Source organism: Arvicanthis niloticus, chromosome 13, assembly GCF_011762505.2.
Source record: "Arvicanthis niloticus isolate mArvNil1 chromosome 13, mArvNil1.pat.X, whole genome shotgun sequence".
In the NCBI taxonomy this organism is placed as follows: domain Eukaryota; kingdom Metazoa; phylum Chordata; class Mammalia; order Rodentia; family Muridae; genus Arvicanthis; species Arvicanthis niloticus.
In genome coordinates this window covers 42,946,396-43,090,574 of record NC_047670.1, presented here as the reverse complement: position 1 = coordinate 43,090,574, position 144,179 = coordinate 42,946,396, and the positions used below count along the sequence as shown (strand labels likewise).

The 144,179-nt window shown below is 45.6% G+C and overlaps 1 protein-coding gene across 5 annotated transcripts; it reads left to right on the top strand.

The window, feature by feature from the left end:
* The first annotated feature begins 71,878 nt into the window (after positions 1-71,878).
* On the top strand, positions 71,879-143,541 carry St3gal1 (ST3 beta-galactoside alpha-2,3-sialyltransferase 1). 5 transcript variants are annotated; one of them, XM_076911433.1, is made up of 10 exons: positions 71,919-72,276; positions 91,813-91,949; positions 119,298-119,351; positions 123,535-123,650; positions 132,901-133,751; positions 134,456-134,652; positions 135,716-135,895; positions 137,025-137,070; positions 138,398-138,517; positions 139,687-143,541. In XM_076911433.1, the coding sequence occupies exons 5-10, from the start codon at positions 133,446-133,448 to the stop codon at positions 139,858-139,860; spliced, it is 1,023 nt and encodes a 340-aa protein (XP_076767548.1). In that variant the 5' UTR covers positions 71,919-72,276; positions 91,813-91,949; positions 119,298-119,351; positions 123,535-123,650; positions 132,901-133,445; the 3' UTR covers positions 139,861-143,541. The 5 variants fall into 5 exon arrangements, with proteins under 5 accessions (XP_034372220.1, XP_076767548.1, XP_076767547.1 ...); XM_076911432.1 differs by lacking the exon at positions 123,535-123,650 and adding an exon at positions 117,846-117,943; XM_076911431.1 differs by lacking the exon at positions 123,535-123,650 and adding an exon at positions 90,515-90,563.
* Positions 143,542-144,179: the final 638 nt, after the last annotated feature.

The window sequence follows — 144,179 nt, the reverse complement described above, 5'->3', positions numbered from 1 at the left end:
GCTGCTTTTTCTGTGTCTAGTAATGGTCTTGAAATTTGTTCTTTGGTTAAAGTATGTGAGAAAACACTGATTTTTCTCAAGGTTTGCCTGTTAGCACTGTCAGGCAGGGCCAGATTCACTGTGTCTCTTCAATGAGATAATGCTCTTTTGAGCACCCATCCTGATGCTCTGTATATTGAGGGTCTCTATAATGGCTGTTAGGGATGTTATTTGTTTCTAGGCCCACGTGACCCCAAGAGTTTTAGCATCTACTCCTTCTAAAGTGTGTTTTCCTTGGCTTTGTGTGGTCTTCTCTAGTGCCAATCAACCTTCAGCTAAAGACTGCAGAGGCTTCCTCTGCAAGCTCAAGAACTCTTTCCACAATATTCCTTCTTTTCTATGTGTTTAGGGATCTTAAACTTCTCAGACATCCTGACACTCACACTGCCTCCTTTCTTGAATGCAGCTCCCAGAATCCCAGCCACCGTGGCTTCTCCTAAATTAGGTGTTCACTGGCCTCATTGTGAGTTTCCTGGGCAAAAAGAGGAGCAGCAGCTATCTTTCATGTTTGTTCTCCCTTGACCTTAAATTGCTGCTCTTCATTTCTTATTTTCCAACATGGAATGCTATTATTTCAAACAATGTGCCCACCAATGTAACAGACACATGTAACCCCCTTTTATTGCACTGCCTATGAACGTAGACTATTTTCCTTATTTTAAAAGTTTATAGCTTCCCTTCAGATAAAGAGGGGTAGTAAAAAGGAAAGAAGAAAGGGAGGGAGGAAGAAAGAGAGGAAGAGAGGGAGGAAGAAAAAGAGAGGGAGGGAGAGAGGGAAAAGGAGGAAGGGAGGGAGGGAGGGAGGGAGGGAGGGAGGGAGGGAGAAAGAGAGGAAGAAAAAGAGAGGGAGGGAGGGAAAGAGAGAGGGAAAAGGAGGGAGGGAGGAAGAAAGAGAGGAAGAGAGGGAGGAAGAAAAGAGAGGGAGGGAGGGAGGGAGGGAGGGAGGGAAAAGGAGGGAGGGAGGAGGGAGGGAGGGAAGGAAGAAGGGAGGGAGGGAGGGAGGGAGGGAGGAAGGAAAAGAGAGGGAGGGAGGGAGGGAGGAAGGGAGGGAAGGAGGGAGGAAGGGAGGGAGGGAAGGGGAGAGAAAGGTAGAAAATACCTTGCAGTGATATTAAGAATCTGAACAGTCTGGTCTTCCATGATTCTTCTATACTTATCCCCTGTCTGCTTTCACCCACATGGTAAACTCAAATGGCACAACAGGATTCAGAGCTTGAAGTTTACTGACTCTCATATCTGTGTGCTGTATCTGTGTATCACTTGCTCTTCACTCTCTGATGACAAGTCTAGCCTTCTGCCCACCTTTTAAGAATCATCAAGTCAGACACCTCCACTTTCAAGGTCAGAGAGACCGCACACATACTAGAGAGAAACTGGTCTCGGGGCCTCAGTGGGTATTTAAACAGAGACTCTGAGATAGGAATAGTCATGGATGGCTTTGGCTTCAGCCATCTGTGGAAAAAGAATTTGACTTTTAGGCTATGACATTTAAGGCATAGCTCTCCAAAGGTACTGGGCTCCTGGGCAGCTGTTTGGCTTCTTTCTTCTGTAGCTGTGATAAAATTTTCCAACAAAATCAGCAGAAGGGTGGAAGGTTTTTTGTTTGGACTCATCATTCAAGGATATAGCTAATCCTGGGAGGAAAGTCATTACAGCAGAACCTTGAAGCAGCTGGTCACATTGCATCCAAGCCAAGAATCAGAAAGTAGTAAATGACTGCACAGCTCACTTGTTTAAAAAAAAAAGTCCATAATCCCATTCCAGGGAAGGGTGCAACCACATCGGGCAGGTCTGCCCATCTCAAGCTAACCATGATAACTTTGTACAGAGGCCCATATCCCAGACAATTCCAGATCTCACCAAACTGGAAACTGATATTAACCATCAAAACAGCATAGAGGGCAACGTACACCCCCTGCTCCCATATTTCACCTCCTCCTGATGCTACAATGGAGGTGGTATGGCAAGGATAGACATGTCTCCCCCCACACCTTGTATTACTGTCCTGGAGTTCGTCCCCAAAGTAAGGCCCTTACATAATGCCCATCTGCTGCTCACTGAAACATGACCTTCCAGGTTACATCTTTTGGCTTGGCTTTGGAGCACAAAGGTAGAGCTACATGGCAAAGAGAAACATATTTGCTTTGTGACATTGTAAGATGGAAAATTTATTAACAATAACTGTGCATGGAGAGGGAAGGCTCACTATGAAAGTAGAATCCAAAAAAACTAAAACTAAGTCCATTTTATGACCTGGTTATACCACCCTTGGCATACACTCAAAGGACTTGACATCCTTCTCCAAAGGTATTTATTCAGCCATGTTCATTGCTACCCTATTTACAGTAGCCTGAAAATGGAAACAACCTCAATGTTCTTTAACGAAAATGTGGTACATGTACACAATGGAGTACTATTCAGCTATAAAATAAAGTAAATCATGAAATTTGCAGATATTAAATGATTCCAATGAGTGACGTGACCCAAACCCAGAAAAACAAACACTACATTTTCTCTCTCATCTGTGATTCCTAGGTCCAACTCTTTATATGAGAATATACATCATGGAATCACCACAGAAAACAGAAAAGCATAAAGGAATGATGAGATCAGGCTTGACTGGGAAATAGCAAGATATGGGTGAATTGAAGTGGGAAAAAGAAAAATGGTGTGTGTGGGGGCTCCAACCAGGGAGGAGGGAGGGAGGTCAATATAAGAGAAAGCATAAAGTTGCCCTATCTGTGAAGGTTGAAGGGGAAGTGACACTGCTGGGAAGAAGTAACCAGAGTCCCCAATGTTCCCTTACCTTTGTGTGTGTGTGTGTGTGTGTGTGTGTGTGTCTGTCTGTCTGTCTGTCTGTCTGTCTGTCTGTCTGTCTCTCTGTCTGTGAGTGCCTTCTCTTTCTTCTCTCTTCTGCCTGTCTCCTCTCTTCCACTTCTTCTCCCTTTCAATTCTCTTTGCTTATTCTTCTCTCTTCCCTTTCCTCCGTCGTCTTCTGCCTCTCCTTTCTTCTTCCCTCTCCTCGTACTAACTGAATAACTAAGTTTGGGTAACATGAACCTCAGCACACATGGCTTCTATTTGCTTTTGCCTACATTTCTAATGTAGGAACTCACTTGAAGTCTGTGGGCTCTGATTAATTGTATTCAACATGTGGATGGGAGACATTCATGTCTTATGTGACTGTCATGATTCCTGCTTGTACAATTGATCCTAATCTCTATAGCCCATAGGGGCAGAAGTGAGTTTAGGATCAGACCTCCATTCTAACTCTTAATGAAACAGAGGAGCTCATGATATCATCCAAAGACAAATGCTGAAAGAATCCAGTAAGGTTTCGTGTGAGCCTTCTATGAGTGCTTCTAGCATTAAATGAAGATAAACATCAAGAAGTCATCTCCCAAGAAGCCTGGGTAAAATCGAGTGCTTCTGGTCAATAAAGGTACCTGAAACTCCCTCCAGAAGCCATATAACACCACCACTACCACAAACAAACAAAAAACCAAGACATTAGAAGACCCCTTTGAGTTCTTAGATACGGCTGTCTAAGAGACCCCCAAAACATACAACCTGTTGCTGGTGAATTTGGTTAGTCTTCAAAGGTAGAAGGTAAATCTCTATTGCCAGGCACTTCAGAAACAAGGCACAAAGGCCCCTGTGTTGGAACTGACCTGAATTCTCCCTCCCTGATAACTAGCATTCATGGTACCAAAAGGTGATTATGTAGGCTTCCAATGGTGGGAGGTAACCAATGGCCCTACCTTACTATGACATTCTATGAGCCATAACAACAATCAGCATAATACAGTAATCCCATAGGTGCAGCAGTAGCACACATACCTTGGCAGTAACCCACTGCTCTCTAACTCAACTTAAGACTCTCTCAATAAGAGGGATACTATGCCTGGTATTGGAAACCTAGTTAACTACTAGTGCTAGTGTGGTGAAGACACAGTTATTGAAGGAGAATCTACCATGACAAATTTGTTAAACTAGCATCAATAACAATGTATATATTTGTCCTATACCCTCCACCATAAGTGCAATCTTCACCTCACATCAAGAAAACTTCTCTTTGCAACAGACAGAGACCATTGCAGAAAACCCAAACAACCAATATACAGAGTTGTGCAACCAAGTTTCAGTGGGCACAGTACAATATACTCTCACACCTAGGGCTTAGGGAACATTATGAAAGAGAGGGTAGAGAGACCATAAAAGCCAGAGGGTCATGGACTTGGCTGTAAGATTATGTTTTCTAGTAACATCAGAAGCTATACCATCAAGTCTTACCACCACGACTACCCATTAAGCTGGACAAGAAAGACAATAGCAGTCATGCCAAAGTGGGTAAGATAAAGCTCCCAGGGCCTCAAGCCTACACAAAGAACCACAGGCAACTAAGTAAAACTAGAAGTGGGAGAAGTGGACCCTCACCAGGGAAGAACACCCCAACTGCTTGTCCACTGCCAAATGGTCAGCTCTGAAAACATATATGCAAGTAGCATTACATGTACCAAACAAGTTATATAGGAATGTATGTGTATATCCATACACATTTATACATGCAGTAACAATTGATGAAAAAAGAGGCCGTGAATTTGAAGAGAGTAGGGAGGGGTGTATGGGAGAGCTTGGAAGGAGTAAAGGGAAGGAGGAAATGTTGTAATTAAAATACAATCTCAAAAATAAAGAAAAGTGCCTGACCCTTCTCCAACATGCATTGATTGTGGACTTCCTACCAGAGGGATTCTGGTACAGCCCAGTACTTTAGAAACGTTGTGACCATCCACTGGAACAAAGACACTAGCCATTATTCTGATAAAAGAAGCCAGCTAAAGGTTGTGTTCTGGGTCTAGGGAGTCCTGCAATGGCTATCAGAAAAGGCAGCACCAGGGAAAGCAGGGTGTTGGAAATGACCCTGAATGGGGGCGAGGTGAGGTGTCTGGGCCTTTGAATTAGATGGGTCAAGTCTTCCTTCACATGCTCACTGATATGCTTTTGTAAATCCAGGGCCTGGAGCCTCACACAAGGAGTCTGTTAAAATATAGATTAAAAGGCATAAAAATAGTATTAGATTTTATGTCACAGAGTCCTGTCAAGCTCAGGTTCGTGGAGTGAATTACTTAAAGGTAACAATCAAAAAGTGCTTCCTGGGTCTTCTCCAATTGTGTCAACTCCTCTTGGAAAAGCACAGAGGGAGGGCACTACTTTTTGTGCCAAAAATACTTTTTAAAAAGCTGCAGAAATCAAAAGGTGCTTATAGGACCAAGTTAGACGGGAATGTCAGAAGAGGCAGGAGCTGTACTTTCTCACGGCTGTCAGGGAGTATGAGGTTAGTGTTACAGAAAAGGGAAGGGTAGGGGTGAGGAATGATGAGCCTTAGAAACAGACCCAAGTTAGAGTCTCCAACAAGCCTTCATTCTTACCCTCTGAGTGCGTAATGTTCCACTAGACACCCAATAACACTGGGCTAGCATAAGAGCACTGCAGTAACAACTCATGCCTCTCTGAACTTCAGTATCTTCTTCTGGAGAGGGAGTCACCTACTCCTCCATCCCAAGGTATGCAAGTGTTCATGTGATAAAGATCAGGAAAGACTCCTACCCTCAAGAAGGGCACAGTATTCAAACAATGGATCTGAAGACATACCACTTGCTTGGTCAGAATCATAATGATGCTTCTTATGAACAGGAGAGTCTTTGGGCACTGAGATGGACAACTTACAGCCCTGTAGCAAGTGTGTGACACCATCTAGACTGAGCTGATTAGATAATATAGGATTTTTAGTCTCCAGGTTTGAAGGGCTGTGTTGCAAACAGACAGAAACAGTAACCTGTCCAATAGAAAAATGCCCGAAGACTCTCCTGTCTGGATTCAAAAGCCAGATCGCCTTGCCCTTCCAGTGTCCATTTTTCTAGAGTGACAAAGGGTTCATACTAGAGTCACTTTAAAAGTGACACAGTAACACATCCTCCCTCTTTCCAGCTGTCTTGTCATGCCCATGACTCTCTGAAACATCTGCCCAGTGGGCTAACCTGCTGCTACTGACACATACTTACCGTGCTGTCTTTCCTCCTCTCTGGGCTACTTTTCTCTGCTGAGGCAGCATGTATAATTTGCAAACAACTCTAAAGGCTATCAAGTATTTCTCATGCAGTCAAATGAACCCTAGAACTTGTGGGGCAGAAACATCTGGACCCCCAAAGATCACTGGCCTGGTGTCTAAGCCTATGTACTCTGGGATCAGTGAAAAACTTGTCTCAAAAACCAAAGTGGAAAACAATGGAGAAAGACAGTCATCATCCAACTCTGACCTCATACTCCCAAATACCTTCATGCGTGCCCACACATGTACATGCACAGATATATAAACATAGTGCATGTGCGCATGTGTGTACATGTGCACACGCACATGCGCATACACACACACACACATACACACACCACCACCACCACACATCACCACACCAAATGGAGTGGACTCATTTTGAATTGTTAATCGGTGGTATAGGGTCTTTCACAAATATCCACTGCTTTTAGAGGCAAAATCACGGTCATTTGTGTTCCTAAAAACTGCCAACAGAGTGAAAGGAATTAAGACTGAAACCAAAATTGCTTTTCTCTCTCCTCTCACTATCTCTGTTAGTACAGAATAGGCCAACTGTGGAGGATCTTCCATTGGACTAAATTTATATTCATTCAGGTGCCACTGGAATGTGTTTTTGCTGTCTCTGCTCTCATTAAAGGACTCTGGTATGGTGAAGGCCTCACCGCCATCCCTATCACCCTGGGTTTCAGTAACACGGGCTTCCCTCTCTAAGGAACTGCTAAGAATAGCACACCAAGAGCTCTTTCTCTCCTCTGTACACAGAGCCCTGCTTTTTCTCTCTACACATCCTGTAAAAGCAACTCTGTTAGCCAGATCAAATTTTTTCCAGGAGTCTTGAGGGCTGCATGAGGGAAGAGGGAGACCAGAAGGTATTCTGAAAGACCACTGATGTATTCATCCCCAAACAGATGGACATTTGACTGGCAGCTGTGTCTGTTTTACTTCACTTGGAAGGCATGTTTGGACACTTGAAATCAAAGGCGGCATTTAACTTTCACCTAAGTGCTTGCTTTTTCTCCAAACAGTATGTTTTTACTTTTTTCTCACTGCCTTCTCGAACCCACCCTTCTGTGCGTGGATTTTCGAAGTTCCCAGCAGACCATGGAAGTCTTCATTTACTTTCACAAAGTGATTGTATCTTATGTATTTGCCATTTGCCTGCCTCCTTGTAGGAAGCAGAGTGAGCCTGGTGGACTTTAAACATTAGAGGTGCTTGATCGTTTTCATTAGATGATCTCCCCTTTGGTTGTGATTATATATAAGATAACAGTAAATCTTTCCATGCCTGCAACTATTTCTCCTGTTAAGGTATTTCTCTAGAACGGGCTTCATGGACATGTTCACTGATACAAACAGTTCTCTTGTGTGCCATCCATCTACTTAAGTACTTAAGTTTGGTTACTTCCTCTTAGATTTACCTGTCAAACATACACACACACACACACACACACACACACACACACACACACATCTGTATAAAATTGCAAAGCAATTTGGGCTTTGCCAGTATCAGACAAGAATTGTGCAGCTGCAAGATTAGGATTTCTTTACTCATACACATTTGAGACATTTTGTAAAGAAAAAAAAAAGATGGTCAGCTTCAAAACTTGCTGTATCCACTTAGGACAGAGACTATATTATTTTAAATTAAATCCCTGTGAGGACCCCAGTTGTCTGCTCTCGAGATCTGGATATCACTATAGTATGCATGACATTCATGCCTTTTCCTGTCACCTGTCAACTTTTTGGTAATAAGTCAGAAAATGGATGTACATCATGAAGTGGGCTCTCAGAATTTTACCAAAGAAACAATCCTGCAGAACCTGTCAGCTATACTAACACTTGGAGCATGGGGCTGGACAACTGTTTCTCATACTATGTTAAGTAAGGTCTGAAAAATAATCTAAAATATTTGTTTGTAATGACATAGGCAAGAAAAACAATTCTGTTGATACTGTCAAGTATTGACTCTGACCTGAATATTACTGAATCACCATTTAGTCACAATAATAATGGAAGTGTACTCTGTATTTCTCTGCACTACATTCCTGATGTCTCTCAGGAATGCAATCTTTCCAAATTGCATAGACAAAGTAATCTAAGGTTGGTGGCAAGTGGCAGAGTTAGAACCTAAGCTCTTGTCTTTCTAATTGAAGAATCTGTTAGCCTAACGATAAGCCAAGCACTGGTCATTTGAGCTGAGCAATCGGGAAATGTATATATACATATATTTTTCCCTTCTTTTGTAGAAGAAAGCAGTGGAAGGCAAAGCATTTGAGTTACCAGATCTTAATCATATAGTGATTGATGGACTTCCCAGAAATTTTAAATGATGCAAACTTTATTACATGCAAACTTTCAGCAGCAGAAGGAGATCTTGTTTCCTCTTCTCTTCATTGAGGGACTGGACATATGGTTTATTTCCAAAGGATATGTATGAAAACAGAAAATAGTCATTCTATATAGGAGCTGGTTAGATCTAATTGTAAATTTGACATAACCTAGAATCAGCTGGTAAGGTGGTCTTTATAGGAGGTTGTGTAGATAGAGTTGTCTGTGAGTGTGTCTGTAGGAGATTGTCTTGATTGTGATAAATGATGTGGAAAGACCCAGTGCATTGTGGGTAGTACCATTCCTTGAGCTTGGGTCCTAGAGTACATAAATGCCAAGAGAGGGGCTGAGCCTACGTAGGCATGCATACATTTATTTCTCTCTGTTCTTGAGTGTGGCTGTGATACGACTAGCTGCTTTGAGTTCTTGCTGCCTTGACTCCCCATTATAAGAACCTGGGGTTGTGAGCTAAAATAAACCTTTTTTCCCTTTAACTTTTTTTGGCCAGGGGATTTTTATCTTTGCAATAGGAAAAAAAATTGAACAAGGAAAAATCACTCATTACCTACCTCAACCAAGTGTGTGAGTAAATCTGCTTCAAATCCCCCTAATATCATATAACCAAGGAGCACATTGCCTGGGGTATTCCTCTCAAAAATCTGTTGCCTCAATCTAACCAGAAAAGTCCGAACAACAGACCATTCTGAAGAATGCCTACTAGTCCTCAAAACTATCTAGAACATGAAAAGGAAATAAAGGCAAAGAAAGTCTAATCCAAATGTGGTGATGCAAGCCTGCAATCCCAGAACTAGAGACTGCAGAAGGAGAAGCAAAGCACAGTTCAAGGCCAGCCTTTACCACAGTGAGTTCAAAAATAGCTTGGTCAACCTAGTGAGATGCTGACTCAAAACTAAAAGCAGGGCTGGAAAGATGGCCTTCAGGGTAAGGGAGCTTACTGCCAAGCCTGATAACCTAAGTTTCATTCCAGGACCCACATGGTGAAAAAAGAGAACAGATGCCTGCAAGTTGTCCTTTGGCTTCTACACCATAGCACAAACACATGCACACTTCTAAATGAAGAGACACTAACAATGCAAACTGAAAGTAACAGGAGAGCTGGAGAATGACCAGAGAGGCAGGGAGACTGGCATTCATGAGAACTTCAGCTCAATCTCCAGTATGGAACAAAAAGGGGGCGGGGGGGGGGTTCAGCTAAGTAAGAACTAGAGTCATGACAACTAACGAAATACACTGTAGGCTTTCCTAAGAGGAAGGCAGCATTACCTTGGAAACAGGTAACATCCAGATGCTGTCCAGCCCTCTGCCAGTTATGGTCCTTGTGCCAGCATTCCTTTCATGGTGCTGGTACTGAACACATGGTTGTATGTAAACTGGGAACCTTAGGAGAGGTTGGACATACAATGGCTCAGTGTAGAACCTTTCCAAGTCTCTGAAAATGAAAAAAAAAAAAAAAAAAAAAAAACTCCCAAAAGCTCTCTGAACAATATAAAAGTAAAAACAAGCTTTCTCCTGAAACTAAAGCTGTCTGAGGGTCATTTCATTGGTTTGTAACTCCATTCAAAAAAAAAAAAAAAAAAAAAACAAGGGTTGCAAAAGGGTATTTGGGGGCCACGTTCCTTCTAAACAGCTTGTGGTGATTATCTGTAGAGCCTGGGCCTTTGTGAACACCATGCTCTGTGAGCACTGCAAGCTGCTCAAAACTGGTTCCAAACACACAGCATTGTGCACTTTCCAACGGACTGCCGGGGTTTTCGTGTGGCCACTTGTTTAAGGACAATGGTCCCAGGTTGCTTTCCGGTTTTTATTCATTTTTGTAAAGGGGCAGCAATGCTGCAGCTGAGCTTCTGTGAAAGAGAATGATATTCATTCCATTTGAAAAAGAAAGAAAAGGAACAGTTAAAAATACACATTGGTGCATACTGCAATTATCACGCAGAATAGATGCCGGCACAGTGACACTAACTAAGGGGAGCACAGCAGCTGCCTGCTAATTGAAAGGCATCCTCAGCACTACACGGAGGTGTCCAACACTAATTGCTAATTTTGTATGTCTGTGTGATGACAGGGAATGCACAGGGTAGGAGCAGAGCCTGCTTTCTTCCTCATGACCAGGGAGGGTTGGTCCTTAGCAAGGTGTTTGCTAGGGAGGAAATAATATAACATGATCAAGGTTTGATTCATGTGGCACATGTCTTTGATTCGCTGGGGTCATCCGACAGAAGACAGCTCAATGAAAACTGGCAGTCATTAAGGAGATGTTGACATTAATGGAAAATGAAGCACATGCCAGACGGCGCTCAGCACTTGACAGTGCCTTTCATTCTCAGACACACCTGCTGGAATAGAGTATCACACACCTCATCAAACCCTGATCCAAAGCTGTGAAGTGCCTGAAAGCTCGCACTGATCTACACTGAGACCTCCAGACCTGCTGCTCTACACTCAGCTGGAGCCCTATTGGTGGGTTGTGTGTCATGTTAGAGAGTGTGTCACACTCCAGATACTTGGGTCATTGTTTCTTTCATTTAGCAGAGGGTAAAGGTGCTTGCTGCTAAGCTTGGTGACCTGAATTCAATGCCCACAATCTACCTGGTGTAGGAGAGAACAACTCCTAAAAGTAGTCTTCTGACCTCCACATATGTGCCCTGACATGCTCCTGAGTGCAACACACACTGCACACACACACACCACAAACACACAAATATATTAGGATGGATAGACAGACAGACATACAGAGTTTTTAATCTTACTTGGGGGTTTCTCTTGTTACAATGAAACACCATAACCAAAAAACAAGACAGGGCAGAGAGAGTTTATTTGGCTTACACTTTTTCATTGTAGTCCATCACTGAAGGAAATTGGGACAGAAAATCAGAGCAGGAGACTGGAGGCAGGAGCTGATACAGAGGCCATGAAGGGGTTACTCTACTAAGCTTAATGGCTTGCTTCCAATAGTTTGCTTGGCCTGTTTTCTTACAGAACCCATGACAGTGGACTGGGCCCTTCTCAATCAATCATTAATTCATAAAATGTCCTACAAGTGGTTCTTGTGGAAACATTTTCTCTATTGAGGTTCCCTCCTTTCGGGTGATTCTAGCTTGTGTCAACCTGACATAAAGCTAGCCAGGATATACATACATACATACAAACATACATACATACATATGTATGTACGGGTAATTTTTAAAAATCTGTTTTGAGTTTCTTTGGTTAGTTGGTTTGTGTTTAGTTTTGACACAAGGTCTTACTCTGTTGCTTTGGCTAGGTTAGAACTTGCTACATAGACCAATCTGGCCATGAGCACACAATGATCTGCTGCTTCTGAATTCTGAGTACTGGCATTACAGACATCTGCCACCACACCCAGCTTTCAAAAAAACAAGTCTTGTTTATACCTCATTCCAAAAGAGAATTGAGATGCTTTCTGGAACCTCAGAAAACTAGATGCAGTACTGGACATATTCTCCAAGGTATCCAGTATGGAGGCATCTCAGTACTCCCTACCTGGAGGGGTTAGAACAGAAGAAAGGAGAAAAATATAAGAAAGTGGCAGGGGAAAAGGAAAGACAGGCCGAATAAAAAGAGAAGGGGAAGGGAAAAGAGAGAAATGGATAGGCAATAGGAAAATTAGGAGAAGAAAGGAAAGGGCATGTGAGAGAAATTGTAGATGACTAGAGGAGGGAGAGGAAGAGTAGAGAGAGAAGAAAAGGAGGAGGAGAATAGTGATGAAAGAAACAGGAGGTAGAATGAGGAAAAATAATACATCTGACATGAAGATGAGCTGACATACAAATGATTCCAGGGTGGGGAGAAGATAGAACATCTGCATCTTACCTGTTCTTTCCCAGGTCCAGCATCTGTATCCTTGTGTACCTTTCTATAATGTTGTCTTTCTGTCTCCTAAATCCCAGCCCAGTTTCTCTGTGTTCAAGATGTAAAAGTTGTCTCACTCCTACTGATCATGAAGGGCCAGTCTTCAGTTCTTCCTACTGTTTGTGCTCAAAAACTGCTATAGGCTTTTTGGTGGAAGACACATAGATAAATCTTGTATAGAGAAGGTGTCCATGGAGTGGGAAAAGAATTGGACAAGACTACCTTCATTACCTGGATCAGACATGGAGGTCCATGAAGATGTCCCCAGAAAATGCAGTGTGACATGAAGGACTGTAACTCTTACAGGGATAAATCACAGAGGCAGTCAAGAATAGAGTCAAAGGGAAACTTAAATCTATGAGACACAAAAATAAAACACGGCAGCTTTTGGAAACCATGAGACAATGAACAAAGCCAGAATATTCCAGACAAAATGGGTGGCATATAGAAGGGAGTCTGGAGTCTGGAGAGAGAGGGTCTCATGGAGGACACTGAGAGCATAATGTCCTCTGATATCTCTTGAGTAGAAACAACAGGGTCCTCTTGCTTTTCAGAAGGACCATGATGGCCATGAGGAGGCTATAAATAAGTTGTCACAGAAATGCACAGAAGACTATAGATGAATTGAGTCTGTGGGAATGGGTGTGGGGTACAGATTGATCTGAGAAGAAAAACATGGAAAGGGACAAGTTTCTGAGAATTACTGTCACTGTCTCTGAAGCAGAGATTCCTGAGAGAAGGGAGAGAAGTAATTACTCCTACACATAAGAAGGCAAGGTTGATTCGTTCTTTATTCACAGTGTAAAATGTTCCAATTCCTGATAATTTTACCCCCATTACTTTTGGACCTGAGGTGAAGACTGCCACATGGTGGGAATGTATGGCCAAGAAGCAAAATCCCTATCCAGAATCTACAAACACTTGTCTTTATACTTACAGATAAGTGTAGTCTTAGCCTCTCATCAAGGAAACTTCCTTTTGCAACAGTTGGAGACAACTACAAGAAAAATTCACCATCAATCAATATTCAGAGTTGTAGAGTAAAGGCACAATGAATATATCTATAAAACACTCTTATACTGAAGTCTCATGGATCATTGTAGAAGAAGGGTAAAAAAGATTGTAAGCCCGGGGGATCAGGAAGGTTACTGTGAGACTCTACTTCTATACCCATAGTCTCACTAACATGATTATATGTGAACTGAAAAGGAGGACACCAAGGACATGCTGAAGGGCATTAAGAAAAGCTCATGAGTCCTCAAGACTGTGCAAGAACTATAGGCAACTGAGTAAAGCTAAAAGATGAAGAGGTAATCCTCCCCAAGGAAGAAGAGCACATCAACTGTTTGCCCAGTGCCAAACAGTCAGCCTTAAAAATGTACATACAAGTAACATCATATGAACCCAGACAATTGTATTTAGGTGTGTGTGTGTGTGTGTGTGTGTGTGTGTGTGTGTGTGTGTGTTTGCATGCAAAAATAATTAGTGAAAAAAGAGGCCATTAATTTGAAAAAGAGGGGCATATGAGAGAGTTTAGAAAAGGAAAAGGGGAGAAATGTTATAAGTATATTATAATCTCAAAAATAAGATATTAAAAAGGTAAGAAAGAAGAGAAGGAAGAAGAAAGAAAAAAGAAAGAAAGTAAGTAACAAACAAAGGAAGACAGAAAGAAGGAGGTTAAGATTGTAACAGTCTTTTTCAGAAACTTCCAGTGACCTAAAGATGTCCCATGATGCCCATCTCCTAAAGGCTGTATCACTTTCTAATAAAAACACCCTGGGATGAAGCATTGCACATGGACTCAGAGAGGCACTCCATGTCCATGCCATGGTCATTAGCTATACCACCTTCATTTCCTCAGTTGTGGGAAACAGTCAGGACCTCTTGGCTTCCCATATGAAAGCAGACTGCTGCAGATTTTCTGCCTTCTTGAGAATATGTATTAGCATCCCTGCTGGATCTAAAACAAGGTTGGCAGTCAACTGGCCTTTCCTGGAGCAGTGGTAGATAGAAATACTAGACATTCACCTTTGTCCTGCCAAGCCGCATCATAGTATCATAGTAGACATGAGTCACTGTGCCTCACATTCACAACCTCCACTTTGATTTCAGCTGCCTGTGGACTAGACATTTCCAAGATGAACTGGCACACTTTACACTGCCAGAGTCCTACCTAGAAACTGCATATCATAGCAGTATCTTCCTCTGCCTGGAAGGGCAGCATCTCTGTAGGGATGCTCTCCAAACTGTCAACCACAAACATAAGGCAGATAGAGTAAGGAGAGCAACTCAGGATTCCCTCAGGGAAAAGGGAGAGAAAAGAAAGGGAGATTATGAACTTTTGGTCATTCCTGCTGAGAATACCAGGCAGCATCCAACGTGCATCTTACATGGCTCGAGCTGGGTCCTTGGCCTATTATAGTTGCAATGTTTTATTAATACATGTTTTAAATGTTTAGTACTATTTTTATGAAATAATTTTTAAAATTACTTAAAATTTTATTTTTATTTAATTGCCATTTTTTATCAAGGCATTCAACATTTTACTCAAAATATTCAACCACCTTCACTCATTCTTCCTACAAATTCTATATCCCTGGATCACGCATTTGTAACACAATGGCCCCTTTGTCATCAAGGGAGAGGCTCTGTATTGCCCATTGCAGAAATAAATTCCACTGTCTTGGCTTGCAGAAAACACATCTAAAGGGTGAAGAGACTGAGCAAAATATAAAGAAAATAACTGAGGTCAGAGTCAAAACAAAGAGAACGGAGTTGACAGAAGTTGTGGGGTTCACCTGCATCATCCCTGTGCATTGTGAGGTGGTTGGAAGAGCAAGGGCAATACACCATTAGAGACATTTCTTATCGGTGAGAAAACATCTAAAAGGAACGACTTAAAAGCAGATTTTATTCCTGTTCATGGTTTGAGGGGATGTTGCCCCTTAGAACCATAGCAAGTTCTATTGGCACTGCTGGGAAACAGAAGCTTTTCCCACTGCCCTAACAATCCTAGGCTGTTTGCACCTCAAGTAGGAGGTGGTATTTAGGATTCAAGGCAGACTTTGTACAAGTACAGTCACAGACATTGAGGGGCTATCAGGAGCTAAGAGGAATCAGAGGTCTTGCTTGTGAACCTGGAGGATGTATGTTTCAAGATGCCTCCTACCAAGCAGCTTCCGAGGTTCCCTGGTTACTCTTGCCTTCCAAATCCTCAGTAGAGCATCTGCTCACAGAGCCAGTCCTCTGATGCTTCCATCCCCAGCTAAAAGTTGAAGCAAGGAGGACCTTCATGCAAAGAAAGGAAGTCTGTTTGTCTTCCACTTGTTTGATATCTGTATTTATCTTGTTAATAACTATAGAACAAGGGATTTCAGGAAACTGGGCTTATGTCTAGCCTTTGAGTTTCCCCAAGATTCAGAATCAGGAAGAAGAAGAAAAAAAAAGAGGTCACCTATTTTCCAAATACTCTGTGATCCAGGAGGGGAGATACCCAGAGCCCAGTCCTGGCTTTGGCCTCCCACTGGCCATGTGTCTTTCCATGAGTTTGTTCTCATTCACAAAGTCCAAATTGAAATAAAAGGTGAATAGACTGCCAAGGAGTTCTCCACCTCTATGTAACTTATGTAACTGATGTCCTTTCATAGATATCAAGACATGGGCCTAGTTTGCATCACTACAGGAACCTTAAAGAATGTAATGCTTTATCCTCTGCATCGAGGATCCACTCAACCATTCTCCCAACAGAAGAGAAGCTTTTGAAGACAGGTGCCAGACAACTTTAGTCTGCATCTTGTGACTTCCAGGAGTTGACACATGTAGTCAATACTCCACTATTTGCTCTATGAATGCTTATATGGTCAACCTCTGTAGGCTTAAGTGTTCTCGACTCATGCTATCTATCAATATTTTTTCTCCACCTCACTCTTTTTTAACATTTACTATCTCCCAAACACTGTTTCAACACATTGAGTGAAAGGCTAATTGTCACTTAGGGGGACAGAGTCACTTTATAGAGTAGTCCACTGAAGTACACCAAGCTCAGTAGCTTTCCCTGTGGTCACCCCATTAGTGAGGGGTGGAACTGAAGTCCAGTATAAATGAGCACCTGGCCACAGGGCCAGGCTGCACTCACTCAGGGATGCAGGGCTTGGTGAGTACAGAAAGGAAGGAGAAAGAGAAGGAGGGGAAAAGAAAAAAGGGGTAGCAGAAGGGACACGTGAGAAGTAGGAACAGAGGACAGAACAGGAAGGAGAAAATTCTCCACTCACTCCCTAGAAACTTCCTTTTGACTATGCCTCTTCCTTTATCCTAAAGGTCAATCATGGTTTTTCTTCTAAGGATTGTAAGATATCTCTTTTATGAGGCAGCTATGATTTCAACACAACAATATTTCTTTATTATCCTTCCCAAACAGAAGCCTAAGGACAGAGGGCAGAAAACAGGCCACCTTCTTTTTTTTCCATATTTTTATTGGATATTATGTTTACATTTTAAATTTTATCCCCTAACCCCATTCCCCCCACCACCCAGGAACCCCCTATCCCATCCCCCCTCCTCCTGCCTCCACAAGGGTATGCCACTACCTACCCCCCACTCCCACCTCCCCACCCTCAAATTCCTCCCGCTCGGTGTTCAGCCTTCATAGCAGCAAGGATCTCCTCTCCCACCCATGCCCGACAAGCCCATCCTCCCCTAGGTATACAGCTGGAGTCATGGGTCCCTCTCTATGTGCTCCTAGGCTGGTGGTTTAGACCCTGGGAAGCTCTGGTTGGTTGGCACTGTTGCTCTCCTCTTGCCCCATCAACTCTTTCAGCTCCTTCAGTCCTCTAACTTCTCCATTGGGAACTCTTGATCAGATCAATGGGTAGCTGTGAGCATCTGCCTCTGGCTATGTCAGACTCTGGCAGACCTCAGAGGAGACAGCTACAACAGGCTCCTGTCAGCATGCACTTCTTGACATCCATATCAGCGTCTATCTTTGGTGACTGCACATGGGACAGATACCAAGGTAGAATGGTCTCCAGAAGGCCCCTCCTTGAGTTTCTGTCCCACACTTTGTCTCCATATTTGCTCCGTTGAACATTCTGTCACTCCTTCCAAGTAGGACCGAGGCATCCACACTTGGTCTTCCTTCTTCTTGAGCTTCATGTGGTCTGTTAGTTGAATCTTGGCTATTTCAAGCTTTTGGGCTAATATCCACTTATCAATGAGTAAATGCCATGTGTGTTCTTTTGTGATTGAGTTACCTCACTCAGGATCATATTTTCTAGTTCCATCCATTTACCTAAGAATTTCTTGAATTCACTGTTTTTAGCAGCTGAGTAGTACTCCATTGTGTAAATGTATCAGATTTTTTGTATCCATTCCTCTGTTGAAGGACATCTGGGTTCTTTCCAGCTGCTGGCTATTATAAATAAGGCTGCTATGAACATAGTGGAGCATATGTCCTTGTTATATGTTGGAGCATCTTCTGGGTATATGCCCAGGAGTGGTATAGTTGGGTCCTCAGGTAGTGCTATGTCCAATTTTCTGAGGAACCGCCAGACTGATTTCCAGAGTGGTTGTACCAGCTTGCAATCCCACCAACAATGGAGGAGTGTTTCTCTTTCTCCACATCCTTGCCAGCATCTACCATCACTTGAATTTTTTATCTTAGCCATTCTGACTGGTGTGAGGTGAAATCTCAGGGTTATTTTGATTTGCATTTCCCTGATGACTAAGGATGTTGAGCATTTCTTAAGGTTCTTCTTGGCCATTCAAATTTCCTTAGTTGAGAATTCTTTGTTTAGCTCTGTACCCCATTTTTAATAGGGTTATTTGGTTGTCTGGACTCTAATTTCTTGAGTTCTTTGTATATATTCGATATTAGCCTTCTATCGGATCTAGAATTGGTAATGATCTTTTCCCAATCTGTTGGTTGCTGTTTTGTCTTATTGGGAGTGTCTTTTGCCTTACAAAAGCTTTGCAATTTTATGAGGTTCCATTTGTCAATTCTTGATCTTAGAGCATAAGCCACTGATGTTCTATTCAGGAACTTTTCCCCTGTGCCTAGGTATTCAAGGGTCTTCCCCACCTTCTCTTCTATTAGTTTCAGTGTTTCTGGTTTTATGTGAAGGTCCTTTATCCACTTGGACTTGAGCTTTGTACAAGGGGAATGGATTGAGTTGCATTATTCTACATGCTGACCTCCAGTTGAGCCAGCACCATTTGTTGAAAATGCTGTCCTTTTTCCACTGGATGGTTTTAGCTCCTTTGTCAAAGATCAAGTGACCATAGGTCAGTGGCCTCACTAGGATGTCTCTGGATGCGGTTTCCACATGGGAGCAGACCAGCTGGGTGTCTGCTCCAGCCACCGGGATCCAGGCGAGGGGCAGAAGGGGCCAGGCCACCTTCTGAATACATATGTGTGGTGGTAGAAAAAAGAGGTCTGAGGCCCAGGGCAGTGTGATAATCCCAGGTGTGGCTGAAGCAAGTTGTTTACCATGGCCTCTGCTCAGATGAATCTACCAAGTTCCTCATCCCCATAGTTAAAGGCCTGCTTTACCACTGCAGAATGCCACTTCACAGCCCAGGAGCTGTTTTCTAACTCCTCCTTCTAGGGGAGCTTCATTTCAGCAGGAAATCTTCTCAAATGACTCTTGTTCCAGAAATATTTTCAAAGATGAAATGAAAACCATGATCACCAAGGTGAGAAAAACAAATGTATTGTATTCAGTTATAGAAATGAAGAACTCGGAATCTCTCCCACTAAGGAAATGTTCTCTGCATGTTGGATCCAAACTTCTGCACCTCCCAGCATCTTCACTGAGGGGAGCAGATCATCCAGCTTCTCTGTGACCCCTGGCTGCCCTTGGGCCACACCTCTCTTTGACAGATATCTTTCTAGAAGAGTCAGCCTTCTGGATAGAGTTTTCTTTCCAATGTGTCAGATGGGGACACTGCTTAGTGACTCAAGGGTGGCTATGACTGAGGCCCATATGGCAAACAAGTCAACTGAGAGCCTGGGGTCTGCAGGGCACATAGGACTGTTTGCTCTGTTAAAATCAAGATGGGTCTGGAGAATGTATATATGCTGCAGACACAGAGTGGGCAAATACTGGTACCATGTGATTATTTAGATGCTTTCAAGTAAAGAATTCCATCTCTTCACTCAGTAGTTATAGAAGAGAAATAAAACAAGCAGAACATTCAAACAAGTGGTCCAAAGCTTAGACAACGGAAAATTGTCTGGATGCTCTAAACATGACCACTTACTTTCTCCTGTGGCTGTCCAATATATTACATATGAAGACTTGGAGGTCAAAGGGAGAGCATTGGGGAAACCCACAAACATAAATCTGCTATCATGATTCATGATAGCCCTACCTTCAAGTGCCAGGCTTGGCATACACATTAGCACTGTATATCCTAAGGACTCTTATGCTTCTTCTGTGGTTCAAATATGAAATTCACCACATAGGTTCATCATGTGCTTGAACACTTGGTTCCCAAGAGGAAGCACTTCTTGGGGAGGTTGTGGAGCCTTTAGGAAGTGGAGCATCACTGGAGGGAGTGGGTTCACTGAAGCTTGGCTTTGAGGTTTTGTAGCCCTGCCCCTTTCCTGTTCAGTTCCTGTGTTTTGAATATAGAAGTTATATGACCAGTCAGCTGCCCACTTTTTCAGCTATGTTTTTTCTACCTGCTACTATCTCTCCCCCAACACCCTTGAAGAAACAATCCTCTTGAACTGTAAACTGTAAGTCAGAATAAATTCTTCCATCTCTAAACTGTTTCTGTCAGGGTCTTTTGTCACAACAATGAAAAAACTGTCTAAGTTACTGTTCTATTGTTGTGAAAAAGATACCATGAGCAAGGCAATTTATAGAATGAAATATTTAGTTGGGGGCTTTCTTACAGTTTCAGAGGATTGGTCCAAAATCATTATGGCAGGGAGCATAGAAGCAGGCAGGCATGGTTCTGCATCAGTAACTAAGAGATCACATCTAATCTATAAGTTGCAAGCAGAGAGTAAGAGACTAGGCTTTTGAAACCTTGATGCACACCCCCAATCACAATCTCCTCCAATAAAGCAGTATTTCCCAATCCTTCCCCAGATATTCCACTAACTGGGGACCAGGAATTCAAGCATACAAGCCTGTGGGGGTGGGGCATTCTCATTCAAACCACCACAGTAACTAGTACCATTTCCCAGGACCATTCCCAAAGCATGGCTGCAGGAGTGGGCAGAGGTGGCAAATACACTATATGTCTAACAACTAGAAAGTGATTGGGACCCATGCCCCCAGGGTTTGTTTGCAAGGAGGATCATTAGTCTCTTTTCCCAGATGAGAGACATGAAGGGACTTGCCTATCTATGGTTTCATATGATCTAGTCAGTGGTGAAAGATATCCTCTATTAGATCTTGGCTACCTCTATACCCAGTCATATCTGTGTCTTTCCACCACCATTTGCAACCTGATTTTAATGCCCTAACACCTAAGGTATATATTATACTTTCCAAACAAAAAGTGACTGAGAGAAATCTGCCACTAGAAGTCAGCAAGATGCTGACACCTGTAGGGAAAAACTGAGGGGGCCCGTGTGCGCAGGCAGGCGCTGGCATGAGTGCTCTGTTGCATTGTGGCATCTGTCACAGCTCAGAATGGCAGGAACTGCAGCTCAGCATTGCAGGAGCGCTGGGGATCTTTACTGAGTTTGTTCAGAGACCCCTGGTGGGCTCCCCCAGGCGGAGAGTAAACTTAGCCTAGGGTTCCATGAAGCAGGCAGGGCTTTCAAGTTGGAACTCCCAGGGTCCCATGAGCTTTATTTACATGTCAGATAATAGTTGAATCTGCATGTGCACACCCCACCCCCCCTTTAAGCCAGGGGGACCTGACTTAAACAGGGAGTGAGAGGGAGAAGAAGGTCATTTAATTAGTTACACCCTCTGGCCTTTAGGTAACTCATTAATATGGAAATCTCTTGAGGCTGAAGCCTGTAGTCACACCCTCTATTTGTGTAGGGTGACACCTCTTTTTGACTGAATGGCACAGGTTAATGGAGTTCCATGCCACGTGTTAGGAGCCTGAATTCTGGGAGTGACTCGGAATAGATGCCTGTCCCTTGAAGGGTCGCTGGGCTACTTCCAGCCAGTGCTTCTACCAAAAACCAAGACCCCTTTCATGGCTCCACATCTATACTGAAGCCCTGTTTCCACATGGCAGTGGATATCCTGGGCATTACTGAAGACAGACCCAGGAACAGAGGTACATGACATAGCCAAAGGGTATGAAGGAAACCTGAGGATCTGAGAAGACTATGAGTAAGGAGGAAGGGAAAGATGGAGGGAATGAAGGAGGGAACAAGAGAAGGGAGGGAGACAGGAAGGAAGGATGAGAGGGAGGAAGGGAGAAAGAGAAGGAGGAAGGGGGAGAGGGCTGGAGGAAGGTCACAAATTGTGGTGACCTTGTAAGGCTTGCTCAGGAATCATGCACAGAAAGAGCACTGTTAAGTGAGCACTTTGGGCAGACAGGAGAAAGCAATCAATACTATCCATTATAAATCAATTAAGGATTAGAAGAATGCTAAGGACTCAGTCCCAGAATTCCAAACTCAAAGGTTTGTCTTATGGGCAATGAGTGACTTCTGCCTAAATATGCTGAACAAGAAAAGCTTCATCTGTACCCAAAACTCATATCTGAAGCATGGTGGCTTGGGAGAGTGAGCAAGGCCACTGGAGTAGTTAACCCTTTTCTCTGTGAAACAGATACATGGGAGAAACAACTTAAGAGATGAATGATGGTTTGGACCTGATGGGTTGACAACAGAAGTAAAGTTCAGAGCTCAAATCATGAGCCAAGCAACCAGATATCATCTAGAAGCTGGAAGGAAGCTTCTAGAAGGAACACAGCCCTATAGATATCTTAATTCTATGCTCTTCTCCAGAGTTATGAAAGAGTGAATTTGTGCTCCTTAAACTACTACACTTGTGATAATGTGTCACAGAAGCAAGCAGAAGACCTTAACCTTGGCCAGCTGTTGGATGGCTTCAGGGATTATCACAGACTTTAGTCCCATTTTTCTTAGCATTACTGCAGATTCTGAGATGCCTTTAGCTAATAAATAAGAGAAGATGATGGAATAAATAGATAGCCTGATTTACAAGGAACAGAATTGTGGTTTCCTTCTGACCTATTTGCTCCCTTTCCATACATCATCTCCAAAGAGTAATGGTCTAGTCTGTTCTCACAACCTTTATTGACACAAAGGCCAATTGAGGAAAAATTAAAATGTTTACAAGTTATGTTTTTCCCACTGAAGATGAAAATAGCTTTACTGGGCCCCAAGCATATACTACATGTTTGCACAACACAGGTAACTATTAGAGCTGAGCAACACCTAGGGAAAATGGGTACTCTCAGCCTCTAAATTAACATTTGGAATGCTCAGGATGGAGCACTGAAGAGACAGCTTCCTAAGCTTTTTGTTCGCAAGTTTATATGCTCTGTACAGGTCTATAGAATGTGGACATATATTTACTATTTAGTCTTCAAAGCACTTGGATTAGGCAAAGAATGTCTTATGTTCCATAGCACAGCAGGATAATTATGGCTGGCAACAATTAACTCTATGCTTCAGAATAACTAGTGCAGGGAATTTCAAACACTCCCTACACAAAGAAATGATGATTCGCATGATGATCTGGTCATTAATGCTCTGCATACCTGTACTGGTACAGAGAATAAGAGACCAAGGAATAGTCAGCAGTAAATGGGACATGTGTATCCTCCAAAAAGACACAGAGATTTTTCCAGAAGAGTGGAAAATTCGAAAGAGCCAGAGGTGGTGAATGATTACATGGAAATGGGGTTTTCGGCTCAGCATGGAGATTACACATGTGAACTCACACTGGCTGAGGCAACATGCACAAGACGTGTGCAAGGTCAGTCCAGACAAGGTAGCATGGGAGGAGGAATACTCCTACCTAAGGAGCTGTTGGCAGTTGATAGTTGCTAAGAGAAAACCAGTTTTCTTTAAAGGTGCAGATCCTGGTGGGTTGACCATCCATAACTGAAAGCCACATATTAAAGAGTATGTAGGCAGCACCAACTGTAGTTTGTGAGTTAAAAGAAAAAAAAAAAAAGAACACAAAGTTGGATAGGTAGATAGGAAAGTAAGTGGATCTGGGTGAAGGATGAGTGGATATTGATCAAAATACAATATTCGGAATTCTCAAAGACAAATTTGAGAATTTGTCCGCCTTTTCCTCCTCCATCTTGCTAGCATCCTGTTCTCACTATCAAGACTGTGAGCACTTCACTTGTTGCTGCAAGGGTAATGTATCCTGTCTCCAAAATTTTCTGGTGATGACATCACCCCAATTGGGAATTTGCTCTCAGGACTATGAAGGACCATGCCATACAACCGGATGAAAGTGGTAGGTGTCACCTGTTAAACACCAGGGAAAGAGACAAGATTTCGGTAGGGAGCTGAAAGGGGGACAAAAAGAAATGTCAGACTCATTATATGTTTATTAAAGAGAGAGACTAAAAGGTTAGAGATAGAAATGAGGGAAGGGGAGAAAGGAAGAAAGGAGAGAAGAAAAGAAAAAGAAAAGAAAACAACATCAAAAGACTCTTAAGTTTGGTATTGGTAAGATAGCTCAATACAAAGATGAGAACAGTGAGGCTTTCTCAAGATTATGAACAAAGCTGGTGGCACACAATTGTCTTGATCAGCCTGTCTAATTTCATGCAATACTGTTGGATCACCTGGTATGTGCCAAGCATGGTTTTGGTCCCATAAATCTTGGTTCCATGGTTATGAAGCTCCCAGCCCCATATTGACTTGGCATTCACCAGCCCTGTGGTGAATTGGTATTGTTGTTCTGATCAATTGATCCCTTAGTTCCCCGTGGCTGCCAGGGAGCAGTTCTCTCAAAGGTTGAAGCACTCATAGAGACCCCTGTCCCATACTAACTGCTCTAAGGACTAGCATTCTTTCTGCAATTTGTTAAGAGGAAAAGGATCTCCTGGAAGAATCTAAATACATCCACCCAAATCTGCCTGCTGCACATAAAATCAAAACTGTTACTTCAAGTCAGGGAGCATTCATATCTGTGCACCATGGTCAGTGACCCCTAGATTGCTCTCCTTTTGCACACATAGGCATCTTACTATGGAAAAAAGTAAGCAAAACTTACAAAAAGCCAGTCCCCTCTCTTTGCTAGGCTCCTTTTTAAATTAGCGTTTCTATTACTGCAACAAAACACCATGACCATAAAGCAAGTTGAAGAGAAAAGATTCGTTTGGCTTACACACCCAAATAATAATAATCCATCACTGTAGTAAGTCACAACAGGAACTCAAACAGTCTGAAACCTGGAGGCAAAAGCTAGTGTAGAGGCCATAGAGGGATGCTACTTACTTGCTTGCTTCTGCTGGCTTGCTCGGCCTGCTTTCTTATAAAACCCAAGACTATCAACCTAGGGATGGCTCTCCCCACAGTGGACTAGGCACTTCACCATTGCTCACTAATTGAGATTACCTTGAAATTGCCTTACAGCTGGATCTCATGGAGGTATTTTTTCAACTGAGGCTTCTTTCTCTCTGATAACACTAACTTGGGTCAAATCGACACCCAAAACCAACCAGTATAGCTCCCTACTGAAATCTTGTCTCTTTCCCCAGTGTTTAACAGGTGACACCTGCCACTTTCATACAGTTGAAACATGTAGATGTAGATGGGAGACCTGAAGTTGGCTCATTTCCTTCTTTGGTTTACAGGCTACCCATCATGAGCTGTGAGGACATATTTATTCACACTACGAGCAAGCAGGTGTTCTGTGGCTGAAACCACTACTCAGATTATGGTCCAGCAAGCATATCTGCTTCTCAGGGTTTTAGTCCATAGTTGGTTGACCCCAGAGCAGACACTTGGCAATGACATTTCCAGAGGAAGCTCATGATTACATGTAAGGAGCAAAGGCACAGCTAAACATACTTCAGAGTGTCCAACAGCCCCTATCCTCCAACCAAGGGAGATCTGACCCAAAATGTCAGTAGTGCCAAAGTCAAGAACCCCTGCTCTTCACTGTGCATGTTTCTTGAGAACCAAAATCTCAACTTTCCAGTCAGTCCCCAAGACTCAATCCAAATCCTTAGCAGCACCATCTCCCACTGTGCCCCTGTGGCTGGTAAGCAATGTGTGAGAGAAAGAAATCTCTTCCTGAAATATCTGTGCGTGCTCCACCACTTGCATCATGTACATTGTCAGATGTGCACACAAACACACCTGCACACATGCACAGACTGCAGAGACATGCATACATGCAAAGTCAAGTATGAACATAAATGCAAGTTCAAGTACTTGCTTGCTCACTTGCATGCGCGCGCGCGCGCGCACACACACACACACACACACACACACACACACACTTTGGATGGATTCTAAAATCTAGACACACACCTAACCCTAGACACTGGCCCCTGGCTCATGGCCATGTCAGGTACCACTTTGCCCTACTCCAAGAAAAATGACCTCAATACAAACACCTAGGTGGAGGCATCAAGTGCTCTCCATAATTTTACTGACTGGATGCTTTTTCCTCTGAGGCCCCATTATTAAATAAGTGGCGGGCTGAAATGGAAAATGAACCTTTTGCAATTACACATGCAGAAGGCAACTGGATAACAGGACCAGCAAAATGCCAATTGTGACAATGGCATAATGGCCCAGACGTGTGGCAGGCCAGTCTGACTCATTAATCCAGTGGCGGCAGTGGGTGTTGTAATGAAGTGAATGGGACTGGAGAGAAGGCGGAGCAGGGTCAGACGCCAGCCAGCTGGCAGAACCAACTGAAACAAGCTTACTCAGAAGGGCAGTGGGTTGGAAGGGCTGGATGCAAAATCAATGTCTCCTCCTGTAGCATATCCTCCACCAGGGACCAGAGAACTCTCCCGAACTGGCAGCATTAAAAAAGACATTCCCAAAAGGAGAGATGGTACTGAAGTTTTCTGTGTCGATTCCCTGTTTTTGTTTTTGGTTGGTTGGTTTTTAAAGGAGCATAAAGAGACTGTTGCCTCAGTTCAGGAGCGAAATCAAGTTCTAACTGGCCTTGCTCAGTTCTGCCCTGAATTATCCTACAAGGCGTTGGAGGCTCAGCATGCCTAAGAGTACCTGGGCCATCCTTTTATTCTGTTGTTCACTGCCTGCTGGGTAATTTCTGATTTCTGGTTTGGCTCCCTATCGAGACTCACCCATGTGTCTTCTATGAACATACTCCAGTCAAAGAAATCTGTCGAAGGATCCAGACTTCAGTGGGCAGAAAATAAAGGCCAGTTGGCCTCAGGTCACCTCTTCTGGGTCATGGAGTTTGGATTTCCTTGAGACCAGCTAAATGAGCCAGTGGAGAAAGATCAAAGCTCCAGTGCATAAGAGCTGTTATTACTGAGTCATCATAGCTTCCAACAGCAGAACCCACCACTGCAACTAGGTTTCTAAAATGTCCGACGGGATAGAGTGATCATGATGAACAACATTCAATCATGTAATTCAAAATAGGTCTCAGGGAGAACTCTGAAGTGTTAACAACACCCATAAACACGATAAACAATTCGGGCAATAAATATATTAGAACCCTGATTGTATGCATATTGTACACATGTGGATGATACACTTTCAACCACATAGGACATGGCATTTAAAATATAATGGACCATACACCAGACAATTCTGACTGGCCTCTCTTGGAATAAAAGTATCATTGTGCTCTTCACTTTTTCCCTATTGCTTTTCCTCAGATCTAACCATCACGGGGGGGGGGGGGGCATATGTGTTCTGGGCCTCCAAGGAGATGGCTGCCCCACTCTTAGGGGTTCATTGAGACCTCTCTGCCTCATCAACCTGTATCATAAGAATCGTCTTGAGTACAGTATCACCACACCCAGGCAACACTTGAATCAAACACCACAAAATTATTATTTCCTGATTCAGACTGGCTTCCATACGGCACCAGATATCCTTGAGTTTGCTCTGTGGCTAAGGATAACCCTGAACTCCTGATCCTCATGAACGCTAGGAATATATGCATGTGTGGCCATGCCCTAATTTTGAGATGTTAACAGTCAAATTCAGGTTCTAGGACAGCCAGGGCTACACGGAGAAACCCTTTCTCGAAAAACAAAACAAAAAACAAAACAGTCAAATTCAGGGCTTCCTGTGTGCCAGTCCAATATTCTGTTAGCTGAACTGCAGTCCCAGCCCACTGAATCAGTCTTTTTCTCTGGTGTTTGAGAGTAAAAGTGAGCCATGAGGATCTATGGTGGCTGGAACATAAATCAGGAAACGTGAGAGGTGATGGCAGCTGCATAAGGTTGGAGTGGTGAAAACAGAAAGTGTTTCCATCAAGGAACACACCAAGAATAGGCCATAGGGAATTCGGGCTCTGGCTCCAGCCATCCTGAGCCCTGCCACATTCCTATCCCCAGTTCTAGACACTGTAGTAATATATTTTAAAAATCCCATCATGAAGTTTCTTCCTGCCCTTGACTGTTTATGTTCCTGGATGAAAGACACGCACATAGCTTTTTTATTTTTGAATATACCTTATGCAGTACTATACAGCTGGGCAACTGTCTACCCTGTGTGCTGTTACATAGGTGGGGTTCAGGTTTCCTGGACTTGGGACCATGAGAAAGAGGAAGGGGAAGCAACCTTAGGCTAAAAACAAGAACCTTTGGGAGAAGAGAATGGAGAGCTGCCACAGGCTAGGAGCCAAAAGAACATGACCTGCCTGATTGCAGTTGAGATCAACCCAGATGGAACATGGTAAATAGTGACTAATGGTTTAGGATTATCGATGGGAAGGTGGTTTCTAACAGCATGGAGGGGAGGCAGGTGCCCAGCTATTGTGCTGCATAAGGCATAGTAAAATATATACAGGCTGCATGTGTGTTACATCCAGGAACATAAATGGTCTAAGGGGAAAAAAACCTGTGGCGAGACTTTTTAAATATTTTTAACTACAAGACACTGCCTTAATTTCTTCTCCATCATTTTCTCTCTTGCTTTTAAAACAAACTCCAGTTGGATTCCTTCCACCTGTGCCCCAGCCAACTGTAATTAATTCAATTTGTGAACGGACGTGATTTCCATGCTCTTCTCTTTCACCTCTAATTTCAGAGCATTGTCTTTTCAACTGTGGCCTGCTGGCCAGCTTCACTGGAAGGAGTCTTTTCTAGAACAAACTGCTAAGAATCAGTGCTTCTGGGGAGCAATATGCTCAGGTGACTCTTAGCCACCGTCAGCCACCAGCAGAAGCTATCTTTTCATCAACAAGCTTACAGATAGCCCAGGCAGGAATCCACCCTGCCACTGAATGAGAGGATGTTGGCATCAAAGGGATCTGATGAACAGGAATTACCACTCTGCTTCAGGTGAACTGTATATGTGACTAATTGCTCTAAGCCTCTATATCCTGGTCTTTAAACTGTTGCTAATAATAGGTATCTGCCTTCTAGAACCCAAGGGAAGATCCAAGGCAATGATACCACTGATCTCACTTGGAAGGCCTTCTTCTGGCATACCAGAAAAAACAACCAACCAATCAAACAAACAAACAAACCATCACATAAGTGATACCTCACCTTTCCAGGACAGAGCCTAGTCCTCTAGGCTAGATCACATCTACAAGGTCAGGTTCTCAACATGTTCTCCTCCCAGCTACTGTGTCCCCTTGAACTGTGTATTACAAATATATTGTGTGGTGTTCCTGCCCCAGCCCTTTATCAATGTCATTCATTTTGCATAGCCATAGCCACAAAGGGTATATCATCACCATAGTTCTGCAGGAACAGAGAACCACAAAACCTATAAAGGACTAAAAAAGCCAAAGAAGTTTCTGGTTCAGTGCTCATCCATCACCTAAGACAGATAAAGTTCCAAGTCTCCTCCTCAATGCCTAAAACCACAGGAGATCCCAAAGCCTATACATACTGTTTTTCACATTCATACTAACCTAGGAGGAAGCCATGTCTATAAACCTTGAGTGTAACAATTATCATCAGTGATAAAATAATTGCCATGATATGTCATAACAAAATGTACTTGAACCTTAAGGATTTCTTATTTCTAACATTGTTCATTTAGTATTTTCAAAGTATGGTTGATCATGGGGAACTGAAATTATAGAAAGAGGAATCACAGGTAAGGACAGATGATAACATCCACTGCAAATTGCAAGTAAGATACATCTCTGATCCATGTCTCTTCGTTCCAGGAGCAATAAGCACCACTTATGCATGACAAATTTGACTTGTAGCAGAGAGAAAACACACTTAGAGAACACTTTCAGACATTCTCAGGGGATCATGCAAATCACATCCAATTCTGCTGGATTACGGGATGACTTTTTTTTTTCTCCCAATTTTAAACCTATGATAGATTGGCTTCGTGGGCACTGAACCCTAGATGGAAGAAGGCTGACTGAATTCCCTCCACATTACCAAATTACCTGCTTCAATACTTCTAAGAAAAGAGCTTTTCAACTGGTGGTCATTTCTTCCCTTTGACATCTGGCATTCTCCAGGTGACCGTTTTGATTGTGGGGAAAGAGTAGGGACAATGTTGAAAGCCTATAATGCCTCAAACAGACCCTCTCTGCCCACAAAGAATGAAATGACTCGAAATATCAAGAATGCTAAGGTCGGTATTTTGGTTTTCTTTCTATCCCTGTGGTAAAATACTGACCAAAACCAACTTGAGGAGAAAAGGGTTTATTTCATCTTAAAGCTTACGCACCATCATTGAGGGAAGCCAAGCCAAGCCAAGAGCGTGCGGTATAAATTGAAGCAGTAACCATATGGAAATGCTGCTTACTCCTGTGCTTCTCCAGCTCACACTCAGACATTGTTGTTTTACTTTGCAAGACTACCTAGGTCTAGAGATGCCATCACCCACAGTGGTGGGTTCCTCCCATATCAATCATTCATCAAAAACAATGCTCTGCAGAGTTATCTACAGATCAGTTTGATGGATGTATTTTCTCAAGTGAGGTTCCTCTTCCCAGATACCTCTAGCTTGTATCAAGTATCAAGTTAGCAAAACCTAACCGGCATAGTTGGGAATACTTGCTCTTGGCTGTGTGCATTTTTTTTTTTTTGAAAAATAGTAATCTCAGTTATTTTTTTAATTGTTAAGTTCCTAATGCTTAGCTCAAGACCTGAACAATTTAGTCATCCACTGTGCCCCTGCTACTTACTAGTACTGCTAGTAAGGCAATGTGAGAGAGAATGGATTCTTATTTTCCTAAAACATCTGTGTATCCCCTACATCTATCACCAGCACCAGGCACATTTTCAGGCCAATGATAAGGAGGGTCCAAGGGGAGATCCCTTACTATCTTTTTTTTTGTTGTTGTTGAATTTTTTGCATGCATGGACTCAGCAAACTACTTTTAAAACCTATTGATCTTCTCCTAGAAGGTCCTTCAACATGATCTTCCAGACCCTCTGTATACCCAGAGAAAAAAGCCTGACTATAAAGTACTGGGTTTTTTTTTTTTTTTTCATTTTGGATGATAGTGATAGGAAAGGATAAATTTATTTCTCTATTTCATTCCCTCCTCTGTAGCTATGACCCTTTGGGCTACCCCCTATTAGTAGCAACAGACTTTTAATGCCAGCAATCATGAAGACATTCACATTATAAAAGTTGGAAAGAAATGAGGCCAAATTTGGTTTTGCCTTTTCTCTAGGATGATTTACTGCCTGGTTATCTTCTACATTTCCCAGAACAAGTAAGTACTAAATATGAGACTTTTATTTTACTTATGTTAAGGAGTATGAGATTTTAAAACACTCAATTAAAAAATTTTAAAAGATGGGTAGCAAAGGAAATGATGAGTTCCTGAAGGGAGAGTCTAGAAGCAGATGAGCAAGAACGAACAGGAAGCTGAGAACAGTTAGAAGCCATGGGAGAAAGAGCAGCCTGGGCCAGATCACCTAAGACTCAGTAGTTGTTGCTAAAATTCTTTCCTTGAGACAGGCATAAATGTTTACCTCTCCTCTCTTTTTCCTCTTCACCCTCCTCTTCATCCTCATCCTCCTCTCCTCTTTTTCCTCCTCCCACCCTATCTTCCTACTTCCACTTCTTTTTTCTCCTCCTCCTATTATTCTACCAAAAAACTGAGGTGATCCTAGCAAAGTTCATTCTGAATAGTCAGTGCATTTGTTGGCTTTTTTAGTGATCACAGGTGAGGGGTTATACAGGAGTATGGGTGTTCCTTTGAAAGAGCCTCACTGAAAAGTCTTTATTCAGAACATGATTAATTTCTTATAGCCATAGATGTATCCCCATCCAAGTCTTCCCTGGCTTATATAAACTTGATCTCCCTGAGACCACATATAATTAGATAGAATTGTGTGCAATAGGTAGTATGAAGTGACCAGATACTCAAATGAGGGTCTTGTAACACTCTCCCATCTCCTTTTATGAGGGAGTGTCACACCAGTCAACGACCCCTGCTAGGATGGTCATTTGCAAGTAGCTCTCAAAAATGGCAGTTGTTTGGCTCAGAGAACAGTACTGCACCACAGCATGTCTGTGACTCCATGGCTCAAAGGAAGGGGCCTTCTTCTAGGCCAACTTTGGGCCAGCACTGAGGGATAGAGATGTGTTTTTGATATGCAGAAGAAAACATGACACCAAGACATGGCCGCAAGAGTCATTTCTGGGTGCAGAAGTTAGCAGAAATTGCTCCCTTAGACAAACACTTATATTACACCCAAGTTCTGCCCTTGTAACCAGATCAGAGTCTAGTCTTCCAAATGCAGTTTTACTATTTAGAAACTTTTTGATGGACCACGGATAATCATTCATCCATTCTCTGGCCATCATGGCAGGAAAGTCCACATTCCAAAGGACATAAATTCTCAGGGCAGGAGAGTTACATTCTGACAATGTGATCTTGGAAGAGTCAACTGGGGTCTCTTAGATGCAGGTCTTTTATACAGAGAAACTCTAATATCTACTCAGGACATTTCTCAGAATAAGACCATCATCTCTGAAAGCGTCTAGTATGGCTGTGCTTAACATAGTATTGATTACTGTAATGTCTAAATGTGCCTAGGGTATTCTTTTTGAGAACACTTAGTTACATTTATTTATTTATTTATTTATTTATTTATTTATTCTATGGCCAAGAGTAGGGGCATGTGTACCACACCGTGTGTGTGGAGGTCAGTTCTGTCTTCTACCATGTGCATCCTCGGATTCAAACTCAGCTCATCAGATGTGGCAGACTTACTTGTTGAGACAACTTACCAGCCCTGAATAGCACATTCTTAACTCCCATAATTAAGATAGGGTAGCATTGTGTCACACCATGATGCTGCAAACCTTCTTGTGGAGAACTGACTCTGGCAAATACCGAGAGACATGGCTAAACTCACAAATACAGACTACCTATAAGTTACCCACCCTCTCCACCACTGAATGGTCAGCAAATTTCTCTGCTAGTGCTGAACCCACAAACCAATATCCTGTCCTGACAGTGATTCATACAGTTTCACTGGGAGAACAATTCATGAGCCCTATTTACCTTGAGAACGCCAATCTCCTGAGCCTCCGTCCAAACCTGCTTAAAATATCGGTGATAAGTACTATGTTGCTTAGGAGCCTGTTTGGCAATTGGAACAGTAGCCCTGCCCATAGATTTGTGAATTCAATATTAGCTCTACTGGCTTTTACAATTTATGGGAAAACATGTTTTGTTTTGTTTTTTTAACTGAAGGGATTTTTCCCCCAGCCTCTTATTTTTATCCAGGACCATAATAGCAGTTAAAGGTTTAATATTTCTCTTTCTCCAGAGACAAATTATGAGGCTAATACAGTGTCAAGCCACTAAAAAGGAATGAGTAACAAGAGTGTGGAGAGGCCTTCACCTTATGACACCCAGCTTGCTGCTTCTGAAGCCTGTTCCAAAAGTCTAACTCTATGGGGGGGGGGGGGGGAGCGAAACAAAACAAAAAGTCATAGTCAAAGATTGCATAATTCAGAATCATTTGAAGACCTTTGGAAGAGGGACATTTACATAACAAGGTAAATACACTTACACTAAGCTGGTGTGTGGAAAATACTGCCCTGCTTTGTTAGACTAGAAATCTGGTGGCGTGAATATCATAATCAAATCTTATTGAAGAAGCTGGGTCAAGGTGAGATTCACCAAAGCTGAATCCTCTTCCACATGGACTGACTTCCTACTTCTATTTCCACATATAAACCATGTTCCTGTCGATAACATTCTATTTGGGTTTTTGTTTGTTTGTTTGTTTGTTTGTTTGTTTGTTTCATACCTTTCATTTTCAATCTCTACATCCACAGCAGTAAGATACATCACAATGAAGTGCCCAGTTCTCTCTGCAACCGCCTTCTGGAGGAACAGTGCTTGCTCTCCAGCCTCCACCTGGATGCTTCACACAGCCTCCCTCCTGGATGGCTGCAGCTGCAGCTTGCTTTGCCCAGTGACTAGGATTAATATAATTTCCTTGCCTCCCCAGTTAAAATGAATTTTTAGCCATGGGATCTGGCCACAGCCAGCACCTTTATATTTCATCTACAAAAGATGGGTGAAGGGAATTTTGAACAAGGTGTGTGGGTAGACACAGTGTCTCCCCATAGCTCGTTTTTCTCACCTGCCCACCCCTTACAGTTCGCATTCCAGCCATGCTATACTAATGATGCTCTCTCATTTCTATGGCTTTCTTACTTCCAAGTGGCTGTGTGTGCTATGTTCTCTTTCTGGAGAATTATTACTCCTTGACGATGCATCACCCTAGAAATTCACTCTTCTCGGAAGCCTTCCCTGGCTACATAAGTTGTAAGCAAGGACATATCATCTCTGATTCTAAGCACAAAATACTTAAGATGTCTGTTTCCTGACTGCCTGTGTAGCCTGCACTAGTTCCAGATTATATGGATAGATATACTCCTTACCATCCCTGTACCTTGTGAACATGATGTGATATACCCAACACAGTGTGGTCATAGAAGATCATGACTTGGGTGGGCATCAATATGCCTTGCCAAATGGAAGATGCAACAATAGAACAGAAGCCTGAATAGTCCTTAATCTAAAGCTAGGTGCATCCAAAGAGTGCATTGGTTCTGGACAGATGCCTTGATGACCCTCAGGCCTGCTGGTAATTACTGTCTTTATTTGACAGCTAAATTTGGTGGGGTATAATTACAAGCTAGGCAGTTAAGACACAGTTTGTCATCTCTCCCTTCCCCACCCCTGAATGACACCTCTAAAAGACATCATAACTTCAAGTTCAACTTCAAAAATAGTCAAGAGCCCAGAAGAAGATTCAACTTGTGTACATATATGCCCAGCCAACCATCTTAGCCTTGTACTATCCTCTGCTGCTCTGGATGCTCTAGGGTCAGCAGCAGAGAAGGGAGTGAGGAAGACAGAAGCAGATCTCTCTTTCCTTACTTGTGCTTGGGTCCTGCCTACCAGGCATCTGATTGGTGGTTCTTGAAACAGTTCCCTGGAGACCAGGTAGAGCCATATTTCTACGTAATGTTTGATGACCTATTGGCATTCTGTCCAGGATGACCCAGTTGGCCCACTTGCAGGCACCATCTTCTAGTCTCCATACCCAGTACATAGCTGCTTGAATGGCACTTAAGGAAACCTAGTGCTTGCTTAGAAAGCTCAACCACTTCCTATCACTTCCTATTTCCTACTGAAGCTTCACACAACTTCTATCTTCTAATCACTATTAGTGTCTCATGCCTGTGAGGCACTGGGATCATAGCTACTCTTCTGTCTCCATGGGATGACAAGTTTCTCTATGTTCCTCTTCCAAGTTCCCTTCCATATTTCATGAGCATATTTTTGGAACTCAATGCCTTGTCTCCATTCTTCATTCCTCTTATCCACACGTCCCTATAGAAACCCATTCCTCTTATCCATACGTCCCTATAGAAACCCCCAGTCTCCCCTCACATGGAATGGGTCCTTCTGCAGGCAGACCTGCTATTCTCACACTAGATAGCATTCCATTCTTACTACTTCATATTGTGGCTTCATCTACATTCTGAGACAATAGGAAGATGTTTCTGCTGTGTTGTGAATCACATTTTGATGGTACCTTGGAGGGCAAGGCAGATGGGAAATTTGCTTGACGAGTGTCTTTTCTGGTTATTGAAATAAAATTATATCACCTTTTTTCCCTACAACCCCTCCCAACTACCCTCCCTCGAACCACTGCTATATCATCCCCCACTCTTAAATTGGTAGCTCCCTTTTTTGATTATTATTGTTATATTCATATATGTGCATGTATGTATGTGTACGCTAAATTATATATAAATACAACCTATTAAGGTTGTATTTTTGGTGGTATGTTTATGATTTCAAGGCTGACCACTCTGCATTGTTCAATCAATGAGAAACAGAGAGAGAGAGAGAGAGAGAGAGAGAGAGAGAGAGAGAGAGAGAAGTCCTGCTTTGCTGACTTACAAACAGAGCTCCAAAGCCCTTGATTCGTATAGATGGTACAAGTCATATACTTTCTCGGCAATAGATAGTGTTTAATCTTTTAGGAAACCTGCTTTTATGTTATCATATTTAAAATGCTGGCTTTCATCTGTGTACATTTATATCTTGGTTTGTTTTCTACTGCTATGATAAAAAAACATGACTATAAACAACTTGGGAAGGAAATGATCTATTTCAGCTTATACCTTATAGTCCATCATGGAGGGAAGTCAAGACAGGAATACAAGGCAGAAACCTGGAGGCAGGAACTAAAGAGGCCATGGAGAAACACTGTTAACAGGCTTACTCCACATGGCTTTCTATCATCCAAGACCACCTGCCCAGTAGTGACACTGGCCACAGTGGGCAAGACCCATCCACATGAATCATTAATCCAGAAAATATATCATCAATATGCCTACAGGCAAAGTGATGGGGGAACATTTTTTTTTCTTTTGAATGAGGTTCCCTCTTTCCAGATGACTCTATCTTATATCAAATTGAGAAAAAAATAAGCAGCACATTTATTGGTGTAGGAATACCCATTCAATGTGCAGCAGGATCTCAGGACCACTTAGCTGTCACATCCATAAAAACATCTAAACCCTAGGAGTACTAGTAAATTCATCAGAAAGCTCCAGAGCCTGACATTCCAGGGCACTTCTCTTGTAAACCTACAGGAGTGTGTGAGGCACAAGGAAGAAAACTGAAGATTTCCTTTGATCTGGGATAAAAAGCTTCATGAAAGAGTTAAGGTCAAGGAACTAACTTAACTTCCCTAGATGGAAAGGAGAGCTGGCTAACCCTGGGTGGGTGAAGCAAAGATGAAGGAAGAGAGGAAGAGTGTGTCCTGACACACATCCTCAAGTCCTAGTTGTCCAGAAAAAGACAGCTGAGGCTGATGACTGAGCCTGGCCTCCTTCTACAGAGCCATACATCAGGCCCTTTCTCTCCCTCTCGTTCTCACCGTGGCTGACCTCAAGCCACTAACAGCTCAAGTAAGGAGTACAGTTAAGAGATACACCACTGAGGCTAGAAGTGTGCCTAAATGCCTGTACAGCCAGGCACCTAGGTCCTTGAGCTTAAGTGAACAATGTAGAGATAATATTGGTTTCAGCATGACTTGCCCTATCCCTGGTGTCTTTCTGTGCTTGATAAAGCACAAAATCTCTCTCTCTTATAGGTCAGAACAACAAGTGCCAAAAATCTACTTACTAAAGAGCCACTAAACCTGGGTTGCTTCTAGAAAGAAAAATGTAGGACCCCTGGGCATTACAAGACATAGAAGTGTGATTTTCTCTTCCCTAAGACCAAGAGTCAGTGCTGGCTCCAGGCTCCAGGTGTCCTCGACACTGAGTCAACAAGATGTTATTCAACCGGTAGAATACTTGAGTGATTTTGTAACACCCTTCTGAAGGCTCCAAACCTCCAACTCTATGAGTCATTGCTCCTCATCACTCAGAGGCTCCTCCTTGGGGGAAAAGGCCTGCTGACCATGATCAGAATCTGTGATTAGGGTCAAGGGAAGGGCAGAACCTGTGGGAAGCAAGCTCTTCGGTGCTGTTTGCATGTATTCTATGGCCAGTCCTGTCATTGGCATAAAAAGAATAAGAAGAATAAAATGTACTCCTGTGCTCCAGGAGGCACAGTCAAGTAAAATACAGACCCCAGGACATGTGAATCTCCATGTAAGCATATGTCAGCATTTGGCAATGAGGGATTATATGAGCACTCGCCAACTCTAAAATCAATGATGACCTAATTTTGGAGGAGTCAGGTACATCCTCATAATACATGGTGCCAGTAGATTGGACAGACTTGTGGGCAAAATTCTAGGGGAGCCTGAAACATTGAGAGACTATACCATATGGTGCCCTGGATCAAAGGTACTCTGTCTTGTGGAATTTTCAGAAATCATAGTCAGACACTTGCACTGTAGTTTCCAGAGTACAGGAAGATGATGGGTATTGGAGAGGAAAGGTTCATCAGCACACTCCCCAAACCAAGTGTCACAGGAGCTGCCGAGTCTGACTAGAACCTGAAGGACCATGAGCCCATGCAGGTCACTGGTTTTCTTCCAGAGACAGAACCAAACACCCAGTGGTTCTGGAGTGCAATTTTATCTATTTCTACTCCAGCTCTGTTGGATGGTAAAATTATGCTGGAAGTTTGGTAAGGTAGAGCAGGTTGACACCCAGAGAATCTGTGGGCACACACCTGAGACTTAAGCAACTCCCTGCTTCCTGCCAGATTCCTAACTTGGAACCCGTGCCATAATCCTCACATAAAAGAAACATGTCCTATGGTCACATAGGCCCAAAACAAAGTTCTTCATGCTAATGAGGTACGTAGAGGCCTGAAGAGCTTAGCCAATAAGTTTCCCTTTCCAGACATCTCTCCCCACAAAAGATATTTAATCTCAGGTCTACTCTGAGAAGTGGGTATGGTACGTTATACATCCATTTTCCACCATGAAGAACCAATAAACTATTTAGAACCATGGACTGTCTCTTTCATCAAGATCCACCATGGGGAACCATGGAGAAGGCATTCACATACAGAGCCACAGCTTAATTCTTTCATAGAAGGCCTCTCTGTGCTCTCAGCTACAACCACCACCACGCCTGCCTCCACCTATCATGGCTGGGATATGCTGGAGCTCCCCATTCCCCTAACCCCAGACTTCCAGCAGTGCCTGAATGTCCAAGAGTCTGAAAAACCCATGGCCCTGGCCTCACTACAGGCCCAGAGACCCCCAAAACCAGCTCTGGCTTTCCCACATCTCAGACTGTGCTTTCCCACCCCTGGAGCAGTGTTTCGGGGCTTTCCTACAGCCCAGCACCAGAGTGGGGTAAGCAGAATCAAACTCCCCAAGTTCTACCTCCCCAAGAGGCCATGCCCAGTGGAGGAGCCAAGACCCACAGAGCTCTCTCTCCATACAACCTTAGGAATGTAACTGAGTCTTTCCTGTTGCCTTCTCAGGTCAGTACAACCCATACAACCTTGTTGGTTCTTTAGGAAGAACTAAGAGACAGGTCTCACTCCATGGTTTTGGCTCTGAGTCTTTGTCCTTATTCTTCCCAGTGCCTTACAAGGCATCTGTACTTTTTCCCCAGCCTCTGGGATGCTTAACTGAGCTTGATCCTTCTCTGTTGCTCCCAATTTACCTCTTAATCTGTAACTTTGAATCTCCTGGTCACCGTACTCTGTCTTTTGAATGTATTTCAGTCACTCTTCTTCCAATAAGTTGGTTGAGAGATTTCAGCACAGAGTGATGAATATTCCAGTAACTGAAGGAAGAAGGTGGCAAAAGGAAGGGGAAGTGTTGCAAAGGCCATGAAGCAGAGGCAAGTTCACACTTTCTAGGAAAAGTATGAATCGCCTCTACTATATAAGCATGGACTCAATGGGAAAGTGAGAAACTGAGCTGGGCCAGCCTCATAGAAAGGTAGGGTCTGGAGTGACATTATTAGGTTCCTCTTCTACAAAGAGATAACACAATAGGCTATTGAAAAAAATTATTCCTGTGGTCTGGGTGTTTGATGCTCAGCCTGCCTGGTTCACAGATACAGGCTGCAGTAATTGCAGGAAGCTCGTGGTAAAGGAACATCAGGGGCAGAGGCAGAAGCATCATGGTACAGAGCACCAGCTCTGCTTTGCATATATGTGTCTTCTCTGTGCCAGGTTAGGCACCAACTTTGTTGTTACAAGTGCCAAGGCCCATATTAATTTCCACTACCTTTGTGTAGGACCAGAGTTTTGTCAGGATCAAGACACGTTTTATAGCTCAAGAAACAAGAGGCACAACATGAGAAATAATGACGGAACCTGGGTGGATGAAGCCCTTGAATGCACAATCCTATCCCCAGGCAATGAGATAGGGCTTAAGGTCAAAGGTCACTCCTGATTTGTGGTGATTTTTGCCAATGGAATTGGTTCCTTCATGTCATGGAGTGATGGAGTGAACCAGGAAGTGTCAGAGTGTTAAGGGCCTAGATTTGACTTGCCAAGTCATGTGGCGACAAAGACAACTCCACACCTTTCAGCCACTGCCTTGACACTGATAATGAAGGTGATGTGGCTTGTGCCCTTAGTTTCCAAAGCTGGGAAGAGGCAGAGCTCATGACACATTAAGCTCTCAGAGCCCGCAGGGATGCTTAGTGATAGGGCCTGGCATTAGAAGACATATTTATGTGCCAATGTTTGAGAGATACTCCCATGAAATGCATCCTGAGTGTTAATTGGAGCTTCTGTACCTCCACTGTGATTGAATGGGAAATAAATAGCATAGTATAACTCAGGGGACAAGAGAGGCTTCCCCTCCTTGAAGTCTCCTTTGCTTCCAGGCTTAGGCATCTGGACGAGTTCCTAGGGCAGTACTTGAGGCACACAGAGCATGCTGTCCAGATGGGTGACAGTCCCTGCAGTCTCTCTCTAATTAGAAGCATCAAGCCTTCTTCTGGCTCCTCTTAGCTTAGGTCAAATGAAGGGCAGGGTAGCAATGTAAAATCTGAAGAATCAAGACTGGGATGCTCTTTGAAACAGATTCTTTGACCTTGAGGAGGGCAAACGTCCTTATGGTCTCTACCAGGAAGCAGGAATCAAAACAGCAACCCTCCTCCTCTGGTTGGGTAACTAGAAGGTTGAATATCTATGGGCATGGCTGTGAGTGGGCCTCGGGAAAGTGTTCCTCTCTGGGGTATGGGTGTAGAACATTTGGTTCCTATCTTCTGGATGTACTGTTTGCAAAACCAGCTCTATTCCTGTCCAACATTTATCACCCTTGTGCTAGGGGCTGAACTTCACGCTAAGCACTTTGCAAGCAGCTTTTCATTTGAGCTTCATTCTTACCCCCACAGAGAAAACAAAATTGTTTCACATTTCAACTTCTGTTAACCAGAAATTTAAAAATATATACAGCAAAAGGCATAGATATTTGCCAGGGTCCTGGGGTGATGTCCTGGGCTGGAGGATCTGAACCTCAGGGAAACTAGATCTTCTCCCCAGTTGCTAAAGAGTCTCTAAGAAGACGAAGTATCTCAATGTTCACTGAGAGCTGAGCCTGGAGGAAGGTGAGACCCACTTGAACTTGAACTTGAACTTGAACTTGAACTTGAACTTGAACTTGAGTCTAGCAAATACCACAATGATGTGGAAGCCCTGTTTCATAGCCATTTTGCAGGCTATAGCAGGTTGCCACCAATTTGTCCTTAGCAGCCACTGTCAGGAATCTTCTTATGTCTTCCTTTCAAGGGAAGTCTAACGTTTCAAGGCATGCTGGTTCTTGGGTATTTGACACTCAACAACACCTGCACATCCAGTGCCTTCATTGGAAGGATACCAGGACACTGAGGTTTACTCTGCTTGTCTGTATTGAACAATGTACTTGGGAGCATCCTTAATCTCATAGACTATGGGGTACCACTGTCTCCCAGTTAGGACACTTCTGAAAAATGACCCTCACCTTCCCCAGAAGTCTTCATCTTTTGTATATTAAAGTTTCTATGAAGTGTGTGTGTGTGTGGTGTGTGTGTGTGTGTGTGTGTGTGTGTGTGTGTGTGTGTGTAGTTTAACAAAAGTTGAAATGAGAGACATTTTGTTTTCTCTGTGGGGGTAAGAATGAATTTCAAATGAAAAGCTGGTTGCAAAGTGCTTAGCGTAAAGTTCAGCCCCCAGCACAAGGGTGATAAATGTTGGCAAACGGGATTATATATTTATAATGTACACTCACAATTTATATGTACTTGCTATAAACATGCCATCTATAATTTAAGGAAACAAATAATTTATGCATTTCCAGGAGTTGCAAATATTCTCAATGTCTAGTTAGTAGAAATAAATTATAGAAACATTCAATGTATACATGTATCCTTCCAGCATATGCATTTAGTTTGAGATTACAATTGATGCTAAGGTTGTGGGGGAAGGTTCCATGGGGTCATTTCTGAAGCACATCTTAAGAAAGAGGCTAATAAAGCTAGGACAGTTGAGATACAACATTGACTGGAGATTAGTTGTCTTAATGACTGTTTATAGTGTGGGATCCTGGGTGGTCTCCATGAACAATGAGGCCATTGAGAAGCTCAAGAAGCCAAACTCCTGCCTGTGACTCAGGTAGCTCTGTAGTAATGATGCCTCTGCATTTTGGAAAAGACACTATGGTCACATACAATGTCAATACTTTGGAAGCAAGCCAAGAGTTCACAGGCACGCACTGTACTCTCTGGTCTTTTGTATCTCTCTGGTCAAATTATTTCTGAATTTAAGTAATATTAAAATAATAAAAGATACCATCTTGCATAGCTAAATTAGGAAAACATTGTTATTGACTCCATAGGCAGCTCTGAGGACCTTAAGTGACTTCACCTTGAAAGGCTCAGAGCTTACATATTCTCAGCAAGCAGACAAACTTTGAGTGCCAGAAAAAAAAAAAAAAAGTCCTCCAGGCCCTGGCCCTCAATCTGTAGTCCAGTAAGGAGGACATCTGTAACTGGGTTCATTCAGATCTCAGATCTCTGCTCTCATGGATGCAGATGCTCTTGCTCTCTTCTAGTAGAACCCTCATCATAAGACACTACAGCTTGTGCCTTGCTTATTAGAGAGGTATTTGTATGTTTGGACCTAACTAAGTCTCTATGACAAGTGTTTGCTGTTGTTGTTGTTGCTCCAATAAAGATATCAGGAAAATTAATCATACTTCAAAATCTAAGGTTGAAATACTCAACGTTCTCAAGAAAGTCAAATAAGACATCCTAAAAGGGGAAAAAAATAATTCTGAAGCTGTTTTTGCAGGATGGCAAGAGTTTACGGAATAGAGAAGAAGAGGACGCTCTTACCCTTGCAAAAGGGTGTGAGTCAGAGATGATAAACTCTAGAGAGCTCATCAGTTATGAGCTAAACTCATAAAGTAGCTAATGGGTGCCAGTCAGGCTCTTCTTGTGGGCCTGAGGACATCACAGGCCATAGGAAAACAAATTATTAATGCTCCTTGAGACAGGAGGGAGCAGCCAACCCTCTCACTGCAAGGCTCTCTCATCAGGAACAGTCATCCCTTTCTGAAGGGAATATATAAACGGTAATTCTGAGAGGTGCTGGTGATACCATCAGGCCCAGGAGCACTGTGAAAGGGCATTAGCCAAGTCAGCCCTTGACAGCGAGAAGATGGCTCCTGGCTTTCTTGAGAACACACAGGTCAAACCCAGGCAGCTCATCTGTAGCTAGTCTCCAGAATTTCAGAATCGAGATCCTCTCCCGTCTGTCTGTGCCTTGAACATTTTAGATGTAAGGTGAATGAGATTTGGCTAGAACATTCTTATCTCATGAGAACGAAATGATACCGAATGGATGTGCTCACCACCACCACTACCATTCTCAGCACATGTACACTACCCCCCAACACACACACATACACACACACACACACACACAAATACACATGCACTTAGAAATAACTCAACATGAGTCAAGGATGACCATGGCTTGCTGCTACCAAGAAACTGAAAGATACTGGTCTTTTGAATTCATTCCCAATTCCCCTAAAAGCTGATGGGTACACTCCCTGCCCCTGTTGTATTGGGTTGGATACTGTGAGCATAAGACTGAAAATGGACAGAACCATATTCACTTCACACAAGCAGCTTCCAAGCCAGGAGCTGCCTACTGCTCCAAGGTTCAAAAATCAACCAGAAACTCCCTTGTCCTGCTTGCTCACAGGCCTGTGATTTCGCCATGAGGCAAGACTGTGTCAGCAATCATTACCCATGGTCACACCTGTGTGCACGTCTCCAAAGAGGAGTTACTAGGGACATGTCATCCACGTGGACAGCATTAGCAAATTATGTCCTCATCCCCAGTTTTTCTCCCATCCGACTTTGAAAAATAAATCAAATCGATTGTTCTAGGATAATGAAACAGTTTAATAAGAGAATCCACTCGTGAATTCTATGTGTTTGAAGTAACAGGGTTTTGGTTTTTTTTTTTTTAACAAAAAGGAATTTTTAATTGTCTACAGGGAAGAGCTTGTTGAACTTTATCCATTTGCCAGTGTTTTAAAAACCAGCATGAGCTGCAGTCAGGTATGTAAACAAATGGCCAATCCAGCTGCTTCCTGCTCCTGGGGAAGCTTCACACACTAACTAGACTTCAGAAAGGGAGAGGAGGCTCAGCATTCCGGAATTTGGTTTGTACGTGTCAGAAAATAGATGAATTCTTCCATAAAACTGCCCAGGGGGATAGACTGAGCTTGTGTCAACAGAATACTGACCACCACCTTTGGATAAGACTGTTTTCATACAACCTGTCTAGAAATGACCAGCGTGGCCCAGAGAGATGGCTCAGTGATTAAGAGAACTGACTGCTCTTCCAGAGGTCCTGAGTTCAATTCCCAGCAACCACATGGTGGCTCACAACCATCTATAATGGGGTCTTATAACCTCTTCTGGTGTGTCTGAAGACAGCTACAGTGTACTCACATACATAAAATAAATAAATCGTTTTTTTAAAAAAAAGAAATGGCCATCGTTCATGGAATGCCTGGACAGAAAAGGAGTCCTACTGGTCAAGTGGTTGTCACCACACGATATTGAGTGGCATCTTGGAGAGAAATGCAATATGCAGAGGAGGAAGAGAGCAGACAGATCTGGCCTGCTAGGAGGTGAGCAGCCCTGATGTGAGGGGATTTTCTCTCTGTTACCAGGAACTATCTAGTACTTCAGACACACAGAATTACTAAGCATAGACTGTTTTATCAGATGGCTTCATTATTCTAAATTTGATTTCTTAAAGTAAGATGGAAGAAAAATTGGGCATGAGGACATGATATGTTAATGGTGTTCACATGGTCAAAGTAAATCCTCTCTGGAGTGATGAGCGTGGGAGATAAGAGTTGTCCTTATCGTAACTTCACTTGACCCACATAGACAGAAGTTCAAAGGTAGAGGTTCATTGGTGGAGAGAAAGGGCTACACTGAAGTCCTGAGGCAAAGCTTTGCTCTCAGCAAATCTCAGCCTTTGGGCACTGTTTTCTAAAGTTGTAAGACCCCACCTCGACCACCACAGCTGGGAAGCCACTTCCTGTCAGCTCAGCAAGTCAAGAGAGTAAGAAGCTTCTTTCCCAGAACACCAGGAGGAAGGATGGCTTGACTCCCTTGCTGCTGGGGAAGGGAGGAGGAATACCCCCAGGGGAAGCTTAGACTCCTTCCTCATTGCTGTGGTCAGTTGACAGGGAGGGAATGTATCTGCTCTTCCAAGCTGTGTCTGTTCACAAGCATGCACTGGGGTACTCTGAGTAGAGATTTAAAACGGCACAGAAGACCCTAAAATCCAAAGGCTGCCAAGCTAGGCTAGTGCAGGAAGGCCTGTATCTAAATGAAGCCAGGCATGGGGAGTCATAGGAGAGTTCCTAGTGTACCTGTCTGTGTTGGTGTCCACAAGCATCTCTCCAGGCCCAAGGGCTCTCACGGCATCAATTGTTCCTTCCTACCAAGGATATGGCCAATATTAAAAAGGTTGCTCCAGTGAACATGATTTGATCTCAGTATAATTGAAGGACACTGTGTAAAGGTGGAAATTTAGACAGAGAAAGGTGTGGTATGGTTCAGTTACCATTTTGTCGTAAAGTCATGGCAAACTACACATTTCAAAATGTACAAGATTACTACGAACTCTCCTTCACAGGAAAGAAGAGAGGACACTGTGGATCTACTCAGTGGATAATGGTATCAACGACATCATCAAAGCACTGACCACATGAGCAGGCACTCAGTAACTAGCAGGCAAGGGATCCAGAGTTAGAACATCCAGCAATGCCCCCACGATGGATACAGCCTAGACAATACGTCAGGGGTGGGATCACAGTGCTATATCCTGGACCAAGAGCTGAGGTGAAAACATCATAAGTTCATCACAGCATCAATTGTTCCTTCCTACCAAGGATATAGCAAATATTAAAAAGGACTCTCTAGTCAACACATGATGTACATGTTAAAACAGTTTCAGAAGCTAGAAGACATGGACCTTGACCTGCAGACTAGTAAGATCAACTGTGAGTGACCACAACCCTGACTCTGACCTTCCCTTTCTGCTGCTAGAGCATTAAGCTATTGGTGGACTGCTTCCTGTGTGTGGGTCTCAATCCCACATAGTAGGATGGAGTTGCAGCATGTGGGGTACATGTGAATTGGGAAATTGGACCCAGTCCATGTCTGAAAGTGTCAACCAACCCACATCTTCTTCTCCTGCTTTCTCCACTCAGCTGAGAGCTTTGCTCTACATAGACGTAATTCTCAGGATAACCTAGGGAGTGGTTTCTCTCGGCCCCTATGTCACTACAGTTGTTCATGTGAGAAGCTGAATACTAGAAATCCTTACAAGCCAGGCTCAGATCCCCAACCTCAATAGGACAAATAAAAACATAATTAATAGTGAAAGAGCAGAAAAATGAAATGGATTCAATTTGGTTACTTCAGGAAAAGAAACAAAGAGATCTAATGACATCCGACACACCCTGATGAGTTTATAGTCAGGGGCTTGACATGAGGTTCAGGTTTAAATGGGTGGGAAAATGTTGGCCTCATTAAGCAGTAATGCTCCAGATGCAGTCCCACCCCAGTCACTGGCCCATCCTTGTCTCAGCTCCAGACTCTTCTCCAAGGTACTGTGACAAGTTGTCAAAACTGTGTGAAATCACTTTTCTTGGGAGGCAGGTTTCTCCTCTGACTGTCTTTTCTTTCTCCCAGCATGAGATCCTTAAGAAATTCAAATCCCTGGGGACCTTTGTTTGAATAATTTAAAGGCCAAAGGGAGGAGTGCTACCAGGACAGTTCCATCATCAGATGATGGTGTTGGGAAGGAGAGTAAATGAACTGCTTCAAGAACACCGGCTACACTTGACCCGAGACTTCATGACTGAGGAATCTAGTCTCAGCCGTTCCTCCATGTACCATGAGTGCTGTTCCTATCTCCTTGCCTGGGTCTCACAGCTTGGAGATGACTGTGAACACCATTTTCTATGGAGGTACCATTGCCAATGTTCACCACTGAACTTGGAGACTGCAAATACCCCCACATTCTGACGTAAAAATGGAGAATTGGAGACCTTGACTCACTTCTATTGAAATGCACTCACTTTTTGTGCCCCACAGAAAGAGCTCACCACACTACACCAAGACTTCCCTTTTCTGTTCTAGGTCTCTGAGAGAAATCAGAGAAGCCCATTCTTGGAAGTTCCAAAGGAGCAGGACATATATGGCCACCCTCTACTCCCCAGCCTCTTCCCAGAAGTTGAAAGACTTCTGGGATCAGCCACGTCATCAATGTCCCCATGGCTACAAACACAGCAAGTTTGGCCATGCTTCAGGCTAGTGCTCAGGTGTCAATAAAGAAGGTTGAGGAAGGGGCTGCTCTAATGACAGAAACTGTTGAGCAAGACTTGAAGAGCCAGTTGGTGCTACCCTAATTGGGACTTCTGAGGACAGTGAATGCATTGAAGAATCTCATTGCACGTAGTAGGTATGCTACCTGATTGCACAACTCTGCAAGTTTGCTTCCCCTCAAAATGACACTCCTCCCCCTGCATGAGAATAGGTGTGGGGATATCCCTACCCAATCTCTACTCAGAGTAATTCCACAGGAAGAAAACGGAAAAGTGCCCAGAGGTTCTGATGGAACACAGTGTAGATAAGGCAGATGTTGAAACATTTATTTTTCTTTGGTTGACTGACTGTATTTATAGAAAGGCCTTGTGGCTCCAAACTGAAAACTACCCAGTCAGCCTCTGGGCTAAGCTTGTCTTGTTGGCTTTATTTACACCCACTAAATACCACAAAGGAATGCAAAGCTCCAGAGACCAGCTGAGTAAGGTCCCTTCTTTGGGAGTCAGGCATGCTTTTTTCAAGCCCTTCTGACCTTAATCTAAGCAGTGTGCTATCGGGGGAAACCAAGGAGCCTGACTTGAAGTGTGGGAAGCCAGGACAGAGGACAAAAAGACTTCCTTCTTCTACCATGAGCAACTCATTTTCGAAAACTGCTCACTGTGCCTCTGGGTTCCTCAGCAGGGTGAATGCTTGGGTCAGAAATTTAATATCCAGCACAACATTAATTAGAGGAAATATTGTCTGAGCTCAGAGGCTCTGGCCATGTTATTAAAATACAGAGCAGACACCGCCTCACCCCCACTTGATGACAATCCTGCAGACTAGGGTGAGCCTCCCTGTTTTTAAGATCAAGATACATGTGTGGTGTTAAACAGCAAGCCCACCATCACAAGACATAAGTCAGCAAACAACATTAGTGAAGTCCTATGGGCTCCTATGTTCAGACTCTTACAAATTCTTTTTCTGTCACACTCTCTCTCTTATGCACCCTCCATCTGATACACTCTGGTATTTGATGGTCTCTGACCTTTCCTCTTTCTGACACCTCCACTTTCTGACATTCTTTCTTCAGGATATATCATCTTCCTGTTACCCAATGTTTCCTCCCAACACAACTGTCCCATTTACTTTTCTGTTGATTCAAAAAGTCACCATGACCATGGCAACTTACAAAAGAAGACACTTAGTTAGGCACTCTCTTATAGTTTCAGGGAGTGAGTCTATTACCATCATGGCTGGCTTATCTGAGTGTTTCATGAAAGAATCCTTCTGGAAGTTAAGAAACCTGGATGTACTGTCAGCTCCATCTATGCTATGCTATGATCCTGGACTCTCTCTCTCTCTCTCTCTCTCTCTCTCTCTCTCTCTCTCTCTCTCTCTCTCCCTCTCTCTCTCACACACACACACACACACACAAACACACACACACACACACACAACACACACAAAAACACACACACACATACACACACACAAACACACACACACACATACACACACACACACACCAGAGAACCATCTTGGGTGTCTTTCCTCATGTCTTAGTTGTTTTTCTATTGCTGTGATAAGACATCATAACCAAGACAACTTATTGAAGAAAGAGTTTATTTGGGGCTTACAGCTTCAGAGGGTTAGAGCCCATGACCATCATGGCAAAGTCCATGGCAGCAGGCAGATAAGCTTGATGCTAGAGCAGAGGCTGAGAGTTTACATCTTGAGACAACCGTGAAACAGAGTTATGGAGGGAGAAAGAGAAGGGGGAGGACAGACGGAAAAGGAGAGGGGGAGGAGGAGTAGAGAGGGAGATGGAGACAGAGAGGCAGACTGAGGACAGCATGAGCTTTTGAAACCTCAAAGATTGTTCCTAGTCACCCACGTCTTCCAGCAAGGCGACTCCTCCTACTTGTTCCCAAACAGTTCCACCATCTGAGGACCAAGTATTCAAATATAAGAGCATATCGGAACTATTCTCACTTAAACAACCATATCTCAAAGTGTCATCTACCTTGTGTTTTGAGACAAGGTCTCTCTGATCAAAAAGATTAATACAAGGGGTGATCTTTCTACCTTCCCTGTCATCCATACAATGAGCAGCACAGAGGAGATGGCTCTCTTAACCCCTGAGGAAAAAGAGGATGAATAGATGATCATCAAGCAAACAGAGCAAATGGGAAGCATGGTGCCAGCTTCTTCTAGCTAAGCTTTAGCATCAGATGAGCTTCTGAGGTGGCTAACTTCCTCTCCTTGCTCTAAGCTTAAGTAAAGTCAAGCCCATTTTTTTGCTCACCATGAAACATAGAGGGAATGTCTATACTTTACTTGAAGTATGGAAGTGACAAGAAGGAAGACTCCTGTTTTCTCAGACTTCCTAAACCTGGATATATGTGGATAGGGCACTGTACGTACAGGATGGGTAAACATTGTGAGTGTGTCACTCCAACTTCCTATGAACAACAATCCTGAGTCCCCTGCCCAAGTCATGGGTAGGGAAAATCAGATACTCAGTTAATATTGATGGATGGATGGATGGATGGATGGATGGATGGATAGATGGATGGGTAGATGAGTGAATGAGTGGATGAATGAGTAGATGGATGTGACAGTGAGCAGACAGATACTACAAAGCATAAACCAAGATCCTTTATGGCCCCATTTCTAATCACATGCTGGACCTAGAACCAAACTAAAAGTATACTTTCTTGTGTTCTAGAAATCTTTCATAGCATAATACCCTGAGCAATGAATATTACCCTTTAGTCCTGTCGCTATTCTGCCCCAAACAGGAACATCACTAAAGTACTCTGTCATGTGTGTATGAATGCATCTGTATGTGCTTCATTCACAAATAATCAAAACCATCAGTTTATTTGAAAAATACAAAAGTATCTGTGTTCCAAGACTTTCCCAAGTGAAGATTTTGAAATTGAAGCAAAGAACTGTAGCAATGTTTGATGTGCTGAGGCCATCACTGCACAACTGCTTGTAAACACACACACACACACACAAACACACACCCTGGAAATAACTCTAACCTTATGGTTCAAAGCAAATATCCATTCATGCCAAGGATATGAAACACAAATCTGTCTTCTCCTTTCCTTAGCATTGCTCAGAAGACCATAGGAGTGGCCAGGCAAGGTGGCAGCAGCTTAGCAGGTCAGGCATTTACCTGGTTGCCAAGTAGTTTTATGAACTCAGGGAAATCATGTCACTGCTCTGATCTTCAGTCTCACTTGCAAATCAGTGTAGATCAGGAAGATCATTGAACGTCGAGTTGTACTTGTGTTCTCTCTCTCTCTCTCTCTCTCTCTCTCTCTCTCTGTGTGTGTGTGTGTGTGTGTGTGTAGAGGTGCACTCACATGCATGCATTTGCAGAAAAAAAGACACAGAAACAATACCTAAAGTCAGGCACAGATTCAAGAGAAGCAGTCAGCATACTGCACCAGAGGAAAACAAGGAACCTCTAGTAAGGTCTATTGGGGCTCAAGGGTAGAACAAAAGAATCTAGACTACTCATCTAGACTACAGCCTATCTCCTGCTAGCTGTATGGACAAAGACAAGTCCCCGGAGCTTCTCAGAGGTTCCCACTTCATGTAAAACAGAGCCAAAATAACTACATCTGCCCTCTGGATCTGCAAAACTGCCTTATACCTCAGTTCTCAGGTCTGTGTATCATCCTGTGAGCCTGGGTTTTCGGCAATGGGTATCCCCCAGGGTGACAGAGATGAAAAAGACCAACTGGAAATCACAAGCACCGTCTTTGGCCAACTGGCTGCAGCAGCAGCAACAAAGGTAGAACCTGTGCATTTTCATGGACGCATGTAGCTGCGTGCCTTGCTTAGCACACAGTGCACTAGACTACTCTTAGCACCAGTGGCCCTGACCAAAGTGCCATCCAAAGTAGAATAAACAAGTGAATTGTAGAGCCTCCTACCAGGGAACAACACTCAGCACTGAGAATGTAGCTGCAACCTCAGGTTCACGGACAGTCCTCACAGACATTCTGAACAGGAGCCAACACAAGTCCTTCGTGACTCCATTCAAATACAGCCCAGAAAAGACTTAAAAGCCAGCTTGTGCTGCTGATGTTAGGAAAGAGTTTCTGGATGTGTGTGGTAGGGTGTGTCTACCTTCATCTTGTTGCTACTCTTGGCATGCTTAGTCTGTGAAAGCCCGTTAAGCAGCATTTGCACCTAAGGCAGCTTATTTTTAAACAGAAACAACGTGAGCCAAGAAAGACTGGAATGACATCCTCAAAATACAGAAAGAAAGTATCTGCCTCCTGAAATTCTACATAAGCACTAAGAATATCTTCAAAAAAAGAATGGAGCAAAAAAAAAAAAGTGATTTTAGGACAATCAGAGCAGAAACATAAAATAGCATCCTTTTAACAATAGGAAAACCAACCTGGAAAGATCCGTGGAAATGTCTGGATGGATAGATGTAAATGCTGGCTGAATGAAGTGATGATTATGCTCTGTGGAATATAAACTATACATGGAACCAAAATACACATGGTAGGGCTGGGGTGTAACACTGCTGTAGAGCACTTGCCTAGCATAAGTGAGAGCTTGCCTTTTATCCCAGACGTTGTAAAATTGTTGAGTCACGGAGATGCCTTTCCTCCCTTCACATGTTGGTGAGAAGCACATGTATCCCTAAAAACTGGCCCGCCAGGCAAGAGACTCCTATGCTGAGTCCCATGACTGCGTTGCCGCTTGTCCAATGCAATAGGTCCTGCCAGCTTTCCAGGCTCAGGTTTACTGGGCAGGTGGCATCAATATACTGCTCAGTCATCTGAGCAAATAGCAGGTCACAGACAGGGACGCTCTTCTCCATGATGACACGGCACCAGCATCAGAGTGACTACAGAATTTGCTGCAGCCATTTCATCAAAAAGATGTCATTAGGATGTGTGGTTGATGCCAATCTGATATGCTTGAGGTGGTAGGTGCATGCTAGCTACACTTACCTGTGGGTCTTCAGTGTGTCTCTGCATGTGGGACTGGGATCATCAGTCTTAAGTCATGACTCTACACCATAATTTGGTAGTGCTCTTGTTCATTCATAGGGAAGGGAAACCAAGGCCCACAGATATCTAGTAACTTCCCTTAGGTCACAAAGCCAGGATGGAGTAGGGTTGAACCTGGACCAAGCAGACTGCTCTCATCTCATCCCTAAGCCCATCCAAAGTATTACAAGGCCAGATTCTAACTCTGCTTATAGCAATATTCTGAAACATTCTTTCCCCTGGTGTGACTAAAATGGATGCCATCTAATTTTTACCTAGCAATGAATTGAGGTAGGTTTCTATTTCCCTCCTGCTTCACAGGCTTGGTACTTGTTGTCAAGGTGTCCTACATCCCCATTCTCCAGGAAGACATTCATCTATTGGGATAAGAGGAGAACAGGAAGGGATAATCCCTGAAGAATTTCTAGAATGGCTCCGTGATTTAGAACACTGGTCTCTTGTTCAAAGGATCTGAATTTGGTTCCTAACACTCACATGACAGCTGTCAACCATCTGTAACTCCAGCTCCAGGGAATGTAACACCTTCTGGCCTCCACAGGCACTTCACACACACACACACGATGCACAGACATACATGCAGGCAAAACACCTACCTATATACATAAGATAAAAATAAAGGATACTTTTTTAAAAAGGAATTCTCAGAATAGGGACCGATGAGGTGACTCAGTGGGTAAAGTGCTTGCTGCCAAGTCTGATGACCTGCGTTTAATCCTTGCAATCCACACAGTGGATAGGAAAGAACAGACCCCACACATATGCTATGGCTTGTACACTCTTCCTTTTATACGTACGTACATACATAATACATACATACATGTAAAAATGTTTTTGTAAAAAAAATGAAGACTGCCAAAATGGGCAAGGCTGAGTACTGGCTTTGTGTCTAGTGAGGTCCAGGTGTTATCTGCACACCAATGCATGCTCAGGTAAAATGCATTTCCCCACCACACCATGAATAGTGTAACACATAACAAAATAAGCGAGTGTAGCCCTGTCACATGCCTGTGTGAACTCAGCCCACCAAACAGAAACTTGTTTACCTGAAGGTCACACACTGACTGTTTATCAGCCTGTGCTTATATAGAAGTGAGGGCACACAGGCCTCGGTTGTCTTCCTCTTCTCCCTGGTGTATCTGTCCATTACACAGAATACCATCAGAATGGATGCTCTTGTGCATACTGATATGGCAGCAGGTGGTCTCCTTCCAGTGGGTTGCACACCCTCTTCCGTGTACTCTGTGTGTGTGTGTGTGTGTACATATGTACGAGTGTGTGCCTGTGTACATATGTGAATGTGTGCTGCATGCTTATGGGGGTTGGGGGAGGCTGGAGGAATAGAGAAGGCAAGCACCCTATCCTTTTTTTATTTGAGCCTGTCTACTTGCCTTTTCTGCTGAGCTGCCAGCCTAAAAAAAAAGAAAACTTTTTTTTTTAAAAAGGATGAAAACAAGGGTATATTCATTAAAAATGTTCCTCAAGTGGCTAATTTTGTTTGCTTGGGGCTTTACAATAGTTGTTGTGATGAGGCCAGAGATTAGAGCAGGGTTATGTTCTCTTTGTAAGACTAGCCCTTGCCATAAGCACTTCAGACTCCACACAGTGGGTATTATGCGTGTGTGTGCGCGTATGCGTGGTACGCGTGTGCGTGTGTTTCCCTCTCCCCTTGCCCTCATGGAGGGCAGTTCAGGTACACATTTGGCTACCAATCAAATCTAAGTCCTGAATAGTTATCAGGTGCCTACATGAAAGAGTTCCTGTTTTCATCCTGCTGGTGTTGTCTGTGAGACTAGCATGGGTTTTTTGTTTGATTGGTTGTTTTTTTTTTGTTGTTGTTGGTTTTTTTTTTGTTTTTTGTTTTTTGTTTTTTTTTTTTTTTTTTTTTTTTTTTGTTTTTTTTGTTGTTGTTGTTGTCGTTGTTTTTGAGACAGGGTTTCTCTGTATAGCCCTGGCTGTCCTGGAATTCACTCTGTAGACCAGGCTGGCCTCGAACTCAGAAATCCGCCTGCCTTTGCCTCCCAAGTGCTGGGATTAAAGGCATGCGCCACCACCACCTGGCGAGACTAGCATGTGCTAGGAGGTGACTGTGCTCTGGGATGGTTCTAGGAGGTAAATTCATAGCCCAGCTACATAGAAACTCCAGGACAAACACAAGCCAATGAAGAGAATGCAGAGCTCCCAAGTACCAGGGAATGTGCAGAAAAGGGTCATAGCTGAGGAATCTGGAAGGGGGGAGATCAGTTACAAGGCATTCTCAGGGGAAGTTCAGAAGTTCAGCAGGGGAAGGGGAGGATGCAGGCATTGGCAGAGTTCCCTGGGTTCCTGGCTTTGAGTTGGAGGTTATCTCAGAGCTGCAGGGTTGTGCTCCTGACCTTGTATGGGAAGACTTTCCTCTTTTTGCTGATAAAAGACAGAGGCTCATGATGTGAGCCCTCAGTAATGATTGGCTCAGGGTCATTGAACCAGAATGTAGCTGAGCCCAGTTTTAAAGTGTGAAGTTCCTGGCACAGGCAGAGTCCTAGGGTATGGTCCAGAACCTCACTCTATAGCTTCCTGCCAAAGGGTTTCAATTTATCCCTCAGGCTAAATTACAAACCTGTAGTTCACTTAGGTTAGGGCACTTCTTAAATGGCAAAGAGAAGTCTAAAGCCTGACTCCACTATCGGGAGTCTGGCCTGTAGTCACTGTTCCACTCTGTGTCATCTGCTTAACATAAGGAAAGACCTTAAACTTCTTTGAGCCACGGTTTCTTTGTCTATAAAACAGAGATGTTCATGGGAATTCCTCTGTCCCAGGTGTGCAGGGAAGATTCAGTGCATTGTGTCTGTTGTCCCCCATTGAACTGTACCTGGAACCTAGGAAGAGCATAAAGTTATCAAAGATGCTTGGTGCCTCTAACAGTGTCCTCTGCAGGCCTTGAGGCTCACGGAAATTAACACTCACAGAACTGCACATTTTTATCAGTCATTTCCAAATGTCTTGGGTACTCAGTTAACCTATTTTACAATGAGGCAAATAAGGAAAATTGCTGACATTTAATGTGACATTTTGAAGAAGCGACATCCACTGATAAACGGAGTCAAAACCCTTTTTCTGATGGTTCATACCTCAAGACCAGGAGCCCTCGCTTTAATGACCTACCAGGGGCTGGACTTCCAGATGTGCAGCAGAGGTGGGAAGGGCTGAAGCACAGGGCTCATGAACTGGACTTGCTTCCTTTGCCTGGCTTGGAGATACTCTGAACTTTCTTCTTCCATGGTGCTGTTAGGACAGCATCCAAATGCTCCTAGAAAAGCTGGAACTGGTATTGATAAGCCCCCAAAGCCTCAAGTAGTCGGCGAATAAAGTCACTGGATTTCCTAGAATCCTCAGTTCTTCACAGTCTACCTGGTCTCTACTCCTTAGCCTCTTTTTGACCCAGCTTCCCATAGCTCAGCCCCTTCCATAATGAAAATCCCAAACACTTGCCCTGCTCCTGATTAATGAAAAGCAGGAAACGTGTGTGTGGCCACATAGGCATCCCAAAGGACAACTTTGAATCCATGGGGATTTAGTCCCAGGAGGAACTCCCTGCCACTCCCACCCTATAGGATCTTACAAAAGATACGTAGAGATGGATGGAGCAACGCTTAGCCCAGGGACATGAGCTCTAACTTGTTCCGATTCCTCCTCTCCTCCTTTATAAAGGAAACTTGGAAAAAATATGGCAGATCCCCATGAGGAGAGGAAAGGAAGAAGAGAGAGAAAGAGGGATGGAGGAAAAGAGAAACAGGAGAGGGAGACACTGAACTTCTGGTTGCTGTTAAGGGAAATTGAAGGGTGTCACAAAACAATGACTGAGATGGTGGCTCTAGACAAAGTCTGAAGCCAGTTGATCCGGTCTGCCTCTTTATTCCTGTAGCTGCACAGATTATACAGGGTAGTTAACTTTCTGTCTCTTTTTTTTAATAAAATGTGGTATAAATATGCTTGGCCTAGAGAGGGAGTGGCACTACTAGGAGGTGTGGCCTTGTTGGAGTAGGTGTGGCCTTGTTGGAGTAGGTGTGGCCTTGTTGAGAACCTCCTCCTAACTAACTTCCTGGAAGACAGCAGTCTTCCTGTTTGCCTTCGGAACAAGATGTAGAACTCTCAGCTCCTCCAGCCCCATGCCTGCCTGGATGCTGATGTGTTTCCCTCCATGACGATAAAGGACTGAACCTCTGAACCCGTAAGCCAGTCCCAATTAAATGTCCTTATAAGTTGTCGTAGTCATGGTGTCTCTTCACAGCAATAGAAACCCTTCTAAGACACGTGGCTAGTGGCAGATAATACCCCCAAGTTTCTGCATATGCTAATATTGCTGAACCTGGTGACAAGGCTTGCATCCAAACTACTGGGGCAGCTGAGACAGGAGGGTTACAGGAGTTCAAACCCAACCTGAACAGCTTACTAGGACTCTAATACAAAAAATACAAAAGGGGTGGGGGGAGGAGGTAGTTCACTGGAAGAGTGCTTGCCTTGCATGTCTTGGTACAATTTCCAGTAGCACACACAAGAAAAAAGTGCTAATATTTGTGAATAACTTGAAACAGTACCAATAAGCATTATCTAAGTGTCTATTAAACAAATAAATCAGCATAGGACTCAATGTGAATGGATCTCCTCTCAGGACTCTAAGATGTGGGGAGCTTCCCTGGGCCCTGGTCTGTTCTGCAGTGAAAGGAAAGGTTTGAATGAGATGTCTAACAGTGTGACTTCTGGCCTCACGGGTCCAATGTCAGATTTATGATACAGTGACATGACACTGTCACTTACTGTGCTCACACTCTAAATCTGCACAACCAACTTGCAGAACAAATTGGAAAAACATTTCATGATGTGAGTATATTGATGACTTTTTGTTGGTCTCTGTCTGTAGCTGTCCACGTAGCTTGTGGACCACAAGTTGGATATGGAGGTGTGCAGGAGAACCAAGTAACGACACAAAACCACTATGTAGCTTGGGGTGTACATAGAGTTACACACACTGTCCTAGAGTGACTCCTCACAAGATCCCTGTGATGCTGGGCCAATCCCTTTATATGGTATTGATGCTGAAAAGATGGAAAGGAGAAGTCAGGTGATTAACTTCCTGTAGTCATAGAGTAAACTGGTTGGATGAACGCACAGCCAGATCCCGCCTGATTCTAGTGCCCAGGCCAAGGGAATCAGTACAGAGCCCACTTTGGGGGATGAAAAAAAAAAATGTAGCTAGCAGGCTACATTGGTTACTTTCTTTCACTGTAATAGAGTACCATGAACAAGACAATCTATAGAAGGAAGGGTTTGTTGGAGGCTTAGAGTTTCAGAGGGTTAGAGTCCATGACCATCATGACAGGGAGCCTGGCAGCAGACTTGTGCTGGATCAGTAGCTGAGAGCTAACCTCTTGAGACACAAGCACTAGGTTAAAAGAGAGATACAGGCAATCCCTCCAGTCATTTAAAACTGCAAAGCCTACCCTCAGTGACACACCTCCCCCAACAAGGCCTACTAACTCTTCCCAAACTGTTGTTTTGTTTTTTGGGTTTTTTTTTTTTTTTTTTTTTTTTTTGGTTTTTTTCGAGACAGGGTTTCTCTGTGTAGCCCTGGCTGTCCTGGAACTCACTCTGTAGACCAGGCTGGCCTGAACTCAGAAATCTACCTGCCTCTGCCTCCCAAGTGCTGGGATCAAAGGCGTGCGCCACCACTGCCCAGCTTCCTTCCCAAACAGTTCTACCAACTGGGAACTAAATATTCACGCATATGAGCTTATGGAAGGCATACACATTCAAACCACTACAGAGGCTGGTTGTCCTTTTTTCGAGTTTTAGGTAGTTCAAGGAGCACTTGATAGATTATATCAAAAAGGGAACAACTGCCTATGGGTCTGGGGCACGTGGAGACAGGCGGGAACAGCCCATGCTTCACTTCAGAGTAGGAGTCAGAACTAAACCTGGATTCTGTAGTGCACTCTGCGAGGCTGAAAGTCGTCGTGTGTGTCAGATCCTCTGCCTGACACAGAGAATGTCAAGTCTGGCAGGTGGCAGGTGGCCAGCACACATGGCCATTATAGCTTTCTCAATGATTCTGGATGAATGAATTCTACTTAAGGTTTTTGTTCTTTTGCAAGAAGCTGTCATCTTGTGATTGTGGAGCATCTGATATTTTATTTAAAAAAAATGAGCATACAAGACAAACAACATATTTTTTTTGTAACCTTCCCAGAAGAGTGACAATGGAGACCATGGGTGCCTGTGCAGTCCTTTGTAGGTTAGGACGGGAAGAAGAGAACAAGAGGGCATGCATAACAAACAGCCTTACACCTGCCGCATTCTCTTCCTGCCTCAAGTCAAGTTTCCCTCAAGCCATGCTAATGGAATTTGTTATTCATCATTTTGACACTGAGAAGTGCTGATATCATCTCACGCACCTATTATAGGTCTAGACACCTATTATAGGTCTAGGTCTAGGTAGATTGATACCTACCCCCAAAAATTTCATTGTGACCCTGAGTGCCCGTATCTACAGATTTCAAGGGCCATGCTTCTATAGCTGGATGTCACCAGGTATCTGTTTATGGTCATGAAAGACAAGTCTGACAGTCTAACTGACTACTTGGAATTAATCACCTTTATACTTAAGGTCTTATTAGCAGGATTATACTCAGGGACCTGTAGATGCACATATGCAAGAATTGCCATTGCATCTAAATCATGTTTAGAATCTTCTAAATTCACCTATGTTGGTACAGTGACACTATCATTAGAAAAGCGGATAGTGTCTGAGGAGGTAGGGGACTGAGCAGAGATACAGGCACTAAACAAATACCTCTGCCCACCAATCAGCCTACTGACAAAGGTTCTACCAGCCAGACAGTCAAAGACAATATCCCATAGAGAGAAAGGAAGGCCAGACACAGGAAAGATTGGGAACTATTGGGAGATTCTGTATCAGCAACCAGGCCAACAGTGAACACAAAATGATAGGAAGGAATGGGACCTGTGGTCAAACAGGAAACTGGGATCCATCTGAGACCCAATTAGCAGCAGACAATGTGATTCTATAATGCACTGGGAAGTCACAAGCTTTCTCCAGGGAAAAATGCAACTGAGCTGAGGCTGCAGAAGTTGGGCATGGGAATGGAACGGAGAGGAAAGGAAGCACACAGAGGGTTAGCAGTACACAGAACATGGGGCAGTAGCATACACAGAGGCTGTTTCTGCTGCACAGAGGGTGAGACATAGTATGTTAGTTACTTCCCTGTTGCTGTGATAAAACGTAATGATGAAAGGCAGCTTAAAGAAGAGTTATTTTGGTTTGGGGTTCCATGGGGATATGAGTAGAGTAGAGAGAGTCATGGCAGTAAGCAGCAGGCATGGTGACAGGAACAGGAAGCTGAGGGCTCACATCTTTGAATATAAGCACAAGCTGAGAGAGTAAACTAGAAACAAGTGAGGCTTTTTACATCAAAGCATCCCTCCAGCAAGGCTACACCACCTAAACCCCACACCAAGTAGGGACTAAATAGTCAAATTCCCAGGATTATGGGGGACATTACTCACCTGAGGGGGGAAGGATTTCCTCCACTTGAAAGACAAAGGATAAGTGGGTATCTGAGGGGAGGGACTAGGGCATAACATGAGTCCGGAGACTTCCTGAGGAATAATCCCCTATACTCCACAGATGAAAGAGGTATAAGGGGTCACAATACAGGATTCCATGAATGGCTACAGGGACATGCATATATCTGCTCCTTCTCCTCCTTCTCTTCCTCCTCTTCCTTTGTCCCCTTCTCCTCTTTTTCCTTCTTCCCCGTCTGCATTTCTTCCACTTTATCCTCTACTCTTTTATATTGAGACTTGCTAACCATTCTTTAAATTCCAGAGTTTAATTGTCTTCCCAAGAGTCTTATGAACACCCACCTCTTATGCTCCCAGTCTGAAGTCCCTATTGCCTATGTGATCAGAGCCATAAAGTGCATTAACCAGCATTCAGCTGGTTATCTCAGCCAGTAGTTTTGAGGATGTAGCCTGGAGGCCCTAAACCCCCGTCTGGACAAATAGGCCAATATGGCAGAGAGTGAGGTCAAAATTAGCATATGCGAAAAGTCAATAAGGGGAAGGAAGACTGAAAACTCTTACCTAGGCTGAACTGTGCTACAGCTCAGCATGCTCAAGTTAGTAATCCCAGTGTCCTCAGCATGGAATGCTGCCGTCCCAGCCCTTTGTACAGCCTTTGCCTTTGAGCTACTGAAGACGTCTCCCCAGGGAATATTACACACTTCCTTCTTAATACGTAATCTCTCTCTCTCTCTCCTCTCTTTCTCTCTCTTTCTCCCTTCCTCCCTCCCTTTCCTCCTCCTCCTCCTCAATTCTTCTCTTTCTGGGTATGTGTGTGCATGGAGGTCAGAGGTCAACCTTCGATGTCATGCCCCAAGTATGTACACTTTATCTTATTTTTAAGATAGGATCTAATGTTTGCTGATTAGGCTAGCCTAGGTAGCCAATGATTCCCAGGAACCCTCCTTTCTCAGTCTTCTCAGGACTCAGGGAACATTGCAAAAGAGGGGACAGATAGATTGTAAGAGCCACAGCATATAGGAGTTTACTGAGATTGTGTCTCCTAGTAATGTCAGAAGCTACACACATTAGGTCTTACCAGCATTCTCAGCATTTTTTACATGGGCTCTAGAAGTTGAACTCAGGTCTTTATACCTAGAAGGCTAGCATTTTGCCTCCTGATCTACCTCCCCAACACACAGAAGCCGTCTTCCTTAATAAGCTGTCTCTGCTTCCACTATTTTCCACACATCACTGTCTGAAACATTGTTCCAGGATTCATGGTGCTGGAAATCCCAGGGGATGCTCATCAGGACCCAACCCTTGCCCATGACACTGGAGGGATGCTCAGTTGTTGCAGAAGGCAGCAGGAGTCGAGGTATTGAACCTGGTCCCTGCTTCTGCTATGTATACCTACTTGTACACAGCCTACATCTTTAGAGTGCTCTGATTCTAAAGAGCAGGTTCAAAAGAGGATGGGGAGGGGATTCAGTGGAGGGGAAACTCAGCAACTAGACATTTTTCTACAAAGAAGGGAATGTTGAAGAATACATTTTGGCAATTCACTAAAGTACAGGAGCATTTTCTGAGTCTACCATTGTCCTAAGACCATGCTATGTATCCACTTGTTGACTTCCCATACTAACTGTAGGAAGGTGCAGTCACTTTCCTGATTTCACAGATGAGGAAGCAAAGACTCAGAGAAGTAATAAACCCAAGGTCACAGGGCTAGGAAGCAAGGTCACAGGGAGTGCCACTTCTCAAAAACAGAGTCAACACAATACTTTGCATGAAATTCAATATGAAACAAAAAAGGAAATAAAAACTCTGCTTACAAAAGAAAACACAAACAAACCTGGAGCCTTCTTGTTTGCATATGAATGAACAAAGATAAAGGTTATTATGTCAGTATTCACTTAAAACATGCGCTTTTGACTGGAGGGGAGATGGCTGGGTTGGAAATGTGGTCACAAGTACTAAGACCTGAGTTTGATTCCCAGAACTTACATAAAAGGTCAAGTGTGATGTGCACAGGTGCAATTCCAGTCCTAGGGAGGTGGAGACAGGACTCTTGCTGGTCAGGCAATCTTGTCTACATGGCAAGCTCCAAACCAGAGTGACCTTGTCTAAAACAATAGGACATTACCTGAGGAAAGACACAAGAGGCTAAATCACTAAACTTAGATCAAGGCCAAGGGTATGAAAAGCAGACCCATCTATAAAATGTAAACCTGTAGTTTCTTGTTGCCATAGTAACTAGAAAATACTCTAAATCCACCTGTGAAGAGGAAGGAAACTGCCTTTACACTACAGCCAGAACCGTCTGGCTGTAAAATCTTAAGTTCAGGATGGAACTTGCCTGTGGTATTAGGCTCAACTTGTTTATGCAGGCTACAAACCCGTCCACACCGGGAAAGTTCAGAATCATACTTGACTTGTAACCTCTGACCTCTAAATGCACTTAACATACACACACGCACACATGCATATTGTGCACACACATAGGTATCTATGCACCATCTGTATAAATAAAATGTTTGTTGTTATACATGTACTTATGTAAAATTTTTTTGTTTTTATTTTATGAGTGTTTTTGCTTGTATTGATACCATCTTCTTGCTAAGATCATAGAGGCCAGAAGAGGGTGTCAGAAATGGTTGAGCCACTGTGTGTGTGCTGGGAGCTGAACCCTATTCCTTTGCCAGAGCAGCAAGTATTCTTATTCCTCAAGTCATTCATTTTTCAAGTCCCTGAAAAATCCAGCTCTCTTTTAGTCTTTGAATTTAACTCACATATCCATGTCAACATAGATGAAATCTTAACTATTCCCGTTAAGAGGTCTCCTGTTAGATACTCACTTTAAACAGAATTCAGAGAACAGATTCCTTAAATGTCCTACCCCAGTGATTAAACTGACAGGACATGCTAACAGATGGAAAGCTAGCAGTAAGAGAATAAGGAGACTTACAAATGGGAGGCTACCAGATTCTCTGAATTAACAAAATGGGGAAAGGTTGGTAATATCTTAAATTTCCTCAACATAAGACTATATCCAAATTAAGGGACAACTCAGTCCCATTTGAAATAGTCATCAAAAGACTTGTCTGCCTTGGGCCCTTTAAAAATGTCTTTAGGTACACCCCACTCTCAAAGGGGCTAGTTCTCATCCACAGCCATCCCTGCCTTTTCCAAATCTCTTTATGATTCTGAAGTTTCCCAGTGTGGACAGGGGTTTGTAGCCTGCATAAACAAGTTGAGCCTAATACCACAGGCAAGTTCCATCCTGAACTTAAGATTTTACAACCAGACGGTTCTGGCTATAGTGCAAAAGCAGTTTCCTTCCTCTTCACAGGTGGATTATTTTCTAGTTACTATGGCAACAAGAAACTACAAGTCCACATTTTATAGACGGGTCTGGTTTTCATACCCTTGGCCTTGATCTAAGTTTAGTGATTTAGCCTCTTGTACTTTGCAGCACAGACTACTAATGGTCCCCAGATGCCCACTGCCTTTGGTACTTGAATACTTGGGATAAAAATGTTTATTCAGTACCCCATCAAAGCTACAGAACTGAAACTAGACCAAGCAGAGCTATGTTAATGGGAGCATTGGGGAGAGCCTATAGGTAGTGTCTTTAATGGTAAAAACGATGCTCTTCTCTCCTGATGCTCAAAATTAAAAAAAAAAAAAAAAAAAAGATTCCTAAAGCTAGAACAATTTGTTCTGTGAGATACACTTGGGAATGGCCGGAATTTTATTATTAACAGCTGTGGATCAAGGTAGATGAAGCCTGGGCCCTGCAAATTGTAAAATGGCGTACCAACATTGCTCTCAGAACTTGTGTCCAGCTGGTGGTGCTGTTTCGAAAAGCTGTGGAAACTTGAGAAGATGGAGTCTTTTTTTTTTTAATGGGATATTTTATTTACATTTCAGATGCCATCCCCTTTCCCCATTTTTCCTCCCTAGAAAACCCCTATCCCATGCCCCCTTTTCATTTTTGCTTTTATACAATTTTTTAAAATGTTAATCAAAGGCTTTATAAGTTTGGTAATGCTCAATCAGAAGTATAACCCAATACCCAACCTAGATATGATCAACTATCTTTGACTGGTGGAGACACATGAACATCTGCCTCCATGTCCCCCCTTCTCTTTCCTCTCTCTTTCTCTCATCACCTAGCTTCTCCTCTCCTTCTTCTCCTCCTCTCCTTATTCCTTCTGAGAAGATGGGGTCTTGCTGAAAGAACTGGATTGTTGGAGGACTGTGCCTGTGGTTTAGAGCCCATCCCTGCTTTCAGCCCCGACCTTCCTGCTTTCTGAACCACTAAGATGTGAGCAAGCAGCCCCAGAGTTCTGCTGCCATGCTTTACTGTGATGGACTGTGCTCTTCAACTGTGAGCCAAAAGAAAGCTTTCTTCCCTTAAGACACTTCTTCTCAAGTGTGTGGTCACAACAGGAAAAAAAAAGTATGCTCATTTAACGTGCCAGGATATTGGACGTTCTTGGCAGTCAGAGGTTAACTCTATCATTAGTCAAGTTAGAGGCCAGCAAGCTGAGTGTGGACACCTTACCTATGTATAAAATAGTTCCACTTGACAAGGTACAGAGATGCTCCTACTGGTGTATTTGGGATATATTTCCACTACTAAAAGTAAAAGGGAAAGCTTGGTGGACTTGTCTGAAGAATAGTCAACCTGTTCTACAGTGCAACAAAACAAAACAGCAGAGAATTTACGTCAGGATTTCTTTATTTTCCCAGGAACAGGTACAGATATCATCTACATCCTTTTCAAGCATGGGAATCTTTTATTACAGATTTAGATGTTGACACTTGGTTTTGACTAGAGAAAAATGTTAGGTTTCTTGTTGGCACAAAATAAACAATTAAAACACACACACACAAAGAGGGAAAGGAAAAACAACAGTGTTGAAGCCAGTCCCATAGACAAATTGATCATGAGTACGTACACACACACACACACACACACACACCCCACATACACACACAGAGGGGAGGCATACACACATTCACACACACACACATGCATGTACGAGCCTGCACTCACACACTTTTGGAAATATTTCTTCAAAGGAAACCAGCCAGCCTGGCAGAGAACTGGCATATCTTGGCAATTCACAAAATCTGTGTAGTTTTCCTTTCTCATTTATAAAACACCCATAGATATGTTGACAAGCCTAATACACATCAGAAAAATACTTAAATTACTAATGGCCATCAATTATCAGAGGCTTTCTGAGTATGTGGCACTCAGCTAGTCAATTCTGTATGGCATCTTTCTCCTTACAACAGCAGAGATGCCAGTTTGAGATGCTGGAGCCAAAGACTCCAGTGTCAGGAACTGTGTAGGTGCTTCCTTCAGGCTTAAAGCTACCGTCTATTCACACTGTGAACAGCAGGAATGGGCTCACCCCTCTCTTGAGCCTCACACTCAGTTCCTCTTGTTCTAGTGCTGGCTGTGATTGTTATTAGACTCATGACACAGAACAGTCTCTATCCCCAAGGAGCCTCACCATTTCTTTCCAAGAATGAAGGCATTGACCTTGTGTTTTGAGGCAGATTTCAAAAGCTAGTCATTTTGTCTTGCTTGTTTTGACTGCCATCAGGGAAAATGCCATAGAACAAAAGGTTTCTATTGCAAGGACTGTTACCTAAGCCAGCGTTTCAACCCTGAGAACTTATCCAAACAGTAACACAAAGCACACACATACCCTGACACATCACACTGCCATTGTCCTCTGTTGCAGCCCACCTCATCATGCATTTGTCTCTCCTCTAAATCTCTTTATGATGTCTACTGCTATTGGACTGGGGCCACCTTGCAGCATCTGACTCTAAGGGCAAATGCAGTGTCTTTTGTGTTTCCCCAATGGAGCCCAAGCTCTATGTACTACACACTTTCCATGGCTGTGTGCTGTCATAGATTGATTCCAATCAGTTTCCTGCATAGCGCCCTTCAGTTTCAGGGAATATGGTTTGGAATTGTACCTCTTCAGGTCTGTCCACTTCGGAAGAATTAAACCTACAAGTGAGTAGATACGAAGGTTATACCAGAGTCCCAAAAGGTAAGCAGGATTCTGGAACTTGAAGGGATAAATGCATAGAGGACATCCCATCCTGATTCACATGTATAACAGATGAGAACTTAAGAGGTAGGAGCCTTCCAGGGTATCAATGGTCCCTACATATAGCTTAATGTTAGGTTTTCTAGAATAAATGAAGAGTCCTCTAATAACGCATCTATATGGGTGTGGAAGACACTTGGTTTAAATGTTAATTTAGGGTATCTCCCAAGTTAACATCGTAAAACTGATGTCAGGCCCTTTATGGTCTTGGCCTTAGGACTGCTGCCTAATAGACATGAAGAAGTGGCTGAGGATTGGGCTTCTTGTAAACGAAAAGGAACCAAAGAAAACGGGGAAAAAAAAAAAAAAAGGCTATATCCAAGCTTGGGCATCAGCGGCTGCTTTGGCAAGTGGGACTACACTCCAGAGATGTTCCCAGAAAAGGGTTGAGCAGGGGAGATCAAGTATCTTGGACACAGTGGGCTGAATGTTGTCTCTCCCAAATTCATGACCCATAGGAACCTCAGAATCTCACTTTATTTGAAAATAGGTTTTTGCAAACTCAATGAAATAAGTTTAAGATGATGCATACTGGATTATGGTGGGTCCTAAATTTAGAGACCAATAGGCTTACACATACAGAGAGAGAGAGAGAGAGAGAGAGAGAGAGAGAGAGAGAGAGAGAGAGAGAGAGACACAGAGAGAGAGAGAGAGAGAGAGAGAGAGAGAGAGAGAGAGAGAGAGAGAGAGCACTCCTTGGGATGCTAGAAGTAGGAGTAGCAGTAGCCACTAGTTAAGAAATATCAAGGATGGCACTTAGTCAAAGAGGAATGGAATCATTTGACTCATTCCTCTAAGAGGGCCCTGTTCTGCTCATGCCTTAGATCAAACCCTGAGCTTCTTGAATCCCTCTTTTCAGCCAGCCACATCAGCACAAATAAGCTCCCTTGGCTGGGAAGGTGCTAGGGTAAGGACGCTTCTAAACCATGGTCCCTGTGTATCCTTTAGAAGTTAGAAAAAACTTCAGATGCTGTGAAGCCTACCAAGAAGCCAATGCCTGCATGAGCCCTCTAGACACCTGAGGGCTGGGGAATCCAGGCTGGCTGACACTGAAGTGTTCAGCAGCCCAGCAAACTGCTGCCATCAAGAATGTGACATGCAATTTAACCAACACACCTGCTAACTGGGATCTGAAAGTCCGAGGATAACTGAGGGGCACATTAGGGTCACAACAGAAAGGACTTGGGAAATTTGGACTTTGTTTCTCCAGGTAGTGGAGATCTAATAGGTTTTAAGGGTTTGGGTTTGGGGAGTGACCTGAAAGGTGAGGAAGTAGAAAATGAACCATGGCTACAGTTACTATGTGCTTGGCTGCAAGTCACAGAACCATGACCTGCAGGAGTCTAAACAAAATATGTTTATTGACACATGCAATTAGCAAGTCTGGAGATAGGTTTTGGTAGTGTGATAAGGCCTGGATCTATGGATTTTGTGTATAACTACCACACAATCCTTGACACTGCTGACTTAACAGTCATTTATTTAGCTCCAAGATCAGGTGGCACCACTGGTGAGGCTGTCTGCTGAGGGCATCCAACAGCAACATTTGTATTGGGATCCCATGGAGGAGCAGGCATAGGTCTAAACAGAGCAGAGAGACCGGACAGGCTCCCACAGCCTCTTCAGAGACAGCAAGCTCCAATGACCTAAAGACCTCCCACGAGGCCCCACCTCTTAAAGGTCCAGAGCATTTCCTACTATTTCCACGCTTTGATCAAACTTTCACTTACAGTCCTAGAGGGATTAAATGAACATCACCCAGACAACAACTGGTCTTTCATCTGACTTCTTTCTTACACACAAGATATCTAACAGAGAAAATGAATTAAAAATTTCCTGTTTGGGCCAGTGGGGTGGCTCAGCAGGCACAGGCACTTGACACCAAGCCTTATGACCAGTTTGATTTCAGAGACTGGCATGATAAAGAGAATCAACTTCTGCAGGTTGTTGTCTCACCTCTACCTAAGTGCCCCCCCCCCCCAAATAAATAAATACAGTAAATTTGTTTGTTTTATACAAGTGGATAAGGGCTTTCTGCCTCTACTCCAAAGTTTCATCATTTTTCTTCCTTCTTCTTTTTTTTTTTTTTTCTAAAGGACTGTAAACTGAACCCAGACCTCACACAGCCTAGTCAAGTGCTCTACCATGGAGTCAAATACGCACCCTAGACTTTATGCTTAAGAAGTCAAGCCCATTTATTTCCCTATTCTGGTGTCTACCAAGTATTGAAGCTCATCTCAGAACAAATTAGGGTAGTCACAAATGACTGACACCGAAGACATGCCTGGATGCACACTGGGTCTGGAAATGAGGTCGATCCAAACTGGCTGGCTCAAAAGCCCTCAAGCCGTCTCAGGCTTAAGGGAAGGGGTTAACAGGCTATATTCTCTACATTCAGCCAAGTGCCAAATCTAGAAGGCTCTTCCTCATCCTGGTCTATTCAGTGATGGACACTTGGTGCTTGGCAGCCTATGCAGGTTGGACTGGTGACTCCATTAACCCCTGGACAGGCTTGTCAATTGAATTCCTCTCCTGAACAAACTCAAAGATTGAAGGGATCAACAGTGAGAGAGTAGGACTAAAATAACTCTCTATGGTTGCAGTGGTATTAGAGGCTGGGGCAAAAACTCACCCAAAATATTAAAGGGTATTATTCCAGAAGGGGGAACTTCACACACACATGCACTTGAACAAGCATACACACACACACACACACACACACACACACACACACACACACACACACACACACAGAGAGAGAGAGAGAGAGAGAGAGAGAGAGAGAGAGAGAGAGAGAGAGAAAAGACAGAGTGAGAGAAAGACAGCAACAAGCAGTCTCTTCTTCCAGCATCCCAAGTCATATTACTTTGAACATTTCTACATGAACCACTTTTCCTAAGGAGACTTCAGGAATTCCTCATAGCCCTGAGACTTAAGAAAGCACCACCCAAAACCCAGAATAGCAGGCGCTGGCCCCTTTGCAAGCCTCCAACAAGCCCATCACTCTCCTCTTTTCTTCACAATTGCCCAGTGGGATTGGAACCCATTACTACTTTTCCACTCTTTTGTGCCAACAAAGGGGGAAGGGAAAAGAGAAAATCAATTTCCTCGGCCATCAGTACGATAGCTTTGTTGTGCTCTGAACTGATGAGGAGGTGGCAGTGTGCACTAAATCCATGTCAGGGCTCCCCAGGGGACCCGCTATGCAGGCACTCTCAGTAATGACTACTTCCAGTTGTTTCCCAGCAGGGCATATTGGGAGACATGATCAGGGTGACAAAAAGAAATGCATACATCCTCCCCTGGCCTGGGACCTGTTTCCCTTGCTTCTGGAAATGGTCCAGGGTGTCAAAAGTGCTGCTTGCACAGAATGCCACAACTTAAATAAATAAATAAATAAATAAATAAATAAATAAATAATAAGAGGAAGAAGAGAAGGAAGGGAAGGATATGGAGGCCTGTCCTGTTACCTAGAAAGGAATGTGTTGACAGGCAGGAAGAGGGTGAGTTTTTCAAAGTCCCAGTGAGTTTTTCAAAGTCCCACCTACATTTTTTTTTACTAGAAGTAGGTTCATTTTATGTAGATAAGGTGATGGTTTATATACATTCACGAGAGCTCACCAGAGTCATTTTTGGACTCATCCAGGGACCCAGTAAGAGTCTGGAAGTGGACAGAGAGCCGCCTGGGCTCTTAGTAACATAGTGTAACCAGCTGGATGACCTGGGAGTATTCATTTGCCTAATCTACCCTCCCTCCACAGAATCCATTAGAATATAATAGCAGCCTTCCATTTTCCATCTCCCTAAGTGATTCCCTATGCACTCCAGTTCCTTGCAAGAACACTTCAGTTAATCCATCCAGAACTCCCTTACCACCTTCTGGACCACAGGGAGAGGACTCCAGTCAGTAGGAAGCAAGGCACAGTGTTCCTCAGCCACAGTAAGCCTCATCAAATCAAAAGGCACATGGCCAGCAGACACAGGCTTGCAAACCACAGGGCTCTTTTCTTAATCTTGAGGTCCAGTTAGGTGACCATTTAAATTGTATTCTATTGAAAGTCACCGGGATGTGTGTGCCTGCTCCAAACTGTATCCCTGGGGACCAAGGATCTAAGTGGCTCACAGTAGATAATGGCTGGAAAATGTTGTGTTATGGAGGAGAGTAGCTGACAGGATGGGATCTCTGCCTTCCTCTACCGTACACACAAAAGAATGCCAGGTGCTGCAGTCTGATCAGCTTCTCAGAAACAACAAAGCTCATAGAGATACCTCCAGTGACAAGGACCTCACCCCATTTCTAGCATGGAAACCCAAACCAACCTAGAACAAGCAGAGAAAATTATTCAGCAGAGGTCATAGAACACCTTGGAGACCCCTCCTCTCAAAATCCTGGTGAGGATGGCCCAGTGGCAGATTAAGCCCCAGTAAGGCTTAACTGGAGAGAGAGGTCCTTGCAACATTACTCCCTTACCCCAACACACATGTGGAACTTGTAGTTTTCTATTCTTTTCTTTCCTTTTCTGGTAGTTTGTTGTTTCTTTGTCTGTCCTCCTCTTCCTCGCTTTTAATAATTTCTCTTCTACTTCCCCGGGACTTACACAATGTCTCAACCCTATCTAGGCAGTCCGGGAGCACAGTTAAAACCCACCCCTTCCTCCTTCCGTAAGCTGGCTTGGTCTAAGCTCTTAGATGCCAAAGGCAGTTTCAAGAGCCATAACCACTTGCTCAGTACAACAACCCAAGCAAACAAACGCTAGGACCAGGGCTCTTTGCAAGGGAATATTTCAGAGCACACACCTAGGAAACAGAGGACATCCCCCAACGAGCCCAAGATCACACAGTAAAGGAGAAGCACCACAAATTCGCCCCAACATTACAACCTCATTCTGGTGAGTGAACAGCCAGGCAGATCTAGCCTCCTCCACTGCAAAGGCTTGTCCCCAAAAGCAGCCAGAGCTGAAAACAGAAAGACTCCTGCGCACTCTTTTCTCTTAACATTCCACGGAAAAGTTGTCGAAGAGATAGTCCCAGTGTCTAGAGGATACCCACTGACAAACCAGATCTTAGAAATGATTTTGAAACCGACCATTTATGATCTACAACCCACACATGTTAAATTCTGCACCCACTAGCCTCACTTCCCTATTAAAACAGGGAGGACCAGAAAAACCTCTACCCTAACCTAAACCAAATCCCCATCACGAGACCGCCTTGGGGACCTTTCTAACTCTGGTCCCCACTATCAGCCTTAGACCAGCTCGGGACTGCGAAGCTGTCTGCCCATCCAAAAAGGAAAAACCCTCGGCGGAGCAGACGGGAAGGGCAGGGATGTGGATGCTTATAGTGACCTGCTCTGCGGCTCGTAGTCCTGGCCCCGCCGTCCAAGGCTCGGGTCACCGGGATCCCTAACCCCGCCGTGCCCCTCCCCCAGCCTACCTAAATCCCACCTCGAGTCCCGCGCCCTTAGAGAAAGCGGTGGCTTTGCCTGATCGCCCCCACTCTAAACCGCGCCCCTGAATGGGGCTCTTCTGGGCACCGCCAGCCACATCCTTCTCGGTGCACGCCCAACGCCTCGTCTCCACCTGACCCCATGGGCTTCGAGCCTCTTGGGAGTTCTTCCCTAGCCTCGCCAGCTGTTCCCGCAGATCCCACTCTTGGGGCAGCGATCTTGTCCCCGCGCCGCCTCCTCTCAGGCGGGTCCGGCCTCTACCCAGCCCGCTGCGGTCCACGTGGCTCGGCTGAGCTATATTGGGCTTGCAGGAAGCCCCAAGCAAAGGGAAAGCCGAGCTGAGGCCGGAGGGAGGGGCGGAGGGGGGCGCCCGAGCGCCAAGGGGCGGGCGCTGGGCGGAGGAAGGGGAGGATCCGAGCACCGAGGAGCCGGGCACCCGGCTGGGCGCGCCGAGTCTCTGCTTGGTCCCAGACGGCGGGCAAAAGCGGCTCCTCCCCGGACGCCCCGCCTCTCACTCCCGTTACACTCCGGGGAAGGTGTTCCAGAGGCCGCTCCCATCCTCACCCCGCCTCCCGCTTCTCCAGCGCTAACCTCTGCCGGCGGAGCCCACTATGCCAGACACTTTCGACACTTTGCAAAGACAAAGAGCCCTAGACCGGAGGGAGGAGAGAGGAGGAGGCAGAGAAGGTCCGTGAGGTGTGAGCTGGCCGGGGTAAGAATCCTGGACGCATCTCCTTAGATACCCCTCTGAACCTCTTCGGTACCCCAAACGGGCAAGGTACCCCAAACCGGGCAACTCCGGCGTGTCTCCGGCTTTGGTGAGTGCGCACCCAGCTGGTCCCTGCCCCGGTGCCCCAGGGACGGCGCCCCCTCGCGAGTTGGGGCTGGAGAAATTTTGCTTGTGTTCTTTGAGTGCTGAGGGGATCGTCCCAACCCGGGAACAGAAGGGGTGGGGAAGGGACTAGGAAGGTATCACAGTAGAAGTGAGACCAAAGACCCTAGGCGCCTAGAGGGAGACACAAGGGGAGAGATCCGTGTCTCCGTCACGGCCACCACGGTGGTCTCGGGGAGAGGGTCAGGGAGGAGACTCCAGCTCTGGGGTTCTAGGCTCTTTGGCGCTTACTGGAGGAGCCTCCCGGAGCTCAGTGGAGAGTCTGCCGTGGTTGTGGCAGCGGCTCTCGGAGCGGCCGCGGTGACATTGCACCCAGCACCGCAGTGGATCCCCGCCGGGCCGCGGGTAGGAGACTCTATCAGGCGCAGATTGCCCCGACTCTAGAGAAGCGGCGGTCTCGGGCTGGGGGGCTCTGTGGGGACGCTTGGAGAGCGTTGGCTTTCTAGACCAAAGGTGGTGGGACAGTATCCGGATGGAGTCTCCCAATCAGCTGAGGGAAGGCGCAGATCCGGGAGGAGGTTGTTTGCCCCCGGGACACCTCTAATACCGCCTTGCTTCGGATCTCGGGGAGAAGTTGGAGCTTAGGACAGCACAAGAAGAAGCATTGTGCTGGAAAGTGGGTAGATTAGGGTGGGCAAAGTGAGCTCGGCGGTGGCAACTCTAAACTTGGAATCTGCCCCAAACCCATTAGGAGCCGCAGCTGCCAAGAAATAATGTGACAAAAGTTAGCAACTTGTCTGCATCTCTATGGTGTGACCTGCGCAGGGCACGGTCTGCCGCTTTGATGTGTGCACGGGGTAGGAAATTGTGACACCCGACAAGGCGACTTGATTGGAGAACTGTTAGCTCGGAATCGGACCTTTGCGCAAACAACTTTCAGCCCTCTTTGTTTTTCTACGCGTGGGTGTTTGAGCGTGACCTTGCGGGAGGCAGCGCGGCTGAACTCGAGATGGGGATTAAGTCTCCAGTTGCCTGCCTGGTAGTACAGGTTAAGGCCTGGGGCGCTTCGCCTTGCCTCACCGTAGGGTCTCAAACAGGGTGCCCGGACCTACATATACCTGTTGGAACCTGGAGTTTCTCCAGCCTCTTGCACAAGAGGGTCCCAGCCGGCTTCTACAGCCAGCAGGAATTAGTGGTGCTCCGTGAGAGGACGCGTGCGCGCCCAAAAGCGTGCGAGTGGATGGGAGCTGGGATGGCCAAGGCATCTCAGAAGCTGAATGACTCCCCAGGAGACACTAGTGACCCAGAGAGCAGGAACAAGTTCACACAGTTGCTACATCAGGCATTTGCCAGACCGTCACTGTGTTTATGGGTAACCCTGTCCTCTCCCAGCTTACCACTGTCTCGGGTCCCCACGCCTCCACGGACTTGTGGTGAGATGGAGCGCCCACGCCTCCCTGCTGCAGGTGAGGGGCGCCCCCCTAACAGAAAAACCGCTAGGATCAGGGGACGATCTCTGCCACTGCTTCTGGCACATAGATGATGCTAATACAATGCTCACTGAAAGGGCCTCTAGGATGGAAGTCGCTGCTAGCCAGGGTCGGGACGCCCCTCGTCCCTTTCCACTATTCCTACTGAATTAAAATCTACCCAGTGGCTTCCTGGAGAGCGCTGAGCACCCACCCTGCTAAACCAGTATGCGCGGTTCTGGAAATTGCGGGCGGTGTCCCCAGGTTTTCTTTCTTGGGTGATGGCCCAGAGCGCCCCCAGGTTTGAAAAGGAGGGATGTATTGCCCCCTGTCGGTTGCTTTGGAAACAACGGTTGGGATAAGCTGTGAGAAAGGGTGATCAAAACCTCTGGGCTGGGCCCCTGCGCCTCTGCACTTCCCTTTCCTGTCCCAAACACCAAAGCCTAGTCATTTTCTGAACTTTCGTAATTGGCTGAAAAAAAAAAATGACTAAAATTCCCCATCTGTGTCTCCTGTGTGTGCCTAAAATTGGGTGTAAGATGAAGAATTTCACTTTGAACGTGTGACTTAGCTTCTGAAAACTAGTTTTCATATCTGCAAAGCAGAGCCATTACTACGGTTCCAAAACGAGTCCTGAAGAATAGATATGACGTATAACTGTGTGTAGGCGTATACTGTGCAGAAATGCTCACAATATGCTCGTGTGTATACACGTACGTGAACAGGAGCAGAATAAAGGAATAAAAGAATGGATAGAGGACATCTTCCCTGTCCTTTCTGACATTTCCTCTCCCTGCCGTTTTTGTTCAGGTCATGCTGGCCAGCAAAACCGCAGGCCTGGACTTAGCAGGGGGCTTTCCCACACTGTCTTTGGCCAGCTCCGGGGCTAGAAAACAGGAAGTGTTGATGGATGTGACCATAGAGGTTTCTTCAGGAGTGTGAGCACCACTCTTTTGGGCTCTGCAGCAGTGAGCAGAAGCTGACCTTTTCTGAGTTATTTGTAGTTGGTGCTGAGTTGAGTCTTCAGGTGCAGGCTACACCACCACTCCTCCTACACTTCTCCTGAGGTTAGGGACTCTGAACAGTTGGCTGTCACCAATGTTAGAGGTACTTGATTCCCCCTTCCCCTTGAGGAACTTGTCCGTGGATGGGTCTGAAAGAAAAGGATGTCATGGAGTCCAGGATCCTTAGTATGACTTTGTAACAAGTAAATCTCCCTCTCTCCTCCCACCAAGCAGCCTGTCTTGTCAGAACTCTAACCTAGAAACAAGTGTCAGGCAGACCTCCCTAGGAAGGAGCCTCCAGATGTGTGCCTTTGATACCTATCCCTATCAATTTACCTGGTTGGAATTGCTGACTCCAGGGGTTTGTGTTTGGACAGAGCTTTACTTTGTGGAAGCCGAACCTTAGCTTTCATCCCAAGACCTTCCCAGCCTCCAAAAAGCAAACAGAAAAAAAAAAAAAAAAACAAAACAAAACAGTTAAGTCCACCAGTCATCTTGTCCTTCCTTGTACTCTTCCTTGTCTCTTATCCACAGATATTTCCCAAGATCCCAGTAAATACCAAGACCCTGGCTATTATGAAGTGCTATGACAAAGTCCAAATTTCATATTGAGCAAAGCAAAAAGTTAATCATAACTAGCAATGAAACGGAACAATTATACCAATAACCAGCAATGGAAGTTGCTTCAAAACTTACCAATTTAAACGTTCTAGAACTTTCTATGGGATATGGTTTTTGAACTTCAGCTGATTGTAAGTTACTGAAAATGGGGAAGTGAAACAGCTAGCAAGGGGACTTTTAGAGTACTTCCCAGTGACTGCTTTGTGCATGGAGAGGTGGCCTGGTTAGTAAAAATTCTAGAATCAGACTTTCAGGCCCTTTTGATCAGTTGCATGACCCACATGGAAACTGCATTCCTCATCACTGGCTTGAGAACCCGAGAGCGTGTCTGTTCTAATTTGGTCAGAAGAACACAGACATGAGCCCCATCAGAGCCTGTCTTTGAGTCTCAGTGAAAAGGCTCAATTGCCTTGCAACGTGGCACCCAAGCTATTCTGGGTCCTGGGTCTCACTTTCACTCTCTGCAAATTAAGAAGCTGTGGCTCTCTGCTGATAGACACCTGGCATACAGCAAAACCTCTTCGTGAAGACAGTCCCCACCTGCTTTAGGTTTGCTCTGATTCTTCCTCAGAGCTAGTCACCTTGGGGAGACTGGCGTGTTACCCCAGGCTCCTCCACTCTCACTGACAGAGTGACTTCCTGTCTTTCACTAGGTCAAATGTTTGCCAGCTGTTTTCAATACTGGGTTTGAGAGGTAAGGTCTGACTCCTGACCGTACATTTAGAGCAGTGTCTAATGGGCTTCCATGTGCAGATATAAAGAGACCAGTGTGTCCTCCTTATCCACATGCTAAACGTGATCTTAGACATTATTCTGTTCAATTCTTTAGCTTTAATGCAAAACTATGAGTCCCAGGGAACACCAGAGTACTATGTTAACACTTTATGCTGTTCATCTCCAAAACCACTCATTTTTATTCACTCAGGTCTTGATGTTCTTTATTGGATACACAACATCACACATCATTGGAAAGTCTGGAATTCACTACTTCTTTGGTTACTTTGGTGGGGAGAGTTGGATTTCATTGATTCCATCTGAGCTAGTGTTTATGGGGACTTTGTTTGGTTCCAGATACCTCACAGGATTCTGGTGGTACTGGAGTGGAAAAACACGTGGTCCTTGAACTCTGGCCGTCCCAGAGGTCTCAGTATTCTGGGTGATGTGCATGGGATGATGAAGAGCCATGCTATGTGTGGTATTTATCAGAACCAAAGTCAACTTGTGCTGAAAGATGGAAAGAATCCCCACATTTGAAGGGTCCACAGAAGGAAACCTGGGGATTCTAAGCCTCGGGATGTAGGGTTTCTGCTGACTGTCAATCTGCAGTAGAACAGATGTGTTTGCTTGGGTGATGTCATGCAGATATCAAAAGTGCCGTACACACTGTATATGCAAGAGAACTAGAGTGACTGAGATGCCAGGCTGCTGTCAGCTTCCGCACAAAGAGGTGAAGCAGCTAGAGGTGGTGGAAACTAGATGCTTTGGCCTCCTACTCCTGCAGTGTGTCCTTTTCTCTGGCCAGTTTGCACACTAGGATGGTCAGAGCATGCAGGGCCCTCACTGCCTCTGACAGTCTGACTCCGTACCTCAACAGAATTGTAGGAAGCCAAGAGGCTGCATTGGATTATCTCGGAAGATACAGATTAATACTTTATTTTGAATATTTGACTTGCCCCTGTCCATACACCCCTCATTCAGATTTGAACAGCGGATTTGGGAGGGTGGAGTTAAGGAAACAGCAGGCAGAGGTGAGGAAAGGGTGCTGGCTTTCAGTGGGACACAGCCATAGGCTAGCTGTGTGAACAGCTCAGGCCTTGTACTTCTGTGCTAAGTCTTGGTAGGATGCCTGGGCCTCTCCACTGGCTTGTGGAGTTATGGAGAAGATGAAAGGCCAGGTTCACTCATGGAAGCATCAGAGCCTCTGAGTTCCAGTTGAATGAAGTCTATTTACCAGAGAAATTGATTGTTTTGGGGCATGCGCCTCTTCTAAATGGTGGAATGGAGGCCAAAAGTTCTGGAAAGCTCAGAGGAAAACTCTGTCAATAGGCAGCTGACTTTAAGGTAAAATGGCCTATTAACTTCTCTGAAAGCTCCCCATGCTGCCCTGGGGGGAGCCTGCATTTCCTGTTCCTTTGAGTTGCATAAAACCATTAAAATCCCCTTCTTCCCTCTGGAAGAATGAGAGTGAAAAATTACCAAGTCAGAACAGGGACTGAGAGGTGACCCCCAAAGCACTGTTATTAGGAACAGTAGCCTGGTACCAAAACACTCTGTAACCTGGCTAGGAGACGAAGGAGAACTTCAATCCAGTTTAAGGTGCCCAGAATGGACTGAGACTAGTCACTGTGATCCTGGTGAGGCTCTTCCATTTTCCTCTTCAACCCTCCATGTCCTAAGTAGGAGGCAGCAATGTAAAATGCTCACCCTGCTTCTGTCTGTGAGGAGGAGCCTAGGAGACGGAGGTTTATGTAAGCGTGCCTTATTCGCCTCTCTGAGAAGGATTTCAGTAGCCTCTACTTATTACTAAGTGTTTAGTGTGTGCCCCAAAGTGTGTGTTTGAAACATCTTGACATTTTGAGTGTAGACAGGAAATTCAAGTTGAATAAAGGTTGAATAAAGGACTTACCCCTCTTACAGGGGTTGTGGTAGCACTTGGGGTAATCAGCAGGAAGTGACACAGTACCTTCGTCACCTCTGGAAAGGAGCCACAGGAAGAGGCTGAGATCCAGGATAGCACGGCTTACACATGTGCAGAGGCCCTGGGAAGAGACCATGGAGACCGGGAGAAGAAGGACCAACTCAAGCACTTTGCCCTAATCCAACCTGCTATGCACAAACTCAAGCCTCTGGAAATACAGCCACCCAGCACCCAGGGATGCAGCTGGGGCTTAGGTCAGGGAAGCAGGAGGGTTCTTCAGTGTAGCCTCCTGAGGAGGAAATTGGGAGGAGTCAGGTGGAGAGGGCAAGCTGGGTAGACTGGTAAGATCCAACCCACACTTGTTATCTACTCTGATTCTGCCACAGCCTGAGGCAGCCATATGTCAGTCCAAAGATTACCCTCCTGTCAATGAAAAGGCAGAGGGTGGATACCGTAGGTGGGGGCTACAGAGTTCTTAGAAATACTGGTTTAACCAATTTTACCCGATTGCCCCTATGTGTGTCAAAGATAAGATGGTAGCGAGGTCCTTTATTAGTTTTCTGTTGATACACCAAAATGTCTGTGGCTGAGTAATTGTAGAGAAAAGGGTTTTATTTACCATATTGGGAGTTAAGAATTCAAGCAGCATGGCATAGGCCCCAATGAGGTCCTCTGGCTCAGGTTCTAGCAAATGGCATGAAGGGTGGTATACCCCAAGGAGAGATTCTTCTGGTGACTCAGCAGTCAAAAGGCAGACCAGGGTGAGGATTGGCTAGTCTGGTATCCTCTCACTAGGTCCCACCCCTTAAAGGTCCCGCCTTCCCTTAATGTTGTTTACTGGGGATGAAGCTTCCAACACTTGTATCCTTAGAGGACCCACTGAAGCCACATCCAAACCCTGCAGACCTTCAGCTTGTCTCTACTCACATCTCAATGGAAAGGATTGAAGACTGCTTGGATCTCAAGGCACCTCAACTAGATGCTCAACTCAGCCACCAGGTCACTCTCCTGCCGCCTGACTCAGTTTTCTCTTTTGTCACACAGAGAAACTTTGTAGAATTGCTGTCAAAACAACTTTACTTGTTCATAAATTCACCATGAATTGTGGGTTATATGAATTGCCCAGGGGGCTGGAGACATGGCTCAGAGGTTGAGAGCACTGACTGCTGCTTCCAGAAGGCCTGAGTTTGGTTCCCAGCAACCACATGGTGGTTCACAACCATCTATAATGAGATTTGGCACTCTCTTCTGGTGTGCAGGCATATGTGCAGACACAACACTGTGTACATAATAAATAAATAAATAAATAAATAATAAATTAATACATTAATAAATAAATAGAGTTTTAGAAATAATTGTCCAGCAAATGCTAGGGGTTTTGTGTATATGGGTTTGTGTATGAGTCTGGTGCACGCATATGAGTGGATGGACACTCATGATATACAAATAACATACACAGTGATATATGTATGCAGTGTGCATTCAGAAATGAGAGCAAGATACGGTATTTTTCTCTACCTTATTGCCTTGAGACAGGGTCCCTCACTAAGCCAGAGACTCTTTGGTCAAGGATGTCTAGCCAGCAAACTCTTGGGATCCAGTTATCTCTGAACCCCAATTCTGAGATTACAGGCTTGTGCAGTCATGTTTGGCTTTTTATGTCGGTACTGGGGACTCACACTCAGATCCTTCTCTCTGCAAAGCAAGTCCCACTAAGTCCTCTGTCTAGCTTTCTAAATGTTGGTCTTTTATTTCTGAGAAAGCTTCTGGACAGATTAGTGGGGATAGGCAGTGCCTCACCATGGCCTTTCAAAAGACTGGAAATATTTGTATAAGTGCCTTCTGATTAATTTGGGGTTATTTGGAACTTTTTTTCTGATTTTTTTTATGTGTGTTTCATTTTGTTTTGTTTTCTCCTCTAAAATACTGAAGTTATTCAACCATGTAAGTATAAAAGTATTTTTTATCCTCTGGAGCTGGAGTTACTGGTGGTTGTGAGCCTTCTGATGTGGTTACTGGGAATTAACACAGGTCCTCTGGAAGAGCAATATGTGCGTGCTCTTAATTGCTGAGCCACTCTCCTATCTATAACTTGAAAGTTTTAAAGAGAATATAAATTAAGGGTTAAAAAAAAAATCAAAATCAATTTGACCTCATGGCACATGACTTAATCTCAGTAGTTGGGAGGCAGAGGCAGGTAGATCTCTGAGTTTAAAGCCAGTCAAGGTTATATAGTAAGATACTTTCTCAAAAATAAATAATAAACCATCATAAAATTTGAATATAACATTAGTTCCAAGTGACTTGGTGGAACTAAAAAGTGTCTTTAGGAATGGACAAGTAGCATTCACAGAGAAAATACATTCCCTAAATGTTACTGGACACAGTTTTTTTAAAAAAAAAAAAAGGGGGGGGCTGGAGAGATGGCTCAGTGGTTAAGAGCACTGACTTTATTTCCAGAGGTCCTGAGTTCAAATCCCAGCAACCACATGATGGCTCACAACCATCTGTAATGAGATCTGATGTGCTCTTCTGGTGTGTCTGAAGACAGCTACAGTGTACTCATATATAATAAATAAATAACTCTTAAAAAATAAAAATAAAAAAAAAATAAAAAAAAGAACCCTCATAGATTGTGTTGTGATAGATTTGGCTTCATTACAAGAAAACAACAGAAATCCATTTGAATGTACAAGAAACTTATGGAGCCAAGTAGCTATCTCCATGTATGTTTAGTTAGTCAAGAGCTCCTGAGGAAAATCTATCATCCATTAAAACAAAACAAAAACAAACAAACAAAAAAACAACCAAAGCAAACCTATGTCTTTTCTGAGAAGATGGAATGACTCCAAAATATTGTTTCATACTCAGCAGGCCCAGAACAACTCCACATGAAAGACAGCAATTCATCTAACTGGCTATTTATGTTTTCAAAAATAAAAGGATCAGTGGGGAAAAAAAAAATTAAAAGTACAACTCTTTCTTTAGAGCCTCAGAAGCAGAGATGGGAGCTTCAAATCAATCTCTTGATTTCATTGGTCTTGGAATGAAGGACTTGGCCCTCTATGCTGCTTTGGTGAACTCTGGCTATGACAGGACCTGAAAGAGCCTCCAGGATCTGAGAACTGAGATGTCTTGGGAACAGGCAGCCTGTTGGCATTGAGTATCTGATTGAGTATCTGTAGCTGGGTCACCTTCTAAGTGTCACAGTAGAGATGAAAGTTCTTCCTACTTTGCAGCTCCAGGGACTGAGACATCAGTGTATAAAGGCACTTTTGTGAAGGTCAATGGACAACTTTTGGGTCTCTGTTCTCTTCCTCAGCTGGGAGGGTCCTGGGGATGTCACTCAGGTGGCCAGACTTGGTGTCAAGTGGATTTACATCCTGAGCCATCTGGCTTGTCTTAGATCTGCATCTTTTTTTTTTTCTTCAAAGTAGGGAGACAAGGTGTCTGGGCTCCCACTTGACCACAGAGAGCCATGATCATTCAACCCTGCAAGCAGGCTCCCTGGTAGGAGAATCTGACCTCCCTAACATTGTACCTTCATCCCCACAGCAGCCTGGGTGGTCTCTGTATTTTTATTCTAATCCCATTTGACTGATACTGGAAGCTGAGAGTCAGCAAGGTTAAGACACTGATGTAGGTGAATCCCATAGCTAGAAGTGGCAGAGTTGGAATTTACAGGCACTTCTAGAGCCCAAGACCCTGACCACATGCATGTGCTTAGAACATTATTCTGTACCCCACAACTACAACTTTGCATTGTGGAGCACTGGGGACTATGGGAAAGCAGAACTACATCTGACAGGGCATCAGCTCCCAGCCTAGCCCCGACATTTACCCCATCTGAGCCATGCTCACTAATGGCTGTGGACTGGATGCTTTAAGGATCTTGTCAGTAGGAGGTCCTAGGACTCCTCACTTCCTCTCTCCTGAGTCTAAGACCAGCAGCCTCACCATCTGGGAGATTGGTGCTTGACTTCAGTGTGACCCAAGAGTCACATTCCAATCAGGCTTCATTAGTTGTCTCGGTTGATTCTAAACTCACGTGAATTTTCCATCTTCACGAAGATCCCCATCCCATGTCTCTGATGGGATTCTTTTTTCCTGGTGCTGCCCATGCACTGAATCTAGAGTGCGTATGGTGCCTGGGGACCAAGTGATGCTCAAAGCCATCGCGAGTCTCTCAAGATGAGACAGAACTTAGCAGCAAAATTAAGCACCTAGTTGGCAAGCCAGCCTGAGAATTTCCCCTGGCTGCCTAGATGGGCGCTTTGGGAGGCCAACTTGCTTCAAGTGAACTGAGGAATGAAAGCCTATGATTTTGAAAACCTGCCTGTTAATAACATCTTCACAAAAGGCAGGAAGGTGCCTTGTTCCTTTAGTGGAAGATCTGCTAATCCCACCACCTGGCAGAGGGTCAGAGGGATAAAGGCTGTTGCTTGGGAAACATATTAGCTGCCAGAGCCAAGAGCTGCTCTGTGGGATGCAGAGCTGGGAGTTTCAAAGGCTAATCTTCAATGTAAAAATGTGGTCTTTTGGCCAAAAGGGAAATTAAAAATGAAGTGAGAAGATAAGATGTGCTGTTAGTTGTCCTTGCCCACCCACCTCATAGGAACTTCGGATTAAGGAAAAAAATACATTTTGGGAGCTGGCAGCAGGTATAAGTGCTTGCCAAGCAAGCCTGAAGACCTGTTCCATCTCCAGGAACTACTTGGAAGGAGAGAACTGACTCCCAGAGAAAAGTTGTCCTCTGATTTCCACACATATGCCATATCATGTGCACACTTGCATTCGACACAATCCCAACACATGCACACGCGGGTGTGCGCCCAAACACACACACACACACACACACACACACACACACACACACACAGAGGGGAGGAGGGAAACTAAATGAAAAAGAAAGAAAATCTATCTTCTGTAGTGACAGCACTGGCTCCGACATGAAGCCTTTTGCTGTTTGCCTGTCTCTACCTGCAACCTGGAACACGCTGAAGGAGGCAGTTGTGAGCCCAGAGTACATATAGGATTTTACAAATGAAACCAATCCCTATGCCCTGCCAAACCCACAAAACAGAGGAAGCCCTGAAGGCTCCAGAGTGAGTTTGGACTATGAACAACTGGCATGACTGGAAAGCATCCCCGGAGTGCAGTGAGGGAGGTTTCCTTTTAAGCCTTGGGCTATGGAATCATCGTAACTGTTGCTTGGCGTGGGTGAGGATGCCATGAGGCGATCCAGTGATAGTACATACGCTACAGAGGTTGCGCGCTAAGATAGCATGGAATGGAGTTATGAAATCTTAGTGGGTGCCCTTGTTCAACCTTCTTCTCCCCAGTTCTTCAATTATTCATCTGCTGAGTCACGCACTGATTTACCAGCTCATCTGCTAAAGCGCTGTGTGACCTGGAACGAGTTGTTTAGCTGTTCTGTGCTTCCGTTTTCCTCCTCTGTAAGACAGAGGTCTTCATAGTACCTATCTTCCAGAAGGTGCTAAGTGAATGTCAAGGGCGTCACTGCTCTGAAAGTGTTTGCAAAGGGTTGCTAACACAATGCTCTGAAGGACACCCTCATTCAGCATTGTAAGGCCTGTTGGGACCCTCTTGCTTCGTCACTTTGATGCCATTTCCCTGGCTAGACTCCCTGTGGATATCCTGACTGGGCTTGTACACTGCATGTAGAGACCCCTCTGACCACAGAGGTACCATAGGGTAGAAAAATCATTCCTCCTGCATCTTTTGACTTGGGGAGGGGGTCTTTCCAGAACAGGCTGGAGCTCTCTTGAGCCATCTGAATTTCATTCAGGAGCTTTGTCTGTTTTTGGGACATCAGAAAGTGCTGGACATTAGAGGCAGATGAAAAAATGCAAAATGGTCTCTGGGCCTGCACTTTATTCAGCTCAGGCTGGGGCCCTGAATTGTGCTTGTTCCGCTCCTTTAGCAGTAGTCTTGTGTCCCTGTCTCAGGCATCAGTGTGGGCCAAGGAGCAAGCCTCACTGTGGGTGCCAGGCTGCCACACCACTGACCACTTTCAGAAGATGCCTGCACACCCTAAGCAAGTCTGTGTTGGCCTTTGTGTATTTCAGCCAGCTTCTCTCTGCTCCTTATCCATCTACACACCTACTAGGGAGTGTACTGTTTGGGTGTCTGGTTCATTTCTTTTTCTGGGTAGGGTTGGGGACGCCAGTGTTATTGATGTGCTGACAGTGAGAGGCTAAGGTATGGAAACTTGTCAAAACCCAAGTTTCAAGGGCAGGAGAAGCAATGGGGACTATTATATGTCTTCTCTACCAACGAGTCATGTCTCCTTCTAACATACTTGTTTTGAAAGAGACAGTGTGGCAGTACCTCAGTATCTCCATCTCTTGCTATATTGAGTTGCCTGTTTATGTCCTTGCGTCTCTCTGCCTCTCTTCACCTCGTTCCTTCAATCAGATAAATATCAGAAACTAACAGTCATCCTCTCCCACAGCATGTACACTGAGATACTACTGAGAACCAAAAACAGAGTGGTTGTTAGAGGCACTCCTGGTGACCTGCACCACAAGCTGGGTCCAAGGATTTCATGGTCATAGGTGAGGTTTTTCTTCTCTACCTCCCCGTTTCTCTTTTCCTTCATTCCATCTTCCATCTTCCCCCAATTACAAAATCAGGTTCACAAACCTCCATTAAAGAAGAGGTTAGCTAGAAAATACTTCCCATTACATAAACACACAAACACACACACACACACACACACACACACACACGGCCTCCAAGTCCTCAGGAGATGATGCAAACTTGCACTGATCTGCATCTGATGCCCAGAGAAGAACCATTCAGGCTGTTGACCACCTCTGCTGACAACCAATTCTGTCTACCCTGAAAATGCGCAGAATGTCCTACCTGACGTCAGGGACTTTCTGTAGCCCCATCTACATCCCCAATGGAGGAGGAGGCCCAGGTACCAAGGGACAAGACCATCTGCCTGCGGTCCAGGGACAATAGGGAAGAGCATGCATCCTTTCTTCCTTATGGCCATTGTCAACCACCAATTCCATCTTGGAGACAGAAAAGTTAGGCTTAAGAAGTAGGGACAGACTGAGGATAGTCAAAACAGCGTCTAGAGATTCAGGCACTAAGGCTAGGATCCTACTCTGTTGCTGAAGGAAGGGAATAAGTGGGCTATTTCTGTGTTCTCTTAGGTGGGTTGCCTGGCCAAATAGACTCTGCCTACTTGCCTAGCACCAAAAGCCAGTATCATCAGAATGATTAGGTGGTGATGCACCTTACTCAAGGTAGAGGTCATGGGCTGGGGGACAAGGCAAGTTCACTACACAGTCATGTTTCTGTAGATCTGTCTCTGCAATTGAAATTGGGGTAAGGCTCAGATCTGAACGTGAATGTTGGAGTATCCTATCAAAGGGAACCCTGGCTATGAATTTCACCTCCATCCATTTCTGTGAGGCCTTGAGTAAATTAGGGAACTACTTCAGATCCCCAGTGTCCACGTCTGTGAAATAAGGCTGGACAAGAAGTTATATAAAGAAGGTGGAGAGAAATTATGCACATGAAGTTCTTAGTGTGGCGCCAGGATCCCTGGCCAGACTCAACCATAGCTACTGTTGTTAGTGATAATATTTCTTGCTCAGAGTAGCCAAACCTCAGCATTTGACTTTCAGATTGAAAAATACACATCACCATGAGGTGTCCAATGTGTGGATCTTCTTTCACACAGGAAGGCTTCAAGTGAGTAAACAGCACTCGTAAGCTGACAAGTCTATAATTTCCTGAGTTCATGTCCAGATTCATGTGAGAGTGTTGCTTTCACATACAGAAGCAAGCCATCCTCCTGCTCTCTGGGACTGTACCCTTGGCATCAGCCTGTGGCAACTACACTGACTTTTCTAGGTACCTACACTAACCCCTGTTAGCTTCTCTCTGGTCTTATTTCTCATTCAGTTATCCCTTTTGTAGTTAGCTTCAGCCAGGCACTCTTCATGTTGATCCCCTTATCCGGGAATGTCATGTTTGGAACAGTATTTTAGTTCGGAAACTACCCACTTGCACATTCATAGTCCCACGGGGTAAAGGGTAATTAATGTAGCTCCTTGTATATGAGTCTGTGTCCCTTCCCTATACAGTCCACTCCTGCAAGGTAGCACCCAAGAGTCTGCTGTTAGCTTCACTGGAGCAAAGTACAGTGTGTGACACAGCCCAACCAAGCCTTATAAATGTTCACATGAAGTAAGTTGTGCTGGTTCTGGTCCTGACCAGTGAGTTTAGCTTTGTGTTAGTTTCTATTTCAGACCTCAGGATGTGCTAGTCATATCACCAAGTTGCTTAATCCCAAACCTCCATATATATTTGTCTTAGGGTTTTATTGCTGTGAAGAGACACCAGGACTAAGGCAACTCTTATAAAGGAAAACATTGAATTGGGGCTGGCTTACAGTTTCAGAGATCCAGTCCATCATCATCATGGTGGGAATCATAACAGTGTGAAGGCAGGCATGGTGATAGAGGAGCTGAGAGTTCTATATCTTGATCTGCAGGCAGCAGAAGGAGCACACTGAGCATAGCTGGAGCATATGAGATCTCAAAGCCCAGCTCCACAGTGACACACTTCCTCCAACAAGGCCACACCTACTCCAACAAGGCCACACCCACTCCAACAAGGCCACACCTCCTAATAGTGCCCCTCCCTATGGGCCAAACATTCAAACACATGAGTCTGTGGGGACCATGCCTATTCAAAACATCACAATATTTGTGCTCAAAGTGATAAAAACTGACAGTACATGCATGCACGTACACAGAAGAGTAGTTTAACAAAGTGCCAGTCAGCACCTAAAGATACAACCTGCTATTCTTACTTCTGTTTTATTTAGTTTTACCAAAGTGATTTCGTGTTCTTTTTATAATTTTTATTCTTTAAATTTTTTATTTTGTTTGTGCATTCATGTGTGTACGTATGTAAAGGTCTGAGGTTGATCCTTAATCCATCTACTCCCTAATTTTGGAGACAGTCACACACTGAATCTGCAACTCACTGTTTCAGCTAATCTGGCTGACCAACAAGCCCTGCAGACCCCCCTGTCTCTTTTTAGCACTTGGGTTACAGGCACACACTATGGTGCCTAGATTTTATATGGGGTCTGAGGAACCAAATTTAGGTCTTGAGCCTTGTGCAGAAAGCATTTTGCTCTCCATGCCACCCTCACTGTCTCCACACTCTTGTTAATTCATCTACTTCCCAACACAGCCCAGCTGTATTGAGGCAGACACATTGTGCATCATATCCATGAGTAACTCTGAGAAAAGCTACTTTTTGTAAAATCACAGTTGACTGGACTGCTCTTCCCTGTGGTGCACCTAGAAGCATCCATGCTGTGTCAGAACATGGTGTGCCCATGGGCTCCTGAGTAAAGAAAGAGTCCTATAATTTATAAATGCAGTGATAGTAGCGGGACAATCTACATTCAGACAGTCATTTTCTCCTAAAAAGGGTAAAAGCTATGATTTATTAAGCAAACCGACTCTGTCTCTCCAGGAATGATGTTGAGTTTTATTTCTTGTTCACTGCCCTAACCTGAGAAGGAACAAAATTGGAGAACAGTCTCTTCTGAGATTTCCTGTATAATATTGTACAGTAGGAAGGCCTGTCTGATGGCTCTTGGAGCTGTGAATGGTGGATGGGCTAATAGGGTCAAAGAAAGAATGACTTGTGGATCCAGAGCAGGGGAAATAAGAACACAGACGAGCATAACCATGATTTGTTTAGCTGGAATTTGCCTTAATCCATGTTCCAGCTAATTGGTAAATGTATTTCTTGTCTCTGAGTATCCTGGTTGGAACCCAGCAGCTTCTCACTGAGGGTGTCGGTTGGTACTCATGCTGCTTGGGGGATGGATGGACAGCATGAACAAGTGAACAGGTGAGTTGCTTGGAACAAATTGACAACATGGAGTCTACACTCACTCCATAGACCCTGCGGACCAACTAGGTAACAGAGGGACCACTATTAAGCCTTATGGGAACCACCATTTGGAATTTGGATTTCCTATTTGTGGTCTTGGGAAGTTGTTCCTGGACCCACAGAGAATGACTATTATGTCTGATTTTTTTGGTTTGTAGTGTGTGAACACCCAGCATGGTGTTTCAATGGTGAGAATTTAGTTGTCATCTAGGTTGGAAGCCCCTGTGGAACCATCAGCCTCAAATAGAAGCATGGCATCGGGGCTTGATGGGAACAGAGGTGCAAGGTGGCCTTTCAGCAAAGGTTTTGAGGGACTTGTGTTTAAAAAATGCAAGGCATGGGAAGTCACAGTAATGAACTGGATGTTCTTGGCACCAGCAGCGGTCCTTCTCTGTGTTTGAGAGTTCAATGCTGTGACTTCAAAATTGAGCACCTGAAGCTGCAGGAGGCGAGCTGAGTACAGATGCCAAAAGAAAGATTTTCTTTGTCACCCCTCCGGGGAAGTATCTGAGAACCACATGAGTTGAGAGGGTTAGTTTGGTCCAGTTTCTGAGCTTTCCATCCATTGTAGCTTGGCTGCATGGCAGTGGGCCTGTGGTGGGGCAGAACCTGTGGGATAATGGGACAAAGGAGGCCACTCAGCTCTAGGCTACCAGGAAGCTGAGGAAGAGGAAGAGAATGGTACAACTGCTAGTGACCTCCTTCCTCCTACCAGTGCCCCATAACCTACTTTCCACCATTTCCCAGTAAGGCTATCAAATTAGCAACCCATCGGTAGATGTATCCATGGATGAAGTTAGGGCCCTTGAGATCCAGTCAATTCCCTGAGGCTCCTCAGCTGACAACAGAGCCTTTGACCCAAAAGCATTCAGGAAATATTTCAGATTCCAACCAGCCATGTCCAGATCAAGGAAGAATTGGTTCAGGGTTGCTTGCATTGCTACAGTGAGATATCTAGTCTTCACTTGGTTTTTACAGTGCTAGAGTATAGAGTGAAATGCAATAGGGAGCAGGGTTTCATGTTAAAGTAATCCTTAGTTTCCCGCCTGATGCCTTAAGATATAGAGCAATCAACATATTATCTCTAGGGATGCATATATGTGTGCGTGGTCCTTTCTATCATGATAGTTTTCAACTATTCAGTAAATATAACTTTTACAAACCCGAACTCAAGTACTGGCTTATACTGAATTAGGAGCCAGCCCTATTTCCATCGATACTCAGAGCTTCATCTCTTGCTCTTTCATTCATTAAACAATCACCAAGTGACTCCTCAGTATTGTCTATAAAATGCAGTATTGTACAATAGGCGACAAGGGTGGGTTGGGAAACCCAGCTGGAAAAATGTAGCCCCTTCTTCACTAAGGGGCTCATTCTAGGGAGAGCAATGACAACAGACTGGGGGGGGGGGGGGTGTCTGGTATTAAAAACATGTGCTGCATCGAAGAGTGAATAGGCAAAAAGTGGTGGAGGGCTTTACTCTTACTCTTCCCAACAACTGGAGGCTCTTCCTTCTTAACAGCTAGAGGAGGCCTTTACTTTCCATAACAGCTGGAAGAGTCTTACCTTTTAGCAGCTGCTGGAGGAAGTTCTGACTCTCTCAGCAGCAGCTGTAATAGGCCTTGCTGACCTTAAGAACTTAACCTGACGTCCTCACTTCAATGGCTGACATGACCATCCTCCCTGATTTATACTCATCCCTCTCATTCCAGTGCCAAGAGCACTTCTCAGGATCCTGCCGCTGACTCTCAGATGGGAAAGACCTTGCCACTATAGTTCTTGGCATCTGGACTTCCACAAAATACTTTCCTGGCTTGGTAACCAGAGCCACTAATGTGCCATATGAAGAAAGTTAATGTTAATCACAATTCCTCTTCCTCCGCTTCCTCCTCCCTTTTTGTCGTCATTTCACTCTTCTTCTCCTTCTCCTTCTTCTCCTACTTCTCCTTCTCCTCCTTCTCCTTCCTTCTCCTTCTCCTTCTCCTTCTCCTTCTCCTTCTCCTTCTCCTTCTCCTCCTCCTCCTCCTCCTCCTCCTCCTCCTCCTCCTCCTCCTCCTCCTCCTTCTCCTTCTCCTTCTTCTTCTTCTCCTCTCTCTCCTTCTCCTCCAGTTGTTGCTGGTAAGCAAGGTCCTTTCAGCTGTTAGTCAAGGCCTGCTTCAGCTGTTGATGAGGGGTGAGACTTCTGCAGTGGAGATGGTGATAGAGAGTAAAGGATGCTGGGACTGGTACCCCCTCCCTTACAGCTCACTTAAGATAGGACTGGAAGGAAAGGGTTTTATTTTTTCCATACTGAGAATCGGAGTCCTTCTGTTTACATCCCTTTCATGTATCTTCCCTATAAACATCCTGCCCCATCAGCAACTCCTAACAGACCGTTTATAGTCAACACCATGTGTGGTTTCCAAAGCCAGACCTAAGCCTTTAGACAAAGCTGTCTCCTGTTGATCTCTTATCTGCCAATTCTTCACCTGAAACAGCTCTTGCATCTCCCTCCTCCATTTGCCAACCCTATATATTTGCTGTCATTCATAGGCCGGCTTCTTTCCTAATTTGCGATGGACTGCCATGGAGAGGTACCAGGGTGAGTATGTTAGTTAGCAGTCCTTCCTTACAAATTGTATAGTCCAGATCCCAGAGCTTGATCCAGCCCACTGCTCTCATCTTCCTGACTCTGGGTAGATGCATACTTCTGTTCTACTTCGTTTAGCTAGGACTTGTCCTATTGGATAGTCACACAAGCAAATCCGGTGCTTACCTGGGCTAGGGAAACTCAAGACCTCCGTGATGTTTTGCATCCTCCATAGGGCTGTCCAAGCCAGTGACTGTGGTACCAGAATGAGTCCCTGCAGCGATTAGGAAGTAGATTTGTTGCATGAGTACTGTTTGGGGTGTATGTAATCCTAGAGGTGGAACCTGAGACCTCCTGAATGCTATAAATATGTGCTCTGCTGCTAAGCTACACCCAATCCATACTGTAGTCCGGGTTTGAGCTTTTGTGCTCCATCTGCTGTTTTACTCCTGCAGAGTCAGTCACAGGATTAAAAGGTGAAGAACTGGACTCAACTTGTGAGAGAAAGCAGAACTGCTTAGAGTACAGATAGTACAGGGAAATTGGGACCCCTCTGCACTGATGGTCCTGCAAAGTTCTCTATCAGAAGCCTGCTCTGTGCTTCACAGGGAGAAGAATGGTTCCCCTCCATGGGACAGTGCAGTCTGTTTCCTGTTCTCTGCTGCCCTTCTGTGCTATGCTAATTTGCATGCTCTTCAAATCCGTAATTTGGGAATCTTTGAGAATCTATGACCTTGGTGACTTCATGAATGCATTGCAGAGCTGGGGACCAGCCAGAGGAGACCAGTGACTCTCCACTGTTGTTCACTATCCAATAATCCTCTTAAATTTTCATGGGGACATTGTTTTTCCTTGCCCTTGGGGACACTTCCCTCAAGACTTTTGCATTTATTAAAGTGATGTCTGATGGGTAGTCGTGGTTATCAGCTCTCACCTCTTTCCTTTCACGTCCTTCTCTCAGAATGACTCAGTCACTTCCTCCTTTGTTCTCCCAAGTGTCCCTTATGTCCTGTGTCCCATCACACTGCATTTTCTGGGCAGTTGTCTGACTCTCACCCCTAGCAAGCAGGAGTTATAGTTGGTTGTTGTTCTGTCTGTACATGGGACAGTGGTGCTGTTGGAACCTCCTGTACAGTGTGAATGTTTGCGTGAACCGGATAGTAGGCGGATTCCTTGTCATTGTCTTGATTATCTCAAAAAGGCCTGGGATGGGATTAATGCCCAAACTAACTTGTACTTTCTCTCTGCTCTCCATTTTCAGGCTTGACTTTGCCGAGCTAGCGATGCTATCAAGGAGCAACTGGCACCTGTTGGGTCTGTGCTGAGCAAGGCTCAGCGCTGTGGGGCCAGGCAGTTGTATCTGTGAGCCAGGGGCAGACTGTGGCTCAGCTTCCTGAGGTAAGCGACTATTTTTTTCCCCATGTGATGTGCTGTCTTTTCCAGACTCTCCCACAGGGCTGTACTGTGGGTTGCATTGAGGGATGAGAAAAAAGATGCTGTTCTTTCCATCCTTTGGAATGATGTTGAGGGATTGCACAGAGGATGAGACATGTACTGTTTTCCAGACTCTTCTGTGGGTTATGTAGCAAAATGAGGGGGTGTTGCCCTGTTTTCTTAGACTCTTTGTAGCATGGCCTGCCTGCCATGTGGAGCAGCTCCTGCAGAGGGGAACCATTCTTCTCCCTGTGAAGTACAGAGCAGGCTTCTGATAGAGAATTTTGCAGTTCTCCTAAAAATTGAGAAGAGACCCTTGAGTTGTGAAAGTTCTTCCATGACACGTGACTGGCTGTCAATACAAGTACGGCCTGGCCTGACACTACTACATTGTAGGTCAAGTGTCACATGCTGGCTCTTGGGAACAAGCCTGGTGAGACTCACTTGCTTTGCGTCTTATGCAGCTAGATCTGAAGATGGCTGATGGTTGTGTGGAATCAGCGTCTGTCAGTGCCTTGACGCCTCTCAAGGGAGAACAGTGTGCCAGGCACAAAGAAGTCCTGAGTATATGCATTGCTATCCTACATTCTGAATACAGTGCTAGGGAAGATGTATGTGTTTGTGTAAGACAAACACACATATTTGTATGCGTATAAACACACATCCGCATCTATGCACATCATCCAGAGTAATACTAAACTAAGTCTATTGGCTGCTTCTTACTGACAAAAAGCAATTTAAGACAGGACAAGTTTATTCTGGCTCCCAGTTTGAGGTATAGTGAGCCCAGCGTGACAGAGATGTTATAGTCCGGGGAGTATGAAGCAGCTGGACACATGGCATCCACAATCAGGAAGCAGCGAGAGATGAATGCTAGTACACAGCTCACTTTCTCCTTCTGATTGAGTTCAGGATCCTATCCATGCGTAGGTACCAGAAGAGTTAGGGTACACATTCCCACAATTCATTAACCTAGAAACACTCCCCAGAGACATGCTCAAGTTGACTGACTGGCCTGTATAGTGACTGCATCTTGGGTTCTCACTGATGATGCTAGAACATCCGTGAAGTTCAAGCCTATCTTGCTACTAAATGGCTGGGTGCCACTCCAGCTACCAAAGAGCCTGTATTAGACCCTTATCCTGAAGCACTAATAAAATCATGCCACAATGCACTGTTGTGGAAAGCAGCTACTCCCAGTGAGCACCTGTCTTGACTGCTGTCCTCAGATTGAAAGGGCCAGGAATGTACCATAAAAGGAAGCAGAAGGTCCAGAGCAGAGGGTGGGCATCACAGATCCATCCCTCCTTGCTGTGATCAAATACCTGACAAAAGTTAGCTTAGGGAAAATAGATTTATTTTGGTTTCTGGTTTAAGGGGATGCTACCCAGCATGATTGTGAAGACATGGTGGATAGGAATGGCTTCAGCTATAGCAGCAGAAGCTTGCTCACATCTGGGCAGATCAGATAGCCCTAGAAGCTGGAGAGAGGGTTATGGCAGGAACTAGAGCTGAGCTATAACCTATAAACAGAGAGAGAGAGAGAGAGAGAGAGAGAGAGAGAGAGAGAGAGAGAGAGAGAGGAGAGAGAGCTCACTTCTTACAGTCAAGTTTTATCTTCAGAGAGTTCTACAGTCCCAAATGGGGTCACCAGCTGGGGATAAATTATTTAAGCACGTAATACTATACGATGAAGACATTTCACCTCCAAACTTTAGCAATAGGAAAGGGCTTGTTCCCATGGCTACAGGTCTCCGGCCCTGGCAGTGGCCAGCTGGACCTTGTTGATGGACACCTCTTCCTTGCTCCCCATGAGACATATATATGATCCACATCAGACACACACAGTCTTATATTAAAAAAAAAGTACACTGATAATACCTGGCAATGTGTGAATATACATGCATGTGAGAACACAGCACATGGCCTAGTGTCCTGAGCTCAGAATGGGAGGAATGCTTGAGAACTTTCTTCTCATGTCCTGGATTTACCTAGCTGAACTGCATTGCATTAGTAAGGAAGCTTTAATTTAAACACAGCTATTCTAGATGGTGACCCAAAGAGTTCATGTCCTGGCCTGGAGTGACTAAGGGAGAGAAAGAAGTATGCATCAAAGAGGCGAGATAGTGGGCAAAGGCACCAGGGTATGAAACATTGCAATTGTGGGTGCACCAGAGGTCTGTTCAAGTGTCTGTGAGGAGCCCAACCCCACTGCTGATACGTAAGAAAGAGTTGGAGGGAAGAGAGAACTGTTGGTCACAACTCATGACGGGCATGTTTCCTCCTTAGTAGGAGCTATGGTCCTGTAGAGAGCTGGGACTGTCCCTGCCTCTGTGCATTTAGGCAGAGTCATGTGAATGGAAGCTCTCAGCACTAAGTTATTTCCTCTAAAAACAACAGGCTGTGTTATCAGCCAGACCAGAGACAGTTTGCAGGCGAGGCTCTCAGTAGCTGAGATAAGAGGTCATGTTGGTGGCCCCCAGATACTGACCTGGGTGGAGAGGAGCTTGGGGAATTTTCTTTGTTGATAGCCTTTGAAAAGAGAGGGACAGTGTCAAGAGCATGTGTCCCTTCCCTGGAAGAGGGGGAGACACAAGCAAGGGAGAGTCTTTGCATGTTGGCAAGGCTGTCAGGTAGCGAAGGATTAGCTGGTAAGGGCGATTTAATGAGTGAACCTAGTAGACGACTGAATAGAAAAAAAGAAGATAGCTTTTGTTTCTGTTTGTACATCCCATCCTCCATTTCTTGGCAGGCACTCATGGGTACCTCCAGCCCTGGGGCTTTGCTGGGCATGGAAGGTGAAAGGAGTAAACAGCCCCCATACCTCTGGGATGCTGCTGGTAGCCCACGCAGGAAAAAAAGAGATTCGCCAGTCATTGGCAGACACAGGGTGTAGTTTTGGCTTTGTGGAGCCTCTGGCATGTGCAGTTTGGAGTTCTCTGTAAATAAATAATGTATTGTCATAGATTTAATATAAGCCTTGATAAGTGGGTTTCTTGACAGGGTACCATTCTCCTGGGTGAGGGCTGGTCTCTAGTGGATTTATAGCTCAGGGATTATTTGGCTTTATCTCCTGGGTCTCTAGAACTTTTAGGTGGGGAACAGGTCATCCGCTTATGCCTAGACACATACTCAGAAGGAAGACCATTGGGAAGGACAGGAACATCCATGGTGGTGTTTGGCAACATGGGTGTTCCTGGTTTTGTTTTCTGGCTGATGGAAATAGGTTGAAGTCTCTTGTTCCTTTCATGCTGCTGGGATGCTCAAAGACACAGTCTATACAATCTTTAGGCCAACTGTGGTGGTTTAAGGGAGTCCTATATTGACGGGCTTAGTCACCAGGGTGTGGAACTGTTTGAGAAGGATTAGAAGAATCAGGAGGTGTGGCCTTGTTGGAGGCCATATGTTGCTAGTGGTGGGCTTTGAGGCTTCAAAAGCCTAGACCCAGTGTCTCTGTCTCTCTGTCTCTGTCTCTGTCTCTGTCTCTGTCTCTGTCTCTCTCTCTCTCTCCATGTTGCCTTAGATCAGGCTGTAAAGCTCTTGGCTACTGCTCCAGCACCATGCCTGTCTTGCCATGATGATCATAAACTAACCCTTAAAAACTCTGATCAAGCCCTCAGTTAAATGCTTTTGTTTCATAGGAGTCACCTTGGTCATGGTGTTTGTTCCTAGAAATAGAACAGTAACTACGACACTGACCTAGGGAATCCCACTTCCAGGCTGCATTCCCAAGCACCAGCTGAACTACAAAAGGCCTGAGCTGCGTGTGGCTGGAGCATGTAGGAGTACCTTCAAAGGCTTAGCTAGAGCTCATTTCTTAGAGCACATGGCCAGCCAGCCACTATGGGAAATAGCTAACCTACAAGCTAGGTGCACTCCACTTATCAAGAGCTTGCATTTTGTTTTAAGTAAGTGGCTTTGTATAGTGTTTTCTTAGCAATAACTCCAAACTGATTAAGCCTTTTATGGAATAGAGGCACGGGGTGGTTTAGTAATATGCCCACAGGTACATGGCTCTCTGAGATGGTCTTCACTGTGTTTCCAGAGCCTTGCCCACCAGCTCTATTGCCTCTTCAGGATCCCTGCTCCTAATTTTCATAGCGTCTAATTCCTGAGAAACTAGCTTGAATGGACAAGTTCAGGAGCAGGGTTAAATGTGGGTACAACTAAGAATGGAATCGCTCACACTGGGTCCATGTAGAGTTTTCTCTAGAACACTGGATGGAATGTTCCAGGTATTAGATGCTAAGGGGGAAAGTCTCGTTTTTGTATAGAAAACAATGAATAGTGAGGGTTGGTGATGTAGGGTTGTCTCTCCGGCTTGTGTACCTTCGGCTGTGCTTGGTACAGCAGGCTCATTTACCCACGTTCATGAGCACCTGTTCCATTGTTCCAATCCTGAGGAGACAGTGGCGTTTAAAGGTCAGGACCAGGAGTGTTGCTGCACTTGGGATTGCTCACTGCCCAGGTTGTTATAAGCTCTCTGCTATTACTTGCTTCTTCGCTGTTGTCCCAGATGTAATGCATATCAATCTCCCTTGGATGCAACACTTTCCTTCATGGACAATGGATATTTTCAGTCAACCACAGTGGCCAGGCCTAGTATCACGAGATGAGGGGGCATAACCAGGGGAATGGAAATTTTGCAGACACTTTTAGAAGCCAACACTACACAGAGTTCTTCACTCTTCACGAATGACCAGCTTTTGGTCTAGCCACACACAGCTGGTTGGAGGTATTCAGGCATTTACAGGTTCTACAGACAATCTTGGTTTCAGGCGTGACTTCTATTTGTGTCTTTCCTCCTTCTAAAGTTCATGTCCATGATGGCCCTGGTATAGCAGTCAAGTTCTGTGGGAGGAAGGGCAATACTCAAAGTCTCCTCAGAGTTCCCAGCTTCATTCTAAGTTCTCCCAATATCACCCCTCCCGCTAATCGAAAAGCAGTCAATCTTCAGAACAGTGATTGCTGTGGCCTGGCAGCAAATCACGCTTCTGATACTCACCAAGTTATCCTGTCCTCAGTTCCCTTACCTGTGAAGTGGACAGAATAGCTAATGATAGCCTGTATTAGTTAATATATAGAAAATCACTCAGAGTTTTTCTAGATAGAGCACACTCTGACAGCCAGTATGAAACAGAAGAATCATCAGTACATATTGATCCAAGTGCAGGTCTTGCTCCAGAAGGAAGGAAAATTTATTCTGAGCCAAATATAAGTGGCCATGGATCAGGAACACAGACTCAGGTTGGCCCTAATAATGTGTTTCCCCCATTTACGGCTAACGTGGACTCTACAGTCACAGAACAAAAGAAAGTCAGAAAACAATTCATTTACCCAAAACTTCAGTGGGAACATCAGGTGAGCAAGTTACAGCAAAGTGGGATAGGGTGTCTCTGCTATAGATTTCAGAGGTGATCTGATGACATGCTTAGCTTTTAAGTTGGTGAGAGCTAGTCGTATGTTAATACATACTCAGGTCTCACTTGAAGTTAAAAAAAAGTTAGGTCAGAGACAAAGGTATTGGATAATGGATATTAAAAAGACTTAAAAATAACCCATAATAATAGTTTATGAGTCAGGGTCTTATATAGCCGAGCTGGCCTTGAACTTGCTATGTAGCTAAGGATAACCTTGAACTTCTGTTCTTCCTACCTCTGCTTCCCCAGTGCTCAGGTTACAAGTCTTCAACACCACTTCTGCTGTGTTAGGGACTGAAGCCAGGAAATGCTAAGTAAGCAACCTACCAACTGACCTACCAACTGAGCTACACCCTCAGCCTGGGGCCATGATATTTTCAGTTCAGCTACCCACAATTACTGAGCACTAGTCAAGTCTGCTAAATCTTCAACATAGGTGTGGCTTGTGTGTGTGTGTGTGTGAGTGTGTGTGTGTGTGTGTGTGTGTGTGTGTGTGTGTGTGTGTACTTGAGACTTGAGTCCACAACAACAGGGTGGCTGTGGGTAAGGTTACAGCTGTCATGTCATAGCTCTTATGACCACTCCAAAAGGAAACCTGCCATGCCTCTGGGACTTCATGGCCCCGTGGTTTGCATATGTTCTTCCTTGCTGGAACATCTCATTCCTTGCCTCATCATGAGTCAATTGTCTTCTCTACTTCAAAACTCAGTGCATGTCTTCTTGGAACCACCCCCTCCCATTTCCATATTTACCCCAGTCTTCAACCAGGCCATCTCCTTTGGCATCTCTTATCCCAACTCCCCATTGCATGTCATTGTCACCCTGGCCATCCCTACATAGCCCTGTGCTATGTAGGATTCTGGAGGCACAGGGCTGGTGTTTCCTTTGTGAGCTCCTGCCTGCACCAAGTACAGCTTTTCCTTTCCACTGAGGAAGGTGATGGACCAGGTAAGTCTAGGCATTCCCAATGCACTAGAAAATGCAATCCAAAGCCAGGCTATTCCCGACACTGCTCTCAGAGCTACAGGCTCGCCCACCTGCTCGATCCAGAAGCACAAAACTCAGAGTACAGCTAGCTGAGTGGGTCGGGGTCAGGCAGGACTCCTGGGGATCTGTCTTCTGTCTTCAGCCTCCTCAGGTCCCTGCCACCCTGTGACACCACCTCAGATCTAATTTTAGGGCAACAGAAACTGAAGATCCTGTATCTGTGGCCTTGAGGTCTCTGGACTTTGGGAACTTCTGCTCTTTCTGAATACTGGCTCAAATAGCTACCACTTACACATCTGCCTGTCTCCCACTTTATTAAGCAAACACACCCAAGTAGTCTTCAGCCCTTTCTGAAGTCAATGGCTGGGTGAGGAGGAGTAAGGGGAAGGGAGAGTAACAGAGCCAGCCTGCCTGAGATCCATTTGGCAAGCCTTTGTGTTACATCCCACAGCACGTCCAAGAGGCTGTTCGAGGAAGACACGTCACTATGTTGCTCAATGGTTTTTGTGTAAACACTTTTCCTAAGCACTAAAATTACCCTCTGTGCTGAGAGTACTGGCCATCAGGGGGGGAAAAAAAAGCAGGAAAGGGACCTTTAAGGCTGGAAACACAGACTTGCTGTTTCTCTTTGTCCTTTAGAAGAGAATCACCTCTCTGCACTTAGCAGCCTCTACAGATGGGCAGTGTACTCTGACTAGGGGTCAGAGACCGTCTCTTCCCCGTCTTCAAGCCTGCGCATGAGTCAAGAAGAAACACTCTAAAAGGGTTCCAGGAATCACCATGAACAATCATTGCACTGCATGGTGGTTGTGTAATATTCCAGCAAACAACAGTAGAACCTGGAAGTTTCCATCCCTTTATTGCTGCATATTTGTATATCATGTACATCAATATACCTGATCACCGTGGTTACTGTTACCAGCCATGTGATGTTGAGAGCTTTTCCCCTTCATTTGTACTGTGTTCCTGGGATGAGTTTCCAAGGGCAAGTGGAACTGCGTTGCGAATGTCTCCCACCTGTTTGCAATTGTGACCTTGCTGGGGGAAGGAAGCCAGGAAGATTGGGAACAGGAGCTGGAAGATGATCCCAAGAGGCTGGGAGAGGGACAGGGCAAAAACCAAGGAGATCCTACAGCATGGTGGGATCATGTAACAGGCAAGTGGATCTCTTTCCTGCAGGGCTCAGTATCCAGGTCGTGGAGGAACAGGAGCAAGGAGATGTCAAGCAAAGAAGAGGCAGGACACAGGGTCAAGGGAGCTTGTTTCTGATATGATGAGAACCCACTCTCCAATCTTGCACTCGTCAGGGGCTAGCATGTGAGCGGGGCAGGATTTTGCTAGCAGTTAATGAGCTACGCTGGACTGTGACCCGCCTAGGGTCATCTTGGGTTGTTGATAATCTACAGGGCAAAAATAGAACAAGCATGGCTCGTGGTGTTTGCTCCAAGTGTCTGCCAAGCCTGCAGGCCATTTGTACCTCATGGTGGCGGTGGTGGTACTTTGGGGCTCCAAGAAATTGAGAGTGCCTTTGGGCCATGATAGGTGGAATGTCCACATTCCAACTAAACTCCGGGGCTTCCAAGATTCCAGCCTGGGTGGAATCCAGATAGCCTTGGCTCTTCTAAATGTCCTGAAATCCAGAAGAACTTCATAGCATAAGCCACACTTCAACAGCTATCCGTGGTCTGGATGTGGGAGTGGGCCAGGGAAGGAAGGTACAACAAGGGACACACACACACACACACACACACACACACACACACACACGGGAGATGTGAAGGGGGACCGGAAACTCTCTCTTGTTCTAGCAGCAGGAACTTTCTTGCACTTTCTAGGCACACTGCACTGCCCCAGGGATGGGCTTGCATATGGCAGGGAAGACAGCTTTAGACACTAGTGAAAAGGTCCCCTTGAGAAATAGTGTGCCTGGCATGTGGCATGGCTGCACACCAACATTTCACATTGCTCTCTCATCCTAGGATGCCCCTCCACTCTGTTTCTGGATGGTCCCAACTAGATCACTCACATAATTCAAACCTGTTCATGTACACTGTAGTGGATGAAAACACCAAGGAATTCTTGAAATGTTGATTTTTATGGTCCAAAAATAGTAATAATTGGTAATCAGGTGATGCCTGAAGCATTTCAATGAGAAATGCTTCCTGAAGCATTTCAATGAGAAATGCTTCCTGAAGCATTTCAATGAGAAATGCTTCGACAGAAATCTAGTGAGTGAGGAGAGTGGTATTGCTGGGCTGATTGGCAGGGTTTGGCTTGAAAGATACCTTCCAAGTGTCCGTCTCTGCCTTTGCTTCGGTCTGTCATGAAATCAGATGTCGTCTGCCCCTGAGGGAGGAAGCCTGGTGTTAGAGGAGAATGGTTCTGACTGTGAACTCCACAGAGGGGCCGTGGTGATCCCTGAAGAACTCGACATGGAGCATACGCTGAGCTTCCTCCCCTCCCCCACTCCTCTCCTTTGCAGTTCTGGGAATGGATAGAAGAACATCAGGTACATGGGCTCTCTTGGGTTTGATGAGGAGGGGCCATATTCCTCATCCAGCTGCAATGTACACACCCAGCTATTGAAGGTTTTCTTGTGCCTCACTTCTTTTCTCTATAAACTGGCCTAACAAGAACTTCTTAGAGGATTATTATGAGAGTTAGAAAGCTAATAGTTATAAAACTCCAAGGGGCAAGTAGAACATGTATGTGTGCATATAATTCTACACACACATTCACATTGTTTGCATGCACATATATGTATATACTTACTTCATTCATGTAATATATGTGTACGTGTATGTACATCCACGAAAGCACTATGTAGTATGCACTACATTATACCATTGTGTTATGTGTATCATATGCATTTATAAATATATTAAATGTCCTGTGTACATACTAAAGCCAATTTAAACAAATCCCACAAGCCACTCCAGCAAATCACTCTCTTCTTCTCATTTCTGGGATTTAGAATATTTAGTAACCAGTTTCTCCTGCCTCTGCACCCAAAATGAGGGACACAGGGGGGCAGCCACCAGTGTGTTCAGAGGTGCTATACAGAATGTAGTTGCAAAGGTGGGATAAGAATGAGGGACCAGCTGTTAAGAGCCACCCGCTCCACTCTGATTCCCTGAAGTCCCTCTTTAGGCTGGTGACAGCTGTGACTTTTGTCTCCTACATTTTGCTGCTGTTTCTGCAGCACCTAGATACCTAGGAATCATCTCAGGGAAGCCCAGGGCCAGCACAGAGCCCACAGAGGCTCAGCTTGGAATACCTTCCCCGGGGCTCTCTGCCCAAATGCCCAGAGTAGGAGTTGAACCAAGGTACACGTGCCTCCACCCTTGAGACGCCTTAGAACCTGAAGCCAAATCTGCCCTTCCTATTCTGACATAGCTGCACCTTGGGAGGAGGAAGGGAGGTCCCCAGAGGCCATTGCAGAGATCCTGAAGTGACAGTTGCCTGAAGACATATTATGAAGGCCTGTGCTGGAGTGCCTGCCCCCTGTGTTTATTCAAAAATTCAGCTAACAGTAGGAAATCCTGATTTTTATAAATTCCAACTTCATTCTGGAGCTGCTCCCCAACTCTCAACCCTCAGGGCCCTTCCCGAGTACAGTCCCCTCAAGGACTTTTGTTCCCTTATCCCCAGATGCATCTATCTCTCTCCATCATGAGAACCAGCTATGTGCCAGCTGCTATTTTCCTGTTAGATTCCCCCTGTAGATGTTAGATTCTACAAGTTCTACCTCAGAAAATGTAGCCCATGCCCACTTCACCAATATCCCCTGCCTCCCTGTGGCCAGAGAGACATAGAGAACCATTCTTAGGTGTCCTATGTCTAGCAGCTTTAGAGCCTGAGTACAGGGTGTCAAGTCTTTCCTGACATATGCTTAGTCCTCTGTGGCCCCATCTTGTCTCCAGCAGGCCCCCAAAAGCATCAGTATCTCAATCTGCATTGTTCTGTTTGCACGGGCTAGCCTCACTGCCCAGAAGCCCTACTCCTCTCCTTTCACCTAGCAAGTGATCCACTGGCTCTAACTAGATCACAGCAGGCCCTTAAAGCCTCAAGAAGCCCTACTCCTCTCCTTTCACCTAGCAAGTGATCCACTGGCTCTAACTAGATCACAGCAGGCCCTTAAAGCCTCAGTGAACTGGGCTGTCCTGTCCTACGTAGGATCCTGGCTAGAGGGGGCAGATGCACACTACAGCTTTTATGTATGCTTCAGAGTAGGGTTATGGTGAAAGACAGTACAGTAAATAGACTAAGTTTTGCTAGCCAGACCTCTCCTGATTACTTAGTTCTGCCACGGTGGATTAGAAGTAGCCACAGCAACACAGAGACAACTGGGTGTGGCTGTGTCTCGGTAACAGACACCCGCTTCACAAACATAGGTAGCGGGCCATACTTAGCCTGTGTGACCCAGTGTGCCTCTGCTTACTAATGATTTATGTCCCCATCACTCCAGGCCCTAGACCATGCTGCTGACAGCACAGCACTGTCAGTGCCTTGCACAGGGACTACAGTCTGTTCCCCCAAATTGAACGTGTAAATGGCAGAGTGAACCAGTAAATACTTCCCTGTGGGTACCATGCCTAGTGACTACTAGCCCAGTTAATATAAAAGCTGTAGAGGGGACACTTGTGGCTTTGTATGCTTGCGGTATTAAGAGGAGGGATCATTGTGGCTTTCTAGGCTTGGAGTTAAGCTAAAGCCCCTCCTCATGTGCACTATTAAACCCTGCAAACATTCAAAGAGTTGCGGCAGGGGTTGGCCTAGTGACCCAAGCTGGCTGGTTAGGGGCATTCGACCTTAGCTCTCAAGCCCTCCTATGTTTGGGAATGCCATACTTCTGGCAATGGCCCTGGATTTACAACTTCCCAGTCTTGCTCAGGACCATTAGGATTGAAATCTCTGGGGGGTAGCTACAGGACTGGGCCTGAGAGGTGCTACAGCTCCCAGAGACAAGCTATTCCTGCCTGAGTACAGCCTGGCTCTGCATTGGCATGGGCGGTGGTTCCTACTATTCACTCTGTAGTGCCTGTGTGTGCCACATGCTACAAAGGGCTCTGTATACACCCACTCATTTAGCTGTCATCTCAACTAGTGAGGCAAATGCCATAGTTTTTAATCCTCTTTTGTCCGAGAGGAAACTGAGTCCCAGGAAAGTTGCTCGTGTGAGGTCACACAGAAGCTGAGGGAAAGCTGGGATTTGTACCTGGCGATCTGACATCAATATCCTTGCTCATAGCAGCAAGCTGATATACCCCAGAAAGTACTCAGAGCCTCAAGGAACTCGCCCACCTCCGTGCCCATTCTCTATGCCACAATATTCACAGAGTGAGAAACTTCAACTGGGGACAAACAGAAAAAAATCTCACCTTTTTTTCTCTCTGTGGAGAGTGAAATAACCCACCCTTTGCTAAAACACAGATGACAGACTATACATGCTCGTCTGAGTGAGCCTGGCTGGGCCTCAAATCATCAACCCCAGGATCAAGACAATGCTACTGTGGGATTTAGTGAGTCTTCATACCTCTCTGACCTTCTGTTATCATGGCTGGCCAATGGGGAGTCAGAGTCTGATCGCCTGGGTTGCTCTGAGAGCTGAGCTCATGTTGGGCTACAGGACCGCAGTGGCTGATCCCTGACCCTCAACACGCATGGCTTCCTGCATCTCCCATTCTCCTCTGTGTAGTTCTCTCAGCCCAAGGGGACTCCATTGTCTGTACTAAGCTGGAGAATTCATGTAAGAGCCCAATTCTATGCATGCTCTTAGCCTTGCGAATTCTTAGTCTAGGAAACTCCTGTGGGCTATTTTTACCCAGAGTCTTGGCATTTGCCTGTAATTGCAGGCCTTCAAGGTAGTCTCTGCTGCTTCTGATTTTTAATTGTATCTCAAAGAACTCACAACCAGCCATTAGGCCCCAGTCCCTTGGAGATGCTTTGTAACAAGACAGAAGTCTGGGTAGAAAAGAAGCCATGGGCAGCTTGAATCAAACCTTGCAATCAGCCAAACTCAATGTGGAGGCTTCCCATGGGAATTCTGTGGCTCAGATGACTAGGGAGCCTTAACAGTCCTCATCACTTCTCTCTACCGTCCCACCTCTTACTCTAGAGCAGCCTGCATGCCCTGGGTGATAACGAACAGTTACTCGGGGTGAGGATCTGGGCTTTCTAGATACAGAGCTGAGAAGGTGTGTGTGTGTGTGTGTGTGTGTTCGAAGATAAGTGTTACACAGAGGTTAATGCCTCGAGCTGGGCCAGCCTTCCAATTCAAGGCTTTTTTTCCATGGCCAGGCACACTGTGAGGACCTCAGACTGGATGGTTATGCTTTCTAGTCTACCACTCAAAGCTGTATCCACTCCAAGTACCCTTTATCTTCCCTTCAAGTCCCCCAGCCTGGTGGCCTTCCAGAACATCACCGCTCAGCTATGTGCTGCCTGTGAGCCATTTGCTTTACAAGTTGGCCCAAGGTTGTGTTCAAATACCCACACATCAGATGCCAAGCTCCAAGAAAAAGAAACCTGAACCTCTCTGATGCCCTCTTGGCACCTGCTTTTAGCTAATTTATGGTCGTTAGCCATCTTTGCTTGCCCTAGCTATGACAAAGACCTAACGGAAATAATCTTAAAGTAGAAAGGACTTTGTACTAAAGAAGGGACCTATGTGATCTGGGAGGCACAGACTCCGGTGTGTTTGGGTTTGGAATTTAGAGACAACAGTTGGGTTGGTCTCCCTGATGCAATGCACCATCCTCCAGCCACTGTCACAAGGCAGCCTCGGTGATTTGGGTTTGATTTGTAAGTGTTGCTGGGGACAGCTTTCTCACATACTGGTCCTTCCTTGGGTGTCCTTCACTGCTCTGTGCTCCCGTTGACTTCAAGCTGGTCCTCAGGAAGTGGTTTCTAGGCTACCTCTACTCTGCTACTCAGTTTCTAGAGATCTCAGGTCAAGATCCTGAGAGTGGGGACTCCTCCAGCCCCCAACCCCTGCCCAGCACTGGACACCACCAGTTTGCAGTGTTCTAAATTAGTTAGATGGTTATATTTTCCAGTCATGAAATTGCTATGTGGTCACGAAAGGAAAATCTTGGAAAGGTAAGAAAACCATGAGAGCTCAAAAAACAAAAAACAAAACAGATAGACACCCAGATTCCCATGGGCTGCCCCTCCCAGGAAATATCTATCTGTCCCAGTGTTTAAGGCTCTTTTACTCCCTAGAGTTCTGCTTCAGTTATATTTTTTTTCATGTTCCCTGATTACACAGTACAGCAGATAATTCCAGTGCCATTGGAAACTTCAGGTGTGCTCTGAGGTGTGAGGATACTGCATATGGAATACTGCATAGTTTATCTGATAGCGTACTTGTACCAGTGACTTACCTGATGACTTCTTTGTTGTCAGATAGAATCTTACATATCCCTGGTTCACCTCAAATTCTCTAGTTGAGGCTAGCCTTCAAATCCTAATCCTCCCACCTCTGCCTCCTAAGTGCTGGGATCACAGCTTGCACCACGCACCACCTCACCCCATACTGATGCTTTCCTTGCAGCAGGGTGTTGAAGCACTCTGGCATGGCCCTCACAAAAAAAATGACAAGATGATAAACATCTCTGCACACAAAGATGATGATACATTGAGCTTTTTTTCCTGGAATAGATTCTTAGGAGGTTTTCAGGATGGAAGGAGACAGCCTTTTTCTAGGCTTTTTCTGTCTGGGTGACTATTCTTTCGTGCCAGATGGAAGGCTCTGGTAGAGCAGACTTGGCGAGGACCAGGCATCCTGGCAGGGGCTTGTGGCTCTTTATCCTGAGCAGGAACCAAAGCCTAGATGCTCCTGGCTCAGCAAAGGCAGAGATGGTTGGCATCTAACTCAGCATCCTACACAGATGACTTGGCAGCTGTATGAATCCTTATGATCAGATCAAGTTTGTCTTGGGGCTAAGATGACTCAGAGCTCTTGGAAGGGCTGAACTGGCATGTCTGTGCACAGAAGCTTCTATGCCAGAAAAGGGGCCACCTCCAGCAAGATAAAAGTCCTAAAGAATAACCACAAAACAGTACCAGTGGGAACCTAACTCTATGAACCCTGTCTTCAGTCCAATTCTGCATTCTTCTTCAAGAACCTTAAAGACATTGAACCTGTCATGCATTCCTGCCTTCATTTGCTCTCTGCTGCCCTTAGAATTTCTCTTTGTGGTCGGGTTTGTTCCTGCTGTGGTCTTCCTCTACCTAGGACATCACTTGACCCAAATGCAAGGGTTCAGTCATCATGGATAGAATGAATGTAGAATGAATAGGTGAAGTTGTGGAGACCCACACCCAGGTCCCAAATGTGATAGCTAGTGTTAACAGTTGGCCTCAGTTAGGGTTTCTACTGTTGCAATGAAACACCAAAAAGCAAGTCGGGGATGAAAAGGTTCATTAGTATAACACCTCCAATCCATCATTGGAGGAAGTCAAGACAGGAACTCAAACAGGACTGAAACCTAGAGTCAGGAGCTGATGCAGAGGCCATAGAGAAATGCTGCTTACTGGCCTGCTCCCCATGGCTTGCTCACCCTGCCTTATAAAATGCAGGACTAACATCCCAGGGATGGCACCACCCACAATAGACTGGGCCCTTCCCCATTGATCACTAAGAAAATGCCTTACAGCTGGATCTCATGGAGCCATTTCCTTAACTGAGGCTCCTTTCTCTCTGATGACTCCTGCTTGTGTCAAGTTGAGTTGACATGCAAAAGGAACCAGTACACAGTACTTCTGCTATTTCAGTTTTTCAGTTCTAGAAGTGTGTCCCTGTGCCTTCTCAGATAGTATTACTGACAAAGGGTAGTGGCCAGGGACTTTCAGAAAGTTCCTGAAACTGACCAGATTCACTAGGCCCCTTTGTTCCCTGGAGTATGTAAACACTAAAGACTTTACTTTTGACTCAGACCTTTGTGCCACTGACCACCTTCTCCATTGAAACAAGAGGTCATGAAGACTAGGAAGGAGACAGGGATTCCTCCAAGATGAGGTCCATGCAGGTTTCACCTAGCTTCTAAGCCTGCTTCTCTGCTATGTCATCAAACCAGTTATTTCTTGAGTCCTGCCATTTTAATGCCATGGCAGATGATGCCATAGCAGGAGTCCTATGCTATTGTAAATGGTATCATAGCAGTATATTCATGTGACACTGTAAGTGTTGTCCTAAAAGTATAGTATGTTTTCTTCTTTAAACACATATGACAGCCTCCAGGAAACTGCTCAGTAATTTGGGCAGCTCTGGGATTCTCCCAAGTGGGAAATTGCTGGGACATTTCACAAGCCTGTATGAAGCATGTCTTATAGTACTTCCAGAGGGTTCTTCAGCATGGCTAATGCCTGCCCCCATCTCATTGGGACAGATTAAAAAACAGGAACACATCACAGCCTGCACATGGCATCCCAATGCCTTCTCATTTCCACCAAACCAATCTGTGTCACAGGATGTCACCATCTGTCTTCATTTGCCTTTTTCCAATAGCTGAGGAAGGCTCTTTACCTTCTCCACCTTCCATCTGGCCTGAGCTTCCCTCCCACTCCACCCACTTCTTGCCCTTCACAAGTTACCTGGACAGATTAGATTCAGCTGCTCTCCCCTGGCATAACAGGCTGAAGTCCGGTTACAAGCCTGCCTCTAAAGTCTCACGTGCCTGAGATGAAAGTCTTTTCCACCACATACAGGTTGTATAGTCTTAACCAGAGGCCTCCACCTCTCTCAACTTCAGCTCTCCACCTTCAAGCTGAGGGTTTAAGGAGCAGGGAGAGTTTTCTTGGAAACTAGGAAGTCCTTGACACGTAACACAGCTGAGCAAAGATGAGTTTTTAGACTTGACTGGTTTTGTGGTCTCTCTTGGGCTTCTGGGCTCGTATGCATCACAGCAGAGATGTGTCTCTATTCACAGCTTAGACCTCCTGTGAGTCACCAGCCTTCCTGGAAGAGAGTGTAACAAGTAGTGCTGAGTTAATTTGGCTGCTTTGGTTCAAGTTCCTCCCAACCTTAGAATTCTACAGGCCGGAGATTCATGGGAGGGAAGGAGATCCCTGTAGGAGCTTTCCCAAGTTTCTCATCTGGGCCTTGAATCCATGCAGAAGGTAGTCATAGGAGGCCTCGGTGGTGGCAGAGTTCTTGATGTACCCTGTGGTACTACTGTCTTTTTGCTGGCCAGAGCATAGGTCCAGCAGAGGGAGCATGGTCCCTCCAGGAGGCTGTGGGAGGGATAGCCTCAAGCTGAGCATTCTGTGTGCCCCAGGGGATGATAGAGGGGTTAGGAAGTTGAGAAGCAACAAGATCGAAGTGTTACATCTGTAGGGGTCAATACAGGGTACAGACAGGTGTGATATGTCTAGGGAAGATAAGAAAAGGATCCCATCTTCCTTCCATGGAAGCCATCAGCCCCTCCATGCCCTTCATCCATGAATATACTGCTGTGAGACAGACACAGCATGCACAGCAGGGAACCATCAACAGACCCAAGTGTGGAGACAACTAAAGTCCCACTTGGTGTCTCAGTGAGTTTTATTGGTGTTACTGCAGGAATCTGGATGAGGGGTTACTTATAGGAACGGAAATGTTTCAATGACAGTTCCATTGCCAAAGCAGAAGAGATGACAGCCATAAAAGCTGGGAACCTGGAGCACACTGCATAGCCTGCAGGCAGCTCAGCAGTTTGGAGTGTCCTTTTCTGATGGCTCAGCTCCAGGTAGGTCTGCTAGCCTCTGCTTCTTCCAGTGGGGTGGCCTTATCTAAGAGTGACCCAATTTGGCTTTTCAGAGGCTTCTGTCATGCTTAGTGACCTGATGACATACCAGAGAAGCAAGCTTAAGAATTGAGTAAAACTTGCCTGGACCCCATCTTGGAGGAATCCTTCCTTTCTGGTTTCCATGCCCTCTTGTTACAATGGAGGAGACTGTCATCCCCACCAAAGGTCTGAGTCAAAGATGAGGTCTTTAGTGTTTATATACTCCAGGGGACAAAGGGGCCTAGAGAATCTGGCCAGTGTCAAGGACTTCCTGAAGCTATTTTGAGTCCTTTACTTCCCATCTTATTGAACTTCTATGGAGGAATGGAATGTTCCGATCTCACAGGAAACTGCTATACAACAGGTACCCTGTCAGTCTATATTTGAAGAACATAGGAAGATTTTACAGCTTGCAGAGCACCTCCTCTCCCTCTGATGCAGCTTCAGAGATGTTTGTGCATCTCTGCAGGGGCTGTTTGACCAATTTTTGTTGTCAAATGGAATATCCAGTTTGACTTTGTAGAGACTATCTGTGTGACTGTTTCCCCATTGCCTTCGCCATGCTTTGTAACCTGGTAATACACCACAGAACCAGACTTGAAGAGCGGGGTGGAGCCTGCATGCTCCCCATCTAGGGACCCCTGTCTCCTTTCTGATCTCCAGGACCTCTTGTTACAATGGAGGAGACTGAGAGTCAGAAGGCACCAAAAGTCTGAGTCCAGGGTGAAGTGAGGCAGCTTAGGGTCATATATGCCTGTAAGCATCAGCTCTAGATCCAGGAGACCTGAATTCAGGAACTGGTACTGCTGCCCTCTCAGAGCTGTGTGATCCAAAACAAGGAGCTTCATTTCTTGCCTGTGAAAATTTGAAATGTCATGAAGTCACCTAACTATGGCTCATCCTTTTAAGATGAGCATGCAATAGGTGATCAGTAAGTATAAGCACCCATCTGCTGATAGGTGAACCAGAAAGTTTCCATTCTAATCTTTTTTTTTTTTTTTTTTTTTTTTTTGCGGTTTTTGCAAGAATTTAAGATGCCAGACACTCTTATCCCCATGTGAGCTCTCCCTCAATGCCCCCAGCCTTGCTTTTCTGTCCTAGCAAATGTTGTATTGACAAGAATTCACAAAAAGTGTTTGTGGATCTTTTTGAATTCTTGAGATGAGTGCACTCTGCCCAAGACATCCAGGAGCTTGAGAGGATGCTGGAGGTTGCATTAGAAAATGGAAAGGCTTACACTTCCTCACCCTTTCTCTGCTATGCTGATTGGCACTTAGGTTTATCCCTTCAAATCCCAATTGGAAAGCTCACTGTCAGAACTTAGAGATAAAGACCTAGGAGCTGACCACTTCATGCTCTGTCCACACTCTAATCCCTGCCCTTTCACTATTTCAGCTTGTGAAGCCTACCTGATGCCCACATCCCCGGGGAGCATCTCTGTGCCCATCTGTACTGATGAAAACCTAGGCAGATTTGCACATCACCCTTACTGCTGTAATCTTATGCCAATTGCTTTCCTCATCTCAGAGAGCAACTGCAACTTTACGCTCAAAGCCCCATCCCCAGCAGGTTCAGCAGTCTCAAGTCAACCCCATCCAGACATATCTATGAAGGAGATGAAAAAGGCCGAAATGCAGAGATTTCATCAATGCATCTTGGAAGAGCCCAGTGACTCCCAAGTTGGCTTCCATCAGGGGTCCTGGTATGAGCATCACTCCTGTTTAAGATTTAGTCTCACTCCTCATTGTCTCAGCTTCAGTCATGCAAGGTGATCAATAAGTTATTAATCTCTGTCTTCACTGCCTTCCCCGTCCTTGCCCAAGGGGACCAATCTGTTTTTCCAGATGAATTGCTCCTGGATGCAGCCTCTCCTTCATAGACAGTTGTTCTCATCTTGAGGGTGGGCTGTCTGCCTACAGGCCTTGCTATTCCTGGAACTCAAGGGAATTGCAGGGTTAGGGCCATGACTTATCTTTTTTGCTTCCATTTGTTTTGTTTTGCTTGAGAATAAATCTCAATCATCCCAGGCTGTCATTGAACTTGGCTTTGTAGGCTAAGGTGTCCTTGAACTTCAGGTGATCCTATCTCCATTTACGTAGAGGTTGAGTGTGGACCACCATGCCCTGTTTGGGGAATGATAAAGATCAACCCAAGGGTTCAAGAATGCTAGATAATTCTTGTACTAAAGGAGCTAAAGTCCTGTCTTAGTTAGGGTTTTATTGCTGCGAATTGACACCATGACCATAGCAACTGTTATAAAGGACAACATTTAATTGGGGCTGGCTTACAGTTTGGAGGTTTAGTCCATTAACATTGTGGTTGGAGGCATGGCAGCATGCTTCATAGGCATGGCGGTAGAGGGGTAGCAGAGAGTGCTACATCTTGATGCAGGCAACAAGAAGAGACCTTGAGACACTGTCCTGGCTAGATCATTTGAGACCTCAAAGCCTGCCCCCATTGACTTGACATACTTCTTCCAACAAGGCCACATCTCCTCATTGTGCCACTCCCTGTGAGCTTTTTGGGACTATAGTCATTCAAACCACCCCAAGTCTGGACCCAAGTTCTTAAAGGGGAATGAAATAGAGAGCTTAGAAGTCACTGGTTTCTGGATGGATGCTCCTTGAATAATTAACATGCTGAGCGTCAGAGGTCATGGAGTGACCCAAAGTAAAAGAGGCCATTGCAAAATGCAAGTAAATGGGCCTGGCTTTTCCCTGCATGTGGGCCCAAGTGAAGAACATTTTAACAAAAGCAGCCTCTAAGTGCCTATTGAAAGAGACCACCATGACACTCTAAATCTTGTCCTCTGAGAACAGTGAGTCCCTTCACAGCTCAGCTCAAAATCTCCCGTCAACTTTCTCAGGCCCTGCAGGTGCACACATTTCTATGGCCAGCCTTTTGCTGATATGAGATGAAGGTGATGATGAGCTGCTTCCTGGCTCAAGTCCATCATGGATCCTCACCTGAAGCCCAAAGAAGTCCTTAGAGCAATGGTTCTCAACCTCCCTAATGCTGAGACCCCTTTATGGTTCCTCATGTTGTGGTGACCTCCCCAACCATAAAATTATTTTCATTACTGTAATTTTGCTACTGTTATGAATCATAATGCAAATATCCATGTTTTCCAATGGTCTTAGGCACCCCTGTGAAAAGATCGTTTAGTCCCCAAAGGGGTTGCAATTCAGAGGTTGAGAACTGCCTTAAAGGGTAAACAGGAGCCCCCCGCACCCCCATAGTTTCTTCCTGGGACTTACTCTATATTGGCATAACAACATCTAGCAAAAAAGATGGGCTTGGCCTGGGAACTCCAGGGTGTTCAGCTTCTCAAGGACAGATGGGACATGAAAGTAGGTGTGTGAAAAGACTTTGTCCTTCAGTAATTTAATGGGTGAATGTCCGTGGACCTGGCAAGGGATAGCTTATTTTAACCAACCTACAGAGATGTTCCTTCTGCTCTGCTTGCTGCCAATTCCCACCATGCATTGCAGGTCCCTTCCACCTGGAGGTTCTCGGTCCCTCAATCTTTCTAGTCTCTGCTCCCTGTGCTTCCTGAATGTCTGGAGCTCAGCAAGATGCTCTTATGGGGCCCCTCCCCAGTCCCTGCCCTCAGACCTCCTCAGTAACTCAGAAGGTATTTATCAGAACTCAAGGTGTCAATCCTGCTCCATTCTTAAAGGTGAAGAAACAACCCAGAGAGAGCTAGTCCTCTACAAAAGGCCACATAGCCAGGAAGCAATAGGACAGGGATTTTATCTAAGGCATTCAGCTGAAACTCTACTAGGACTTCCCTGGTCTGTACTCTCTACTGGAGCTAGAAATTTCCTTGTGACAGTGAGTCATACAGTAAGCAGCAGGGGTTGTGGCAGTAGCCACCAGCCACCAGGCTAATAAGCACCCGAAGTTTGCAACCATCAGGGGACTCTTTTTCTATTTAATTTTGATCAAATTACCTTATTGAATTAGTAGTGCTAATTGGTTCATTGATTAGTACAACTGAGGAGCTATGTTTTCATTCTAAGGTTGAATTTTAATTAGAATTAGCTACATGAAGCCAGTAGCTTTGAAGCACTGGGAGAACCTGTCATGCCAGCTAATGATCAGCCTGCTGGCAGATGCTGCAAAGACATTAGCATCTGGACAAGAGACCAGAGTTTCAGGCTTGTCCATCACAGCAGGGGGCCCCAGCCTCCACTTGCCTCAAAGACTCAAATCTTTCCTACAAACCTGTTAACTGTTTACTGATTTGTATGATTAGACTCAACAAGCAACCAAGACTTCATCTTGTTTACAGTGCCATTATCAGAATGAGGAATGGGGCCTGGCATGAGAACCTGGTCATTTTTTGCCAAGTGACTGCAGGCTTCTGACGCAGCATATGAAGCCAGAGGACTGGACCAGGTTTGTGCAGAGGATCTTGCTCTCCACAGATTCTCTGAACTTGGAAGGGCATCACATCGGAGGGCTTTTTTTTTCCTGATGCTCACAACTCAGACCTGTCTCACACTGTGTCTTGGTTTCTCCCAAAAGAACTTGAGGCAGGAGTTCAGAGCATGTGGACTACCTAAAAAGTGTTTCCAGAGGGGTCCAGGAGCAGGGCCAGGCAGAAGGAGCTGCAGAGCTCCTGTTGGGGCTAGCCTTTATTCTGATGTACTGCGCAGATACGGCCCCCATGTTGGGGGAGGAGGACCAGCTTTCTGGGGTAGTGGGCCAGAAAGGAAGGGATTTCTAAGGTGAAGCAACTCCTATATGATATGGCAGGAAACTTGAGCAGCAAAGGAGTAAGCAGTATTTGTTGATCAGGACCCAGTGCTGGGCTTTCTTTGGGTTGTAAGTGAATCCAGTGACCCTTGGGATCACTTCACTGGACAGGCAGGTTTCAGGTGTTTATTTCTTTGGCTGGGATTCAGATACCCAAGGTCCCTTGGGTCCTGTGGATTGTTTTAGAGACGCCAAGTGTGGCAGCTTTTTTTCCCAGGCAAAGGAAGAGTTTGGAAGTGACTCAGAACTTGGTGTGTTGTGTAAACTTCTAGCAGCCCACTCTTGAGAGTGGTGACACTTGACATTGGTCTGAAGACAGCATAGGGGTATAGGGGAGGGACTTGCTCCACCTACGTGAGCAGAAGGCAGCAGAATGAAGCTTGGCGGATCTCCAAATTCCTGGGCTAGCCAGAAAAAAAAGATGTTTCAAGGAGTAGGGGCCTCACCCCATCCAAGTGCAATGTGAACTTCTGACCTAGTGGTCCCCAGAGGAGCTACTATAAGCCTGTGCGAAAGCAATATCAATTTAGATCCAGCCCCTTGTGCCTGTCTTCAACCCTCATATGTCAGTCATCCCAATCTGTCTAACCCCCGGCTCTCCTTTGTCAGGCACAGTGTTTATGTGTCTCTCAAGTGATTCTAGTAATTGCTTTAGAACACAGGTCTGCCTTGCATTAGAACATAGACCCTCTACTATCCCTCTCCCTCTCTCTCCTAGAATCAGGCCACACCCTGTGGCAGCTCTCTTAATTTAAGAACATAAACCCTACCTCATTCTCAGGAATTCAAGGCTGTTTCAGTCAGGAGCCCTCCCTATCATGTTCTGTATGGCTGTTCTTTCTTTCTCTCCTACTTCAAGGCCCCACCATGGCTGCCCATGATTAAAAGGCTCCCCTAATAAAGTTCTGAAGGGTAATTTTGTGTCATCTCTCTTCTGTGATCTTGGAGTAATTACTAACACCAGCCTTCTTCTGCAGGTGAGGACAGAGGGTCAGAGAAGTAAAGTGACTTTATTTATGACTGCTGAGGTGTTAAACGTCACAGTGGGTAGATTTTTACAAAATCAAATGCTTGGTAGGAAGTGGCTAGTGCTCTGGGTCTTTCAGCTTTGCTGCATACAAACAATACCTACTGCTTAATTCTAGGAAAGGATTTTGCTCACGTGGCAAGTGAATGCTATCTGGGGCTGTACCTCAATGCTGCTCTGGGAGTTTTCTCAGCTTTCATCAGGCTGAGACCAGTCACCAACTGGGACATGACTATCTTCTATGATACCTGAAAGGACCATACATTTGTACCTTCTGCCAGAGATGGCACACATTATTTCCAGAGCAGGTGGCATGGCTGTTTGACATTGGTAGATCGATCGTGTATTGCCCTCTCATAAGGTGGATGGGATAAGAGGCCGGAAATAAATATTTGCACAGTACCTTTGTCTACCAGCCAGTTGACTGTGTAGCTGGATGCCCAGGTCTTACCTGTACCTCTGTCACTAGGCTGTAGTGTGACTATCGGCATCATGATTTACTACCTTGCATCTCAGCTTCCCATCTTAAGGTGGGTTTATAGCTAGATCTGTACATTCCCTTGCTGGGGGTAACCTTAGCAAAATAGCATCCTGTTAGCAAGCTTACAGAAATGAGTTCTGAAGGCCAGAAGTCCAAAATCAAGGTGTTAAGTTCTGGATCTGGTGAGCATTCCTCCAGACTTGCAGATCTCCCTCCCGCACAGCCTTTCTTTGCTGCCTGGGTATGACTCTACCCTTTTATGTTTTCTGGTGACACATGTAGTCTTGTGGGACTTGAGGCTGTTGAGTACATGACCCACCTCAGCAGTTGGGGAAGCATCACATTGTTGGCCTCCCCATAGCACACTATTATTAACTATTATAACAATGACTGATTTCTGTTTTTCTTTCTCAACCTCAACTTCCTTATCTGGGAAGGAAGCACAAGAACATGGGAAGTGTGCACCATGTGGCCAAGAGCAAGTGACAATGATGGTGGTGACTAATAGTAATGATGGTGGTGAGGGTGATGACAGTGGTGACCGTGGTAGTGATGATAGCTGTCATGGTGACGGTGATAGTTACCTCGATGGTGATGACAGGGTTCAAGATGGATAATCAATTTTCTATAGTATAGAATCGCCTGATAAGGAGGTATAGATTAAGTTGTTCTGAGGGCTTGTCTACAGGAGATTAACTTGATAATCCTAATTGAAGTAGAAAGATCAGCTCGCTGTGAATGGCACCATTCCCTAGGCAGGGGAGTAGATAAGATCCAGCACCAGATTATAAACTGAGGGTTTCTACACTGTTAGGTCTCAAAGAAACTGGAGGTACCTATTATTATATCGAAGCAGACTCTGGTCACCAGTGTCTCTCAGCCTCAAAAGTACCTGTTACAGAGGCAGGCTCCTCTCAGAACTCACGCCCACCCCTACTCTAAATGTCTCTAGCCCCCAAGCTCTGCCTCTCTTCCCTAGCTTCCCTTTCCTGTGTATCTCACCATTTTGGCTATGTGCTATCTTAGTTCTCGTTGCCTTCTTAGCCTTCTTTTGTCTCCCTCTCGTCTCTTCCTCTCTCGCTCTTCCTTTCTCTCTCCTCTCATGGCCCCATGAATTCTGCTGGCCCTGCTCAGTGTGGACTCTTCCAGATGCCTTTGGCTGTGCCCGCCCTCATATCTACAGTAAAACCTTCTTCTCAGCTATACCTAGGAGTGGTCCTCCTTTCATTTCATTCAGGCACCAGATGGATAAAGTTGAGGACATGGCTACTCTGAGTTGTGGCTGAGGGGAAGGTTTTAATTGTAGATATGAGGAGGAAAATAGCCAGAGGCATTGGGAGGAGTAGAGAGTAGGGAGAGAAAGTAGTAAGCTAAACGTGGCCAGCAGAGTGGAGCAGACCATGAGGGGTGGGGGAAAGAAGGAGAGGAGATAACCAAGAGGAAGATGAGTAAGAGAGAGACAGACAGACAGAGAGAAGAGGGTGGGGAGAAGAGAGCACATGGCTGAAATGGGGTATAAAGGAATGAGAAGGTGGGGGTTACTTGAGAGGGATCCTGAACTTTAGAGAAGGCAAACTGACCACAGGCATGCATCCATTAATGTCTTGCCCTCAGCTCTTGACTGACTGTGATATAACCAGCCCCTTCAATTTTTCTGCTGCCTTGACTTCCTCTCAATGATGGGCAGTCATTTGGAACTGTGATCCAGACAAAGCCTTTCTCCTTAAGTTGCTTTAGTAAGGGCATTTTGTCCTAGCATCAGAAAAGAAGCTGAGACAGATGGTCACCACAATGATGATGGTGTTCTTTCCTATCATGATAGTGATGGCGGCGAAGTTTCTGATAATAACTCGATGGCGATGGTAATGACGGTGATATGAGGAGTTGATATTCATGTTTGTGATGAGGATGATAATTTTGATTGTGGTGGTTATAGTAGCGATGAGTACGAGGCAGGGAATAACTATTTGTACAGTACAGTAGTAATGTTTGTGATGATTGTGGTAGTGGTGATGTTGGTTGTGGTTATGACCATGATGGTGACAAGGATGGTCCCCAGCCTTTAGATAGCATTTATAATACACGTCTTAAGTGCTGTCTTTAGTTTGGTCTCTGAATCATCCCAGCAACCTAACCGTGGGAGGTAAGCACTACTGGCGTTCGTTATAGATGGGGGAATTGAGGGGTAACCACATGCTGTGACTCACTGAAGGTGTGGAGCCACTGAATGCCAGCCCCAGGCATCTGGATCCATAGCCAGTGTCCCTAAGCACACATGTATCGTGAACATCCTGGGTTCTGGATCATCCACTATTGATGGCAGCCCTGAGCTAACCCAGGTTCAAGGCCACGGAAGTATTCTAGTGAAAGGGAAGGAAGGGCCTGGCCTCTCAGAGAGTTCTTTTCTTTTGGCAGGAGGAATAACCCAAGGGAGGAGCATTATTCACTACACGATGTTCGGTGATGTGTCCATCCCTCTCAGAACTCAGGGCACAAGCTCAAGCAACCATCAGGTCTCCCTCATTCTCAGATTCAAGTTCTTCCCTCTACAAACTACAAGCTATCTGTTTCCTTCCCCCAAAAAGAATGGTATAGACTCAAAACTTCTTTCTGCCTCCTGCCCCAGCGCCATCTAAGACTGTTAAGTTAACTTTGGGCCAGGGCCTTTGAAGCCATCTTCACCTGCAGCAGCCTCCACACTCAGCTGACTTTGTAATCCCCACTGCTAAATAATAGGTACCAGGACGGGACAGTCTACCTGTCTGTGAGTTCGATTCTTTCTTTCTTACTTAGAGGAAGATTGTTGAGACTCTAAACAAAGGGACCATGTGTCACATGTCCCTCCTGATAGACACACATTAACTCAAGGGTGGAACTTCTGCCTTCCTCTGACCCTGGGAATCAGAGACAAGCTGAATGCTGCACGAGCTACTCATCAACTAACTACATGGCAGGAGAGTCTCTCCCTGACCTCTGAAACCCCTAAGAGCCCCTCCTCCCTCCTATGCGGGTTTCTGTAGTGTTCCCAACCCACCTAATAAACCTCTTACCCAAAAGGACAACCAGTGTCTGCATGGCCAATTCTGAGACCCTTGCGTGACTTGCAGCAGGCGCCTGAGTCAGAGGCCATGGCCTTTCACCTAAAACCCTTATCTCCAGCCCAGGCTGTGACCTCATGCTTCAAGTGAAGCTCACATTCTTCCTGCTGCCCCCTCCCTGTGAGGCTGCTGTGCCCTGGAGGTTAGGATGTGTGCAGGGCTTTTCCTGTATTGGTGGGCCCACAGGAAGGGGCTATTCCCTGCTCCGCTTCCTGCCCTACTCATCCCCCAGGAGTGGGAGGAGCTGGACCCATCAGCATCCCCAGGTAGTTCAGACTCTGGGGCAAATGCTCCACATTTAATATTTTGGAGCTGAAAGTGATCTTTTTTTTTTTTTTTTTTTTTTTTTTTTTTGGCTTTTTGAGACAGGGTTTCTCTGTGTAGCCCTGGCTGTCCTGGAACTCACTCTGTAGACCAGGCTGGCCTCAAACTCAGAAATCCGCCTGCCTCTGCCTCCCAGGTGCTGGGATTAAAGGCGTGCGCCACCACCGCCCAGCTGAAAGTGTTCTTAAAGGCCTGGTCTCCCACACTTTGGTGTTTCGGTTTTGGATAGGAAGTCGAGACATTTGGCTCTCTAGCTCTGCCCAGTGCTGTTTTAGGTTTTTGTGTTATCCCCTGGCACCAAAGGGTTAAGAAGGCCATCACTCCACTTCACAAGTTTGTGTCTGCTGTGTAAGGCCGAGCTGGGCAAACTATAGGGACCCTCTTGTTGTCCTACAAGCTTCTGTCCTCTTGATAGTGAAGCTGAGCCCTTATTTCTGTTTTCCAGATGGAGAAACTGAGACTCCGAGAGATTATGGATCTCCACTGATGTGGTACCCTGGTAAGCACTCCATTCTCAACTCTAGAGACTCTGTTCTGATTGTCTGGGGTGGTGTTGGGCTGACTGTATCCTCCACTAAAGACTGGGCTGTGGCTTTTGTGATATGACCTCATGCAGAACTGTGGTTTTATCAAAAAGAGTTTGGGGGCCTTTAACTGAGATGCAGGGAGGGCAGGGGGCTGGTATGTGGTTAGGATACTCCAGAGCTCTAGTATTCTGGTATGAGGAATGAGTCCTGGGTGACTGACAGGAATCCATGTCCAAAAATTGCCCTCTGAGGACCCAGGTCTCTAAGAAGCAGGACCCTGAGCTCACACAGGGACCAGGTGCCTCCTCATGATTTCACTGCATCCTACCTCATCCTACCTCAGCCCACAGAGGTGCCCATAGATACATCTTAACCCCGGTGACACAGTCTTGGGTGGTTGGTTGTATAGTTACACTGCTTGGTTGTTTTACTTGTTTGGTTTTTGCAAATTGGTTTTTGCAAAGCCAAAGGAAGACCCTCCCTGGATACAATGGTTTGCTCACCAAGGGCTAACGAGAAAAAACAAACTCCGGGCTTAAGGTCTCAAGGCTGTAGGCTGCTCGCTCCAGGTGAACACTACTATGTGACCAGCTTCTCTTCCCCCTGAGATCTCACTCAGCACCTGAGAAATCTGAGATCTCTCAGCCCTTGTGGGGCATAGGCAGGAAGAACATGGTTCCCAGCCCTGAGTGCGCTCCATGTTCCAAGTCTCTGTTCATAACTAGGGCCCAGGACAAGGCAGACTAGTGAGCTCCAGTCCCACAGATCAGCAGGGGACAAGTCATCAGGGGACACACAGAGAAACAAGTCAGTTGAGCTACAGTGTCTGTCATCTCATGGTTAAGGCAGGAGGTGGTGGTGGGTGGGGATGCTACAGAGCCAGGGAGTGAAGCAAGATGGCGTTAAGAGGTGGTCAAGAGGACTGTTGGGCTGAGTCACAAAGTCAGTGAGCAGTTATGTCAGTAAAGTCCTGCCTCATAAATATGAAGACCCAAGTTTGATTCCTATATTACGTTTTCAAAAGCTGGGTACAGTGACATATGCTTGCTCTGTCAGCACCAGGGACACTAAGACAAGCAGACCCCGGGAGTTCACCGGCCAGCCAGCATAGCCTAATGGGTGATCCCAGGTCCCTGTCTCAAAACACAAGGTGGATGGGTCCTGACAAAAATGACATCTGTCATTGACCTCTGGCCTTCACGTGGGTACCTCTGCTTGAACATGCATGTGTGCCTGCACAGATGAATGCAATGATGAATAAGACTCTGGGGTAAAAAGACTGCTCTAAAAACAACATTGTGTGCAAGGCCCTGAGGCAGGGAATGTGCTTGGTCCCCCTTGCAGGCTTCCACCTTGACTCTCCGTGTGTTCAGTCTCCCCTCTACCCATCAGCACAGCAACCATTCCTCTGTATCTTCCTCTGTCTGACATCTCCAAGTGCCTTTAGGATTCAGAGGGAACAAGAAAACTCAGACAATCTAATAAGAACAGGACAAGGGTGTCTCTTCCAGGAGCTGTTTGCTGGTCCTTAGTGCACTGTCCTCAGTGAAATTTGAAACGACTTCATTTTGTTGCTTTGCATTTGTCCTCAAAATGCATTTCAGAGATAGGACTGTAAACCCTCTGTACATCACTAAGCCAGGCAAATAATTCCAAGTGAAGCAGAAGGCTCTATTCATAAAACAAGGCTGGGTCGATGTGGGGATGCTGGCCTCAGAGAGGGAGGCCCAGCAGTCAGAGGCTGGAGCTAGAGGGGTGTAGAGGCAGCTGACAGACATGGCTTCTATCTAGGACTTCTTTTCCAACATGTGGTGATGTTGGCACCTACCAGGCACCCCCTGTACACTTCCTACAGCTGGTCAGACAGCCAAGGACCTCAACTCCTAGCCTCAGCATCACCACAGACTGGTGGACATCCCTAGGCTGGTTCCATCTTCTCTGTGAACCTCAAGATGTTAAAGCAGGGGGCTGATGCCATTGGAGTGTTTCTTCAATCCACGGATGTGACAAAGCTTGTCTCTGAGGTCTGGAGTAGTGAGCAGGGGAACAAGCGTCCTAGAAGCAATCCAGGATTTTGTTTCCAGGCCCCTGGCTCTTATCAAAGAAATACCCTGCAAACTGCAAACCCTGGCATTCCTGCCAAAGGCTTGCAGGGTGGAGCTTTGGGCTAGCCTTGTGTCCTCAGACCGTCTGTGGCCTAGGGATGCACAGGGTGAAACTCATTTCTGGGAAGAGTTGAGGAGCTCTTTCCTGGGAGCCCAGAAGGAATTATTAAACCTTCTATGAACTGGATTTCAGTCACCTGGAAAGAGAAATTCTTTTTCAGAAAAAAATCAGAAAGCCATTCTGCCTGGATCCAGGCTGGGAGGGACTGTAAGTATTTCATAAGGAACAGGCCAAAACTCCAGCCTGGTGGGATGCAACCCAGCCCTGCCATACCCTGCCCCAGGGGCAGGCTGTGGCTTTGCCAGCAAGCCTGCTTCACTGAACATCATTGGATTATCCTGATCCCACATACCTGATATGAAACAGATCCTCACGAAGGTCAAGAACCCTGTCTCCAGTACAGACTCAGAGCCTGGTTACAGGAGGGTCAGACCCTCCTTGTAGACTCTGGGATAAAGAGACTGTTGTGTAGACAGTAGTGTGTACAAAGGCCCTGAGGCAGGGAGTGTACTGGGTACCCCACTGCCCTCTTTCAGCTTGACTAATCTGTGTGTTCATTTTTCCCCCTCCCTCACCACCACAGCCTCCACTCCTCTTTATTTTCCTCTGTCTGTCATCTGGAAGGGCCTGTGGTATTGGATGGGGGCAGGAAACAAGAAAAATATGTCATATGTCAGAATGGGGGCAGAACAAAGATGTCTCTAACAGGATGCTCTTTGTGAGGACCCTTCATCCTAACAGCCTTTCCCCATGGCCTGTACTGCAGAGAGTTCTTGGCTAATTTATTCTCACAGTCTCCACAAGGTAAATGTTTAGAAATCTCCCACTCGCTGTCTTGTGTGTTCTTCCTCCCCAATAGCTGCCCAGAATCTGTTGGCTTACCTTGGTCCTGTTGATAGGGCTAATTTTATTTTTCAGTCAGGTCAATTTGTTTCAGGTGCCTTCTATCTAATAATGCAAACATCCCAAAGACCCTGAGGGAGGCTGGAAACCTCAAAGCTTCAGAAGAAGGCAGTGCTGAGACATAGGGTGCTCTGGCTAAGAAGAGTCAGGGATAGAGATCAACTCTGTCACTGATGTATACCTTGAGTAATTTTATTAATGAAAATATTTGGACATGTGGGTAGCATTGACTTTTATCTCATTTGTGAGGGAATGTGCTACCCAGTCCCTGCTTCCTGGAGGCTTCAGAGGATGTAGGGCTCTGGTCTTTCTTCACTAAGTTCTGAGAGGCAAATAAAGGCCTGAACCAATGCCTGCCTATACAGTGGATTGCACTCTGAGACAGGAACCTCAAGTGTAGAGTGCCACCATTTGTAACAGATGGGTGCAGAGCCCTGTAGCCTGGCCTTGTAGGAGTGTCAGCACGACCCCTGAGAACACAAGAGATGGGAAGGAAGTCCTCCAACCATGGCGGCACTAGAAAAAACAGTTACTATGTAAAGACTGAATGACTGGTAAAGAAAAAAAAATCACTAGATATATCTCAGCTTCGGTTTCCTTATTTGTAAAATGCACATGCATGGTCCCTGCTGTCCAGGTGATTATGAAAGGTATTCCTGGTCTCTATTCTAGGAGCAGAGTGGCAGCAATGAGAGACAGAGCTGGGGTGCAGGGGTCAGAAATGAGGACCTGGTGGAGACTTAGCTTCAGGCCCACCCTTTCAGCTTTGCACAACTCGTGATGTTCGCTGATCTCTGTGTGGTCTAGAATGTGAAGATGCACAGTCCATAGGGACAGTTTATGATCTGTCCAAGGAGGTGTCATCTGCCCCCACCCACCATCCTGATTTGAATGGATGTGTCAGGGAAGAGTCCCTGGACCGGGCAGACAGCTTGTGCAAGTTCCTTGGCCTGTTGCCTTGAGTAGTCTCTTGGGGTCTTCTGTAGAGACAGACAAGGAAGAGAGCCAGCTTGGGTGGGATTTTTTTTTTTAATGTTTCTTAGTCACTGCGTGTTTTACCTGGTGACAAAAAATACATTTTCCCAGGGCAAGGCCTTTTCCTCATGTGCCAGTCATCCCAATACGTGTCACAGCAGAGACATGGTAGAGACAACGCAAATACTTTAGTAACGATGGAACTGATGCCTTCATGGGAATTCAAGGTGTGTTTAAGTATAAATATATTTTATTTATTCTCTGAGAATTTAACATATGTGTATATTTTTATTATATCTACTCCACTCCCCTCTAACTCTTCCCACACCTCCCAACTTCATGTCATCTTTTGATATTTTTTTTTAATTATAGCAATTTATGTTCAGTTAGTTTTGCCCTTATGGGTGTAAGGCTGTCTGCTGAAGCATGGTCAACCTACCAGAGGCCACTGAAAACAACTGACCCTTCCTTCCCAATTGGCCACCAAGTATCAATAGATTCTCAGCTAGAGGTGTAGGCCTTATGTGTGCAACCCACCCCACACATCCACACACAGCCACACACAGTGCTATATTAACTGGCTGGCTGGATCCTGTGCAACTTTTGTTGTTTTTAGTTTTTGTTTTTGCTTTTTGCTTTTTTTAAATTCCCTCTTTTGCAACATACCCTAACCTTTAAAAGGAGGGGATGTGATGCAGATAATACATTTTGTTATGTTATAAATGTGTGTGTGCGCTTGTGTGTGTGTTCCTGTGCCTGTGCATGTTTGTGTGAGTATATGTGTTTGTGTGTGTACTTGTGCATGTGCACGTGAGTGTGGGTGTATGTGTGATATAGATGAAATACTCCACCATCGCTTATTCTTTATATTCCACCAGTTGTGGGTTTTTCTATCAACCACCATCTACTTCAAAAAGAAGCTTCTTTGATGAAGGCTGAGTGGTATACTAATCTAGGAATATAAAACAAGTATTTAGAAAGTAGTTTGATACTATGTCTATCTTGTAAAATAATATGAACATTCTTTCCCTCTGCCCTCCTTCAGTGTGGATTCTTGGACAGGCATGAGAGCTTATGTGTGAGTGGACCCTAAATCCAATCAGAGAGTGATTGGTACCCTCATGGCTGTGGTGCCACTGTTGCACTGATGGCATGTCTTGCCAAGGTAGTCATTATTGTAGCTCAGCAGGTCACTCAGGTAGGATCTTGTGGAGGTGATGTGGGCTCGGATTCTATTCCAGGTGTGGGGGAGCTGAGGAGTTTTTGGAGGAAAGAGCAGCACAGAAAGCAAAAAAACAGGGGTCTGGGGCCGGATTCTGTTTTGTTTGGGAACTAACCATTCAGGCTGCAAGTGACTTCAGACCCTGCAGAGTGCATGACACTTTTGGGTCAAGAAGAAGGCCCTGCTGCATAATCAGTAAGCTGTATAAGATACATACAATGCACCTTGCAAATGGTTTCTATCTGCATTCATAGGAAAAGCAGTTCACCCTCATAGTCACCCTCTCAGGGTTTGATTTTTCCTTTTCTTTACTGAAAATGATAATGTTTGATCTGAACTCCAGAGTACAGCACACACACTCACATGCACACACACTCACGCTCACCCATAAACACACACTCACGCACATATTCGAAGTCCACTTTTTCTACCTGTTGATTTGTTTCCTGACAAAGGGAAGGATGGATTAAAAGAGGGAAGGTGATAACGGTCAAAAATGGACAAAAGGAAGTGTTACGGGCCCGCCCTTATTTAGAACTGTGCTTTGTTATATACAATATATGATACCCTCCCTCACATAGGTGTGCCCCGTGCCCGTGTTAGTGTTCTTAGGAAACATTTGTACCTTAAATTGTCTAACTAAGACATCGTATGGAAAAGACCATGCAGAAGGCACTGTCTGACCAAGTCTGAAAGCAAGGTTCAGGAGATGTTTCTAATCCCAATCTGTGTGCGTTGCCCCTTGCCTAGAACATCCGTGCCCTCCTACATTCCAGCCCTGGCATCTCTCTGAGAGCCAAGGGGAGCAGCCAGACATTCCCAGACCTGCCTTTCTCCACAAGTGCTTAGGGAGGAGCTAAAAGGACACCTGTATATTTTAAAGCGAATAGACCAAAAGACAGTGCTCTTAAAACTCTGTGTTCCCTATAAAGAGGTCCTTAGACAGGCAGCAAGAGATGTGCAATCCAGTCCTCTCACCCCTTCCCCAGACTCAGAACTGGCTGCATGGGGGGGTGGGGGGGTGGGTGGGAAAGTCTGTATTAAATGCCTACTTGCCAGGGTCTGTTCCCGCTGAACCTCCAGCCATAACTGGTACTAGCTCAGGACACCTCTCTCCTCCATGCATGCTTTCTCAGTTAAACGGAGAGGATAGCATCTGTGGTCACTTTCAGAAGTGCGAAACTGGGTGGGATGACCCTCCCTCCCTTTTTCACACAGACTTCCTGGGACAGGAAGCTATTCTACCCCAAGAAGAAACCCAGCAGAATCTGCAGCCATGATGGCTAGCCTGCCTTTTAGCTTAACTCTAAGCTATAAAACGTTCCATACTGGAACAAGTGAATTCTCCCTTTCTGAGCTCCATTATCCTAATGGGTAAAGTGGACACATTGACAGGTTGATTGGATAGAGCAGAATAGAGCACCCTGAACTCTGCCTGCGGCACAGGGACCAGAGAAGGGGCAGGCATGTTAACACCCTCCTGGAAGCAAGGCCTGCATTTTCTCAATCTGTTCTAGCAGACAGTGAAGAGATGGTTATGTTGTCTCCTACATGGAGAAAGATGGCAGGTTCTGGTCCTGAAGTTGACCTCAGACCTAGGGCCTGTTCTCTTAGTGAGATTTTTTTTTTCCATGAAACCTGAAGCCTTGTGATCATGTAATGATTGATGAGGAAGTGCCTCTGTGACCACCCACTGCACCAGGAATCCATCAGGTAGCATGGTGCTATCAGAACGCCTCTGGCCCCCAGCATATGGTATCCATCACAGGCATTGGCAGCATGACCCAGGAGTCATGTCCGGCTTTGACAGGAGGCTTGTCACTAACAATGAATTATGTCCTCATCCCTTACTATCTCCATGGCCCCAGGATACTAAGAAAAAAATGAGCTCTGAGCTACAAGGCTGAAGTTCCCAGAGCCACTCAACAGAGCAGGCTATATACCAAAGAGAGCCCCCGTGCTGTCTTCCACAGCATAGGCCTGCATCACTGTGCTCAAGCTTCTTCGACAAGGGTACACATAGGGAGACATTAACAGTAGCACTTCTCTCCTGGCTGCTGCTTATAAGCTCTTTGCTTCTACACTGCTGGTCCCCACGTTTCTATTACAGCCTGATACCCCAGCCTGGTTCTCCAAGAGGATTGCTCAATTGTCCTTTGCCTAGGGCATTGCCCCTCATTTCCTGAGTTTAAGAGAGATACCAACAGACAGCTTGGGTGCAGTGAACTGTCAAGTGGCTCTTTCTGATGAGCTTTTGTTCGCCTCAGGGGCTAGGCAGCTTCGCCTAAGACCCCACTGCACGCAGGGACATGCCCAAACCTTCCATATGGGGGGAAGGGGGGACTCTCAGAGGTACCTGCTGGTGAATGCTGGCTCTGTACCATAGTCTGAGTGCCCATCCCAGGCACACGAGAGGGAGTCCTAGCCTCTACCAGAACCATCTAATGCCGTTGTAATCAGAATTAAAGTATTCCTATGAAAATAAAGGGACAATGAAGAAAGAACCCTATGAGTCACCTATTAGCTTTTTGAAGCTTAGTTCTGAGCAGCCTGGCTGACACATCTTACTCACATGAGCTCTTTGGGAGCCACTGACAGTTCCAGGGGACACTGCAGTGGGGTGGAGGTTCCTGGGCATCCTTTCCTGTGCTGTGCTTGCTATACCATCCAAATCAAGGATGCTTTTTCCTTTGAGGACCCGCATGTACCTGGGTACCCAGACAGCAAGATTCCCCAGGGTTCTCAGTATCATTCATTTATCGTGCTGTTTGCAAGTTGTCAAACATTTCAAGTTGAGCATCGTCCTTCCATTCACATAAGAAGATTTGTGGACTTAAATTCCTTTTGTTCTGCTGAGAATATGAAAACACAACCTGACCATCCCCCATGTGACTCTAATCCTGGTTAATCAGGCTTCTCACGGAGTCTCTAAACCCTGTCCTGAATCGCTCTCAGCTCTCTGTTGTTTCAAGGGAGTTTTTGCTCCCCCATTGTCCCAGTAAGGAAATCAGCAAGAGGGACAGGGCAGAGAGTCTGAAAAGAGACTTGCAAGGGTAGCCACGGGTTCTCCCATTCTCTAGCACCTCTTGGTTATGAAGAGATAGATGAGTGTATGGGATGGATCATGGAACCTGGGGCCTCTAAAGAGATAGACTTCCTCAGTCTCTGAGATGAGATAAAGCTGTTCTCCAGTCTCCTTAGAGTGTCACAAGCTCCCTCTATACTCTAGCCTTGCATGTCACTGTAGCCCTGGTGACTCTCACACATTGGCTGTGGATCCCCTTTGCTTTCATCTCGAGTCCACATTTCTAAATACTCCAAGGCCAGGCAGTGTCCACTGGCTCAGGCACCCTACGGGACACCCAAGTCTCCAGAATTCTGACTAGTATTTCCATTGCCACTACTACATGCTGAGATGAACCTCATTCTTACCCTTCATCCCCATCCTTACAAAGCCTCAGCTGTCTTCAGAGCCATTTGTTCCAAGTAGCCTTTCTTAAGCTGTCACTGGCCAGCCATTTCAGAGTCACTTAAGTCTTTGGAGAGGCCTCTCAGGAGGCGCTGGCCTCTCTGAGTGATTCAACACAAGGACTCTCATGATACTTCCTGGCTCTGGCCCAGACTGTGGCTTCATTATCTACTGGTGACGATGACACACACAGGTGTGTTAGTTACTTTTCTGTTGCTGAGATAAAACAATGTGACCAAGGTAACGGATAGAAGAAGAGTTTATTTGGGATTATGATTCTAAACAGTTAAAGTCCAGGAAGGTGGAGCAGAGGCAGCAGGTGGCAGGCATAGCAGCTGAAGCAGAAACTGGGGACTCATGCCTTGAACTACGAGCAAAGAGCCGGCATAGTGAACTAGGATTTGGGTGAAGCCTTAAGCTCTCAAAGCCCACCTCCTCCAGCAAGGAGGTATCTTCTAAGCCTGCCAAATAGTGCTGCCACCTGGGGACCAAATGTTCAGATACCGGAGCCTATGGAGGACATTCTCATTCAAATCACCATGTCTACTATGTTCAGAAGAGTGTTGCAGTTTCCATGGGATAGGCAAGACTGCATGTCACTGAAGGGCTGACTTAGGAACCAACAGAGCCCTTCCTAGCCTTAACCCTGAACTAACTCCTTTACTCAAGGCTTTCACCTTGCATTCTGTCGAGTGGGGCCAAATGTTTCTACCAGTCCCAGGTGGCTTGTGAAGGTCAGCCTCTCAGAGCCCAACTTCCTCCTCTATAAAACAAGGTTCCAGAAAGTTCCTGAGAGGCTGCTTGAACCTCACGTATCGGTTGCTTTTCTCCTGCTACGACACAATGTCTGGCAGAAGGAACTTAAGGAAGGAAGGGGGTACATTAGTTGCTTTATGTTGTTATCATAAAGAACTCTGACCAAAAGCAGCATGTGCAAGAGCACTAACATACTTCCTCCAGCAACCCTCAACCTCCTAACGATTCTCTAACTTCTCCAAACAGTGCTGCCAACTGGGATCCAAGCATTCCAATACATGATCCACTTTTCCCTCCATCATTAGAGGGTTTGTTTTGGCTCACAGCTGGGGTTCAGATCACCTTGGCAAGAGTAGCACAGTGGGAGGATAGGGGAGTGATTGGGCACATTGCACCCACAGTCAGGAAGCAGAGAGTAATGACTGCTAACACTCAGCTGACTTTCTCCGTATTCAGTCCAGTATGATGACACCTAGATTCAGGATAGATCTTCCCAGCTCAGTTAAGTTTTTATAGACAACCTCTTTCAGAGAAATCCTTTTTTTTTTTTTAAAAGAAAAACCAGTGTGTGTGTGTGTGTGTGTGTGTGTGTGTGTGTGTGTGTGTGTTCATGTACGTGTGCTGGTGCCTGTAGAGGTCAGAAGTGGGCATAGATTCCTCAGAACTGGGATTACATACAGGCATGTGTATGGTGTCCAGTGTGGCTTCTGGGATTCAAATGCTGATCCTCTATAGGAACAGTAAGTCGTCTTAACTTCTGAGCCATTTCTCCAGCTACCTCCTTCCACATTCATAAGATTTATTGTACTTCCACAGTAATTCTAAATCTAGTCAACTTGACAAGGAAAAGTATCCATCACACCCGAATATATACTATGCACAAAGGCTGTTTTGGTAGGTGGTAGCTCTGTCTGGGATGGGCCAGCCAAGTAGAGGCAAAATAGAGAGTCATTTGGACTGCCAGGCTTGGTTGGAAATGTCCTAGGGCTCTGTAAGGCGAGCACTGAGCATCCTGTCTGAGAATATGGAGGGAAAATGGGTGTTCCTCGGAGACTAGTCATTTGCAAAGTTGAAGAAAAGGAGGTGTGTGACCTCAGGCATTTAGACCCTGAAACCAGAAAGCTTCAGGAAGGCAGCACAGAACACGTCTACCTTCAGCCTTAAGGTAGAGAAGGCAGGTCCTGTAGGGCAGTCTGAAGACAACTACAGCCACCACCACTAAGGTAGGGCAGAAGAAAGGCCTTGCCTCTCCCTGTTCTACCAACCCAGACATCGACTAACTGACTGCAGAGCTGTCTAAGCAATGAAAACTCAAAACTGAGATTTTTTGAGGCCCAAGCCTTGCCTTACCGGAGGGGGAGGGGATATGGAGGAGGGTAGGTAAACTCCCCACTGTGGTAGACAGTGACCCAAACTGGGGTCCAGGTCTCTGAAAGTTCTCCGCTGGTATATAGCAATGACACCTTTAAGTAGGAATCAGCCATTTTAAAAACAGATACCTCCCTAGTACCTGGCTTTGAATTTAACTACAAGGTTCTAGAATTCACCTGGAAGATTTCAACATGTCCAGTCCCCAGGTTCCCCAGCCAGTTGTACTGAGGAACGTCATCAGGGAGGAAGTTAGTCACCTAGTGTCAGCAGCAAGAAGCTCTGGGAAGTCCTCAGCTGCTGGTTATAGATGGCACAGGAGCCCAGAGCAAGCTGCATTTCCCTCCACAGTTGAGCTCCAGGCAGGAGCTTTCCAGCTCTGACTCACTGGGCCATGGGTTCTCCAAATGAGGGATTAAAGCAGAAGTGAGGCACACCCCTGCACGAGAACACAGAAACCCCAGATCCTGCTCAGGGGACGTAACTTTCTGAGCCAGCATCTTCTTCCTGGATATTCTTGCTTAGCTCAGAGTAGATGTGCCAGAAACAGGAAAGGAAGGGCGGGGGTGGGGGTGGGTTGTCTAAGCTTTTCATTTCCAAGTCTGAGAAAGCACCATATTTGATAAGGAGGAGCAGGTTCAAACTCATGGTTCAGTTCCTGGGAGTGTGAATTCAGTTCAGAGGCTTCCCTGCTAAGCCACAATCCCATCACCTGTGCATTGGTGGTGAAGATAACTTATTTCCTTGCTCGTTAGATGCCAGGAGCAGACCCACCAGAGAGAGTGACTTACACAGGGCCTCTCACCTAGAAAAGATAGGCTCAACATTCACTAGGTCTAACTGACTACGATTTGCTCTAGTTATAGCCCAGTACACGGGGGCTGCTCAGAGCCCTAACAGGTGGCAGTTGGGACCCTGAATTGAAAAGTACAAAGAACATGTTGGTCTCACTCAACCCTGGGGTCCAGTGTTATGAGAGTGATGATCCTCTCCTGGGGGGGTGGGCGGGAATTGTTACTCTCACAGGCTCCAAAGTGCAGTACATCTGTGCTTCTAAGCATAGGGGAAGGGAATCAGGGGGACAGGCAGATGGAAAGTGGAAGTAAAGCCACTGTGAGAGTCCCTGGGGAGTCACAACTAGCTGCTAGCTCACTGGATCAGCCTCACTGCTTGACTGTTTGCTGTATCTCTGGTTCTGGGACCCCTAACACACACACACACACACACACACCATGTGTTAGGACCCCTTTCCCCAGGGTCCTCAGAAAGCACTGAAGAGTCAGGTCGGGTGCCACCACGTGGAGGAACTGAGACAGTGAGTTCCTGGCTTGTATTCTTTAATGCCTGGTATCATTTGGTCTTTTAAGTAGTAGCCTTGCCCTTGAGACAGTCCAGCCATCTTGTTGGGCTACATTGTACACAGGAAGCACCTGGGATTCAAGGAATAGAAACGGCCATGACTCATGTAGTATTTACACTCGGTGCTTTGAGCTGGTCAACAGTTTGAGGAAGGCTCTCCCTTCTTTATAGCATGTTGGAGGCATTCCACTGGCCTGGGTCTTACTCTCTGGTTTCTGAGTTTCTGGTTTCAGTGAGCCAGAACTCAGAGGCCTGGAGATGGTCTACTTTCCAGTGCTGAGAAGGACAAGATTTGGCCAAATGTCAAGGCTGCCGTCAAAAGAATGTCTGACATAGAGATAATAAACAAACTGTTTCTGGGCCCTTCTGGACAGGGCAGGGGCTGTTGAGGCCCCAGTTATTACTTTGCCTTTTTCTGCCTAGCCACCAGCTCAGGTTACAAAGAGGGGAGATACACTGGAGCTCACTGGAGCCTAGGGAGGCTACAGTCTGACACAGGGTCTAACACAGGTAAGACCCTTTCTCCCCCCCACGTCTGAGAGTGACTGCAAAGCAAAGAACTCCAGGTAGAAACAGCCAAGGCCTGAAGGGTGAGGATACCTGAGAGATGAGAAATGAAGTAGGCTGAAGAGACGAGATAAAATGGAGATAAAGGTGCCTGTGTCCTGCACGGAGTGCAGTGAGCCAAACGGAGATATGATTGAAAGGGTAGAGAGATAGATTAAGTTATCAGACACTATATACAACACTATATCCAATGGCTGTGTCCATTGCAAAGGAAATCACGGGGTAAGTGACTTAAGTTCTTAACCATTATCCCTCATTGCAGGGTATTTGCTCATGTGTACGTTGCAGAGGTTCATAGTTTAAGAAGCAGGAAACAGCAACTGAGAAACGAAAAACCTAAGCTTCGAAGTCTGGCTGTTGTTTGGGGTCCTTTGATGTTTGTTTGGTTTGGTTTGGTTTGGGGCTGTGACAACATACCAGCCTGGAAACAACTTGAGAGAGGTTGGATTGACTTTGTTTCATGATTTCCGGGTATGTGGCTTCAGGGTGCTGGGCAAAGCATGGCAGCCAGAGTGACTTTGTCCATGGCGACAAGAGTAAGAGCACAGCAGTGACAAACTCAGGGGGATGAGGAGGTAAAGTTCAGGCCTGAAGCAAGAAAAACAAGCAAATGGTATCAAACTGCCTGTAGCCCACAGAGAGCCCCTGAGGCTTTTGGCAGACACTGGAGAGAAAAATAATTTCCTATAACAAGGTCACCAAATTTCACCTTTCTTTCTTCCTCCCTTCTACACAGATGTTCAGGGACCCCTGTGCCTTTCAGGAAACATCCTTTAAGTCCCCATTCCCAGTGACAGCCTAGGAGACACAGCTCGAATTGAAGATTGTCCTCAGCCTCACTTTCTGGAGGAGGGTGGCTAAGCCGCTTCACATCCTGCGCCAAGACCCTTTTTCAGATTGTCCAGGAGTTCGCCCAGGCTGAAGATTAACTAAGCTTGATCCCTTTTGATTTGGGGAGTACATTGCTCTTCCCAGGCTTCACTCAAGTGTCGTCAAGCCACATTCTTGACTTTGCTTGGGACGCAGAAGAGGTAGACCACGCTGTTTACCAATACAGCCAAGATTGCGTTGCAGACTGCCCTCTTATGCCACACGGGGATGTCCAGAACACAAACCTAGGCTTGTCTCCAACAGGCTGAAGTTTTCCCTAGCTGCATCTGAGACCTCCCCGCAGGCTCCTTTTCCTGCTGCCTGCTCCTGTGTTTCTACTCAGCTCTAGGAGGGGTCTCTCTCCACTCTTCCACCCTCCCATCAACACAGAGGTCCCAGCAAAGGGTGGAGATGGTGAACATGAGGAAGAGGACCCTCAAGTACCTCACCTTCTTCCTGCTCTTCATCTTCCTCACTTCCTGTGTCTTGAACTACTCCAACACCAGTGTGCCCAGTGCCTGGTTCCCCAAGCAGATGGTCCTGGAACTCTCAGAGAACTTCCGCAAGTTCATCAAGTCACAGCCGTGCACCTGCAGACACTGCATCAGCCAGGGCAAGGTCTCATATTGGTTCGACCAGCGCTTCAACAAGACCATGCAGCCACTGCTGACAGCCCACAATGCTCTGATGGAGGAGGACACATACCGGTGGTGGCTGGTGAGCAGAATAGGGTCTGGGTGAAGGGTTGGGAGAGTCCTGGGGACCTGCCAAGCATCTGGCAGCATTCTGAGTATCGGGGTTTTTTTTCCCCCACCAACCCTTTACTCAGCATGTTTGTTAACCATCTATTACTGTTTTTTTTTTCCCCCTCCTGTGGCTCCCATCACAATCACCATGAACCTGGTGCTTAAGACACCAGTGGTGGTTACAGGTCAGAGTCCTGGAGGCCAAAAGTCTTCCCCCACCTCTTGTTACTGCTACAACTGCTGCTGACCATTTGTGGCAGCCTTTGACCCACGACCGTAACACCCAGTCTCTGCCCCCACTTACCAAAGTTTCCCTGTGTCTCTGGTATCCTCTCCTGGGAAGGTTGGCCTCCCCTGACACCAATAGTAAGACTAGATATTAGCAGGTGGTGTGAGTGTGGGATTCAGTAAATACAGTGGTCCTCAGTCTAGAGATTGGCTTCGGTCCCTTCCTACATGCCCAAAGGTCAGCTCAAGTCCTGGTCTCTCAGAAGGTGTCCAGAGAGTACCTGTAGAATGGATAAATGAGTTTTCTTCCTGTCTCTTGTCCTGGATTGGGGGTGGCAGTCACCTGTGCCTTCACACTTAGTAGCTAGGTTTGGTAGCCAGGGAGCTAGCCTGCTCAGTCAGAGGCAATGGAGCCAATCTGGCCATTCCCTCTGTTCTCTGCCCCAGAGGCTCCAGAGGGAGAGGAAACCCAACAACCTGAGCGACACCATCAAGGAACTGTTCCGCCTGGTGCCGGGGAATGTGGACCCCATGTTGAACAAGAGGTTGGTGGGTTGCCGACGCTGTGCAGTTGTAGGAAACTCTGGTAACCTGAAGGATTCCTCATATGGGCCTGATATCGACAACCACGACTTTGTGCTGAGGTGAGCACTGGACCTGAGCCCAAGGCTCCTCAGAGCTGTGTGAAATACCTTGGTTTAGCTCAGAAGGCCAAAGTTCAAGGCCTGCAGCTCTAGTACTGACTGACCTTTGGGTCTTAGTTTCTTCATCTTTCTCTAGCAAGGTGGCATGTAATAAAGAGGGGTTTATAGAGATTTCCAACGGGCTGGCGACTTGGTACCTAAAGTCTATTGAGTGGTAAAAACTGATTTGAAGTCTGATTCTATGACTCAAAATCACCCTCAGCTTTCAATCTAGACCCTGAACCAGAAGCATTTAATGTCAACTCTGCTTCCTCTGTCCCCAAGTGAAATTGGCATCTTGAAAGAGTACGTTATCTTCCTTGAGTTTATCATAATCCATACTCAGAGTTATTCTGGGACAGAGAGCATAATTAGAGGTGGGACTCAGTATCCCCCGGGTACCTTCTAGAACGTAGAACATTATTCCTTTGTCTTTGGCTTCATGCCCATAGGCCCCTTTCCTGGCTCTCATGTGCCTAGTATCCTGTGGGAGTGGCCATGATGAGAGGCTGAGTCAGGCTGGGGATCAGGCAGACCTGAGTTCAAAGCTATCGTTTGGAAGACAGCTTAGCTGAGCTCTAGATAACAAACAAACAAACAAACAAAAAAGGCGCACCTACTAGGTTACCCATGACAAAGGTGGTCACTGATAGGAGAGCAAGACCCACCCAACTTTCTTTTATAGATAGATAGATAGATAGATAGATAGATAGATAGATAGATAGATGCCTTGGCCCTTGTTTTGCTGGATTAGGGATGGAATTTGGATGTGCATGCTAGGCAATCTGTCTTCCTCGGACCTAGTTCTTTCCCACATCTCAGGCTGGACTTGAACTTATCATCCTCCAGGCTCAGCCTCCCAAGTAGCTTCTCAGCCAAACCTGTCTGGCCTGTGTCTCCAAGGTTCCCACTGTACACATGGAGAAACTGAAGCCTAGGGAACAAGGGATTCACCTGCAGTTACCACACAGGTGACTCCAACTCTAGCATCCTTACCATGTGCCTTATTTTTCTCCCCTCCCAGGATGAACAAGGCACCCACAGCGGGCTTTGAGGCAGATGTTGGGAGCAGGACCACCCACCATCTTGTGTATCCTGAGAGCTTCCGGGAGCTGGGAGAGGATGTCAACATGGTCCTGGTTCCCTTCAAGACCATCGACCTGCAGTGGGTCATTAGCGCCACCACCACAGGCACCATCACTCAGTAAGTTCCTCTAGTGTCTGCCCTGTGTCCATCTGTCTCCTACCACGTCTCACTCCTGCTAGGCTGTCACGTAGGACATATACGACAAGTCCTACCTGACTGGTCCCCTCACCTCCTAGCGTTGGTACTCCAAACATTGTGTTATAGTTTGCTTCCCTCAAACTCTCTGGAATCTCTTAGATAAACCCCAGAAAAGGACTCAGCATGTGGTAGCTCCATGCTGCTCCTCAGTGCTGGGAGCCCCTTTGCTGCAGACTACAGCGTAGAACAGGCGGGAGCCTCTGAGCACATACTTTGTGGATAAGTCAATGATTGGCTCTCCAATGGTAAGTGCTGCCATCTGCTCCCCAGGCATGGCGCCTATCATTTGGAATTCAGCGTCTCATTTGGTCCTTCCAGCAGTGCTTCTCATTAGCTCTGGCCTCCAGGGAGCAACCATGGCTGGGCCAAACCACTTGCCCAACACTGAACTTGACCCAGAGCCCATGCAACCATCTGGGTCTAATTCCTTGGTCTCTGACTTTTCTCAAAGGGGAGTGGCTTTCATTTCCAGATGTCCATATAACTCCTAGTCCTAGCCCTGGTCTCTCAGGAGCAGAGCCAAGAGTCAAGAATTGCGGGTTCCAAGAACTCTGTGCCTCCAGGGTACAGGGAAGGGCTCAGCAGGAGGTTGGGCCAGGCGACATGCTCAAGGTCTCCCCTGATACTCCACCGCATGGAGAGCCTAAGTTGCACCAGTTATATTCCATGTGGTAGTGGATTTTAAACCTTGATGCTGCAGCCTGTGTCTGCTTGCATGAGCCAGAGACAGCCATAGGTCACCCCTGTCATTTCCCCGGCATCAGCCTGAGCCCCACTAATGAGCACAGATGTTTTGACTCTGGAAAATGGAGACAAATATCCCTAGGCCTCTGAAAGGCTGTGCTTGTAGCAAGTCTCCATTCTGCCCCAGCTAGCCATAGAACATTCTCAAACCAGCCAGGGTCGCCCTCTGGTGACTCTCCAGAGCTGCTGCAGAAGGAGCTATGCTGGGACAGGAAGATAGCCTCTAGGGGCCTAAGCCTCCCTACCTGTACCACCCTGGCTGTGTCACTTTCCACATTAAATGCCTCCTCTTTCCTATCTGCAGCACCTATGTCCCCGTGCCCCCGAAGATCAAAGTAAAACAAGAGAAGGTAAGAGGTAGCTTGGGACCCTCTTACTCTGCTTTGCTTTCTTTTCCAAGATTTGGTGCTGTGGTGGTACCCTGGGCTACACAGAGTGCCCAGACCCTGGCTTGGTGCAGTTGTGAAGCTGCTAAGGACAGGTCTTCAAAGTGTATCTTCAGAGCAGAAGTACCACCTAGAAACTTGCCACAGACGTGACCCTTTAGGAGTACCCAGACCTATTACAGCCAACCCAGGGTAGCACCCAGGCATCCAGATCTCCCAAGCCCCTGGAGGGCAGGGGCACTATAAGCTTTGGTGGGTTTTTTGGTAGTTGTTTCTAGGAGCTCCTCAAAGCCACCCTCACCTTTTTCTCTCCTCACCCTGTCCTTTCCGGAATGTCTTTGTACTACTCTGGCCCATTCATAGGCAAAAGCAGGAACTTTTATATAAAACCCACCACACTGGACTTTTGTATACACTATCATACTTGAGGCTCAGAGAGGGGCAGTAACTTGCCCAGGGACATAGCTTGGTCATGCTACCTTGATCATGCTAGGACTAGATGAAGTCCCTCTGTACCTGACACATGCTGTCCTTGGCCTTGGGCACCACAGTCTCAGGAAGAAGCCACGGGCATCTTACAGGGTGGGTCTCTCTGCGATGACCGCAATACCATGAAGGAAGGCTGAGAAATGAAAATCCCTCCAGAGACCTGTAAACCTGTCATGTCATTCCTTCCATAAGGGGCAATATAAGACTACCTAAACCCTCTGCTGCTCCCAAAGTCCCCTTCACTGTCCCCAAGGCAGCCACAGGGGACAAGGACAAGGCCATGCCTGTCACAGGGAGACCTCCCTGGATATGTAACACTGAACATGCTGCTTAGCCTCTCTGAGCCTTGGTGTCTTCGTACCAGGAGAGGAAAGCCTTGCATGTAGTTTGCCTTAGGTCAGAGTTTCCAGTCAGTGCCAGGCAGAACAGGTGGCCCATGGGTATGTTTTTAATGCAGCGTGACACTGTCATGATCCCTCACACTGCTTCCTGGAACACTTCTGGAGTCTTGGGTCACACTCCCTGTCCCCATGGGATTTTTATTTCAGCACCATTGTCCCAGTCAAGGCTTCCTCCAGTGCTGTGATGCTCCTCTGTGCTGGCTCTTGCTTGTGGCCCACATCACTCTTCAGCCCTCCCTCTCAGCAGGATATCTATAGTGTCCCCAGCACTAGGTCCATAAATGCAAGGATATTTGTCAGAGCCCCTCATAACCATGTTCTTATGGCCACAGCAGTATGGCACCCACTAGATGCTTTGTGTCTTTTGCCGACTGTACTCACCCAGTCCATTCTCCCTGCAGATCCTGATCTACCACCCAGCTTTCATCAAGTATGTCTTTGACAACTGGCTTCAGGGCCATGGACGATATCCATCAACCGGTATCCTCTCAGTCATCTTCTCCATTCATATCTGTGATGAGGTATGCCATACCACCTTCCTGCAGGTTGCAGGAACAAAGGTTATCACCCCATGTTTCCAGGGGAGTCCAGGGTAGGGGAGAGGGAAGAAGACCATCTCCCACCATGTCTCCTCATGGGTCCCTGGCACCTGTCTCACACACATTGCTAGGAAGCCATCCAGGCCTACGGGGTTTCCACTATCCACCAACTTCGAGAACCGGAGTGGGACTTCAAAGATATTGGTCCCATCTCTTATCTCCAGTCCACCCAAAGATCCCTGCTCCAAGGCAAGCCTGTGCTGAGAAACTGAATGCCATTGAACTGTGCTGTCCCAGCTGTTGTGCACACCCATCTCTAGCTTCATCTATCCTCCACCCTGGAGCTAGATGCTGTGTCCTTCATTTAATGCTCATCAGAGTGACAACATACTTGTCACCCTCTACTCACTAGCTAAGACCCAAGTCAAATATTCCCTCTTGGAAAGAACCTCCTATCACCTTGGGTCTGTGGCCTCTCCTCGGTGCCCTAGGGGTCCTGAATGTAACCCCTGACTCTTTAAGTGACATTCTTTTTATGAATTTCATAAGTTGAAAGGGTTGAGACCTGATGGGCATGTCCCTGATGCCCCCAGGAACCTGATGTACCTGCTAGGTGGCAACTAAAGAAAGTATGTCTGCCTGCATTTTGACTTGTGAGCCCCGTGTTAGGTGCACAATAAGTAGCCATTTGTGTTTGTCATGCATGCATGGGCCCCAGCCTCAGATGTTGGCCTCAGAAGGAAGGGTTTAGAACCTGTCACCTACCTTCTGTGGTCATGCATGTTGGCCTCCTTTCCAGATGAGAAAATGAGGTTCTGAAATGATCTGATGTATCAAGAGTCAGCTTGGATGAGGGAAGATTTGCCTGTCTTCCAAGCCCTTTTCCCAATCTTCTCTCCAAGACTCCTAAGGGCTCCAGTAGAGGCCCTGCCTACCTCAGGACCACCCACATGAAGTCACCCCAAAGTGCCTTTGGGCTGGAGTTGAACTTGAGCCTTACTTGGCTTGACTTGGCTTTCTGAAGAAAGTTTCTATGAATCATTAATTTTTAACATAAAATTTCAGGGATAAACACAGGCTACCTTTTGTATTTCCCCCACCCTACTACCATGGTCTTGCCATCTGGGTCTCATCTTGGCTTTGCCCCACAGGTGGACTTATATGGCTTTGGGGCAGACAGCAAAGGAAATTGGCACCATTACTGGGAAAACAACCCATCAGCGGGTGCATTCCGAAAGACGGGGGTTCATGATGGCGACTTCGAGTACAACATCACAACTACCCTGGCAGCCATCAACAAAATCCGCATCTTCAAGGGGAGATGATGCTGTGACTCATGAAGGATGGACACAACACATCACACCTCTCAGCTTGCAGCCCCAGCATCTCCCTGGAGCCAGTGTGTTCCAGAAGCTTCCAGGGCTGACCTTGGGGTGTTCCCAGGCTTTCTGGCAGCCTCTTGCACCCTCATTTTGGTATCATCTACTTAGCAAAGTTGTCTGACTCTCCCAGGATACAGAGCAAGTCTCAGGCCTGCCTAAGGTGGGAGCACTTCCCCATTGCTGTCTCCTAGTGGGAGGAAAAGGGGGCAGATACCAGGGAAGGTCTAGCCTCCAAACAACCACAGTTATTTTGTCTTCTGGGTTGGACTGGAGGATGAGGATGGGGAAAATAAATCCTGCAGATTCTCGTATTCAAAAGAGTGAACTTTTCCAGGAAGTCATTTTAGAGACTGCCACTGATCTGTAGGCCTCATGCTCAACTCAGACTCTGGCTGGGAATGTTTGGGACAGTCATCTGCAGAGCAGAGCCACACTGGGCTACACCAGCAGAGGTACCATTCTCCTTTGCATGAAACCTAGCCTGTCGCTTGATATGACATGCCCATTATCCCTTTCTTCAAAAAGGTCACTGATGATGGCTAGGCAAAGTTTCTGTCTCCAGAGGTCTTCCACGGAAACCTGGCTGTGTATCACTGACAGGAATGAAACCCTTGTCATCATTCTGTGTGATTCCCCTCCGTCGTGATACTGATGGCCAGAGCAGGTCTGACTACTTCCATGTGCCTTTGAACTTGAGAAAGAAATGCATGCATTGGCTGCCATGAAGCAAAATCCCCAACTGGATTAAGGGGATCTCCACCAGCACCCCGCTTTGCTGCATAGCTCAAAATCTTTTTTCAGATGATACTCCGCACCACCCAGAGTATGCCAGGCATGGGATTGGTGCTCGCTTCTATTTCTTCAGACTGCTGGGTTCAGGACCACTAACAACCAGCATCCTCCCCTGGGTCCTGAACACTGAGCCAAATCCTTACCTTCTTGGACACATTTGGGGTCGTACTGGAGACACTCTAGAACTACAACTAAAATGCATGTACCTCTTCTCCTCAATTCTGTCTGTTCCCCCCTCCTTCCTCCACAGAAATCCTGATTATTTATTGATTTGTTAATTCAGCTGACCCTGTGCACACTCTTCCCCACAGCTGATCATAGTGTGTTTTGTTGCTTTGCCTGGCAAGTGGGAGCAGGCACAGAAGGGAAAGCATCCTGGATGTATATGTTGAGACATCTGGACTTGGGGCTTGCTGGTAGGCAGATCCTGTGGCGCTGACAATCCTTTGTAGAATCCATGTCACCTCCCTTTCTCGTACAGGTGACTTGTTTTCTTCCTTCCTCGTTGCAAAGGGAGGAGAACAGTCACTTGGAGGTTACTGTTACCTCCTTACAGATGTTTAATAAGAGAAACCTGTTTCTGTTGAAAACTATTCCCTAAAGACCACAACAACTTCATCAAGGCAGATTATGAGAGAGGTATCTTGAGGGTTGGGAGATCTCCCCCTGCTCAGGTTCCCCTCTGCAACTAAGAGCTCAGGAGCCCCTCTCGACTTTGGGCTGTTCACAAGCATCACCAAAGAGCAGACACTAAGATTGCCGTTCTCTAGGAGTCTGTCCTGTGAGTGGCTTTGGAATTGCTTTTTGTTTAATTTTTAATGACTCAGAATTCAGGCTCTTCATGAGGGATCAGTATGTTTCACTTTAAAAATCTTTCTGACCTGAAACCCTCAGCTGAAAAGGCTGGACTGCTGTTAGGTCCTTGCTGTGGAGAGACCTTCTCAAAGGTCCCAGTTTGAGGAATTCAGAAGATGTTTGTGGGTCAATCCCTACATCAAATCAAAAGTATTGGACATTGGCTTAGGGGTGAGGGTTCAGGTGTAGCTGGGTTCTACTGCAGGAGAGCAAGTGCCTGCAGCGAGAATGCAGCCATTTCTAGCTGACTGCTGCTCAAGAAGCTCTACTGGTCTCCATTGGCTCCTCCCACTCCTCTTCCCATCCTCCCCCTACCTTCCTCTCTCCCTCCCTCTGTCTCTCCTCCAGCCAATGGTTCTCTTTCCCATAAGCCTCATCCTTCCCCTGTGTTTCACTGGCTTAGCAGTGCGCTCTTAACTGAATAAAATACAATCAGTTGTGGCCACAATTAAGTGCACCAATTAGTTTAAGGTAACTGGAGCTTTCCATGGGTGTAGGTGGCTGAGAACAGGAAGGGCCTTCCCCAAAGAGACTAGGCTGCCTGCTGACAGAAATGCTGCTCCTGCGCTCCAGGCAGAGAGGAAAGGCTGGCTTCCAGTGCACAGGAGTCTACTAAGTCCAAGGGAATTGGAGAGTGGGGGTTCTCATCAGCACCCCAGACTACTACCTGCAGTGAACCAGGAGGCTGGTGTTTCTTGCACTGGTGGCAGGCTTCCATTCCCCTCGGCCTCTGTTAGGGGAGAGAGAAGCAGATCTGTAGCCCTTGGTTCCTGGAAGGAACAAGCCAAAGAGGAAAATCTTGATGTTGATGCCTTTAGGCTGGCTTTTGGGAATCAGACATCATCCAAGAAGCCATATGGGTGGAGTTAGTGGAACAGACCCCAAAAAGTGATAGAATGGGGAGACCAGCAACTATCTAGGGACTGATGGTCTAAAGGTCTGGAGACCATAGAAGGATACAGATAGTGCCACAGTCTCCACCGTGGCCACAGGGGTCTGCTAGAGGCCCATCGCACCTGGGAATGTGGCCTCCCTTTCAGAGGTGGAAAGGACCACAGTGGATACTGATAACCCAGAGGGTGGCTTCACCTGTCAAAGTAGCTCCCAGAATGCAGGGTAGGGGAAGCCCTTGGTAACCCCGCCCAGAGGATAGAATGACAGCTGCATGCCCTCAGGAGCTGGCAGCTGGAGCCACAGATTCCATCATAGCCACGTGGCTATGAGGTAAGAAAGATTGGCTCTAGGCAGCTCAGCCACCAAGGCCTGGCTAGCCAATTTTCAGATAGCATCAGCTCTCCTCTTTGTCACCCTCTCCTGTGCCCCAGGTGTTACCTAATACCTCTAAAAAAAGCACCGGAGGGTGAAGAGAAAGCAGAGACCAGCAGGTCAGTGCCCCATGCCTTCAGCCTCAGAGTGTAGTAAATGCGTCATCAGCCAGTCCTGGCCTGGAGCCCACCCTTACCTCCCCAACCTCTCTTCTCACTTAGCTTTTACCTTGGCTCCTCCTACCCAGGTTCTGCCCCATGGAAAGAAACTGCTTTAACCCTGTCTCCAGAGCCTAATCCAGATTTTGCACACCCTACTAGGTGAACATGGGTGATGCCTGCCCCTCCCCCACCCTTGCACAATCACTTTAACCATTTCCCCAGAGCCTGGCCTTGCTCAACCCACTCTAGTAGGTAGACATGGGTCCCTCCTGCATCTCCAGGCACCACCGCTTTAGTCCTGTCCCCAGTCCGCTTCAGAACCAAAGTCTGCCAAGCACTTTCCGCCCAAAAGCTTTCCCTGCCTTGCCTCCTATGGCCCAGCATTGCCCATTTAAACTTTGCTTTCTCCTGCCCACATCGTGTAATCCTCCTGATTGGTCTGAATGCCTTTCCAATGACGTTAGTGAATCTGCCTCTGCTCCGTTTTATTTATTGTTGAGTATTTCCAATGATCCGAATGAAAGTGAATAAACAGAGCTATTTTATTGTTTGGGTGTGTTCAGAGTTCTGCTTTGGTGCAGTTGCTCTCCGAGGGTTCTGTTAAGTCCTGAAATGACTGGATGCATCATCTCCTAGGGTCTCCTGGGATGTTGCCCTCCTTCCTGTTAGAAGGGGGCTCAGGAGACAGAGTGAAGCCATTCCCTGCCGTGGGACTACTGTGAGTTGCCTAACCTCCGCTCCTGTCCATCACATGGACTTGACCTTGCCAATCTTCAGAGGGGCCTGAGATCAGAAACAAAACATCCCAGGAGGCCCAAGTGGACACAGGGCCAGTGGCTCTGATGTTTGCTTGGCTGAGACCCAGTGTACACAGAGGAGATAGCCACACCCTGGGAGGAACACAGGCCAGAGCTGAATGACACAAGCACTCTTCCTTGGATTTTTAAATAAATATTTCCAGAAGCCTTAGAATGGAACTTTGCCATGTGAAGTTGGTGTGTGCCTGTGAGTCCCTCCCTCATGGCTGGTACAGAATTTTACAGTTTATATGCTACCTCAATTGTCCTTGCTGGTCCAAGACAACGTGTACAGATGTGGCCCTAGAGCCAGGCAGTAGCCCCACACTGCCTGTGAACCTGTGCAGGTTGCTGAGTGGCCCTGTGCCTGACCTCCATGATAAAGCCGGGA

What these genes read in the sequence shown, in the direction of transcription:
- St3gal1 (XM_034516329.2), top strand. Translation starts at nt 133,446, where the DNA reads ATGGTGAACATGAGGAAGAGGACCCTCAAGTACCTCACCTTCTTCCTG. An exon ending in ACACATACCGGTGGTGGCTG is followed by an intron (nt 133,752 to 134,455) that starts GTGAGCAGAATA and finishes TCTCTGCCCCAG; the next exon opens with AGGCTCCAGAGGGAGAGGAA. An exon ending in ACCACAGGCACCATCACTCA is followed by an intron (nt 135,896 to 137,024) that starts GTAAGTTCCTCT and finishes TCCTATCTGCAG; the next exon opens with CACCTATGTCCCCGTGCCCC.